The sequence below is a fragment of the Equus przewalskii genome, chromosome 27 (genome assembly GCF_037783145.1).
Source record: "Equus przewalskii isolate Varuska chromosome 27, EquPr2, whole genome shotgun sequence".
In the NCBI taxonomy this organism is placed as follows: Eukaryota; Metazoa; Chordata; class Mammalia; order Perissodactyla; family Equidae; genus Equus; species Equus przewalskii.
In genome coordinates this window covers 13,974,372-14,118,550 of record NC_091857.1, presented here as the reverse complement: position 1 = coordinate 14,118,550, position 144,179 = coordinate 13,974,372, and the positions used below count along the sequence as shown (strand labels likewise).

The following is a 144,179-nucleotide window of genomic DNA, read 5'->3' as shown; positions in this document are numbered from 1 at the left end:
CTATAAGTTTTAAAAAGGCATCACTACTGTATCTTTAGTACCATATATTCCTTAAAATGCTGTAGATGCTTTCTCAATATTTGTTGAAATAGGAGCGAGAATGACAAGCACATGAGCAAGCATTTCTGTAAGTCACAGCTGGGGAATTTCAGTCCAGATATGAAGATGAGATCATGGGGAAAGTCATCACATAAGTAGTTCATCACATTTTGTACAGATGTCTGGTAGCATAGATTCTAACTGTTAATGCAGATCATGCAAAATGGTCAGTTCATTTAGGACCAATCAGATTTTGTTATTTGACAGTTTCCATCTTCTCAAGGAGACTATATTGACCATTTTACCATTTTGTTTGGCATTAGTAAAATACAGTATCTATCCATAGTCTCTGTTCTCTGCAGTATATGCTCAAAAAAATATGTTAGAACAAGCTCTGATAATGAGGACATTTCTGGCTTTCAGTGGTTTTCAAAGCTGTTACTACCCCTTGGGCCTAGATAAATCGTCAAGAGATAAGTGGTCATTGACAGGCTGACACTTCCTTTTCCCAGCCCATTTTCTGTCTTCAGGAACCTACTTTCTCTCAATTCAAATTATCTCATTCCTTCATACTGTCTTTTAGCTGTTAAATATCTCCAGCGTGGCATGAACATGTATGCACACCCATGCAATTGTCCCTCCTTCCTTTCCCACCAGATCTCAATTCCTCCATGTTCTAATCAACTCATAGGAAGGAAGACTCTGACAAAATTGGCTCAAGTAGTGAAAAAGCATACATCTCTAAAACAGTGAAGATATTTTTGAACAGAGGTGGTGGTTCTCGCTGTCTCCCATTCTCCCATCAGATGCCAGAAGAACGGGGATGGGGATCGGAACACGGCAGCTCATTTCTGAAAGTTTTCCAACCCTTAAGCTATAAATCAAATGAAAAGTATGAGAGACATCTGGACATCCAAAATTTTGCAATGCTAATATGTGTGTTCTGGAAGCCAGTACACAAAAAGACATGTATGAGATCTCAGTCTCTTTCACAAAATTAGTTCAGAGCTACATCGTGAGGATAAAGCTGATGGCAGAAACCAAATGCCAAACAGCACTAGGGAAATTCTGTAGACAGTGAAGGATGGCAAGGAAAGATTTCTAAAATAAGTTCTCACAGAAGAAATCTTGATCTATTTCCTTGATGGCTTAGTTCAGAGCAGCTAGACGACAATGACCATCACATACTACTGCTTTCTCAGACATCACTATTTTAACATCATAATTGAGCATTTTGTAATGTTTATTTGATTTTTTGTGGAAATTACACAATCTTTTATTGTCAGTCACTTGAACCATCATTTCAAACAGTGGCAGCACTAGGTAAAGGCCAACATCAGAGTAACAACATTGTTAATTAATAGAGGAAAGAAAAGTCAAAACAAATTCGCTAATTAGAACTTTCCAGAAAACTTTTTCTCCCAGAATAGAAAAATGCCTTTTGTGTTTCACTTCTCACTTGGCATTTTTCTTTCAAACGAGACAAGGATTGCCATGTACTGACCCATAGTGGTAGCAAATTATGGAGAAAGGAATAGACCATGTTCCTCTCTTTTATTCTCTGGCTTCATTTACGTGCAAATCTCTTCACTCCAATTTGAAACCATGTAAATTAATTGCTTTTCAAGTATAAACCACCCATCTGTGCCTTTTGTTCTCCCTTATTTTGGAACTCACTATTGAAATTAATGTTAAAATCTTTAACCTATGTAATAACTATACAGGAAAAAAATGAGTGTAGAACACGTAAAGAAAACGAAAACATCAACATTTATTCTCCTGCATTCATGACGCTCATTAGCAGAAACCAGAAAATTGTCACAATAATAATAAAAATGCAGACTCCAACCGGCAAATGCATTGTGCTCCAAAAAATTTTATTTGCAAGTCGATCTTTCAGAGCATTAAAACTTATAATAGAAATAATTTTCTACATCATAGTTAGGACCTCCAGGCATCCTGTGAACGCCTATTTAGTCCAGAACCAGAACCTATTTAGGGAATCATAGCCACAAATGGGTCCCAGGATAAAGAAAGAGAGGAGGAACAGAGAATGGAAAAAGAAAAGTTTATTCCCCTCTATGGTACAAGCCTGAGCACACTTTTTTTTGTGAGGAAGATTGGCCCTGAGCTAACATCTGTGCTGATCTTCCTCTATTTTATGTGGGACACCACCACAGTGTGGCTTGATAAGCGATCAGGTCTGCATCCCGGATCCGAACCTGCAAACCCCAGGCTGCCTAAATACAGCATGCAAACTTAACCCCTACGCCACCATGCCGGATCCCTGAGCATGTTTTTGAAATGACAAAATTCAGTTTTGGTCTCCTCCCACCTCCCTTGTAGCATCCCTTCCCATTTTTGGTACCTTTAGTTTTAGGTACCAAACCTAAAAGCCCACATTACAGAAATCTAGACAGATTTGTCCTTTATGATATGGGCTCAACACAAGGTTGACATAAGGAAAGCCATATTATAGAAAAGAGACCATATTGTAACTTTGAATCACCTCTGATTAACCAACCCAGACATGCTCTGTAGATTTCACGGCCCCTCCCAACTGCTCTAAGTTGATAACTTTGTTCTTTTGAGCTCCTTAGCAATACAACGACTCCTGGGCAGAGAGTCTGTGTTGACAGCCATCATTGATGACAATTGAAAGATCAGGGTATAGTGTGTCCTCCAGTGTCTGATGCATACCCAGTAAAAGAAAAGACTATCAGGAACTAAGGCCAGATGTCTGCCCCCACTTGGAGACCAGATGCCTCCCCCACCCAGAGACCAGCCCCCTATATAACTGGCCTGTAGTCTTTGTTCTGTAAAACGGTTCTTTTGGACATTAGTCAGCCATCTTCCCCCTTGCTAGCAAGCTGTAATAAAAGACCCTTTCTCCCCTACCACCTTGAATACTGGAATGACTCCCCTTGGACAGTAACACCCATGAACCACATGCCTCATGATAAAAATTTACCTAACATCTGACAAAATGATCCATTCTTTCAGGTAATGTATGTTCATTATTATATACCCTACATCTAGACTAATGCCTGGCATACATGAGGTGATTGATAAATTTTTGTTGAGTGAATAAATGAGTGAAGTATAGGTGATATCAACACCAAGTGAAAGAAAAATTTCTTTTTTATTTATTTATTTTGTTGAGGTCACATTGGTTTATAAATTTCAGGTGTATGTCATTATATCTCAACTTCTGTGTAGACTGAATTGTGTTCACCACCAAAATCTAGTTTCCATCCATCACCATACATTTGTGCTCCTTTACTCCTTTTGCCCTCCCCGCATCCCCTTCTCCTCTGATTGATTTATTCTCCTTCTGTATCTATATGCTTGTTTTTTTATCCTCTACATATGAGTGAAGTCATAGGGTAATTGTCTCTCCATCCAACTTATTTTACTCAGTGTAATACCCTCAAAGAAGGAAGAATTTCTAAATTGAGGAGAACCTATATTTGCATTGTTTGGATTTCTTAGCTTTGTTGGAATTCATCCATTATTAATTTTGCTCTCACTGAGTTGCATAGAGCTGATATAAAAAGTTATTCTATTATCCATGGTTTAATATGGATAGAATATTATATTCTATTATCCATAGTAGCTTTTTCAAATTCTCTTATAATAATAACAATAATAATAGTTAATACATATAGTAATTACTATGTACTAGCAGCTTTGCTAAGTTCTTCTCATATCTTAATTTATTTAATCCTCTCACTAACTCTAGGGCCATGTGCTACTATTATTCCCACTCTAGAGATGAGCAAATTAAGGCACAGTTTTTACAACTTCCCAAAATCACACAGCTGCTTTGTCTACCAGTCAGGCTTAAGGCTGAGCTTCAAGATTCTCTGCCATCTTTACAGAGGTCTGGTCTCTTGCCCCACTTACCGTTATTCATCCCTGATATAGAAGTTCCTTAATGAGAAGGGATCATCTCAGACAATGGGTTGTGTTCCATTTGTCAGAGGCAGTGATGGTGTCACCACTGTACATTGACAATCCCAAATGACATTAAGAAAGAAAAAAGAAACTGATAAGTAGTATAAAATGGTGCTCCTGTCATGATTTTTAAGTTTCTTAACATTTTCCTAAACACTAGATAGAATTAACAATTTCTAGCCTCCAGGATTGATAATTGATAAGGGAAAAAATTTTTAAGTGATTTTTTTTTTATTCCCCTAAAGAACCAGTACATGGTTGTATATCCTGTTTATCAGTTCTTCTAATTCTTCTATGTGAGCCACCACCACAGCATGGCAACTAACAGATGGTTGGTGTGGTTCTGGGACCAGGAAATGAACCGGGCTGCCAAAACAGTGAGAGCATTGAACTTTAACCCCTAGACCAGCAGGGCTGACTCTAAGTGGTATTGTTAATGTTGCCAATTTTTGTGTCATCAAAGAAGGCAGCTTGACATGATGACTCTAGTTGAGTTTCCCCCTTACCAGTTATAGCCTCATTCTTGGACTAACATTGAGATAACTGGTCAGCTTTGAACTTGTAGACCGTCAAACAAAATCCAAACTTGCATCTTGCATTACTACATACTTTCAATACTTTTTTTCTTTTATTTCACTCTCTGGTCTCTTATGTGCTACATGATAAAACAGAATAATAATTTAGTGAGATCTCTCTTGAAATTAAAATGATTTGGTTTCAAAAACTAGAAACCGTGAAAACTATATTCTTTTTTTTGCAATAAGTTCCTTTAGGCTATCTAAATCAACACATATAATCAATGTCAATTTTTTAAATAAATTTTTTCCTAGTGTTCATAACTCTCTTGCTGCCATTTTTATTTATCTTGGTATTCTACTTTCTTTCTGAATTAAAGAAAAATAGCTATCTATTCAAGCCCACACAGTTTTCCACTCAACATAGTTTTTTTGCTGTTTAAAAAACACTCATCAGTCATTCTGGAACTTGGTCTATCTGTTGGCTTATTAACGAGCTTCCGTGCATTCTACCTAACATTTTTTCAAGTCACAACCCAGTTTCAAATCACACATTTTTCCCGCTGAGACTTTCATGCCAATTTACTGATTTTCTTTTTAGAGTATAATTTTTTTTATTTCATGAAATAAATCAGCTTGTGGATTTTTTAAACAATCCCAAAAGGCAGCAAGAAACAAAAAATATATTCACAAGAGCAAAGATAACCTTACATAATGCTGTGTAAACCCAAGTTCACAGAGCTAAAGAACATGAGAGATTGCCTAATTCCTCGCTGGATTCAGAGCCGTGGATCCACTAGTACTCACTCTTGAGTTATCCAGATCCTAAAGGGATCTTCCAGTTGGGTTGTACAGTGACATCTCTCTTTTTGCCAATGTAGTACGAAAATCAAAAATTGTCAAAAAATTGAATGCAGCCTTTCCCTTTGGCTTTAGAAAAAGTAATGTATAAACTGGAGGAAGTTTACCAGAACGTGTTTTAGGATAAAAACAGGAAAGGAAAAGCCATGATAAGAAAAGGAAAAGGAAAATTGTATCATGCTCTCTTTTCACCACCGTCTACCTTTTAAAGGCCAAGGAATGACATAGGGAATGCATGTTAACCCAAAGACCAAGCCTAAAACCACTCAAAGCGCAATATGGATGTTTGTCATTTAATTGATGAATTCAATCAGTACAGATACATAATCAAGAGTAGTCCAATGGCTTTTGGACAAGATGTTTATTATCTGGAAATCTACACATTCGCCACTTCACCTTGTCTAAAGGAAAGCAATCAAAGAAGTAGACCCTTTAATCAAATGAGATGCTAATATAATGAGTTATTCTACTTTATTTACTCTCTGGACTCATGGACCCTTGAGCCTTTCTTTGATGGTGCTCAGCTGGCAGCACTTTTGCATCAGTAATCTGAGTATCAATATTTATTGAACACCCACCACAGCAAATGAAGAGGGGGCAGAAGATTAATCTAACTATGGGCCACAGTATATGACATACAGCTTCTGGAAAGGGACTTAAAAAATAAATCCATGATTACAGTTTTTTTTTTATTTGTCAAGTATAGGATACAAATTCTTCTCAACTAAGGTTTCTGGTTAATCAACTTTGTGTTTTTTCACCCTAGAATGATATGTTGTATATCTTCCATTCCAGTCAATGAATCTTTGGTATTGTTTCAAAGTTGGATCTGTTTCACGATTAAGCAGTGAAATAGCTTTCACTAATAATGTCTTTTATGGTGAGCACTATTCTTTTTTAATTATTTAATCAAAACAGAAATCATCAACCACATGCTTGTAAAGAAGAATTACAAAATAAATAGAATTTTAAAATCCAATTGGAAATTTTTGTGCCACTAAAAGTTTAATTTGGAAAAAGATTTAACTCAAACGAATACATCAGACCTTTAAATAGGTTTCAGTACCGGGTGTTTTGACAAGTCACTGAGTTTTTATTGCTGCCCTGTGGGCAACAGTACCAATCTCTGGGACTGGACTTTGACCGAGGCCTCTGGGGACTCTTATTCTAAATGTCTGACTATTAAAGCAAAGTTTGAGACTAGAAGCAAAACACTGTATATGAAAGTCACAAACTGTGGGTGTTGAAGAAAAGAGATATGTTTTCTGAAGCAACAACTTTTTTAAGTTTTGGGTTTTTTTTTTTTTCCATTATTGCTTATATGTTAAAAGTGAAAACAAACATTATTTCCTTTCAAGACAATGAGTAATTTAGCCTTTTACTTTGGAAATCCTGACACTAATGTGCTGTATTAAAACAAATGCTTTAGTACTCAAAAGACTCAAAAGAGCACTAAATGAAACATGAATCATTTATGGGAATTCGTAATCTCTATACTAATTATGAAAAAACAGCCCAACTTTTGAATGACAGTGTTTATAATTGTTGACTTGTAGACACAGTAAATCCTTTATTCCTGTCTTTTGGGTTCTAATTCTTACCCTTGGTTATAAAATGTAAAGTAGGCTATTTAGAAACACCCAAAAGATTATTTGTTTGACTTTTTCCCCCTCTCTGTGTATCTATAGTTAAATCACACAATGAGAAAGATTAATGCAGAAAGTCTAATCAATGAATGATATGGTGCAAAAATCTCTCTAAATTGATATCCATAAAATTCATTTCATTAGCTACAGTGTAATTTGTAAAACATTTCCCTCAGTATCTTGGGCTCATCTCGTCAGTATTCAATCTAATGGAAGGTGCTGGACAGATATTTGATCCTGCACAGGCCAGCAACTTAGGCCCACAGCAAGAGATTGCATAATGCATGTAGAAGTTTTATGAATCAGTGCTGCTGTTTGCAAGATGGGGCTTGCAGAGTGCACACAGCTCAGGGTGGGCCTCGGCCTGAGGTTGTCCAGCTGTACGCGCATGGGGCAGCCTGCCAAGAGTATGGGTGGTGGTGAAAGCCAGTTCACATTTCACCACCCAAGGGTCAGCCCAGAAGACAGGGTTCCTTTCTCTAATTCATCCACACAGAGGAGCCTCCTTTCTCTGAATGGGCTGCCCAGAGGTCAGAAATGTTCCCTTTAATAATATACACCCAAAGATATTCTGCCAATTGTGACCTAGCTGAGTCTAACTAACCATTTCTACCAGAAATGGAATTCAAAATGCATGTCATGAAAATGACTGTGGCCCTTCTTTTGCGTTTAAAATATGGTAAGTTTTACTTATAATTGAAAATTAAAATATTTTGTTTCGGTTTACAGCATACTTGAGGGTCTATTATATTTTGTTCATATGAAATAGTGTAGTTAAAACTAATAACATTAAATGTTAACTAAGTATAATTTTGAAACTTTGATATTTTTAGTTAAGTTCCTAATTTGTTATTATAAAATGTTACTGTCAGGAGATTAGAGATACAGACAAACTAGGGATGCAGTTAAGAATGAAATCCCAAGAGTCAGGCCTGGATTCATACCTACCACCACTTGCTGGCTTGTACCCTTGAGCAAGGAACTTAGCTGCCTAAGCCTGTTTCCTTTTGGAGCTGACAATAGTACCCACCTCATAGAGATATCGTAAATATTAAATAAGATGATCCATATAAAGCACTTAGTACAGCTATATGTCAGGCACATAACAAACACTGAGTCAAGTGCTGGCTAGGAGGAGGAGGAAAAAGCAAGGTGGTAGGCAGAACTTCTAAAATGGTCCCCAAAGATGTCCTGCCTTAATCCTTGATCTCCAGAAACTATGAACACGATGAGGTATCACTCTTGTGTTATGTAACACTATACGGCACGGTTGACTTCAAGAAAGGGGAATTATCCAGGTGAGCCTATCAACTCACAGGAGCCCCTAAAGCAAAGAGCTTTTTCTGAATAGTGGCAGAAGAGGAGATCAGAGGGATTCGAAGCATGAGAAGGACTCAGTGGCCCATTGCTGGCTCTGAGATGGAGCGGGCCACCTGAGAAGGAATGTGGGATGATTGCTAAGAACTAAGAGTGGCTCTCTGCTGACAGCCAGCAAAGAAATAGCAACCTCAGTCCTACAACCACGGGCACTAGATTTTGCCAATAACTTGAACGAGATTGGAAGTAGATTCTTCCCCAGAGGTTCCACAATACAGTGCAGCCAGGATAAAGCCTTGATTTCAGCCTTGGGAGACACTGAGCAGAGAGCCCAGCTGTGTTCACATGGTCTGCTGACCTTCACAACTGTGGGATAATAAGTACCTGTTGTTTTAAGCTGTTAAGAGTTTGGTAATTTGTTATGCAGCAACAGAAAACTAATGTTGGCAGTCCAAGGAGTGGCTTGACATCTGGAAAGGATAACTATTCTAATTGTTAGAGTGAATTTCCAAAAACAAAGGACGTTTTTGTGTTTGCTTGTAGAAAAATCTTGTGGCAGAAACTTAATCAATAATTAGAAGTACTAAAGGGTAACATTTTGATTTTCCTAATGGCAAACAAAAAGAGTTTGCTATAAAGAATCAAGTGTCATCCTTTCTGAGGGTATACGGCAGTACTATCAGTGGCCAACAAGAAAAACAAATAAGGGTTACCTCTAGAAATAATTTTTCAAAGTAAGCGTATAGAGTAAAATCTTCACTCTGGATCCCCATGGAAAAAAAGTCAGTTCTTTTGAATATATATATTGCTAGTACTTGTCAAATACATTAAAAGATAGAGTAGGAAAAAATGTCACATTGGGGTAGTACCTAGGCTATTACTGATCAAGAGCATCTCAACACAGTGAACAGCTAATACCTTTTGGTTTGCCTAGCATTTTTTTCTTCTGGGGAACTGCCCATCTTCGTAATGGGTCAGTTCTCATGATACCGTCTCTTCCTCCAGAGTGTGGACACTCGCTTCATATTAGCCAATCAGAAGACCCAAACTACACATAGTAAGTTCTGTGCATAGTGATTGGTTCAGAGATGTTTATAGTACCAAGCACTGTCAATCGGGGACCAATCAGAGAGAGAGAGAGGAAGCACAAACAAGCATACACATCCCTAGCCTCTGTGGATAAAAGTTGATTGTATCATGCATCAAGTTCTTGATTATCTATCCACTGCATTATCAAAGTTGTATTCTCTTCTTATTTCCTCCTACAGTTTGCTTTTTAGGATTTCACTAAGCCTTTCTTATTTTATCTTCTTTTGAGGTTGGGAAAGGACAGCAAAAAGAGAAAATGTATATTTTTTGCATTGCCATTTTTTGAGAGGTGGGTGGTTTGGGGAGAGCTAACTTGGGAATTTTGTGTGTTACCTTGCACAAATGTGATTCCTGCATCTCATTTCCGGATAACTCAAACTGGCTGGGCTACCCCTTCACTCGCTAACTGAAGTCTCTTCCAATTACGTATATTGCAGAAAGCAAAAGCTTGGGGTTCAGCATCTCTCTGTTGGATGTGATTTGGTCACAAGTGAGGTGACTAGCTAATTTGGCGAATTGCTGTTTGAGCTTATTTTCAGTTGAACTTCTGCTGAGAGAAGAAAGAACAAGCAGGCAAGCAGAGAACATGCTATATGCATCACTGAAACTTATTGCTTATCTTTATTGCATTTGAGTAAATGCTCTTTTTTTGCTGTTGCCAAGTAAGTCATCATATTTTAGTTCTGCACTGAATCCCTCGGCAGGAGGCAAGATTTGAATAGATCCAGAGTGCAGGAAATAAAAAGAATGCACATTTTAGCTCAAATGCTCCTCTCCATAGCTTCTCTCCCACCACCTTCACTGGTCATTTGCACAATTTATACTAATCTGTGTGAATCATTTTATAGAAACAATAGTGAGGTTTTATGTTAAAGTTTTTATCTAATCCAAAGCATATCTTTATTTATTCTTCTGATAAAAATAATACATACTTATTGTAAAAAATATATGTAGAAATGTATAAGGAAAAGAATAAAATTTACCTGAAGTTCCACCTCTCAGAAGCCCATTAACATTTCAGTGACCATCACTTTGCACCTCTATTTATATAAACATACCCATATGATATTATTTAAATATGATCATAGTAATACAACGTTTTTTAATTCCATGAACTTTATTTTTCATACATTATTTACCTCTCATTTTTCTTTCTTTCTTCCATCCGCATCTTTCTCCTAATCAATCATATGCAAATATATTACATACGGGTTTGCTATTTTACCCCCAAATGGACTCATATTCCATATACTACTCTGCATCTTGCTTTTCCAATTAGCCACATGTTGTTGAAATCTTTCAAGGGCAACTGGGATAAAAATTAACATATTTCTTTTTAATGGTTGTGTAATAAACCCTGGTATGAGCGTACCACAATTTATTCAATCATCCCTCTAGTTTGAGTATTCAGATTGTTTCCAGTTTGGTTGCTAGCACAAATAATGATGCGATACACATCTTTGTATGTTGGTACTTTTATTTTTAGAGAATAGAGTCTCAAAGTAGGATTGTTGAACCAGAAGAGCATATGGGACTGTACACACAGTCATACATTTGATGTTAAGTGATATTGCCAACATGCTTCCCAAGATAGCTGAAACTATTTACACGTCTACAGCAATGTAGAAAGATGTCCTTTTCTCCACAACCCAATAGACAACTGGACATAAACCATTTGTTTTTACAATTTGAGGAGTGAGTAATGATATCTCATTGTGACTTTATTTTTCCTTTCCCTGGTAACTAGTTAGGTTGACGAAATATATATTTTTCCCTCTATTTTTTGGCCACTTAAATGTTCTAATCTGTAAAATGCCTACTCGTTTCCTTTGCCCATTTTTCTCTGGGCCGTCTTTATTTTACATAACCATTAAAAATCACAGTGATGGTTATTTGAAGAGCCTGAAGAATACTGTGATCTCCATGTTTGTCTTTCCTGATGGTACCCTCTGTTCTCATCTCTCCTTGCATATGGCACAGTTGGCCAACTGCTGTCTCTTTACCCATGTTGACTCTTTCTCTGAGAGTCCTGAAAACCTTCCTACTGGGACAGCTTGTTTGGGTGAAAATGCTTTATGCTCTCCTTGGCTTTGAAGAGTATTGCTATACACCAATTGTCATGAATAGATTATACGTCTTTGGAGGAAGGAAAGGATTAATTTGCTTTTTTAAAAAAAAAAACATTTTATTTCTCATTTATCTATAGCACAACATAAAAAATAATTTCTTTCCCTGGAGTCCTAGAATAATCTAGGAATATATCCTCGATACATTTCCTAGCCGGGTTCATGGTCTTTGGTGCTCTGATTTGCAAACGTGCTGCAAAGAGGACATTGCGTGACCCAGTTCCTTTTGTTTATTCCAGGTCATTGGTAACCAGATGAATTCTTGTTGTATAGAAGGTTTAGTATTTGTGTAGACATGGGTTATGCTTCAGGTCTGAGGTTTTGTTTGAAAGCATTAAGTTTCTCAGCAAAGTAGGTGAAGCCTTGAGGGTTAGTGGGCAACAGGAATACGTGTATATTTAACTGTTTGTCCTGGCAAACTTCAACTTGCAGATCTGGCTCTCTTGGCTCCTAGCAACGTGTGGCCAGACTTTTCTTATGCCTGTGATCATATTTGACATTTCATTTATCTCTTGGATGCCTCATTCTCATCACTTCATCCAAGATGGACCTCATATCCAGTTCCTTACTGACAGAACTGACAGAGTGGCTGATAAATCTTCAGTCTAAATGGCAGATTCCAAACAATATAGCCAGAACAAGTACGTCAGAGCTGGAAATATAATATGCTCTCTCGTTCTCAAGGCTCTCTTGTCAAAGGTGGTACACACATACACTGACAGCGGGGCAACTTTTAAGAAACTTGGAGCTCTGCACGAGGAATAACATGAGACTCTGGGTTTTCTCAGAGGCACTCAGGTATGCCTGAGTCACAGAACGGGCTGCACTCCCGGCTACGCGCAGCCTGTGGCACCCAAATTCTGAAGCTCTCCTAGCTTACTCCTCAATCTGCTTTTCCTGAAGCAATTCTTTCCCTTGAAGGGATCTTTTAATTACCATCCTCTGGACTAGCCAACCAAGCTGCAAAACCCTGAAAGCAGCTGAGAGAGTCCTCATTCCCCGACTGTCGTGCAGCCTCAGCAGGTTTCCCTGCCTATGGAAGCAATTTCTATCAGCCACTTCCTGCCAAAGCACCAAACTGAATGGAGGATGCTGTTTCAGATGCCACTTCACTACCCATAAGAGCAGGGACCTTTAAAGGGAGCATTTTCAGAATCTGAGAATTGTCACAAGGCTTTTATGTAAAACAAAAACAACAGACACCATAGGCCCTTTTGGGTTAATAATATCCTTTCCTTGTGAGTGGAAATTTCTTTCCTCTCTAGCGTAGTGTGTTACCGTAGGGAAAGCCATACTGTGATTTGTTACGCAGAAGCAACCATAAATTTTGCCTGTTCTAGCGTCGCTCTTGCTGGGCCCTTCCTAAGTCAAGGCATAATACCATTGGAAACGGCAGCGAAATAAAGTAACACTGACCAATATTAAACTTAATCTCCTTAGCACCCTGCTGTAACTATCTGAGCAGCAGCCACGTTGCTGTTAACCTCAGATGGACGCAGAAAACATTTGTAAATGAACTTGGATTGTGTGTTTTTCCATGCTTTTGTTGGTACACAATGTTGACACAGAGCCGTATTGTGTACCAGTGAGAACTGGTCAGCAGGGCCCAGTCCAAGTCACATCTCCGTTAAAGGATTGCACCAATTGCTCGTAGGTTTAAGCTTGGGAAAAGGTTGTGATTACGGTTAGTAATAAGATGAGTCACCGCACCAAACTTAGTCATGAAATAGCAGAGCTCAGAGAGGCTTGCAGTCAAGATCCAGCTTTTTTGTCTGTCTCCACGTTAAGTTAATGAAACCATCTAAGGCTACATTTTCCAAGGCATATTTCATGAAACACAAGCCAAGCCATACACTCTGCCAAAAAAAAGAGAGACAAAGAAAAATTCTGGAAAACGTGGAAATTCACAATAACTATGATAATAGTGAAAGCTTTATTATGACCTTCAGTATAGAAAATTATTTAACTTTGTTTAACCTTGTGTTTCTCAAATGGTTTTGACCACAGAACCCTTTTTATCATGTGACCCCTCTTAACATCCCGTGGAACCACCGTTACATAGAAACATACTCTAAATAACGTTGATCAAATGGTTATAATTGCAGGAAGGTCTCCAGAGAAAATTTTAAATTGTCCTTGAGAGAGTTATGTCATTCTCTGAGAAATATTCAGCATTATTCTTGATTTCAAGGAGAACCTTCCTTATAATAAGTTGGTCTGAGTATTAAGAAATTGAGGATCCCTGGCTCCTGGTGTTGAGGGGGAGGGGTAATGCTGTTACTCAGCTTCCCCCGATACCCACAGTAAAGATCACTTATGCTTCCCTTCCTTGGAAGAAGCATGAGAGGAGGGCACTTCCTATCTCTCTCTCTTTGTTTCCACTTTTCTTCTTGGTAAGACTGGAGCAAAATTACTGCTCTCATCTGGCCAGATCTCTTGGTTGTCTCTTTTCTTTGCTACACGTGAGGCTGAGCTGGTGCATAAGTGACCCAGCTGTCTCCTTGGTTGGGCTTTGTGTTGAGATTTGTGGAGTTGAGTAGTGGAAACTGAGTGGTGAATGGAGGAAAGAAACTAAGCAAAGTAATAGAACACCTTACCTGGGTCTCAGGCCCAAAGCTGCACCTTTGATGCAAGAAACCACGACTGTTCAGAGTAGTAAAACAGATTCTATCCTTGAATTCTCACTTGGTTGCTTGTGTCTGTTCTCAATTTGGTTCTGAAACTTTAGAAACTGGAAGTGAGGGGGAAAATAATTCATCGGCACCCTCCATCCTGACACCTATTATCCTTATAATACCCTTTCATCAATTGAAAATGATTATGAGGTCACCCTGCAGCAATTTCTTCTCCAGCTCAAATAATTCCAAGTTCTTTTCCCTTTTGTTCCCCATAGGTCCATTTGCCAACACTAATTATTTTTGTTGCTCTTCTCTGGTTCATTTCCAGCTTTCCCAATCACTTAAAAAATATAGAACCCCAAATGGGACAAAGCCTTCTGTGGGCCTGGCTTAGTCTGAGCTTCTAGATGGTTTGCTGGCTACTGCAGCATTTTATGCTTAGTGGTGTATGCAAGTGTATGCCTATGGTGTATGAACTTTCATAACAATAGACTGACACTGATGGCCCCACTCTGGCTTACTATAATTTTACTCCTGTATTGTAAGGGTGCTTTACAACCACAATCTTATGACAATAGCACCAACTAAGCATTTCTGACTACATATCTATATTGCTTATTTTTCCTAAGTCTCTAAGTACTTCACATTATGTGCTATTCCTAGCAGATCCTAGGGGTTTCTTTTTTTTTTTTTTTTGCTCATGAAGATTAGCCCTGAGCTAACATCTGTGCCAGTCTTCCTCTATTTTATATGTGAGCTGCCACCACAGCATGGCTGACGAGTGGCAAGTGGTGTAGGTCTGCACCTGGGATTCGAACTGCAAACCCAAGCCTCTGAAGCAGAGCACACTGAACTTAATCACTAGGCCACGGGGCCAGTCCTATCCTAGTGGGTTTCTTTTTAATTGTATCTCAAAAATATTAATTTTGTTTTGACATTTCCTTTTGGTTTAGTCTAGGAAAGCTTCTCATGCCTTTTAAAACCTCCAGAATATTTGTTAAAATTTACAAATAGTCATTATAATCTCGAGTTTATTATTCAATTCTACATATTGCATTGTTTTGCTAAGGTACACTTAATGCTAAGTACTTTCCATATATAATGTAAGAAATACTTACTTTATAAATACTTACTTTACAGCCTTGCAGTTAGCAAGTTGCTTTCACAATACATCCTCTCCTTTATTCCTTCACTAGACAAATGATTATTGACAGCGTGTCAGGAATTGTGCTGGGCACTGATGGGATAAAGGTGAATACAACGTTATAACTATCTCAAGAGGCCCGCAGTCTTTGGGGGCAACGGAACCCTGCAGGACCCTGTGGTAAGTGCATGGAAGAGGAGGCAGTGCATTTAGATGGGGAGGATGTGAGGAGGGTTTGCAGGGAAAAGAGCAGGTGAGTGAGGTACCCAGTGGTAGAGTCAATAGGCTGCAATAGGGAAGTGGTGGAGAGAAAGCTTAAAACAAAAAGTTTTTGAAGGCACAGATTTCCAAGGCGTTGATATGTTGAGTTCTGACTCACTAGCCTGTGTATTATCATCCAGTTTTACAGAAGACAAATCTATGGACCAGAGAGACACGAATCAAATATTAGAAGAAAGATAAGTCCTCATCTTTTGACACCTAGACTAATTCCCTTTTACATGAAATGTCTACTATATAAGTGAATGGAAGTAGCCTATACAGAAACTGATATATAATAATGTACACCTGAAATTTACCCAATGTTACAAGCTAATATGACTTCAATAAAATACTTTTGTTAAAAAAGTAAGTGGAAGACTGTAAAATGTTTATGATTTTAGAGTCCAATTTTTCTCTAAAGTTTATTTTTTGCTATAGAAATTAAAACATTTCTATTGTAGGACATTTGCAAAATAGAAAAGAATGATGAATAAATAAAAATCATAAGGTAATAACATTTTGGAATATTTTCTGTCATTTGTATGTATAAATATGCATACATATTTTGTAAAATTGGAACTAATATGTATATATTACATTATATCTTGTTCTTTTCTTTGAACAAATATATTACGAATATTTTCCTCTTGCAAAATACATGCTTCTGTACTATGATTTTTAATGATTTCAAAGTATTCTATTATTTTTAATGGTTGTAGAATGTTCCATTGTATGGTTCTATTGGCACTCATTTGTCCATCTCACTATTGTTGGACATTTAAGCAGTTTCTAATAGTTTGTATTATGAATAGCACTGCTGTGAACACCTTGTTCCCATTTCCTCTTCTTTCTTTAGGATAAGGAATCACTAGGTCAGAAAGTATAGTGCTTGTGACACTTATTGGCAAATTGTCCCAGTTTGCAATCCCACTAGAGGTGAGCAAAATGTCAGTTTCACCACCATTGCCAACACTGTTCCTAAGATAAACAACTTCTCTTTGCCAACAAATAGCTTTTGTATTTGGTTCTTTATTAACTTTGGAGGACGTGTATCTCAGAGGTAGCAGGTTTAAGGATAGTATGTTAGGGCCCCAAGGGAGTGGTGGAGTGGCAAACAGGAAAGTGAGGATGCAGGGGATGTATGTGCTTTCCAACTACATTTACATTCAGTGACAAGGGCCCTTTCCATTTGCAGCCATCCTGGGCCACTGTGGGAGATGTCCATTTGGCATAACCATACAGGTACCAAGCAAAGTCTATGTCGTTCACACCAGGCTTGTGACAAGTGAAGCGTCAGAGCGTTAAGTCTTCTCCAGCCTTGTCATATGGCCTGGGGCAGGCAGAGGAAGTCCTTGTTCAAGAGAACACTGTGCTGCCAGAGGCTAGACACTCAAACAAGGCCGTCCCAGCATCCTGTGGCTATCTGCCCACTCAGTCCTCCTGGGCAGATGCAATTTCCTGTGACCATTAATCAGGCTTACCTCCAGCCCCCCGCTATCCACCAGGTCATCTCAGGGCCCACCTCCCCACCTCCCCTCCGCTCCAGAGCGAACACATTAGTCTCCTCTCCATGACATTTAGCAACAGAACTTTAAAAAAATATATCTAAGGAGTTTTAAAATTATGAAACATTTCAAACACACATAAAAGTACTGAGATTGATATAACAAATATCCTTCTACCCACCACCCAGATATAACAAATATTAATATTTTGCAAATGTGATTTAGACATTGCTTTCTTTTCAAGAAATAGAATGTTAGAGATACTGTTGAAGCCCCTTGACACCACTCTTTGTTCTATCTCCTCCCCCCTCTCCTCAGAGAAAACCACAATCTTGAGGTGGTGTGAATCCTTCTATAAATCAGGCAACAGTCAAAGGAAACTGCTTATTCTTTTTCCCTTTTCTGGGTCAATCAGACTTCTCATTTACGTAGTTGAAGATACTGAGTTGGGCACTAAAGAGAAAAGAACTGCTTATTTGGAAGAGAAGCATTGTTTTCTTACTGATATATCGTGTCATCAAAATGAAACGGCCAGAGGAAGCACCTTCATTCTGGTCCTGACCAAATGACAATGGTCAAAGAGACAATAAAGTCATTAAACATAATAAAAATGAAGATCAGGACACAAATGGTTGGTTGGGGTGGCAGACTTATCAGAAATACAAATCTGGAACAGTCTTCAAAAATTAAATTCTGAATGAAACGTTTAATGTTCAATAATAAAGAAATATGTAAACAAAATATGGTCAATATTTTGATGACATATTACATGGCTTTAAAATCATGTTTTTGAGGACTACTTAATAAATATAAGAACGTGCCCAAGACGCAATGTTGAAATTTTTAGAAAGGAATAAAAAAGGAAAAATGGTGAACTGCATATATAGTATAATCAATATATATGTACATACATATCCTTATATGCAAATAGACAGACGTAAATAGATAGATGGATAGATAAGACAGATAGATAGGAGCTATTTTGTTTACATTTGTGTGTGTGTGTTTATGTTTATATCTCAGAAAAAAGACTAGGATTAAAAGCAAACTAAAATGTTAGTAGTTGAGTGATAGGATTACAGGTAAATTTTGCCTTTATAATGTGTGTATGTGTGTTCATGTGTAAGAAAGGAGTGAAATTAGAGAAAAGTTTAACTTAGTTCAATATGACAGGCAATTTCGCATTCCTTTGACAATCTTCAAGGAAACCAGTTTACCTGAGAGCTGTACTTCGTGATCTGCAGTCATGAAAGCAAGAGGAATTTTGATAAATTTAAATGAATGAATGCAAAGTCGACCTTTATCCTGGGTTTATATGAAGGAAGATCTATTTGAAAAAAAGCTGATTTCGTGATTTCAATTATCTTTTCACTGAATCAGGTTGAATAAGTTACCAATGTGATCCATTGAGCATAACTGAATCGTCAAGATACAAAAAAAGAGAGAGAGAGATTAAACTAAAAGTAATTGATCCAATAGTCACATGTAGACACAGAATCAATTTCAGGGATCGGGTACCTGCACACAAAATAGCCCATTTTACCCCAAAACAAGGTAAACACTTGTTTTGTAAAATTTATTCAAATGTGCTTGGGAACAATATGGATACTCTTGATTTTCCATACAGCAAGTACTCTAAAATTTTAAACTATTTGTTTATAATGCTTGGTGACAGATAAAAAATTTTTTAGACCTCTTCTTTTGACAGTTTTTGTGGTTTTAACTTCATTTCTTCATTTTTGAGTGGTTACACTGCCAATCGCTTCAGAACACACAGCATCCCTCCTTTCTTCCTTCCCTCATTACCCAAACCACCAGAAATCTCAGCTTGATCAGTAATGCCTTGTTCTCAAAGAATTTTCTGTGAACAGAGGAGAAATATTGTCCTACATTCTTTCACATTTATTGCTGTTGAAATAATTTTTGCTCACAAAATTTTAATCTCTGATAAATTTAAGTGAAAGACTAGACCAGCTAAAACTGAGTAGAAAGAGTCATTCATAAAATGAAACTTAAGTTGAAAGTCATAATAAAAGGGATCTCACTTTGGGTGAAAATGAAAATACCTCAACAGATGAACACACATAAACTCATTGCCATCCATTAACGTATTAACAGGCATTAGCATGAATTAATAAAATCATAGCATAGACATTACTTACTTCAATTCCCTCCTCATTTTTTTAGGTAAGAAAATAAATGCCCAAAGAAAACTGACCTCCTCAGATTGTAGCCAAATTTTCCTAAATCTCAATCTACTCTTTTAAAAAGAAAGAAAGCAATCTCTTCCAAATAGTTGCATGTTGTCATCTTTTTGTTCAAGTTACACATTGTCTTAATCCTGGGCAGCCAGCACCAAGCAGATGCCACATCATACAAACCAGCAGGGCTTAGTGGAACAGACACCTCTCTGAAAGCTCCTGTGACCTGGGGACCTTCTGCCCATCCAGACCATACTGCAACTGACCAAGACAATTTTGTCTGGACAGCAGGTGACTCTGATGATGTAAAAAAAAGAGACACTTAAAAGTCAATTGCTTTCAGAAGGGCTTCTCTAATATTGGAGTCCACTATAAAACTGGTGATTATTGTATGTCATTATAGGAGGCCAATTTTTATGTGAAAGATCTATTTTGTTGATTAAATGAAATTCTTTTTAGTGCCATTGGGTCACACATAACATATGTCCAGTCAATTATTTTAGGAGTAGTTGAAGATTTCTCTTTTCACAGTAATAGTTTTTTTGGCAATCAATAGAGCTTTGAAGAACCATTTTTCTTGATAATGACCTAGATCTTTTTTATAGGAGTTTTTTTCCCCCCGAGATGGATAGAGCTGGGTGATGGAAAAGGGCGCTTAAACATGCTTTATAATAATTTTTCCAGAAAGATCGATGGTTTTGCATTCCAAAATGATAACATTAAACAATAGTTTTTAGTAAGTTGGATGACTGAAAACAAATGTTGGTTTGACTTGACAGATGTCAAATAAAAATATTGATACTAAAGAAATAGTCATCCTTTTTCCAGGAAATCTCATCTCTTTTTATCTTACTTAGATCAATAAGACAAATTTAAGCTATATAGTGGTCAATAATCTAGCCAGGTAGAAAACTCAATATTAGATATTTGGAGATTTAGTTTCAGGTCTAATTCTGACACACTAATTTTCTGTGGAACAATCGTTTAACTATTAATTGCTTCACAAATAAGTTGCTAGTTTTTAGCTACCACTTGCGTTTATGAAAAAAAAGTTACACGTTTACTAAAAGAAACACTTTCATTTGTATATAGTTCTTCGTTTGCAGTTTGTGCTCAGAATAAAATAAACAATTCCAAGGATATGTTGACCTACTCTTTAGTTCATACTGCAATTGACACTGAATGGTATTTTCTCCTGAATGGGTTGAAATACTTGTACAGAATGGCTTAACTAGCAATCTCCTGTTGATATAAACAATACTTACATTGACAATTGGGGTTAACTTCTCTGCCAGTTCTGTCTGAGCATCATCACCCGTTCTGTTCATGACCAGAGAAATTTGCCGACCTATCCTATCCCCCTCCTTACCATTCTCCAAGCAAGATACTTGACTTTGTAGCCTGTCATCAAGGCTGGTACCTACGGACTGTGGCACTAGAGGACAAAACAGAGAGGTTAAAGAGCACCTTCACGCTGTACTCACTGCCTAGGTGAGAAGGGGAAAAATGTGCTATCTTGTGTGCAGGTACCCAATCCAAGAGTCACCAGCCCACTGAAGAAGGGAGCAGGCCAGGCCTTCTTTCATATCCTCATCACACCCTAGGTGGACAGGAGAGACAGATGTTCTGCATCCCATGGAATTACAGCTAGAAGGGACCCACATCCAATTCTGATCCTGAAAGACTCAGAGGCATCAGATAGCTGCTTTACCCACGCTCTGATCCAGTGGACTCAGCAATTATCCTAAAACCTATCTGTGTCCGTGCCACTGGGCAGGGCCACAGGAGCTGGAGTTGGGAAATCTGATCACACAAACTAGGGGTGGGAAACTATTCTGTGTAGCTGCCTCTGCCCATCACACAGGTTTTTGCTCAAGAAGTGTATTCACTTTGTACATATTTGAAGTCACGTAGATAGAGACACATATTTAAAGCTCATTAAACCCCATAGCATCCCTTTTGGTAAAGAAAAGAAATGTTTGGGGTTTCCCCCCAGGTCTGCCAGAGCCATAACGAGATTCCCTTTGAGGACCATTACCTCTACTTGAACCAACCCTCGGGAGGTCAGGGCCATCTGACTCCATCTGACTTGTGCATCTGCAAGCTGAGCCCTTGATCTGAGAGGATGGCAAGTGCAAGACAGTTTTGCAAACTTTGAAATGCACTGTAATTCCATTAAGTGTCTCAACCGTTGATTCTAAGGATTCTGGATCAAATCCAATTATAAATGTTGTCATTCCGATGTGTATCATTGAGCTCCTTTCCACCAGTTCTTGATTGGGACTGTTCTAAACATAATGTGACTATACCATCTCTGCACTAATACCGAACATATTGAGAAGTTTGGAAGTAGCACTTCTAGAACAATACAAATATCACTAACTGTGGAAGAGAAGGACAACCAAAGATGGTGAAGAATTCCTGGGATTTTCTAGATATAAACAGTGGTTCATGCCCTACCTTTTCATTCTGACCATGCCAATAAGGACGTCCTCAGGAACTGAAATGGGTAATCTGGCTCAGGGATAAGCCTTCGGTGTTCCAGTAGTTGAAAACTGACCCTTATCCAGGCACCACCTAACATTCCACCACAGCCACAGCTGATACTCCAAGAGCATCCTGGTAAGAGAAATCTCAGTGCCCACGTCTCTAGAAATTTGGTCCTGCCTGAAATCAACACTGCGTATGAAACAGGAAATTCTGGCAATCGATGCTAAGTTTGAGTCAGGTCTCTAGACAAGTGATGATAAGGCATGTAAACACTGCAGCCTACAAAAGCCAGCACCATCAGACTAGACAGGTGACATGAGCTATGTTCTTTAAATGCTTCAGCCTGCACACTGTCTAAATCTTGGGCAGTCAGCACCAAGCTGATACCATTTCACACAAACCAGCAGGACTCAGTAGAACAGACACCTCTCAGAAAGCTCCTCTGATCTGAGGACCTTCTGCCTATCCAGACCATACTGCAACTGAGCAAGGCAATCCAGACGGGGCAGGATACAAATGCCTGATCATGTCAGTGCCTAACCGAGGTATTAACTAGAGTCTTTCTCAGATTTTACAGGCTCCCTATTAACTTAGAAAAGCAGCAGCATATCCCAGCAGAACCATTAACAGCAGCTCCTTATTCTAGGCATGTCCTGGATCCCTGCCTAGACCCCGATCTATTGCTCTGCTCTTTGTCTATCTGGCTCCATTTTCTAGCTTTGGTATCTGTTGACCCTTATCATTTGGCAACTTTCCTTTTGGCATTTTGGGCCATAGTTTCCTTCGTATTGTAGAAAAATGAGGGAAGGAAATAAAATGCAGAATTTAGAATCCCATCTTTCCTTTCAGAGATAATCACTGTAAGCATGTTAGTACTATACTCTTCCAGATGTTTTCTAGGTCTATTAGTACACACACACACACACACACACGCAGGATAATTCTCCACGTATATGTACATATGAGATCATACATGAAAGGTATGTATTGCAGTTACTGGCACACAGGAAGCACTCAGTAAACATGAGCTATTTTGTTATTTTTCTAGCTATACTGTTATTTTTCTGATTTGTAACTTGCTTACATCACTCAGCAACATATAGTAAATATGCTCCATATTGATCAATATTTTTTCTATACGTGATTTTAATGGATGCAGAGGATGCATCAGAATTTAATCTTCCATGGTTGGACACACGCTGTTTACAGTATTTTGTTCTTATAAACACAGCTACAATAACTATTATTCTAGCTAAATTTTTATATTCCAGGATAAATTCCTGACAATAGAATTACTGGGTCAAAGAGTTTGCATCGTTAAGATCTTTGATATAAAGTGATAAACTTGCCTTATACCAGTTTATACTCTCATCAGCAGCACATCCAGAATGTCAATTCTTTTATTCAACAAATGAATTTTATGAACTATGATAAATGCTACAGCTACTTTGGGGACCAAACGTACAAGTACCTCGCTCTCCTGGGTGTGCAGTTTAAAAGGGGGAGAATAAACATTAAATAAATGCCACAATGATCAATACAGATATCACAGTGATCGATTACAAAGTTTAAAAAGTATCATAACTATAGAAAACAAAGTGCTGTTAGATGTGTATTGGTTACATATCAATGTGTAACAAATTACCCCAAACCATATTGGTTTAAAACAGCACAAATTTATTATCTTACAGTTTCTGTGAGTCAGGAATCTGGTTGCAACTTAGCTATATCCTCTGAAGAAATTTTAATATGTATATTTTAGAGAATGACAAAGCAGGCCTTAGTGAAAGATGAAATGTGAATAAAGCAGAGCAAGAAAGTAGAAGATATTCCCAGGTTCCTGGCTTCAGCAATTGACTATAGGCACTATAGGTTTATTATTACTATTTTATTATTGCTATGGTTATTCGCTTATTCAATAGGTAAAAATTATTTTCTCGTTGGATTTTTATTTTGCATTTCTTTTCATGTGTTTATTGGTCAACGAGATGTGTTGGTTTAGTTATTTTATGCCTATTATCATAGCAGTTATAATGCTAATTTCTAAATGGCAGAATTCATGTTAGCATCTTGCTCTTCAATGTCCTTCTTAGTAATTTACCATAAGAAACTTTTAACATATATGAATAAGTGAAAAAGTAAGGTACATAACAAAGTGTTTAAAAATGTGTATATAAAAATAAATTTATGTTTGTAGAGGTTCATGTGTTTGCAAAAGCTTAGATTGTCTGTAACAGAATACATATAAAACTGGTATTAGTAGGGATTTCTGGAGAGGAGAGCTGGAAGCTGAAGGACAGAGAGAAACTTCCTTTCCTTGTATATTTCGTCTGTCTTTTGAATTTAGCTCCTCATGCAGATATTATCAATTTTTAAAATTGCGTTCTGCTAATAAATCAATAGGTGTTTACGATGATTTTGTTGAAGCAAATATATGACAGACTTTAGTACCCATTCTATCGTTATCTAATGGCTATTTTACCAAATGAAAAAGATATATCCAAGGGCCTCCAGGAAAATTCATTCTAGAATACCCTGGGTCAAAAACATGGATTGTAGCATTGTCAGAACTGAATATAAAAAGCCATTCGTGGTGCGTGGTAGCTGGTAACCTGAGATCCTTAGTAACAATAGTATTTTGCTCTGTATATCAGTGTCCTCTGTGTATTGTCTACACCAGGTATCAATAATTTAGCCCTCACTATTGAGTTGGCGCATTATCTAGACTCTTTGATTCACGTCCTTAGCTCCTCTGCCACCTGCCTCTTAATCATTTTCCTGCTCATTAACAGCTCCAGTGGGCATGGTCGTAAAGGGGAGGGAAAACTCGAATAAATTTATTTGTTATTGTTAATTGTGTATATACAAAGGCTTTATGAGGAAAAGGTTGAGTTGAGGGATTAAAATGAGATTTTTAATAATTGTAATGTATTTTTTTCTTTTCATTCTTAATTCTTTCACATCTATGCACTCTACTTCCTACTAAGCACTGGTTTTTCTCTTCTGCTACCAAAAAATATTACCTGCATAAAAGACTACTTAGATGTTTACTGGCCACTCATTCAATATTCCACATTTATCCCAAATCTGTACAATATAAAATGAAGAAACAAATATATTAGCAGGTGTTAAAATGACAAGTTTTAGGATAGTAACCAAAGAAAACAACAACAACAAAATGTAATAGTACACAAAAAGGACAAATTAAAGTGGTGTGGGCATGACGCAAGAATGAATACAGGAAGGCCACATATAAGACCGCTGCTCAGATGCAAACAGTTTCAAAGAAAACAGAGACAGACTGTTTAACGTGCTTGCTAAAAGAACCGGAAAAGGAAAGAGAAATGGAAAATATCCAACGACTGGAAGGAGTAGAATGGCTAAGTGACATGGCGCCATAGTGGAGGCGTATCGTTCAGCAGGTGCCCAATATCCATTCATCCTATTCTGATAACTGCTTTCCAATTTCTCTTTGGGGATCCGTTCCCTCTCCAGTCCCAGTTCTTAAAGTCCCTGATGAGAATATGCTACCCTGACTCCAGAGGTGGCACGTGATCCAGCACTGGCCAATCAAAGCATCACATTTTCCTGGCAACAGTGATTGATTGCCAGTGATCCCATGGGCCAAATCAGGCCAATCAGAGCCAATAACATGGATTTGGGGGAATTTATATTGATCCTTCCAGGAATCAGATTTGTCTTTTTCTACTGGACTAGGAATTTGGGGAATTTAAAGCCAGGAGATGTTTCCACCAGGCTGTCTATGTGAGTGAAGGTGAGAATGAAGATGAGAATAAAGCAAACACAGCGTGGGTGGAGAACAACATCCTGCCAGGAGGCCTGAGAGAAACCTGTGGGACTCTACTTGAGATCTTGCCTAAACCAGCCAAACCTGACCCCATCCCTACTCCTGGACTTCCCAGGTACATAAGCTAATCAATTCAAGTTTTTACCCTGCTTACAAGAGTCAGGATTGAGTTTTCGTTGTATAGAAAAGAATCCTAAATAATAGGTTTTATTCATATAAGGTGCTGAGAGAAAGAAAGATGATCTTGTTTTTGTCTGACTAACCAGTAGACACAGGTAGGGGTCCCATCCCCTATGGAGAAACTTGCCATTCATTCCCTGAGAAGACCCAACCCAGCTCTGGTGGGGCCATGAGGAACAGCTCTTCTACTGAGCAATAAATGCTAGTGGTTTCACTTTCAAAAATTTGGAAAGTGGGGAACCCCGATGTCGGATCTCTAAGAAAATATTTGACACTGGCTTATCTAAAATTTTGTAGTAGGAACTATTGACCTGCAGAAGAAAATGATTGGAGACTGAATGAAAAAGTGGATAAAACTGGAGGGCAAAGAGATGGGACAGCGAAATTCAGAGCAGAAAAGTGGGAAATGCAAAATTATTTCTCTCTCTGGTATAACTGACATCTTTGAACGTAGCAGGGTAACTGATGCCTGGGAAACCTGGTAAATTTCAGTGTGTCATTGAAACTTGCTGATTTGAAATACTTTGCTTCCATCACACTTTGAAATCATCATCCTAGACTTCAACTTTTGGGAAAAGTTGAACAAGATCAAAAACTCTGAGTCACTTGTGTGATAGCTCCATGCCAGAAGCGATGACCTCTTCAGAAAAGTGGGGCAGTGACAGCAGTTTGCATTGGGTCACTAGGTATTGTCCAGGGTGGCCAATTTTTGTGCACTATCCTGTAAAATGCTTCTTGCGTGAAATATGAGACTAGAACTCTAATTCTAACAATGTTACAAACAAACCTATGCAATTAAAGCCTGGTGCATGACTGGAAGCAGAGATAAGCTAATAAGATTATGAACCAACTAAATAGATCCTGAAGCCATATGATGACATCATGAAATTTTAGAAGATACAGCTGGCTCCCCGTGGTATTTTTGCAGTTGAAAATATGTAGCATCTGGTCTTTCGTTTATCATTCTTTGCTGAAGTAGTTGTCATCTTAAGTTTCTTTTTATCATGTAGATGTGTTAAGTTTAAAAATAAGGTTGGAAAATTTCAATAGAACATTCCATCCAATTTCAAGTAAAAAAATAAGCAAAAATTAGTTAATTTTTGGTAAACAAATTCTTTGCAAGGATGGGCAGTGCCCTGAGCCTTTGCACCAGCATTAAGCAACTTTGTATTCTTGGAGCACCATTAACCTAGAGAATGATCTTATGCAAGTGTGGAATGCTCAATCATTCATTCTTGCATACTTTAAGTTCAGGGAGGTAGTGTAATATATGGGTGTAGGTTTTTTTGGTTCAAATCCCAGTTTCACTACTTACTAGCTGTGTAACTTTGAACAGGTTATTTACACTAAGTTCTAGTTTACTCGTCTATCAAATAGAAATAATAGTAACTCCTATTAAATAACACAGTGTTTGAAAAGTATTTTGCACCGTGTCTGACATGCATAAGTCCTGAATAAATATAATTTATTATTAGTCACTCACTTAACAAATATTTATTGAGCTCTAAATGTGGGCCAGGCACTGTGTTAATCCGCGGGAACACTGGCCAAGAAGAAAGAAATAGTCTCTGAACAATTAACTGGTGTGTAGGGATGATCTCTGACATTTTAATTGTCTGATACCAATCTGCTCTGGTCACTGACCTTCAGCTAAGAAGATCCTTGGGAAACCATGTTTCTGGCATCCAGTTAAGAGATGATGAAGGATTCATCCAGAGGAAAAACTTAAGTGACACCTCTATGATAAAGTGAATGTGTTCTAAAATTGCATGTTATTATCAAAAACTTAATTGTAGGTGGTAGCAATGGTGTGAGAGGAGGCATGGGAATATTTTCCAGTATCTGAGTCTGCTCCTGATGGACGGACCTGAGGCCAATCTCATCGACTCCTCTTCTGGCTCCACTTCTGTTGCATCTTCTCTGCTTCTTCAACCCCTGCCACTATTATGCCTGCTGGCAACTTTTCCTTTGCCACAGGCCCTGCTACCCTTGCCACGTGTCTTGTCATCTCCATTACACCACCTCAAATGCTGCCTCCAATGACACTGCCTCTAGCTGCTCCCAGATCTGGCAGGGTTCCTGCCTTGCAAGAGTTCGCAGTCTAACGGGTTATAGGGCATTTGGAAATTCAACCACATTCAAGCCTGGATAAAGTAAGTACTAACAAAGGAGTATAAGAAACATACTGTAGACAAAGGAAAGTTTTATGTAGAGAGTGGTATTTGAGCTGACTGTCTTTTGACAGACAAAAAATAAAAGGAAGACCAGCTCAGGCTATGGTAACGGCATAAGCTTCTAAAAAGGTCATCACCTTTGCTGTTCTTTTAATAGTACAAAAACCCAAAGCCAATGAAGGCTTTCAATATGATGATCTAGCCACTTAGATCTTGCGGCAGGGCACATTCAGGTCAGTTTTTCCAAGTATGCATGTGTGGATGACTCTTCTGGTTTTGCAGATTGCCAGAAGAAGCTGAAAGGATAGCTTTTTTGTTTTGTTTTCATCCACTAGTTACTTGCCTAATGTATTGCAAGTGATAGGTGTTCACACAAAGTTCATTATGATATGTGGAAGGCGGGGAGGGGTGGTGTGTATGTATGTGCACACACACAGACATACATATATAAAACTTGAAACAGTAATTTCAAAACAGGAACCACTTTTAATTCTAAAACAATTAGTCTAATTTCTACAAAATAATGGTATATAGTGATAATATGAGTTATTTCTATTTTCTGCTAGGATTAGCTACTAGATTTATTTTGTTTCACATGCCAGAAATAGTGTGCTTTCATTTTAACTACCATAGGCTAATTCAAAAAGCATAAACACAGTATTTGAGCATTAATTACCAACTCTTTTTGTGATAACTTGATTAATATCGCTAATCCTCATTACTCACCTGAGCCTTATAGTCATCGTGCCTTTGATCCATAAAATATAAAGAAACAGGACATGACTAAATGAGACAGTTCAGGCTCATGGTATTTAGATATGTCAAGGAAAAACCTTTCATGCCTTCACAATAACGTTTCTTATCTCTCTTCACCAGAGGAGAACACAACAGAGCATGAGAAATGCATATGCCCAGGTTTTAACAAAGAGCTCATTTCCATATTAGACTTAGTTGTGCTTAGTTAACTCTGAAGGATCAAAATACAGGCAAATGATCCAATGGGTGCACTTTATTGCCAAATGTTGTCCAAATTAAATAGATTATTTTAGCAAATGTTTCATTAGTGTTTGACTTAACAGACAAACCACTATTTTCCCTGTGAGCGTGTTTTAATCAAAATGGAGAAGGCAACAGATGCTGCTTGATAGTTTTCAAACCTATGGTAAAATTTCTCCCACCATCAAATACATTTCAAGTTCCTTTAAAGGTGATATTAAGAATGCCCGAATTATATAGCTCAGTTCACTTCAGAGCTTTCCTGCTATTTTATGTCAATTCTCTTTCACACATCATTCAAACAGGATTAAATTATACATGCTTTAAACATACAATGCGTTGAAGGAGTGAGAGTCAGTCTGGCTTCCTGCAAAGATTAATTAAGCGCATCAGCTTCTTCCTGGGTAGAAAAAACCTGTAAATTTGGTTCTTTGATGCTGGATTGAGCTACTCCCTCCAAAATGGGTGGGAAAAAAAGTATTGATCACGGGTAGGACTATCCTATAATTAGAATGTCTTGTTCACATTATGTAATTGAAGAAATTTGAGAAAGACTGACTGGCAAAAACTAACCCCTTCTTTGGGCGATGGAGTGTCTCAAATTCCCACTGTTCAATTCACTCCTTGTGAATTTTCTAAGACCTCTTCTGAGAAGTCCAACACAATAGCTAGCCAACTTACTACCAGACATTAGTGGATCTGAGCCACTGGTATATCTACGTCCTTGAAAGAGAGCAGGCTTCCAGGAGAATGAGTGAAATCAAAAGTTTTAGTATTTGTTCAAGAAATGAAAGTCTTGTGGCAAAGCTTTTTTCTTAACACCCTGAAATGTTGCTACCCTAAACAAAAAATGACTGTATGTCTTGTGTAAATTCACTATCATATGAATCAAGGTTCTAGTATGGTCAAATTGTAGCAGAAACTAGGTTTAAAGAAGAAATATGAGACAAATTTGGTTTAGAAAACTGGTAGCTGATTTTTCCCCCCTGCAAATTGGAAAAAGATAGCTACAATTTAATTTAATTTTGAAAAGCAGAAAATCTTGACACATCATATTTTTCTAGAGCATGGTTTGTGAACTGTTGGATTAAATTTTTCAATGGTTGAGGATAAGTGATGGGTAGGAGGTTGACAATCACAGTGTAGGGCTATGAATATCCAAGAAGCATGATGAGAGGTAGCATGAATAGGTGGAAAGAGACTTGGATTATGAATAAAATGCACCAGTTCTACCAAACATAGAACCAACTCTACTCCTTATTAACTTTGTCATTGGGGCAAGTTACTTAATTTGGGGGACATTCAGTACTTGACTTGTAAAGTGAGAATCAGTGCTTACCTGACCCATCTTACATTATTTTGATGATACTCAAGAGCACAATATACACAATAACACTGCGGAAGTTATCAAGTAATGCCATATGTTTTTGATTCTATGTCATATACTATTAATTCATCATTTAATGATTTAACATCCCTGAAACGGGCTGTGTCTCACAGTCATTATCTGCGGGGCTCATTTCGGATGCATCTACATTAGAACATGCCCAATGGAGGTCAGCAGACTGAAAAGAAAATCCCAGAGATAGTAGTGGATCACTTTTTAAAAAAATGCTGCATTGCCAGTCTTCCTATGGAACAAAAGATTAAGTTGTCTTTAAAAAAAAAGCCAAAAAAACATTGAGCCAGCCTGATGGTCTAGTGGTTAAAGTTCCTCACTCTCCACTTCAGCAGCCGGGGTTCATTTCCTGGTCGCAGAACCACATCACTCATCTGTCAGTTGCCATGCTGTGGAGGTGGTGCACATAGAAGAACTAGAAGGACTTACAATCAAGATACACAACCATGCACTGGGGCTTGGGAAGAAGAAGAAAACAAAGGGAAAAAAGCATTGGCATCAATGACTGAGTCAAAAAGTGATTCTCGGGAGACAGACTCAATGTGAAAATGTTAGGAAGGTCCTAAAGAATGTATTTCACTTATATTGTCCTTTTATTTATACGTAAGAGTGACAATAGATTTTTAAAATCTATACACAAGTAAATTTAAAAGAGTTCTTCCAATAAGTATAAAATTAAATTTTATGTGATAAAAAAAGCATTGTGTCATTATTTGATTTCAATTTTCTCTCTTTGTAGTACATAAAACAATTGATGGTTTGTTGGAAAGAAAATTAGTACATAAATATACGGTGTTATTATGAAGCTGCACTAAAAGCCACTTAGGAAAAGGGCATGTGTTGGTATCTAAGGTAAGGTTGTCACATTTCACAACTTGTTTAAGGTTGTCCTCGATACCAATGAAGAGATCATGGAAATAACAACCGCCACCACTGCAAAGAGACCTGAAAAGTTTTGATGTGCATGCAAGCCGTCTGGCTATTAGAAAAACAAACTTTACCCTATGGGAGGAATCTGAATCTGCTTCTAATTGACAAAATACCATTCTAGCCCTATATATTGACTCATTGACAATCAACGAAGCTTCCTGGAAGGATAATAACAACTGTAAAATATGATTTGATGACAGGATATTATAGTAAGTAGCTTTTATAAAAGCTAATTAGTGAAGACCATAAGAAGAAAAGCATGCTGGTAAATTCATCATTCATGACCTATTTCAATAATCTCTTCCTCAAAGGAAGAAACCTTTCCTTGAACCCCCAAATATGAACCAATGCCTCCTTCCCCTTTAACACCCATTTTAACCACATCTTTATTAAAGAACATATCAAACTAAATATTAGCTGTCTCTTCCTATGGGTGCCAAAAGCAAGTAACCATGGTTTGTTCATTTTGTATCAAGAGAACTTGTTATAGTGTCCCACATGGTGCCTAGTAGGCAATCAATAAATAATTGGTGAAAGAATGAATATGTTTAATGTATCTTGTATATAAGAATCACAAGCTTTAATTTGCAGGCAGTTTGTAAATAAGATTAATGATGTCATTACAATATTATGTCTTAATCTACATGGCATAAAAGATAATGTCTGTACTAGAAACATTAGTTAATTGATCTACCGTACCTATCTTACCCTTCTAGTTCTACCAACCCTATTTACAGGCTTGGGAATGTCAATCCTTGCGTCCTGAGTGAACTTTCCCTCACCTCCACTCCTAGCTATGGTTGATTAGACCAAGGGTGAATACTTGCCCACATAAGAAGTAGTCCATTGACTGGCCAATAGTCAATCAAATTTTCTCTTTGGAGTATTGGACCAATAGACAGTCTGCACAAATGGAGGATATCATAGATACATTATTGGTAGACCATCAGGATGAAGGGCTATGGTCTTCTGAGGGCTAGTGGCACAGCATTTTCTTAGATTCCCTGTGTTTTACGCCTTAGAAGCCCCTTTTTTCTCAAGTTAATTGGCATAGGTCTCTCTTCCTTAAAACCAAAGATGCCCTATGCAAGCGTAAGTACATGTTTGTATACCATCAAGACCAAGATAGAGTATACTGGTTAACATGGTTGATCAACTTTCCAAGGGCTATAATACACTGAAATATGACTAGTGCAAAATTTACTCAAATTTAATAATTCTTGGATGAATTATTGCTCATTTTACAATCTAAAATACTTCATGTGCTTCAGAAACTTTGGGTCTTGCTATCTACTGGAAATAACCGTTTGACCATTGTGACCAATATTTCAGAATGACACACTAAACACCACTCTAATTTCTTTGTAGCATGCTTTCCTGCGTACTAGACACCAGAAAGCTGAATGTTACACACATTTCTCAGACTCAGGGGAAGTAGAGTTTCACATATGACCTGGTTTCTGTCAACCAGATGTACCTATATAAGACATGAAAGGTGGATATGAATGTCATAAGGCAATGTTGAAAAAGTCATCTGCTTCTGTGACTGAACGTGAAGAAGTTTTAAGCTGGGTCCATGAAACTACAGTCTTAGGAGGAGGTAAGACTCTTGCTTTGTCATAAAGCAACAGTGAAATTGCTGGCAAGAGATGATGAATTGTATTGCTTCCTCATCTAAGCCTGTTATTTCAGATGCTCTCAAGGTAGCCACCATTAATTTAAGGGCTAGAGGGATGAGCAGAACACAGAGTTCAGTAAACAAAAGATGAGAATCTGTAGGCTTAAAAACTGTGTCTGGGCAAGACTTTTGGCTATGGTAGTTTGTACATGGAATAGAATAGAGACAAATCAAGTTTGTTAAATGTTTGAAGGAACTATCTTTCCAAAGGAATCCCAAACTTAATTTACAACAGTCTGTGACTGTTAAAACTTTACAACAATCCCTGTGCCCCAAAAATTCAAAATTCACAAGGTCTCCAAGAAGGGCATCCTCTCCTGGACTCTCCTCAGAGATATTTGTTGAGGAAAATTGACAAGGATGAAACTCCCAGGAGCAGATCCAGGAGCAACAGAGGACAAGGCATGAAGAAATACGTTCAAGAAAAAGACCCAGGAGCTGCCAGATTGGCCAACCAAGGAACTCCCCGAAATGCTATGGCAGGGAGTCCTGGCCATTCCTGCTTAGCAGGTTTTGATAATTATTATGGACTAGTGACTAATGTGTTTCTCATTCCCCCTTTTCCAAATGGACAAGTTGAGTGCAATGATCCATTCTTCCTCCACCACTGAAAACTCGAATGTGCTGAAGGCTGAAAACACGTCTTTTGTTTCTTGGTTGCCAGCCTATAAGGAGCCCCATCTGGGCTTCTTGGAGAGGGCTGCATATCACCCAGAAATCTTAGTCAGTAGATTTGGTGCAGTAGTGGAAGGAGACTTAGGTCCCTTGGAGAGATGGTGAGACTGTTCTATGTATAAAAACAAAGGCACGTATGTTGGTTTGGAAAAGCAAAAGGGCAGACCATGACAGAAAATGCTAACAGCCTATTGCAGTGGCTTTAAACTATGTCCACAAATTATCTGATACGCTTCCCTTCAAGATGACTTTCGCCTTAAAAGAGAAATTAGTTCAGTGACTTACTTCTAATTAATAGAATAAAATGGAAGTATCCTGTGTGAATTAGGAGACCAAGTCATAAAGGACACTGTGACTTCATCATTGCTGTCTCTTGGACAGCTCGCTGTCGGAGGAGTTAGCGGCCACATCATTAGGATACTCAAGCAGCTTGTGGAGAGGCTCATGTGAAAGGACCTGAGGCCTCCTGCCAACAGCCATGTGGGGAACCGAGGCCTCCTGCCAACAGCCATGTGAGGAACTGAGGGCTCCTGCCAACAGCCTTCTGAGGGAGCCTTCTTGAAATTGAATCCTCCAGCTCGAGACAAGTCTTCAGATGACTGCAGACCCTGCCAGCATCTTGACTGCAACCATATGAGGGACCTTGTGTCAAAACAATTCAGCTAAACTGTTCCTGAATTCTTTACTCCCAAGAAACTGAGATAATAGTGTTTCTTGTTTTACACTATGAAGTTTTGCTATCCAGCATGAAATGACCAATACCCACTCAATATCAAGTCCCATCTTCTTCCTTAGAAACAAAATCTTGATTTTATTTGAATATTATTCCCAGCTAAAATACTATATTCCCCACATTCCCTCTGGATACATCCAATGAGATGTTAGCAGGAGTTGTTGGATGGTCTTTTCAGGAAAACTCCTTAAAAAGGAGGTAGGCCTCCTTTCTTCCTGCCTGGAATGCAGACTTGACGACTGGAGCTCTGGTAGCCAACTAACATCACGAGGCAATCTTTAGGTTGAAAACTGAGAGTTACAGTGACAGAACAGAAATAATGTGGATGCCTAATAATGATGGCATTATCAACTCAGCCCCAGAAATGCATTTGTGGACTTTTTTTACATTGGAGAAAAGCAAACTTCTATCTCTATTAAATCACTGAGTTCTTGTCTCTGTTACTAGCAGCCAAATGCAGCTGATGGAAACTGGAATTAGAATTCTTAGACACCTGGCTTTTAGGAAATATAGTTCACTGAACTACACAACAGGAGTAATTATTTATCTTTGTAGGGATAATTACAACTATAAATTAATAAGTTACATATCTGGCATAAGCCAGCTTTGTGAGACATGAATGGTATATATTGTTTATCCAGGATTCTCTTCCTTGGTCATGCCTGGAGTTCCATATTGGTATTGCTGAAAGACCACACACACACACACACTCAGAATCATGCACACTATTACTGACACTTGGGTTGTCCTGATAACACCATCCTTTTCCCTTACTGTCCTATGTCACTCACGAATCACGAATCACAAAGTTAATTTCCAACATGTAGTTTTCTGGTTTTATAAGCATATACATTATTTTGTTGATTTTTGGCAAATCATATCAAGCAAAAATAATTTTGAATTGTGGCTTTTTTAAACATTTACAGACTTTATTTTCTGATACATGTCAAATTTGTTTTTTTTCAAAATGAGAAGATAGAAAGGCCCTTTAGTGTTTATTTTTTTTTACAATATATAATAGCTTTATTTAAATGTTCACGTACCACACGACTCACCCATGTAAAGTATACAAGTCAATGTTTTTCTAGTATCTACAGAGTTGTGACAACATCCTCACAAGCGATTTTAGAACACTTTTATCACTCCAAAAAGAAATTCAGCACCCATTAACAGTCGATCTCCACATCTTCCCAAACCCCTCCTCAGCTCTAGGTAGTTACTACTCTACTTTCTGTTTCTAGAGATTTGCCTATTGTGGACATTTCATATAAATGGAATCATACAACGTGTGGTCTTCTGTGACTCGGCACACTCTTTCCAAGTTCACTCATGTTGTAGCCTGTATCAGTAGTTCATTCCCTTTTCATTGCCGAGTAGTATTCCATTGTAAGGATATACCACCACCTTTTGTTTACCCATTCATCAGTTGATGGATATTTGGGTTGTTTCCCTTTTTTGATATTATGAAGAGTACTTGTATGAAAACTCATGTAAGTTTTTGTGTAGAGATAAAGCTTTCATTTCTCTAGGGTATATACTTAGGAGAGGAATTGCCAGGTCATGCGGTAACTCTATGTTTAACTTTTTGAGGAATTTCCAGACTTTTTTCCAAGGTGGCTGCAACATTTTAAATTTTCACCAGCAGTATATAAGAATTCCAATTGCTCTACATCCTCGCCAACACTTGTTCTTTGTACTTATTTATTTTTATTATAGCCATTCCTAGTGAGTGTGAAGTGGTATTACATGGTAGTTTTGATTTGCATTTCCCTGGCAGCTAATGATATGGAGCACCTTCTCATGTGTTTAATGTATATCTTCTTTGGAGAAGTGTCTATTCAGTCTAATATACCTAGTTTTCCTTTTTTCATTTGTGCTTTTGGTGTCATTTCTAAGAAGGCTTTGCCTAACCAAGGTCGTAAAGATTTATTGCTATATTTCCTTCTAGGAGTTTTATAGTTTAGTTCTTACACTTAGGTCTATGATCCATTTTGAGTTAATTTTTATGTATAGTGCAAATAAGGTGTCAAATTTCACTCTCTTCCATATGGGATAATCAGTTGCCTTAGCACCATTTACTGAAAAGACTATTCTTTCCCCATTGAATTGTGTGAAATCTTAGGAGTATATATGTATGCGTGTGTGTGTGTGTGTTTGTGTGTGTGTATTTGAGGGTGAAAGTAATTTTAGTTTGGTTTTGTGAAAAGATTATATAAGAATTTTATGATTCTTAAACCAAACAAATCTAAAACAGATATGTCAGAGTCTATGTCTATTTCTTTTGAGGTTCAAACAACTGCACAGATGGTAAACATACATCATGTTTTCTTTATAGCTTTCTCCCCTACAGAACCCTGAGTCATTTGGAAAAGCAGATATGTGCCTTGCTTTAGCTGTAGGTTATCTGAATAAAATCTCTAAAAATTAATAGGATCAAGTTTTATCCAATTGACTTACTATAGGGGTGTATGTTTGTGAAATCATAAAAAGAAATTTTGTATTCATTTATGAAACGACTGCCTAATGAGAGCTACATAACCCATTTCTACATAAAAAGATAGGATTCTGCGTAATATTTACTTTCAATCGTTTAGACATATTAAACTGACATATCATCAAAACTGACAGGTTTTCCTTAGATTCATTGGATTTCTTGGCTTTTTGGATCCCTTAACTATGCTAGACACTTCCTTGTTTGGGGAATGAGAAGACATCGTCCACATTTGCATTTCATTGAAGTATCTGCCTTTTTCTTCCACACTTTCAGCTGCTTGTATGCAATCATTTTCAGACTTTTCCTTTAAGATCCAGTTTTCAGGATTCATTTTAGTGTAGCAATTGAGTGCCCTGGTTTTGGCAGTCCTTGGCACTGAAGCCTCATCGAAAGTAAAAGGGCTCCAATCTTATTAGAAAAAACTGCGCAGTAACCTGCAGACAGGGTGTGGAAACATCTTCATTGAGCTCTCTAGACCTCCTCAGTACTCAGGTCTCTGCAGCACGTCCTTACCACTGCAGCTTCGGGGAGGTACTGCCTCGGACGAAGGCTGGGTGGATTTTATAGTCCACAAGTAACTGGGCATGGAAGAATGGAAAAGCAAAACCCTGGGCTTCCAGGGTCAAGAAGATCCTTGACAGTAACTAGCATGGAGGTAATTCTGTGATCTAGGGAAGCCCTTTTTAAAAGCTTATTCAACTCAAAATTTATAGTGTTTTATTTCTGCCATAAAACTGGTTTACGTTTACAGTCTACCACCAGAACTAATAGAGATAGGAGTAGCTGTAACTACAGTGTGGTTAATGAAGACACACTACATAAAATGTAAACCTTGCTGAGTCTCTAATTGGCATAAAAGCTGAGATGCAAGAAAGCTAAACGCCAGTAATCAACACAAATAAAATCTGAGGTTGAACAAGATTTAGATTTTCATCTTAAGAGAATTTCCTTTAATTGTGCTACTAAAGATTTCATCTATTCTCTGGAGGTGTCCTGTCCAATATGGCAGCCATCAGCCACATATGGCCACGGAGCGCCTGAATTTCTCTAGTCCAGGTGGAGATGTCCTATGAGTGTAAAAGTCACATTGGAGTTTGAAGACTTAGCGTGAATAAAAAAATGTAAAATATCTAATGAATAATTTTTATGTTGTGTACACATTGAAATGATAATATTGTGATACATTGGGTTAAAGAAAGTACATTATTAAAATTAATTTTACCTGTTTCTTTTTGTTTTTTAAAGGTGGCTACTAGAAAATTCAAAAATCCATATGTAGTTCACATTTGTGGCTCGCTTTATACGTTCTTATTGATCAGCGCTTCTCTTGAGATTAAGGGACGGTAACAGCATAACTACCCTGGCATTTCAGCTGAATACATTTTTGTCAGTTGTAATTTATTAGTCATGAGTTCATAGCGTACAATGTGGGTTCAGTACTTCTCAATATGTATTTTTGTTTTCTTCACACCTCTCTACTGTTAAACGGTCTTTTTCCTCTTCTTAGAACTCCCTTCCCACTTTGCCTATTTGGCAAATTCTTACCTTTTAACAGCCAGCTGAAGCATTATTTTCTCTATAAAATTTTCTCTGAACTCCTCCATCCCACACCCATACCCCAAATAGAAATAAACACCCTGTCCTCTGGGCTGTGACAGTATCTTGCCTGATATCCTCTGAATGTCTACTGTTTGTGGAGCTCAGGGATATGGACTCTGTGCCTGTAGCACTGGAAATTAGAGTGAGATACAGACAAGTAAACACCATCACAAAATGGTGTGAAAAATGCTATAACAGGAGAGATTCAGGGAGCACACCACAAGCATACCTCTCTTGGACTACTTCTTTGTGGTGGATAAACATCTTGAGCCTGAGCTATAAGTGTCTGACACCATAGGGACCCTTGGTTTATAAAAATACTTTTGTGTTTAAGTATATAAACGGAAGGACATCTTCGTTCACATCACAGTTGGTTAAATAGGAGTTGTGTACAAAATAAAAATTACTGAATAGGCCTTCTTATATTACATATATGCCCCAGCATCCTTGCAATGATTCTCTGAGCCAGGAAATTTAGGTATTGATTTTTTAAAAACAAAGAACAACAACAAAATAGCCCCAACACAATTAGCATGATTAAGTAAAAATGAGTTCCACAAAAGGTGTGCAATTTACTTAACACTAATGTACTATCAAAAAGAGTTCAGGGTTTCAACGAGTGGTTTTCTGTGAGGTTGAGAAAATAGATTAATAATAAGAGGTGAGCAGATTTGTTAAGCAATCTAACATATGGCAGTGGACTTTTTAGCACTAGTGTTGCAGGGCAGGACCAGCACTCGGCTTGCTGGGTTAATTGTGTACCTCTTACTTTTTAGGAGGTTCTTTATCTACCAATCTCAATGATACAAACCTAGTTAAGATGTAAAGAGAATGCTTTTCAAAGCAACATTTGAGTAGTCCAAGTACGGGTCCCAAAGTCTGTGTACTAAGGTTCGTGTGCCTTACTCCTTGGTGAGCACATCAGTTGCTCACGTGGGACCTATTTACTTTAGACTGAATTGTGACAAGTAAGGCTATCTGGATTCCCATTCCCAGTCTGCACCAGACTAGAAGCTGCCAGTCAGAAAAGGTGCAGGATTTTACAGGCAGGCACACTGGCAACAGAGAGGAAGGACCACAGATTGTCAGTTAGTGAAGGGGGAGAGAGAGAAACTACAAAAGGCAGAGATCATCACTAAGTCACAGTACCCTGGAATCCTTCAGAGCAGCAATTGATGGCTTATATACCTCCTGGGAGCACCCCTGACAACTAGGAAGAAGCCCAATAGAGAATAGGAAGCCGAGGGATCTGCCGAATCCACTACAACCTACAACAATAAATACTTTTTAAATAAAATTAACCCTGACTTTTCAAGAAAAAGCCAAATGAAGTCCAATAAACTACTTAAGAAAACAGAAACATTTTAGAAAATCTTTGTAGAACAGTTAAAAAGAGTTTTTTAAAAAAGGAGTTTGTTAAAGGGCCAAGCTCCAATTAGGCTGATCATCCATTAGTTGGAACAGTTCTCTCATTTATCCAATACAGGATAAATGATGGAATATGGAATAGCAGACTTTACTAAGTTGCCTTAAGGAGATTTCAAACTGTGGTATATGCAAATAATAAGTGATCCTATGAAGTTTAAACCACATAAGACGGCAACAGATTGCACAGTTGAATCACTAAGCTGATCTAAAATAATTGTTCGAAAATGCCTCATCACTATTAAGCAAAATATTCCTACCGTGTGCCGAGCACTGTGCTAGGTGCTGGATGTACTAAGCATTAATTTGAAGAATTGCTTTCACTTTTAAGATTGTGAAGGTATTCCAAAACTCTCATTCCTATTTTTAAAGGTTAAATGAAATTTTAAGTGAACAATACAGCCGTTACATAACAGGCATAGAATACTGTTTTATGACTTGGATAGGTTTTTTTTTTTTAAAGTGCGCTGGCAAATCTATTTTCAAATGCTATCAGATTCCTAAGGTTATGAAAACCCACACAGAAGAATGGAGTGCCTCATCCACGCACTTGTTTTGGGTAATAAGTGTTTTAACATAGGCATACCTTTCAGAGTTTAGGGTGAGGCTAAGCTGTACTTTAGCGTTCTCGTTATCAAGCAAAAACAATTTCAGCAACGGCACGCATTTCCCCTGGCAATTTTTTTCATGGCGAGTTACTAAATGCTAGAGGCTGGAGTCAAAAAGAAACCTGACATCTGGGGAGGTGTTGAAGGGGTGTTCATAGTGCTGGTTAGATGTTTGGGGAGCGCTGAGGAAAAGATTTGAAAACAGCAAATACAAGGAGAAGGGGGAAATTCTGGTTTCGTCTGACTCTCTCCTCCCTCCACTTTCTCTCTTCACCAATCCATATCCCCCCAAGTGAGAGGCGGGTTCAGCGAGATTCGGCTGCAGGAAACCGAGAGGCTCCACAGCGCTGCCTCCCCGCCTCGTGATGTAATTGTTATTTCTTATTTGGACACTGAACCGAGGAGAGCTGCCGAAGAAGTGGCAGCCCTGTTCCTTTCGCCTTGTCTTGTAGGGTCAAATTCTTCCCAGGGAGGATGTCGATTCGCTGACAGGCTCCGCGGGAGACTTCGCAGTGACAAAGCAGCTGACGGGAAACCCTGCTCCTGGGTCCTACGTCCGTCCGAGGAGCTGCCCGGGGCACTCCTCAGGTCTCCCGCCCAGCTGGCCTCTGGAGTCCCTCCACAGTCATTCCTGGGTGCCTACTACGTGCTGGGCGTCGAGTCACAGTGACCTGGAGTTAGTGCCCGTGCCCCCCCGATGAAAGCAGGACACACAGATCACAAGGTGGTGGAAGTTGGGGGTGGGTAAGACGGAGCCCAGGAGGTGACCTGGGAGGAGGGGGGCGCCTAAGGCGCCAGCACCCAGGCGGGGACCCGGGGTGTCCGGGCCCCCAGGCTGTGTCCCCAACGCGAGCCTTTGGCCTGCGTAACCCGCCCGATGCCCGGGCCCCCGGGAGGAGCTGTCCAGGCGCCGAGGGGCCGGCGCGGGCGCTGGGGCCCCAGCTCTCCGGGTGCACGCGGTCCTCCGCTGCCTGGGCCCGGCAGCCCCCGCCCGGCCCTCGGGAGGGCGGGCCGGGAGCACGACCGCGGGACCGAGGGGACCGCTGCGCTCCCGCGGGCTGCCGGGCCCCGAGCGGCTGCCTGTGGCCCCGGTGACAATGGGAGGGCGGGGGAAAAAAGGGTTAAGAAACTTGGCCGAAGAGCTGAATGGCGTGGAGCGCCGAGGGGAGGGACCGGCCGCGGCGGCTCGGCGGCGGAGGGAGGAGCGCGGCGGCGGCGGGCGGGCGGCGAGCGAGGCGCTCAAAGTCAGCCTCGCAGACATTGCAGCAGAGCCCCGAACTCGGGAGGCGGCGGCGGCGGCGGCGGCGAGCGCAGGGACAGCCGGCCCACGCCCGCCCGCCCGTGGCCTGGCGTCCGCCGTGCGCTCGCGGCGCTGCCGCGCGGAGGGACGAGCCGGCCGGGCGCCGGGGAGGACGGGCGGCGGGCGCCTTCGCAGAGGGAGCCGCGCGGAGCGCGCCTCGGAGCCGCGGCGGCCTCGGGTGAGTGGCGGCCGCGGCCGGGGGCTCCGGGGAGCGGCCGCCGGAAACGGCCGGGGAGCGCGGCCCGCGGCGGGGCTGGCGCTGGCGCTGGCGGGCAGGGCCGCGGGGCGTCGGGGCGGCGGGAGCGATCGCGGCCGGCGGGCTGCGCTGGCGGCCGGGAGGAGCCGTCTCCGGGGAGATCCCGCCTCCCCTGCCGCGGCCGGCTGTCCCCGGGAACTCGGGGGCCCGGGCGGCGGGCCGGCCAAGTTGTGGAGTTGGCCCCGGGCTCGCCGATCGTGGGCCGGCCGGCGCGTCCGCGGAGCCGGGCTGGGCGCGGGGGACCGGCCGGGGTCGCGCCCCGCTCGGCTGCCCCCCTCGGCCGCTCGCCGCGCTGCTCGCGGTCCTGCTGCCCGGGCGTCCTGGGCGGCGCCGGGCGCAGCTCCCCGCCTCTCGCCCGGGGGCCTCCCTGCGCGGTGCTCGCCGGATTCGGGGCCGGGAAAAGTGACTGGGAAAGGGGCGCGCTCCCGGGCCCCCAAGACCCCCAGGCCCGGCCATCGGGACTTTTCCTCCGCCTCCGGAGGGCGAGGCGCCCTGGACCCGAGGCCTCAACCATCACTTGCTCCCTGAGCCCGAAACCGGGCTCACATTTAGGGTGAGCCCCGTGGAGGTCCTGGGAGGCTTTGGGAGCCTTCTTTTCTCTCCTCTTCTGTCTGTCTTCTTACTACTCGTGAATATTCTTTAATGAAGGATTTCCCTGGAAAGATCCTACAAACCCTCCCATCCTTTCCAAAGTAGTTTCCAAATTTTAATCAAGAGTTGGTGTTCAGTCTGAAGGAACAAAGGAATCAGCTGTGTCTTCGAGGCGAACAGACTGGGCGGCTGTGACACATGTTGATCTCTGAAGCGTTACAGGAGTTTCTACCTTCTCTCTCGTTAGTGATTTAATTGGGTTCTGAAGATAATCAAAGAACAGAATGAGAAGTACTTTTGCGTTTTTAAAATATTTTGTTGATCGGACGTTTTATTTGGGGAAAAAATGAAGACCTTCCTAGCCACAAGGACTTTTCACTCAGTTGGTGGTGGAGCAGAGTTGGAGTTTGTCTGTGGTGATGTGAATGATTAAATGTGAGGTGGCGTGTGTGGGGGGATTGTCTTTAGAGGAAGAGAGACCGTCGGTAGTCGTCCAAAGTAAAAATGGTTGTCTGTCGGTTTGTATATGATAAGTGCTCTTTGCCTTGGAGGGGGGGCATTTGTGAAGCAAAGGGCTTTGGTAATTCATTCTTTAAAATTATGAATCGCATGGAACCTGCTTATTAGTGAATCACAGGTTTAGCAAGTAGGTGGCATCTTCCTGATGTGATTATTCAATGTTTAATCACCAGTTTGCCACCTTTGTTGAAGAGACACTGAAATAAGTGGACTTCTTAAATAAATGGTGCTTCAGCTGCCTGGCACCTAAGTGTGGGTTGCTGCCTGGTGTATGTTGAAATGTTTTTCAGCTTTGAAATTAGTTGCTCTGTTTTTGCCCAGCGGTTTGATCATGTCGAGTGGGTTTAACTGGTTGAGAGAGTAGTGGCTTCATGACCAGTAGTAACTTTTCTCTGCTTGGAATTAGTTCCTAGAGACAAAGAAGAGGCAGTCAGTGGAACAGCTACTACGCTGCAGGCTGTAGGGTTTGTAGTCTAGTCTGTTTCATACACTCTGGTGGAGAAAAACCTCTTTCCATACTTACCCCTGAAAGTGCTCTAGGAGTGTGAGTAGCATATATATTTGGAAAAAAAAAAAGACTGTTCATTGCTGGTTTTAGTCAAATCAGTTCTCTACAGTGCCTTTGAGGTCACTGAAAACCAGGTTTAGTGCCTATGGAAAGACTTGAGTTAGACTCACTTCTTGCATGTGCCTGCACACTGCAGAACTCGCATTTTACTAATGTAAACACCCTAAAATATTATAAGTTTGCAATAAAGAAGCATCTGTAAAAGAGGCTAAAGGCTCTTCTGACTCTTGCAGTTTTAAGAGCAAAACATCTTGATAAAAAATAACCTATACCACCACCTAGAGTCTGTTTGTTAGTTTATTGCTCCTGAAGTTTGCTTTAAATTGACATGTCTCTTGCGGTTCCAGTATAGCCAAAAAATGATTAAAAAGTGCTAGCTTTCAAAAGGCCATCCAAGAGAACCATTATTTGTGTAATAAACAGTAAGTGCCAATTGAAATTATCCTTGCCACCTTTAGAATTGAAAATTCTCACATATCAAGTTGCGTGGGCTTTTCTCCAAAAGCTATTAATTCAAAAGAATTTAAAACAGGGAATTTTCAGTTTGTGCTCCAGGGTAGCTCTGATTGCTTAAAGACTTTCTGCATTGTTCCCAGAGATTCAAGAAATCTTACAGATTAAGTGCCATTAGGACTTTTTGAGGTCCAGGTGAAATGAAAACGATGATGAAACAAAAATTTGAAGGAGTGTTAAAACTCCAGAAATTCTGAATGTTCAAAACGTAAGAGAGAATGTGGACTATAGTAGAGTTGTGGTTCAGAGATGTGCAAAGTGAAATCAACATGAAATAAGTGGTACTCTGTCTTGCTGTGTACAAACTGTACACAGTAGAGCAGTCTGTTCAATGGGAGACCTCAGGAAGGCAGCTTTGTTGCCATGTGGCTTATCACCCTGTCAGTGGAGGAAGTAACATTCCTTTAAATGGTGTAACCTGAGAGAAAGATGGCCTCCCAGATCTTTAATTAAATACCAGTTGAACAGAGAGAACTAGAACACTGTATTAATTCTGTCAAACATCACTATTTTAGAACATTGAGGACAACTAAAAATGAATTAACTTATATCTGAAAGCAGAGTTTTATGAAAGGTGACAGATGAGGCAAAATATGTCAATCTAATGGAACAAATAGGGAGGTAAGGAGATATGTCATCCTTGACTCTTTAGAAAGATGAGAGGGAAGAACGTTATTATTAATTGTACAGATTCCATTGAAAACCAACGCTAGAAGACAATGGCATAGAAGTAATTTTAAATCAGAGTGTCTTAGGATATGTGATGGTAAAGGGAGTAGGTTTCTAATTTTAAAACTTTAAGATTATAAGAAACTTGAAAGCTCATATTTTAAGTGTTGTTCTGGAAAAGCATTAGTGGTTTAGTGTATCGGGTTAAAAGATAATTCTGCCCAAAATAAGTTCAAAACATCTAATTTTTATCAAGAAAAATATTGTTCACTTTAAATTGTGAGGGGTTCAGTTTTGCTCTTCAAACTTTAGATTGCCTGATACAGTTAGTTTTTAAAGTGCAGGGTAACGGAGAAGAAGGATTCTAGCTTATCTGTCTACACTGTGCCTCTCTCTCCCTTTATTGCTCTCTCACTCTCTCATCCCCTTTTCTGAAATAAATAGCTTCTACATCTTTGGATGTTTTCTTCCATGAACATTGCCTTCATTTGTAGCTTCCCTTCTTGGCTGTGATGGGTGAAGGTTCCTTCCTCTTGTGCTTTTTCCATATGCCCCTTCATGTGGTTAGCACACAACCAGGGTGGGTTTCGTTTTCATAGTGATTTACTGTTACATGGATGAAGACTGGAGGAAAAAAGCATTTGCTATCTTACAAAGCCCTTTGTACCCATGTCTTCCAACTGGAGAAATATTGTTATGAAAAGCAACTTTTCATTACTATTGAAAAGTCAAAGAAACATTTTCTGTTGAATATGGGGGGAGGGACCTTTCAAGATAATAAGTTTGAATCTGTGAATTAAATTGTTCAGGGTGCATTTCCTTAAGTTGCGGTTCTTTGAGGGGACTGTCTGGGTGGAAAATGAGCAAGCCTATTCTTTAGTGTTTATGTAAGGTAATTGTTGGAGAAATATAACACCAGAATGGTCACTAGAGTTGAGAAGGTAAAAATCAGGAGTATTAACAGATGAAGCAGCCAATGGAATGGAGCTGAAGATTATGTCCAGAGGTTGGAATGAACAAAAAGTAAATGCAGGAGAGAGATCTTGTTTCTGCATCCTGTTTGCATCTGATGCTGAAGCAAGGACATGAATTGCTTGGTAATGGATTCCCTTTTGTGAGGGCAGCAATATTGTGTAAATAGGGGTTGTTTGAGGAGGAGAAACGACAAATTCCCCACTTGTGTATGTGCACTCTTTGTTTTTGAATGTCTCTTAAGTATATTTAATGTAGAGGATCAAAACTGGGTACCAGAATAGAACCAAAGGTTACAAGAGTCTGTTTGGAAGAAAATGAGTTAGTAACAGGTCACCTTTTCTTTGTTCTTTTAAGATTTGGTGTTTTCCAAGGGTCTTATTGAACATGGAAAACAGAGTGCTGATGTTTGGGTGGTGAACTGGGGAACTCTTTCATGGAATTTCTGATAAAGATAACTTGATGTAAATAACTACAGAAAGAATATATTTTTTAAGCACATTATCTTATGATTCAAGGGTAAGGGGAGAATTAGGACCAAAGAGACCTCTGAAGTCTTGTCAGTGTTTCTTTGCAAACTAAAATATAGAGTCTATCTGGTTTTTTTTGTTCCTTGAAATTTAATGTTCAATGTGATGGATATTGAATATTTAGGATTCTGAAAATTAGAGTGCATTTGGAACAGAACTTTCTTTTCATTTTGCTGCAGGTATAAAGGGTAGTTTTAATTTTTCATAATAAATATAAGTAGGATGTAATACTAATTGTTGTCACTACTATAGTGCGTACTCTGCATTATGAACCTTGAAATTCAAATTGATTCTTGTACTATCTTGCAAATATTACAGATAAAGCATTATAAGACTTGTGGTATTTTAGCGTATCAATACACCTGAAACATAAGATAATTTTTCTTAAATTCATAAAGCATTAGAAGAACAAGAATGAGGAAAAAAATAAATTTGATCCTTTTTACCATTGTATTAGGATTTTGTTAAAATTAATATCTTGAATGATGCTAGGGATAGCATTTAGCCTGGAACTCCAGAAGTATTATAATGAGAAACAGATTTGAAGAATTTAGACGACAAGCAACTCAAAAGTGTAGAAAAAAGTCACTCTTTGGAGTTATGGGAAAAGGGACTCCACTATGTATACTTCCAAATTTTAAGATATTTTATAAAGGCTATTCCTATTTTGATAAATTGTTCTTGAAGATAACGTTATGGATAATTATCTGTTAAAGAAATTATAATTCATCTGCTTTGGTTTTTGGTCAAAGTAAATTTAAGAAGAACTCCAGAATATGTTGAAACTTTGGCTAGGAATATGCTTGTGATGTCCCTCCATCCCTCCATCCCTCCATGCCTCCATCCCTCCATCCTTCCATCCTTCCATCCTTCCATCCCTCCGTCCCTCCATCCCTCCATCCTTCCCCATCCCTCCATCCCTCCATCCCTCCATCCTTCCATCCTTCCATCCTTCCATCCCTCCGTCCTTCCATCCCTCCATCCCTTCATGCCTCCATGCTTCCATCCCTCCGTCCTTCCCCATCCCTCCATCCTTCCATCCCTCCATCCCTCCATCCCTCCATCCCTCCATCCCTCCATCATTCCATCCCTCCATCCCTCCATCCCTCCATGCCTCCATCCTTCCATCCTTCCATCCTTCCATCCCTCCATCCCTCCATCCTTTCATCCCTCCATCGTTCCATCCCTCCATGCCTCCATCCCTCCATGCCTCCATGCCTCCATCCTTCCATCCCTCCATCCCTCCATGCCTCCATCCCTCCATGCCTCCATCCTTCCATCCCTCCATCCTTCCATTCTTCCATCCCTCCATCCTTCCATCCCCACCTTCCTCCCTCCTTCCTCTCTTCCTCCCTTCCTACTTTTTTTTCTTCTTTTCTTCCTCTTTCAATCAATAGGACTAGGGCAAAAAAAAGCATTTTGTTAAGATACTTGGAAGTTGAATTGCTTCTCTGACAGGGTTAATAGTTGTGTTTGAAATTCAAAGCTAGCATGGTTCACTCTCCCCAGAAAATTTTTTAACATGGTACACCTCAGGGAATAAACACTCTAAATTAAAACCCCTCTTGCCTCTTTAACTTTGTGTCATTTAGCAAAAATATCTTGAAGGATGGAAGGAAGAGACCCTTATTTGCCTTAAATTCGAGGTCACTGTGTGACTAAGCCCAGCGTTTCAAGAAATATTAAACTGGAAGCCTGCTGGGAATTTGAGTCATGAGCTTAAGATACCGCTGGGACCAGGACAACTCTGACCTGATGTTGGTGTTTATTCAGAGCTTTGGTGGGAAGGAATCTTTCACCCTTGTACTTCTAATTAAGAAAGTCGTTTTTCAGTCACCTGTGAAATGATAGGGCTACTCCTTGTTTTCAAATCTGTTATTTGCTAATGGGTTGAAGACAACTTAGGAACCGAGGAGTTAGGAACTTCTGCTGTTAGTAGGGTGCTTTGATTATTTTACTTTGACCTCCTTAACCAGCTGTGTGAGGGTACTAGGTAAAAGTCAGGCCGTTAGCTTTAGACGTTAGAGAAAAGCTTAAGTCACATAGTGGCTAAGCTTGCTTCTCCTTGTAGTTGTGTGCTTTTAATTGTTGAATTTGTCTGTATGGTACATAACATGTGAACATGGTAAATATGTTACTGAATTAAAAAAGTCAGATGATAATTTAGCATTGCAGTAGTGAGGAAAGTAGGTTTATATGCAATCTTAAAATGGGAGTAGTATTGTAATTGTGGTGGTGACTTACTGACATGGTGTGGGTAAGAGAGCCTGACGTGCAACGGGACACAAATCAGAGTTTGAGAATTACAAGTTCAAAATAAAAAAGGGACTTCTTTCTTGAGGAATCTATTTAGAAATCGAGAGAGATGAAATGTTTAAGGGATGGTAACTGGTTTTTGAAAAGCACGCTTTTTAAGATTTTTTTCCGATTCCTGAATTTATGGATTTATAGCAATCTACAGTAGCGTGTTAGATTTATACACTGGAAAAGAAACAAATTAAGAGAAGGAAGGAGGACAGAAGAAAGTGGAGAACATCAAGAAAAAGTATTTGGAAACATGAAACACTCCCAAATGGGATGTAAGAAAGAATCCTCAAAACGAATTAATCACAGTTGCAGTGTTTCCCCTAAAGGGAATATTTGCACAATGGGTCATGTCAGCTCAAGTGTGATTTTTGAAAAACCTATTTTAAAAAAGTATTTCTGTGTAGTTATTTCCACACACGCTTTTCTAGCTTAGGTCCTGCTGCTGAAACAATGTGTGATACGGGCAAGGGGAAAGTCCTTTTCCCTCGTGAGCAGCAGCTGTGGACTCCAGAACAAGGGAGTTGGTTTGATTTCTCAATACTGAAATCCTGACTCTGTACATCAGTATACGCTGTGGTTGACAGTCAACAGTCAGGAGTTCAAGCCTGTGGTTTTAGAAGGAGTAGAGATGATTGGGTAAAAACCTAAAATATAAAAAAAGTTGTTATTTAGTTACTTGCCTTTTCCTTTTTCACTGGATGTAGGGGCAGGGGAAGGAAGAGGTTTGGGGGCTACCTGCTTTGTGCCACACAGGGTGCTGGCTGCTTTGGTATCCCCTGTGACCTGTGACCTAGAGGTACATTTTCTCTGTTTTGCAGATAAAGAAACCTAGTCTGATAGCTGCCTGAGTAACTTGCCTGAGGTCACAAGGCTAATTTCATTGGTGGTAGTGTGCGTTTTCCTGAGAATAGCCATCTTTTGAGGAGAAAACCAGTCTCTATCCGATTTTTAGCAAGTCCTCAAAAAACCCTGCTTGCAGCCTGTTAACCACAGAAGGCGTGCAGTGCATGCAGTCCACTCAGCCTGGCTCTCCAGGGCCAGTCTCACTGGGAAGGCACAGTGTTTCCAACTGAGACGCATGCAGTTGATGTTCTCAGAGCTGATGTCCTGCTCCCTGCGCTTGCTCACCAGAGAACTGTGGTCCCCAAGGGCAGCTCTCAGGCCCTTTTCCCCTCCCCAGATGCCAGCCCTGATGCAGTGTACCACAGAATTACGGTAGTGTTCTGTGAGGCAGAGAAGGCAACTATGTTTCTTGATATAATTCATTAAAATAGCTTGTCATGGTTTTAATCCTGGGTATTCCCTAGGCTAATTATGTTTGTCCACTTGAAGGAGCAGTTGCAGCAAATACAGAGCCTTAACTCTTCCTGGTTGAAAAGTTAAAACTCTTGACTATTACAGTTCTCCACGTGATTTTTTTTATTGCCCTATTTTCACCCACAATACTTTTATTTTAAAGACTACGCTATGCTAATAAACTAGGCTCTGTGACACAAATTGGAAATTGACAACGCATTTGTGAATTTATCAGAAGGAAGCGGAAATAGAGAGATGAGACGTATTTGGCTTCATTTTGGGAGTAGACCATGGTCAGGAAAGAGATTTTTGTGTTAGGGACGTCTGTGGCATATAGTATATTTTTAAGTACACGTCAGGCATCTTCTTTTATTGTTGAGGCCTTGAGAAATGGAGTTATAAACCTCTCCACCTCTTTTTACTTACCTCATTTAAGCTTTATGGAATTTTGAACCCAAAAGAATCAAGCTGAATGGTTCCCTCTTCACTAAAAGGTACAAATTGAAACTATACTGGAGACACGAGGATGGGTAAGAAGGCTCATGTGCATAATATTTTCTAGCATGCTTTGGATTTTGCATTTCCAAGTAAATGTTGGATCAACAAAAGGATTTGTATAAAAACTGCAAAAGAAGTGTTTTACTGTGATCTTTAATTAAAAGAATATATTGTATCTGGCCAAATAAGAAACTGTGTAAGTGAACAATCTGGGAAAAAGTCTTTCTGGAGTTCAGATTTGTATTTATATGATTTCCTTAACCTGTCATGCCTTTTAAAAAAATTTAATTGAAATAGACTGAATCTGCATGAGGCCAAGGATTGAAGATGGAAGCGTTTTATTCACCATCTGGTTCTTCTCCAGTATCCGGATGTTTGGTGTTATTGAGGCAAAACTCAAAGCAGTGCATTGTTTGTTCTGTTAGTGAAATGCTGCTCTGACCCATCCTGGTAATGCTCGACTGACCTCAATCAACGTGACGTTTTCTTCTCTCTCTTTTTTTTTGTTTTGTTTGTTTTACTTTGAATTTCTTTTGCTTGGGCTTTCACAAATTGAGGTAATTTCATACGATCCTCAGATTTTCAGGTTGGAAGGGAATTTCATAAAAGCTATGGATACTCTGGGTTTAAATGTACTTATCCTAGAGGTATCTTGTCCTGCTTTCCCATTTTCAAACAGGTTTGTTTCTTCAGACATCTTGCTTAATGGAAAAACACAGAGGATAGGTGGTTGGTGTGGACTGTAAAGCAAATACTGATAAATGCCACCATTTGGCATTTATACACCTTTTTTTCTCTTAATCCTCCTCTTTTCTGTTTTTGTTTCCCCTTTTCCCCGTTTTCCTTATTTCTCACATGACCTTTTCTCTTGTTTTAAATTGCCAGGGGTATCCACCTGATACAATTTTGTTATTGTTGTTAATTTAAAATTTCCAAAATATTCATCGTCTACATTTTACAGAGGAAGAAATTGAGCTCCTAAGAATTTAAATAAATTTTAAAACTCATACAGCTAGCAGTTGGGTGAACCCAGGATGAGAAATTCAGTCTTGATTTATTTCACACTTTTTTGTTTGTTTGTTTTTGCTGGCAATCTCAGAAACAGGGCTTGTGTCCCAGGTGTTAAGGAGTACTTAGTCACCAATCACTTCGGGGATGAGTCCAGCAGTAAGGTCCAAACCAACCTCAAGGAAGGAACTGTGATAACCGGAAGGACTGGGTCTCAAAAGTGGAATGGGAAAGACCAACTACGGCACCCTTGTTTTTATAGCCTGTTTTCTTCTCCTGCTGTTAAAACATGGTCTTCAGAACAGTCTTAGGATCCATTTGACATTCTAGTACTTGCAGTGTACTTTCTAGGCTGGGAATTTAAAAAGAGGAGTTTTACAGTACAGGTGGGCATCTGTTCAGGCAGTGGCTTTGTTTCTACATATTATATACATTTTTTAATTCTATTTAAAAGTCAGTAGGGGAACTTCTGTTTGTAGATTAACAGAGCCACGTGCCTTTAGTTGACCAGTGTGATCAGAACATTCACAGGCCAGCTCTACTTATTGTTGACGAGCAATGTTCTAAAGCCATTAGTGGAGGTGTTTGGGTCCGTTGGTTCAGTTGGGAACGTCATAGTGCAAAGGTTGTGGACCCCATTCCCATATTCTCCTGTGAAAAGGTAACAAGGTGAGAGGGCACTGTTAGTGGTGATAATGTGCCCTGAACCGTGTGCACCTAGGTCCACCCCCTAGAAAGAGAGCGAGAGAAGAAACCTAATGGTAGCTGTTACGTGGACCACAGACTGGCCACATTCCTAACCTTATGAAGCAAACTGGAAAGGAATATTCTCACTCATGGGACAGTGGGCAAGAGAGTGTAGATGTCTCCACAGTCCCCAAGCCTGTAACAAGATCAGATTTGTCTCTGAGAGTTCTCTGTCCCCCTGATTGTGATAGTCACACTTGCTGAGTGTCTGTCTTCCTCAGTAGATGGTGAGTTCCGTGAATAGAAGCTTATTCATGAGAGTGTTGTCAGTGCTGTAGGCGCCTGGCACGTAGAAGGCTCCTGTAAACATTGCTTGAATTGAACTGTACCAATCCCAACTATTGGTAAAATCTGGCTTTTTGGGGTCAGAAATGGAGCCTTTATGTATTTATACATAATAGCTGCTAATTATTATGCATAACTTATGCATAGTATCTGCTGTCCTACATTTTTTCCTTCAGTCTTGTTAAATTAGAACTTGTAAAAGGAATAATATTTCTTCCTTAAAATTTATCAGCTTCTTTCCAGGCATATTAATTATGAAAGAAATAGTGAAACCGTTGGTGGCATTATAATGACTTGGCGCTTGAAATTGTTTTGTAATGCTAAGTTTCTTAAAAAACGCACAAACTACAATATATTAGAAAACATGTTCAACAAAGTCTTTGGGGGCAACATTTAATTTTTTTTAAGGAAGCGAAACGAAATATTTCTAGAGCCTTAAAGGCAGTTTCCTTAGCTTCATTCACAGTGGGCAGAGGATCCACCAGCTCGACACATGTAATTGCATTGGATTTGGTTGGTTGGCCATATGGAGGCATCTTGAAATCACACGTCTAGAATTAATTTTGGCATTCAGTAATCTTAAAAGTTAAAGGGTACCAAGAATGACTTTATGATTCAAAACCTGATAAATTATGGGACTTAAGTAGTACATGAAGCCCTTTTGTTATTTTTTTAAAAAATTAGGGTTTACTCTTCACTGGAGGTGAATTTCTCACTGTTAGAACACTGTTATGTTCAACTAGATGAATAATGCTAAGGCAGAAAAGAAAATTATTTTAAAATGGAACTTAGAAATTTCTAGACTAGCAATTCATTTTGAAATGCTAAGGAAAATGTATAGATTATCTGGAATATATATTTACAGGATTCAGATTTAACCAGTGCTCTCAAAGTAACTTTAACCCAGTTTCTTGCTTTGTGAACACAGTTTTTTCCAAACTTAACGTTATGCATGCTTGGAAGTGGATGTCTTTGGTAAACAGAAAAACATGTCTCATGGCTCACATATTTTTCTGTGTATTCACATGCTTATAAATCATAGCCAAAAAAGACGTGCAGGCTATTTGGCTATTGTTCAAAGTAAAAGGGTAGAAAATGAGCACCTTTACTCTTTATGTGGTATATTCTACTGGGTGCCTTCCTCGGCACGTATCCTGAGTCTCTGAACTGCCTTTTCCTTCCATTGTCCCTTATTGTCGGTCAGTATGGTATAGGGTGCATGAATTCTGTACATTAGTATGACTTTCCCACTCTTGGATTCCTCCGCAGAGACCCACACTTAATTTCTATTTTCGTGACCTGACTCTTGTAACTAAGGCATGATGTCTCATTTAAATTAACATTATTATCCTTTTCAGTGAAAAAGGCAAACGAGACTCAGGATTGGTTTGCTAGCAGTGGTCCCTGCCAGCCGTGTTTGTTTAAGCTTTGACTACTTGTCCATCCACCGTTTGACGTTTTATACATCCTTGTGAATATTCCTCCTGATGCTGCCAAGCGATATGCTTTCCTTTGAAGGTATCGTTCTAGTAACATGAACACATTCATTTTTAGTTTTAAACTCTTGTACCACATTGTCTTTTTAACTCTTCAAAAATGGTGAATTCTCTCATTGGAATTATTCGTCATTTTAACACAACTCTGAATGATCTTTCTTTTGAAAATTATTATATGTTCCATTTAATGGCATATTGCCTTAACCTGTAAGGTTCTGAGTTGCTAAAGGCAAAAATGACGATATTAGTTAATATTGAAAACAGGCAAAAATGGACTTCTGGGCAGTCAACAAAAAACATAAAATTAAAATCTGACTTTAAGTCTTTTGAAAATCTAAAATTAATATACATTTCCTCACGAGTCATAGATAGAAATCCAAACTTTGTTTTACATTATTGATCTTTAAATTGTTTTCATGTGTCACAGCGAGAGCAGTAAAAAGAATTTTCTAGCTATGTGAAGTAAATGGAAAGAGGAATAATAGCACACATTTCACTAAAACTGAAAAACCCCTGTGATGACTGTGTGTTAGGTTGGCTTCATTTGATTTTGTTTTACAGTGAAATTTAAAGTTTTTTGTTTTTATTTTTTGGAATTCTGGTAAATATAAATAGCAGTCCATATACATATAGGTATAAAAAAGATATATTTTTAAAGACATCCAGCTGTGAATTTGTCCACTGGGGATAAGTAGCAAGTTGTTTCTCTGTAGCTTAAGTCATTTGCTGTCTTGAATACTTGAACAAAGCATCAGGAAAGAAAAAAAAATTGTCTTTCTACATGTTGCCTTGTGTGTGTCACAGAATTTAGCACTTCTCAATGACCGTTGTCACTTTTAAAAAAATAAAGTAGTGGTGAGGGGATAGAAAGTTTTGGTGTGAGGAGGAAAGGAAAAATGACTTCTCAGCTCTGTTGATGTGCCCGTTTATTTTGCTTTAGGCCTATTTGTGTACTGTATTCTAGAGGGTGGCTGAAGGTAATAATTGGTGGTGAAAATATTAGTATCCTTAACACGCTGCTGGGCAGTTTAACTATTAATCAGAGATACCATGGAGAAGAAAGAATTAGAGCTAGAGATTAGATAGGTTTCGATGTGGCTGTGAAATGGGTGAGTCATTTGATGTTTTCTGGCCTCAGTCTGTAAAATAAGGGAGGTGGACTAGAATGGTTATTTGGTTCTTCTCGACTCTCTGAGAATCAGTATCACTCCAAACGGGAGGTTTACTGTCACATGCAGTGAGTAACAGAGTGCACAGAACTGAGGGCTGAGAGGGTGTCCCTTGTGATTTTTTGAGCTTGGCATTTAATATTTTACAGCAAAGTTTTTAGTTGAACATAATTGAACTTGTACTAGATAGGGTTAATAGGCTAGAACAAAAGGTCAAAGCATAAGGCATTAGGCTTAATTAAGGGAGCGCAGGAGTGGCAGGAGTGTGTGACAGTTAAATGGGTTTCCCACAGACTAATGTCGGTTCCAGTGCACCCATGCCTCAACTTAAGTGGGCGATTTTGTGCAAAGGGCAGCAGTGATTAGCAGTTTGACATGCCAGACACTTCTGGCCAATCCCATCTGTTTTAGAGGTTAAAAAAGCACACCTTTATGAGCTGATGGATTGATTTGTGTGCCGGTCTGGTAAAGATTAGAAGTCCAAGGCCAAGGCAGTAAATGTCAGTTAGAGAATATTGTACTTTCTTCGTTGGCTCATTGTTTTAACCGTCAACTTTTATAATGGGGTAACTGCTGTTTATGGAGCTGGACGCAGGATGGGTGGGGGAACAGGTGAGAGAGGAAGAACAATATTTCCTAGCTGGAATTGGGAATGAACATACTCTGTAGCAGGTGTTTCAAATGGAGATATGGCCTACTCCAGATATGCTTGATTTTGTGGAGTGTTTTTGGCCTGTTCCTTACAGTTTGAGTCACCTTGTTCTTTTCTGAGCGTTATCTGAGCAACGCCATCAGTCCAGGATTTAATTTTACAGAGAAAATTGGTAAGTTTCTTTCTTTAGGCACTTCTTTTTCAGACAGATGGACAATTTATCTCCATACCATTACATATATTTAAAAAGTGTAATATTTTGTTCTTTGACCCTCCTGGGCAAGAGGAAAGGGAAGAGAAAAGAGAAAATGGAAAGAGGCGCACGCACACACACACGGGTACTTGCTTTGTGGGTGGATTCACTGTGCTCACCTGAGATTGATGCCTGCTGTTAAAATGAAGTGTGTCTGAACCTAGACTCGGACGTGTTTCTTTCTTCCACTCTGAGAGCTGTAAGTGATGCCATTAATATAGTTCATTTTCCGTTCAAGGTTGTAGCCCATATAAAGATACACAAAGGCTAGAGTGCAATTATAAAAGTTGGCTTTAACATATTCTGATGTCCAAGGCAAGAAAAATCCTACGTTTATGCGAATGAAATGGAACTTTAGATGTTGTGATCATAATCGATGAGCTTTAGGAACATAAAGCCTTTGGTTTTTCAAGAGGACAGAGGGAAGTGTTTGAGAAATAACAAAAAGTTCTCATCTTTATCAGAAAATTATCATCAACCTGAGATTTAAGTTCAAATAAAAGTGTGACCAGAACACTGGAAACAGTATTAGAAGATTCTGATTGACCCCATGCTTTTACCCTTGTCAAAGGATGGGAACCATGAATTGCCTGTTACATAGTTATAAAGATTATATATATCATGTCAGACCCTCGATTGCTTCTTATAGCAAGAAAATTAAAATATCTAAAGAAGATATGGTCACTGAAAGTTATATGTGGGTCATAATAGTAACTAGTATTTAAAATATATGTATGCATTTATTTTACTACTAATCTATTCCAAAGTGAATAGAATTAACTTATAGAGAGAAATTGAGATATTTTATTTCTCATTTAAAAAGGACAGAGTGAGATCACGGTATTGGGATTTCTTTGGGAATATAGCACTTAAATAAATATGTATTCATCCTCGTGGCTTTGTGGAGTAGCATCAATTGAAATGATTTGGATCTAATACAGATTTACATGAAAAAAGTCTTGCCCTTCTATGAAGGGAGAGAAGGTGAAGGAGCATAAATTTTATAATATCATTGCTTCTCTTTCACTAAATCATTTTTAAATTGCAAAATATTGGCTTGAGTAGTGTAAAAGCACTTGGGTAGTAAATTAAATGTGGGAGATTTATCTAATTCCGTGGACAGAAACTTCTTAAATGAATCTCCTGGTGATGTTGTATTACACCTGAAACAAATATTTGATGCTCTACATTTGTACTAATATTATAAACATTTTTAGAGTACCCTAGATTCTATCCTTTTAGTTTCCTTCTCTTTTCTCCTTTAAATTCAAGTGCCAATAATATATAGTTTGTCTTAGAATTTTACTAAACTAAAGGGAAATACTTTGTAGGGTTAACTTGTTTATGTGTGTTTTGATATATTTCTGAGGTTTTTGAAGAATACACATTGTCTCTGGTAATTTATGGTAGTCAATTTCTGCCAGTCTATTCTATTTCACAGCTTTTACTAATGTGATATTACTGGCTTTGAAACACATAAAATCTGCTCCTCCAAAGCAAATTAGTTGAATGTATGCTTGTTTAGATTATAAAAAAATGGAAGTAGAAACTCTTAATATACCTAAGATCCTGTGTTTGCAATTCTTGTCCTAAAAATTGGTGTAGCTTTGTAACCTGAATTTTAGTCGTGAGAAATTTTTGTGAGACAATGGAAAAAATACTGGCCAAATTTCACATTTTGATGTTAAATGCTCTTAGGGCATAGAATTGTCCTTTGCCTCTGTTCAGGCAGATTGATTTTAATGGGAAAGCCATAATATATGATGGACTTATTCAAATATATCTTCATAATATATTTGATATATACTTATATTTATAAAATCAATGTGTATTTGTGTGCTGTATTTCAAATAGAGTTGTCTGCACCTGTTGATTGCAATTTTTTTATCCCCTAATGAGGGAGGGAGGTTTGCAACCACACTCTCGTCCTCTGTATTGCATACATTTTACTTTTTTCTATTTTGTGACCTTGCAGTCAGTGACTTCAGCCCAGAATAGTTTCAAAGTCATGTAAATGAATGCAATTAAGGTATTGCTTATCATCTTACATAGTTCAGATGGAACCTTATTGGATAGAGAGGTTTGTTTGCTTTATGAGGAAGGTCAAAATAAGGTTAAATTTTATTACATAAAATGATTTGGTAATGTTTTTATTTAGCTGCTGAAAAAGTAGTGTCCTAATAGGAAATGATAATGCTTTTTTGTTTAATCACTAGGAGATCTCTTCAGGGTTTCTTTTGTTTTTTCTCTCTCTAATAGTTATGTTTCTATTTTAAGGGGATGCCTTCTGTCTACTTCTAAAACTTGGGGAACATTCTCCCCTTAGTTATGATTCTAGATATCTTTGACTTACACATCTAGTGACATTCCCTGCTGCAATGGAGGGTAGCTTAGGAGCTGATGATGTATGTGCTTAGAGGATTTGTGTTAATGCCCAGTTATCATGCCAGTTGGTGCAGGACCTGAGACAGCGGGACCAGAGTCCCAGTTCACCTGAACAGAAAGTTAGCCTGCCACCCGGCTGAGCTGATTGTCTTTAGGGGTTGGGAGAACATTGACATGGATCCTTGAAGTGTCTTGCCAATGAAGAACTGAGCGTGTGTGTGTGTGTGTGTGTGTGTGAGTGAATTAATTAAAAGAAAAGCAAGTATTCTTCATTGTAGTTGGCCCATATATCTACCTTCTTTCCTTCTATGGTATTATTTTTATTTCACCATGGTATATTAATTGTTGAAGTCTCTGAGATTCACTGATTCATGGAGCAGACATTTACTGAGCATCAGCTCTATGCCTTGTTCCTTGCTGGGTATTCAAAGATGGAGGAAGGGTTCCCAGGGAGACTAACAATAAACAAGATACAGAGAAAGTGCTCTAGAATTGTAGTGGTTGAGGAGCCTGCTTTGCTGGGATGTTGAGGAAGCATTACTCAAAGAAATTTGGGGGGCCATCCCAGTGGTGCAGCGGTTAAGTTTGCACGTTCCACTTTGGCCACCTGGAGTTCGCCGGTTCACATCCTGGGCGCGGACCTTTGGGCTGCTTATGAAGCCATGCTATGGCAGGCGTCCCACATATAAAGTAGAGGAAGATGGGCATGGATGTTAGCTCAGGGCCAGTCCTCCTCAGCAAAAGGAGGAAGATTGGCAGCAGATGTTAGCTCAGAGCTAATCTTCCTCAAAAGTAAATAAATAAATAAAATTAAATAAAAGTTACTCTTTAAAAAAAGAAATTTGGTATCCGTGTATGGTTTTAAGGAAACTGAAGGGCACTGGTAAACTGAAGTGATAATGAAAATAGCTACTTTATATTGGGAGGTTAAAGTTGAGGTTTATGGATATATTTGGGGACTAAGCTATAATTCTTGAGAACTGATCATAGGCTATGGGATAGGAGTTGAGAATTCTAGAAACGAGATATACGTAAACCAGATACAAGTGCCGTGGCTGACACAAATGGCGTGGTGCTAGAGTGGAATCGGAGTTCGCATCATGTCTTCCTTATCACCTGCTGGCTTCACTGTCTCTCGGCCTGTTGATCAATATAAAGTTTCCTCAGCCACCGCAGTATTGGAGTGTAGGCTGCATCTCTTGCTGGCTAAAAACTTTTTCTCTCACTGTTTTGTTCTTGAAAGTACAGACTTTCCCACATGTTGATGTCATTCTGCATCTAGGGTGGCTCCAATTCTGAGTTTACCTTTTTTTTGTTCCTAGTGGTCCGAAAAAAAAAAAATGAGGTATTTCAAACTCTGTGTTGACTGCCAAATAATTCTAATACTTTTCCTCCCAGAATTCTTGATCAGAATTCCTCTTCGCCATCGATGTTAACTTCTCACATCCTTGAGAAGAGGCGATAGTGTTTACGCAATGTGAACACAAATAGGTAGTGTATTTTGGTAAATAATTTTGTAATGCAGATTTTTGTCAGATGTGGTCAACAGCTATGCCCAAGGGAAGCATATATAGTTAAGAATATTTTTTATCTTGTGATACATCTTTTTTGTTGCTTTTTGAGATAATTTTAGTCAGTAGTTAAGATTCCATGGTAAAACGTGCTATTGAAATTCTTTGAGATAAGATGCACTCGAAGTAACTCTTATTTCTCTTAATTTTCAGGGAGTGTTTGGATTCTGAGCTATTTCAGAGCTCTTTCCTCAGGACCCATTATTGTGACATTTGAGAGAAACATATCCGGAAGGTATTGTATTTTGTCTCATTGCTCCATTTTTTAAAGAATATAGTTAAGCCTTTCCAGTTATAGGAAAGAAAGAATATTATGCCATATTTCATTATTTATTTTTCTTTAAGTTTCGCATATTGGTAAAGTAGTTTGACGTTTGTAACAGAGGAGAGTGATATCTTTCAGTGTTGGTAAATTCTGAATTTTGTGTGGGTAAAAAGAAATCTGGTTTTGGGGCCGGCCTGGTGGCACATCAGTTGAGTGCGCACGTTCCGCTTCTTGGCAGCCCGGGGTTCGCCGGTTCGGATCCCGGGTGCGGACATGGCACTGCTTGGCAAAAGCCATGCTGTGGTGGGTGTGCCACGTATACAATAGAGGAAGATGGCACGGATGTTAGCTCAGGGCCAATCTTCCTCAGCAAAAAGAGGAAGATTGGCAGTAGTTAGCTCAGGGCTAATCTTCCTCAAAAGAAAAAATAAAGAGAGAAATCTGATTTAGACGGAACAGGTTTTGCCTATTTTAAACACCTGAAGTATTTGCAGTTTACCTTTTCAGTACAGAATTATTTTAAAGAATGTTTTGATTTGAAAGTGAGATGTAAAATGTTCCCGTTTATCTAAGACGGTGTGAAATATACATTAAACAATCAGGCAGTCTTAAAGTCCTTCCTGCCTATGACAACATTACCTGCTAGGGTAGGGATCAGCTGCCATCTGTATTTCCATCAGAATCCATGGACATTCAACCAGGTCACCTGACTGTGCCTCTGAACATCCATGTCCTGAGCTCCCTATCTGCCTTATCACGTAGATTGGTGTAGCGTAATAATTCATCTGCCTGCAGACCCTGAGGCTCAGGACATATGATGTATTACTAGGAAGGAAGGATATTAAGATCATCAGTGGAGACACTTACCTGTTTTTGTCTTTTGCAACCCAAGACCCCATGTGGATACGCCTGCTGATTGGACTAATGTCAGCAGTGAGCTGTCCCCTTCAGCCTTATCCAAGGTTTCCTGCTTAGTGTCCATCTTTATACCTCCCCTAAGTCTGGTGTTTTCCTTTTAAAAAACTTGCCAGCTGTTTTGCTTGGAATAGAAACAGATGAAGGAAGGACATATAAATACATTTAATAAAATAATGTATTTGTTAAAGTTGTAGAGAACAGGTCAGCTTCTTTGAATACATATTTACGTTATTGACCGGATATTCATGATTTATATTCACATTATATAACACAAAAACCAGCTTTACAGATTTTCTTAATCACTTGTCAAGCAGTTTGAATTTCTAGGATTGGATGAATGTAGTTTGTATGTTTCTATTGCACATGATATTGAACTTTTAAAGTAGAAACTCCCTGTGTTGAAGATTATTCACTGTTGGCAAAACAGCATTTTCCTTCCTCCTGTCAGTTATGAGGGGCCAGGTAAAAGCAAAAAAGAAATTTAAATACGTACAACAGGACTGTAAGAGAACTTGTAAATGAACCTCCAAACATTAACTTTAATTTTTACTGTATATACTTTATAAGTGAAATGATATCATCAGAAACTCTGGATTTTGTGGAATTTAAAGTTATCTTTTTAAATTGAAGAGAAGAATTAACTATTAAAGTTAAATATTTGAAGATATAAACATTCAAATAGTTTATATTTGTTAGTTATAAAGAGGATTGTTACACTTTTAAAGTCATTATGTGAATCATCCCTTTATGAAAGTTTATCATGTAATTTCAGAATTAAGAGTAGATTTGAATAAAGTTCAACTGGTTTCTTTTTTCTTGAGGAAGATTGTCCCTGAGCTAACATCCGTGCCAATCTTCCTCTATTTTGTATGTGGGATGCTGCCACAGCACGGCTTGATGAGCAATGCATAGGTCCACGCCCAGGATCTGAACCTGTACGCCACGGGCCATTGAAGCGGAGTGCACAAAACTCAGCCACTACAGCACCAGGCTGGCCCCTCTATTTTCTATTAGAAAGAAACTGCAGAGAAATTAAATTCAGCTGCAGGGTTAAGTAGACAAACTCTTGTGTAAATTCAGCATAGGAATTGGTTTAAGTAATTATTTTGAAAATAACTCATTGGGTGGTGAACATGATGTAATCTACACAGAATTCGAAATATATTACGATGTACATCTGAAAGCTATATAATGTTATAATCCAATGTTACTGCAATAAAATAGAAAAGAAAAGAACTCGTGATATGTCAGGCCCTTTTTTAAAATAAAATAAGTTACGTATTTTAAAAAACAAAAAACCTTTGACTGAAGTATAACTTCATGTAGTCAAATAGATTGCTTGCCAGTTCAGTGATTTTTCGCATAAGCACATCCTATGTAACTAACACCCTGCTGTCTTTCCTGGCCAGTACTGCTTCCACCCAATGGAAACTAATCTTTGGCATTTTTTACCATAGATTAGTTTTGCCTGTTTTTGAACTTTATACAATTAGAATCATGTAGTATGAACTCTGGTGTCTGGATTTTTTTGATCGTTATTATGTGTGTGAGAGTCCTATCATTTGCCCCCCCACCATCTATATTCCATTGCGTGATTATACCATCATTTATCCCCTCCACTGTAAATGGACACTGATCTCTTTCCAATCTGGGGCTACAAATAAGACTGCTGTGAACTTCTTTGTATCTTTTGGTAGAAATAAGCCTTCATTTCTGATAAGTATGTGCACAGGAATGGAACTGCTGAGCTATGGAGCATGTGTGTGTGTAACTTTAGTGTAATAGATACTGGGTGCTTTTAAGGACAGTTAGGAAATGTCGATCAGTGTATCTTTTATTAATGATCGATCTTATTGTGAGATCGAATTATTTTCTCCAACTTTGTGTAAACTCTACAGTTGTTTGTTAGGAGTTATGAAATTTTCCCATCTATTAAAAATGAATTGCCTGTTCTCTGATTCCATTATGATATGTATTTGCTTTATGAAATTTATATCTATCCTAACCCTAGTGAAGGAAAATAGGACACAGAACTCTCCTATAAGTACTTAGGACTGTGGAAATTCTGAGGGCGGATTTTGAAACAATTTAGACATTTTGTGTAATGAAGGCTTTTATTCCATTGTTGAATTTTTGGATTTCTCCTTGAATATCTAAAATAATAGATACTCTTGAGTTATAAAAAAAATTACTTCAGCATTTCTGATGAATGTTTCTTGCTACCTTACCTGTGTTTGTGTTATTCTGTTTGACTCTTGATTTCAAGTTGAATTATTCGTTCTAGACCATAAGTACGAAAGAAGTTTTACATTAATCTTTTTCTCAGTCATTGCTATAGAGCAGTGCTGTTCCATAGAAGTGTAACAGGAGCTACACATGTGATTTTAAATTTCCTATAGCCACGTTAAAAAAAGGGAAAAGAAACCGGTAAAATTAATAAAATATTTAACCCAATATCTGCAAAATATTATCACTTCATTGCATAATTAATATAAAATTACGAGATATTTTACCTTCATTATCTGATGCTCAGTGTTTGAAATTCACTGTCTGTGTTCCCTCACACCACATCTCCACTCAAACCAGTCACTTCTCAAGGGCTGAGGAGCCACATGTGTCTAGTGGCTTCTGTATTGGACAGCACAGCTTGAGTTTTTTAAAGAAATGCTTTAGTCAATTTCATATCTAGTTAAAATTATCCTTAAAAATCCAATAGAGGGGGCTGGCCCAGTGGGGTAGTGATTAGGTTTGCATGCTTTGCATGCTTTGCTTGGTGGCACATGGCTCGTAGGTTTGGATCCCAGGCATGGACCTACGCACCACTCATCAAGCCATGCTGTGGCAGCCTCCCACATACAAAATAGAAGAAGATGGGCACAGATGTTAGCTCAAGGCCAATCTTCCTCAGCAAAAAGAAGAAGATTGGCAACAGATAATAGCTCAGGACTAATGTTCCTCAGCAAAAAAAAAAAAAAGAAAAAAAATCCAATAGAAAGAAAGATACCATGTTGGATGCTGATACACCATCTTTTAGTAGGTCTTAAACAACTTGTTTTCCCTTCAGTGTTGGAATAAACAACATTTTCTTTGGTTGAACACCAGATAAAGCAATTAGCCAGCGTTTAGGGGACGTGTTGTATGAAAAATGTGTATCTTTAAACTGTAAAATCAAAATCTGTAACAACAGATTCACATCTTCCATCTTACTCTATGCTGGGCAGAATTTTAGTTTGTTTCTATTCTTTTTAAAAAAAAACATGGCTGATTTAGTTTGAATGTGATAAACCTTATGATGTAACTCTACTATCTTCTGAATAAAATAGAGCAGTTTAAAAAGAAAAGGGTGTATGTATACATCTAGATCTGCCTATGACTTTTCATTAATTAGGATATTTAAAGATTACCTAAATTTTGAGGATTAATGTTTGTTCATGTATATATTTGCGGAGTAAGAGAAATCGAGAACTATAATCTGTCTCACATGAAGTTGAGTCAGATTTTGCCACCAAATTGCTTTGCTTTAAGCTTTTTAGTGTTCAGGATGCAGAATCTGGACACAGGACTACTGGCCTGTGAAAGTGGTCACACAGGGAGTTGTTGTGGTGGGTAAAACCCCGTGAGTGCCTCTGCCATCAGTGCCTGTGTCAGCTGTTATTCTAAGTTCCAGATCGGAGATAGTTGTTTCAAAGCCTTACCCACCAACACGTTTTCTTTGTTTATAGTACGCCCTCTTCCCTTTTAAATGAAGTCAACTATACTTTTTGACATTCATTTCTAATAGTGCGTCTTACTGGCTATTAAAAAAAAAAGGAAAATTATTCCTCTGCTGAAAAGCCTTCATCTCGGTTGCAGTAAAACTAAGGTGCATGCAGTAGCTGATAAGGCCCTGGCATCTTCTCGGGGAGGCCCAGCCTGGCGACCCCTGCACTCAAAGTGGAGGCCCCCTCCCTTTCCTCTCTCCTTTGTTCTTTTTCCACAGCACTTATCACCTTTAAAAATACCATGAAATTTTTTTTTTCCCAAAAATTAGTTGTTTGTTGATTGTTTTCCCCTTCTAAAATGAAAGCTCCCTGAGGGCAGGAATCTTTTTCTGTCCTGTTCATTACTGATATGTATCTGAAAGAACCTAGAGTAATGCTGGGCATCAGCTGGTGCAGCCACTATGGAAAACAGTATGGAGGTTCCTCAAAAAATTAACAGTAGAACTGCCCTGTAATCCAGCGCTCCTCCTTCTGGGTATATATCCAAAGAAATTGAAATCGGGATCTTGAAGAGAGTACCTACACTCCCATGTTTATTGCTGCACCATTCACGATAGCTAAGATGGAGGCAACCCATGTGTCCGTCAGTATGAATGGATAAAGAAAATGAGGTATTTACATACAATGGAATAGTATTCAATCTTAAAAAAGAAGGAAATCCTGTCATTTGTGACAACGGGGATGAACCTAGAGGGTAGTATCCTAAGTGAAATAAGCCAGACACAGAACAAGTACTACATGACCCCACTTATATGAAGAATCTGAAACAGTCAAACTCAGAGAGGCAGAGAGCAGAATGGTCTCCAGGCACTGGGGGAGGGAGGAGGCAGGGAAGTGTTGGTCAAAAGATACGAACTTTCAGTTATGCAAGATGGATAAGTCCCAGAGATCTCCTGTACAGCATAGTACAGTACTGTAGTTTATACTTAAAAACTTGCTAAGAAGTAGATCTTATGTTAAGTATTCTTATCACATAAAAAACCAATAAAGAGGGCGGGAGTAAACTTTTGAAGGTGATGGAGACGTTCATGGCATTGATTGTGGTGATGGTTTCACAAGTACATACTTATCTCCAAACTCGTCAAGTTGTATACATTAAATATGTACAGCTTGTTGTGTATCAGTTATACCTTCATAAAGTGTTTTTTTAAGAAAAATGCTGGGCATGTAGAAGGAGCTCATAAATTTTTAATGACTAAATATTTACTGAATGCAGAGAGAAGATATACTTTTTTCATTCCTGCAAATTTACCTTAATCGATTTTCTGGGGGAAGACTATTTAAAGCAAGAGAAAATGAAATTTTTGGTTGTATATATAATAATATATTTTGATAATTTGCATTAGTTGAAGTAGTTTATTCATCAAATTGTTATGTATATCCCTATGAAAGGTAATATGTAGATATGAGATTTTTAAAAAATACGGTTTATTGTTATGGTCAGGTAATTTATCTTTTTGGTATACATATGTGCATTTTTCTATTTGGGTCATAAAATAATGTTGGTAATCAGTTTGAGAAGTGCATTTATATTTCTTTTGTTTCTGTAAACTATAGAGACATACATTATATTTTGGTATTTTGGTATGAATCAGGCAGACCTTGACAGTTTTTAAGAAGTAATTCCTATATAGTGTAGATTGTCTTCATTTTATACAGGTATTTTCTAATTGTAGTTTTTGAAAGTTTTCTTTTTAGGCCACCTACAATAAATGTTTTTAAAATAGTACAAAAGTATAATCAGAGACATATTCAGAAATGGTGTATGACACCTTAGAATACTTTCAAAGGAGATGTTATGAATCTTTATACCATTATAGAATAGGTAACTTTATGAGATGATTTAAGTAAAGTTTTTCCTGCAAGTCTATTTGCAAGTTTTTGGTTTTATATTATACCTTTATATATTGAACACATCATCGCAGACAACCATGTATTGTATATTACTCTTTCAATAATCATTTTCATTAGAACAGGAAGAATTATGAGTTTTGGTTTATTTCTTTCTTTCCACTGCCATCTTCCAAATTTAAGCTTTAGTGCTTTGCGATTGTTAGTTCCTGAAGTAGCTTTCTAACTGGTCTTTTGCCTTTTAGTTTTTATTATCCAGCACAGTCTGTGTGCTATAACACAATAAAACTTTCTGAAGAAAGTGTCATAACCCTGAAGAAAGACCTTTGCCCACAAGATAAGGCCAAGTCCTGTTTCTGTCTGGCTTGTGCTTGTCCCAGCATCGTATTTCATCTCTCTTCTCCTTAAACATGTTACTTGCATGTTTCTTATACTGCCGCACTATTTTTCCATCTTCATCTTAGATGTCTTGTGATCCCCACCAGTTTTCTTTTACCAAAACGCTACCCATCCTGTGATTTGTATGATCATCCTAAAGAAAGGAACATGTGTCATCTTCCACTCTCCTTAGTTGTTGATGAGTACCGTTCACACTGCGTTTATTTTATTCATCTCTTCTGCAAGATTGTAAACTTCCAAAGGGAAGGGACCATATCCTTTATAAATTTGTGATTTACAAAGCACTCAGCTTGATGCCTCACATAATGGGTGATCAATCAAAGTGTTGATGAAAGAACAACTTTAGAAACAATTAAAAAAGGGTAAAAATTCATCCTGTGTTATATTACACAAGTTGTTTAAACTTATTGTTCAACTGTTTATCTGTGTAGTTTGTGTGAAGAGGAAATGACAGCATGTGTGTTAGAAATTTGCTGGTTCCAAAGTGTGATGTGAGTATTTGTGGTAGTAGCCAAACTGTGTTTTGTTGAATATCTAAGTTTCTTTGGTATGACTTAACGTGAAATATGCAGAATTTTGTTTTAATGTTCCTCATCTGAATAATGGCAAAATTGATTTAATTTGTTAGCTGAATGTTGGCTATAGTAAGTCTCTTTACTATTCATCTGAAACAAGAAAGAAAATATAGATGCCTTAGGTGGAAGTAATAAATTACCTGTTTAGAATGCAACAGTTTTCAAAGATGAATGAATTTAAAAGTTTTGTTAACTTTCCAAAATTGATCCTTAATTCTTCATATTGAATTACATTGGGGTAAAATACATTTCTTGAAGGACATTGTTTCACAGATCTCCATAAATTTCTTAAAGGCGACCCCATCCCTTTCAATTCTATTTCTTAGGAGTGTTTAAAACGAAATAGCTTACCTGGCTAGTGGAGATTCTGCATAGGACTGAATTTGGGATGATGAAACTTTTTTAATTTGTTGGGGTATAGTTCTGGTGCCGAGAACAGTATCTAGGAATGGAATTAGTTTCTGACTTTCAGAGGTTTCCCCCCCTAAAAAACAGAACCTGGGTATCATGTATGTCTGGGTGGTAGCTGTAAATTAGTTCAAAGAAACAGATGGGTTGAGGTTCAGGGAGAAAATGAGCTTCATAGAAGCAGCACCTTAAACCATGAATACTGTCATCACACATAAAATGCTGGCCCTTCTGGTCTTGTGTGTTTCAGTGCTCAGATGTTGGTGACGCAAAGTGGTAACAGACTGAATTTGTAAGGAGAAGGCAACGATTGTGGTTTCTGTGTCTTCCTTAGCCAACAGAATATGATGTGCAATTTGGATAATATTCTTTTGGCAACTAAATAGGTTTGGGAAGTTAACCTTATAGGCTACCCAGATATATTTAGGCAGCCAGTACCCAGAGCCCTTATTTTATTACCTGGGTCATAAAGTTTAGAAAATATTTAGCTGCTTTTTAATGGCGGCTAAAAAAAATCAATCCTTTGGTTTTGTTTTATATTACAGACAAAAATTCTGAAAGAACGTCTAAGTGTTATCCTAATAGAAATGGATATCTCTTGACAGTGAATGTTTTTAAAGTTACTTTGGCAAGTGTGTTAAAAATAGGTGCGTGGAGTTTGTATTAATACTGACTTCATGCTAATTTGCCATTTTCCCAGTAATTTCAGGAAATAAGAAATGGGTAACATTTGCATTTTATTTAAGTACTCTCATGAGTTTCTGTTAAGGGTGAAAAATATCATTACAGTATTTGTTGGAAAGTCACATACAATTTAAACCTAGTCTGGTGACCACAGAATGCTGTTTTCTTAGTTTGTAAGTCTTTTATAATTGTGTACCCTTTCTTCATTTTGGTTACTTTAATATAAAATGGAGATTATCATGCTGCCTTTTTTTTTTAACACCAAAACTATATGAAATGAACATACGTGAACTGTTTCAAACATTCGCAGTCCAGCATGTACACTGGTTTTTGATCGGCTTATCACGTGATCAGTGGTCATTAGCTTGTAAGTTTGTATTTTAAAAGAAAACATTTGTTAGGGATGGGATTCCTGTTTTCTCCTGAGAGAAGGCAGAAGTAGTTGTTCCGTTTCTGTGTTTTATAAAATGAAATTTAACCCAAAGGATATATTTCTCTTTTACCTCTTGTGTAGACACTTAGAGTAGCTGCCGTCGTGGCCACAGTTTAATACAGTGGCGTGGAAAATGCTGGTCTTAGAACCGTAAGATTTAGATTTGAGCCGTAGCTTGCCACACAGACTGTTAGCACATCATTTAACCTGAGTCTCAGTTTCCTGATCTGTAAACTGAAGATACAACACACATCACGAAAATTATGCAAAGTAAATGAGGAAATAAAGTTTCTTGTCACCAGTGTCATGTTTTAGAAAAATAATATGTTACTGACAATATTGTTAATTCTGTGTTTTTCAAAAGAAATAAAATAGGTTTGTGGATGCCCGCTATTTTACTCAATAGCACACCCTTCTGACTTAGGGCCTTTTCTTCCACAACATTTTGCGTTTCTCTTTCGTCGCTTCCACAAACCCTGGTCCATGCTTTTGAACTCCTTTTGAGTTTGAACCAGTTAGCCTCTACCACCTGCTAACCCAGTTGTCCGCACCTCTCCAGCTCTTCTCCCCCCATTCGCACTTGCTTGTTTTTATCGGGTGATTGAACTGGACTTCATTTGATTTCTCCAAAGATCTAGATTAATACAGGCTTCAAACCGGCAGCTTCTGAACGCATTTGAACTATAACTATAAGGCAAGGTGCATAGGAGCCAGTAGTAATATTCTTTTTTTCGCCTAGGGAAAACAGTTTTGAGAGAAAACAATCAATAAAGCCCCACATCAGCTTGCTTTTTCTTGCATTGTGTGGCGGTTCTAGGTTTTTCACTGATTTCTGCCTACATATCCAGGTTAAAAAAGTTTTCAGTATGAAGTATAAGCTTGTGAAGTGACTCGCCGCATATGCAGGTGCTTCAAAATGTGTGCCCCTATTTGAATTTGTATAGGTTTGTAGTTTTGCTGACTGCAAGAAAAGAAAAGGCCTAGTGCCAGTTCTTACTGGGTCAAGATTTATTTTAAAGTATCAACATTCCCTCAGCTGTTTGATACTTACAAAGGTCCTAGAGATTTTCCTGCCAAAAGGTTTAACAGGCTTTATTCCAGTAAGGAAAATTCTGGGTGCTTATGCCATGGTAGTAACCAAAGCAATGGCTTTGGTGAATTCGTTAATAAAAGTTGCCAGAAGCTTCTACCCTGGAGATGTATGTCTGTTTAAAGAGGCTGGTGAGGGTGGCAAGGACTAATGGTTCTGTTTGTGTCCTCAGCAGAGCACTAGTGCAGAAGACTTGACCAGTGATTTAAAAACAGGCTCTTAGTCTTTCATGAAATGAGCAGGAGACAGTTGACCAAAGCAATTGGTGCGACACTGTGGAGGCCTTCTTGGGTAGTGGGTTTGTGGACTGCGTCATAGAAGCACATGACCTGAATCTGAGTCCCAGATCTGCCCCTTACCTGTTGTACGACTGGGCAAGTCACTCCCCTCTCTGAGCCGTAGTTTTTTCATCTGTAAGGTTGGATAATGTCTATTTTTATAGTAATGATTAAGTGAGATAACATGTGACTTAGTGCTGTTGTCAATAATTGGTATATACTTGCCATACAGTTAATAAAAATCATAACAGCTGGGACTTAACCCTCCAAATAGTTGTTTTAAAAACTTGAATTCTGGGGCTGGCCCCGTGGCGGAGTGGTTAAGTCTGCACGCTCTGCTTCGGCGGCCCAGGGTTCGGATCCTGGGTGCGGACATGGTACCACTCATTAGGCCATGTTGAGGCGGTGTCCCACATGCCCCAACTAGAAGGACCCAAACTAAGATATACAACTATGTACTGGGGGGATTTGGAGAGGAAAAAAAAGCAGGGAAAAAAGAAAGAAGATTGGCAATAGTTGTTAGCTCAGGTGCCAATCTTTAAAAAAAAGAAAAAAAACTTGAATTCCATGTTGTGTCATTAAAGTGTAGAAATATATTTGAGGTTTCTTAAAAATCTTTAGGAAACCACATTCGAGTCATAGCAGTGTTTACAGGTAAATGAATTGAATTTGACAAGTACTGAGACACTGTGTTGTGGTGGTTTTAAACAAGTGTTGAGTGCTAGCTGTGTCACTTACTGGGTGACTGTTGATTTTGGGTTGATTATCTTACTTCCTAAGGATCAGTGTTCTCATCTGTAAAATGGGAATAACTTTATAGACTTGTGGTGAAAATTAAAGGAATTAAACCATAGAAAACACTTAATGAGGTTCCTGGCACGTGGTATGCAGTAAGTTTTGGTTATTCTTGTTAATCCATAGATACCCTTTGGGCATGGCCTTGAGTACTTGTGGGAAATATAGTGCTGAATTTTTTGATGTAATGGTTAATGTTGAAATTTGGAGATTAAGTACTTTTTTCTTTTCATTTGTGTAATGCTTTATCTAGTTGACTTACGTGAAGATAAAATACTAAAATATTCTGAATTGCTGGTAGTCAAAACAGCACTTGATTTATATTTTGTAAAAACAGATTTTTACATTGCATCTGCTATGGTCTGAATGTTTGTTCATATTTGTTCAAAATTCCTGTGTTGAAATCTGAACCCCCAAGACAATGGTGTTGGAGGTGGGGCCTTTGGGAGGTGATGAGGTCATGACGGCAGAGCCCTTGTGAATGGCATTAGTGCCCTTATGAAAAAGTCCTGAGAGGTCCCCTTTCCCTCCTGCCATCTGAGGTACAGCAGAAAGATGACTCTCTGTGAGCCAGAGAGCTGGGTTCTCACCAAACACCATTCTCCCCACACCTTGATCTTGGACGCCCCAGCCTCCAAACCTGTGAGAAATGACTTTCTGTTGTTTATCAGCCACCCGGTCCACGGAATTCTGTTCTGGCAGCCTGAGCGGACTGAGACAGCATCCACTTTTTTGGTCATTCCATTTCTCTACACTTTTCGTGCAGTCTTTGTTCATGCATCTGCTCCCCTCCGGCTTCATTTCCCGTTTGTAGAGTGACCCAGAGCAGCAGGGGTGAGCAGGAGGAGGTGAGGGTCCTAGTGAGGTCAGCAGACGGGCAGCCTCACCAGGGTCGCGCGTACTCTGGACTGAAGTCCTCGCTGAGGTTGAGTCATGGTGACTTTGTGAAGTTTTGCCAACAGAATCATTTTTATTGCTTTTGTTTACAGTTGTAGAATATGGTGAGAAGATTTTAAAGGAAATCTCTACTTTTCTCAGCAGCTTTCAATAATTGTTTTTGAGTCATAATTCATCCAGTAATTTTTCAAAATGACAGCTAATAAAAGATTGGTAATTAAATAGTTACCATCTATTGTAGGTATTATATTAAGTATAGCGTTAAGTTTAACCTGTATAAAGTTTGTTTTTTATATCCTCTATCTTGGTTCCATTATGTCTAGAGTAACTTATTAACGGCGTAGGGATTTTACGATTCTAGGAATGTTCAGAGTTTATGAGACTTTTGTGGGGAGGCGGTGTAGGTGTAGGTGGTTGTACTGAGAACTTGAAGACTGAGAGTTTTGGACAGCTATAGTCCTGGCCTTGTTACTGACTGATGGTTTGGCTTTGAGTTAAAAATCAAAACCTGATGACTCTTGGCCCTTTGTCTCACACCATGGCTGATGCACAGCTTCCCTTCCCTTCCCGTCTAGGATCACTTCAGGGACGAAGGGGAGAGTCCCAGATGAATGAAGGTGTCGCCCAGCTGCCTTCCAGTGTGTGTGCACCCACAAAGGAAGCATGATTATTCCTGTTCCCTTCATCATGTCCTGATTGGCCCCGTGCCCCGCTCCTTACCCCCTGACTTCCTCTCCCTCCTTCCCTTTCTCCCCACTTTGCATGAGTGCTAATGCACTAATAGTTCTGCACAACCTGGTTAGCCGTAGAGTGGTTACGAGCACAATTTTACTATTTAAATTATCTTGAAGCTCTATATTTGGACTGCCTTTGCTTTGGTCAGATGTTTATTTTCAATTCTTAATGAAGAACAAACACACTATTTATGAAATTATTTCTATGAGAAAATATGGCACATTGAGAGATCTTCTTTCATTGTCACATGACGTCTTCTTTAGGCATGCAGCATAAAAAAGGGGGAGAACACCTGACACCCGTCTTCATTTTAGTTCGACTTAACACATTGCAGGAAACTGTGTGAATATTTGAAAATATTTTTGTATCAATTAAAATATAAGCACTGGAAGACCTTACTAAAATAGCTCAAACAATGAGGGATATATCATCTTATTCAGCAGGAAGTTTGCAGTGCGGGTTGTTAATTGTCATAATGATGGTATCAAGAACCTGCATGGTATTTTCCATTTTTCTACTCTGTATCTTGAGTATTTTGGCAGTGTCATTCTTCATGGTTGCAAGATGGCCATTTTTCCATGCACTTTTTTTTTTTTTTTTTTTTTGGTGAGGAAGATTGGCCCTGAGCTAACATCAGTTGCCAATCCTCCTCTTTTTGCTTGAGGAAGATTGTCACTGAGCTAACATCTGTGCCAGTCTTCCTCTATTTTGTATGTGGGATGCTGCCACATCATGGCTTGATGAGCCGTATGTAGGTCTGTGTCAGGGATCCGAACCTGTGAACCCCGGGCTACTGAAGCAGAGCATGTGAACTTAACCACTATGCCACTGGGCCAGCCCCTGCTTTTTTTTTTTTAAGTGAGGAAAACATTTCCTAGTAAACTTGACTGGCCATAATTGCATCATGTGCCTGTGCCTGAACCCCTGATTGTCAGAGTAAACACTACTTGTCATAGTGGCTTGACCTCTTCAAGATTCACCTCATGAGAGAAAGAGAGTGAGCGTTCTGCCAGCATGTAAGGAAGGGTGAGGATGTCTTTGAGAGGGCTACACAGTGTCTGTCACAGCTGAGGAAGATCACAGTTTGTTAATTTCTGCAGACTTTCCTATAAGATCACAAAGTACAGACAGTCATGCCTTGATTCATTCAGTATCTATTTACTCTTCTCGGCCCTGAGGATAGAGCCGTGAACAAGAGGGGGAAATGGCTGCCCCTTGGAGCTCACATTCTATTGGTGAGATAGAGAAACAAGGCAGAGCAGTTCAGTTTCGTGGTCTCTCATGAACAAGTGCTAAATAAAAACTGAAGCAGAGAAGGGAGCACGGAAGGTCTGGGCAGGTGCTGTGTGAGGTTTCAGATTATGTCCAGGGAGGGTCTCACCTCGATGACTCGAGTAAAGTCTAAGTGGGTGTGGGAGCTAGCGCTTCAGCTCTCTGGGGAGAAGAGTGTTCTAGTCAACAGCCTGTGGCTAGAGTGAGGCGAATGAGGGAGACGCACAGGAAGTGAGCTCAGAGCCGGGAGCTACTGGACAGTCCGGAGCAAAGGAGTGACCCAATATAACAGTTTCACAGAATCACTTCAGCAGTTGTGTTAAATAGACCCAAGGACGTTAAAAACAGAAGCAAAGAAACGAGTTAGGAGGCTGTTGTAATACTCCAGGAGAGATGATGGGGCCTTGAATGGGGGCAGCGAGAAGTGGTTGGCTTCTGGATGTTCCCAAGGCAGAGCCCTCAGAATTTGCTGACAGACTGGATGTGGGCTCTGAGAGGAGGAGAGGCATCCAGGATGGCAGCCAGGGTTTTGGCCTGAACAATGAGAAGAATGGAGTTGATATTATTTGAGATTAGGAAGAACAAGGACTCAGTTATCGATGTGTTAAATTTGAGATGTCAATAAACAATTTATGGATGTCAAATGGAAATGTCAAATAAACAACTGGATTTATATTTCTCAAGGAAGGATCAATATATATTTTTAAAAAGGATGACATTGGCCATTAATAATAAGAAATGGCTTTTAAAAGAATATAAATTCAAAAAACAACAAGAAGAGAACAGGAAATGGAGAAATAAAGTGTTATATGGGGAGGGATATTTTATGTTCCATTGAACAAATACAGGGAAACACTGGAAGTAATTTTAAAATGGAGTATGCAAAGAAGCATTTGTATACTCAGCATTTATTTAGTGCCTGCTATATTCTGGTTTCAAAAATTGCATATTAAATATATTTTTTCTTTGAATCAGTGTCTCATTTTTAAAGCCCAAAACCATGTTAAAAAGATTCGTAAAGAGCTGGGGGCCAGCCCAGTACTGCAGCGGTTAGGTTCACACATTCCACTTTGGTGGCCCACAGTTTGCTAGTTCGGATCCCGGGTGCAGACCTACACTCCACTGGGCAAGCCATGGTGTAGTAGGCATCCTACGTATAAAGTGGAGGAAGATGGGTACAGATGTTAGCTCAGGGCCAGTCTTCCTCAGCAAAAAGAGGAGGATTGGTGACAGATGTTAGCTCAGGGCTAATCTTCCTAAAAAAACAAACAAACAAAAAAATATACATAAAGGGGTCAGCCCCATGGTGTAGTGGTTAAGTTTGGCACGCTTGTGTTCGCAGTTTCGGATCCTGAGTGCAGACCTATACCACTCATCAGCCATGCTGTGGCAGTGACCCACATATAAAGTGGAGGAAGATTGGCAGAGATATTAGCTCAGGGCTAATCTTCCTCAGCAAAAAAAAAGAAAAACAAACAAACAAACAAAAAATATATTTACACACACACACACACATAAAAGGAGAAATATACCACAAGGACCAATGGTATGGATTTAGTTTATGTCTGTTTCCTCTGTAGTAGGATGCAGTGATCCTTCTCAAGGACGTGTGTTGTTAACAAACATGTTATTTTCCCTCACCCCAACTTCCTCAGTATTGTAGAGCCTACAGTTAATGCTCAGGCATATCATTCGATGGCAATCCAAGCCAAGAGAAAGGATCGGTACGATATATCTTATGTGATGTATAAATCAGGATGAGTGGCTTTTCTTTTGAAGAGGAATTAGTCCAAGATGCCTTTTAACCAGATTGTTGTACTTGTTTGCATTTAATAAGGATGCAGCACATAGCTAAGATTTTCAGTCTGTGTGCATCATGTAAAATCTAAGAAGCACCTTGCAAAGTACCTTTCATATGGTAACTTCTCAAGAAATATGTAGATAGAAAATCTGGCTTAGAACATCAGTAACATTTCTAACTTACTTTAAAATTTTTTAAATATTGTGCTACATGAAGTAGGTGTTGCTTGGTAAGATGTGCCCTACCTATAATGCAGGGTTGTTGAGAAATTGAATTATATCTGTCAGATAAAAGTACTGTATAATAAATTTAAGGCATTATTTATTAGGCAGAGAGATCTTTCTCTTTAAGATGAGTTAGGCTTTTCTCATCACATGTTTGGCCAATCAGGATAAATATATGACCACTGGTCTATATAACCAATGAGGGGAAGTGTTTATGTTTAGAGGGGAAACACTGTTTGTTCAGAACCTGAAGTATATGGAATTACTTCAGTTTGCCTGTTTCTCATGTTAAGTAATTTTCACAAAATGACCATCTCCCATGAGAGAGTTCTGCAAATTTGCAGTAATTAAGGAAGCATTTATGCTTAGTTTTATTTGAGACCAAATTGATGGTAGTTCTGAATTAGCCTCATTCCTTGATTGACCAAGCCATAAGTTTTTATCTGCAAGTCTATTTTCCAGTTCTTGTGTGTATCTCTTTGTAGACTCCTTTGTTTTTGTTTTTGCTTTTTTGGGGGGAGGTAGATTTGCCCTGAGCTAACATCCATTCCCAATCTTCCTCTTTTTTTTTTTTTTTTTACCTTGAGGAAGATTGGCCCTGAGCTAACATCTGTGCCCATCTTCCTCTATTTTTTGTATGTGGGATGCCTCCACAGCATGGCTGATGGGTGGAGTAGGTCCACACTGGGGATCCGAAGCTGCGATCCTGGGTGACCAAAGTGGAGCATGTGGAACTTGAACCACTCAGCCACGCGGGGCCGGCCCCTGTTTTTGTTTTTAAAAAAGGAGTTAGGAAAATCTCTTGCCTCGTGGTTAACATTGTTCATTAGTGCAAATTATTAAGATGCATACCTCAACAAGATTCTTGTCAATGTAAAACTCTGATTTGCCACAATATAGCAGCTTATTTTTATGTCTACAAGAATAAATTTAAATTATGAAGCACAGTATTAAAATGATCTCCCAAGAACCCAGCAACCAACATGGCGCCAGAACTTTACTCAGAAACCCGAGTCTCTCAGCATGTGCCTCGCCTCGCCTGTATCTCTGCCTCTACTGCCCTCCTGACCCCCAGCGCTCTTCAATTCTGTATTAATCATTTGCTTGCTTTTTAGTAATACTGGTTTTATCACATGGATCTTTAAAAAATCTGCTGTTTCGTTTTACTTTTTTGAGGTTTGTAAAAATGGTAGCTTTCTCTATGTAGCCTTCTGAGACTTGCTTTTTTCATTCATTGTGGTTTTTTGAAATTTATTTATATTGTTATATGTAGTGGTTTGTTTATTTCACTGCTGAGTAATAGTCCATTGTATAAACTTATTTACTGTCTTACTGGTAGACATCTGGATTGTTGCTGGATGTTTTTGTTTTCTTGTTTTATTTATTTTTGATAATATATCTGTACATTAATACAGCTATCTGTGTGTGTATATACTGTATATATAGCTATTACAAGCATTGCTAATGTCCACTTTCTTTTATATGTGTTCTGGTGCACATGTGCAAGACTCTAGGATACACTTCTAAGAGTAGAAGTGTAGGAATGTTCAATTCTATGAGATAATGCCAGATTGTTTTCCAAAGTCGTTGGACCAGTTTACTTTCCACTAGTAATATATCAGAAGCTGCCGTTGAGCCAAATCATTGCCAAAATTTGGAAATGTCAGGCTTCTTAACTTTTCCCAAATAGTGTCTGCAAATTGGCATCTTACTGTGGACTTAATTTGCTTTTCTGTGATTGCTAATGAGGTTGAACATCTTTTCATGTGATTATTCTTTCATGGTATTGCTTTCATTGTGATATTGGTATTTTTCTTCACAAAATGCTTGCTTATGTCTTTTGTCCATTACGTACTTAAAATTTTGTCCATTACGTACTTAAAATATGCATTAAGTGCATTTCTTTTTTGTATTTTTAAATTTTTGAATAACACACTTACAGAAAAGTTGCAAGTACAATGAAGAGGAAATGTTTTTCTTCTGAAGATTTGATTTGATGCCCCGTCACCCATGAATAAACGAGTGTATATTTTCTACAAACAAGGACGTTGTCCCATAAACCACAATAAAACCATCAAAATCAGGAAATTAACATTGATGCATTACTATCATCTGATCCTCAGATCTCGTTCAGTTTGTACAGGTCGTCCCAGTAACGTCCTTTATAGCAAAAGGATCCAGTTTAGAATCATGCCTTGCGTTTTACTTGTCATGTCTTTTTAGTCTCCTTAAAACTGGAACAGTTCTTCAGTCTTTGTTTGACATTCAAGACCTTGGCACTTTTGAAGACTATAGAAGCCAGTTATTTTGTAGACTGTGCATTCCTTTAGGTTTGTCTGCTGTTTCCTAATGATTAGATACAAGTTATGAAGTTTGGGAGGAATGGCAGAGACATTATGCTGTCTTATCTTTGTGTTTTGTCAGGTGGCACACAATTTTCATTTTGACCCGTTATTCTTGCTATTCATTTGGATTGCTTGATTAAGATGGTATTTGTCAGGTTTCTCTACTGTGAAAGTACTCATTTGCCCTCTGTAATTAATGATTATTTTGTGTGGAAGTGCTTTGAAGCTATGTACATATCTCCTTCCTGATCAAACTTTAATTAATTGATTTATTTGTATCAGTGTGAGTTCATGATTCCATATTTTATTCACTGACCTATAATCCATTACTGCTGTTACTTATTTTGATGCTCATCTTGCCCTGAATTAGCCAGCAGGATCCCTTTCAAGTTGGCTTCTGTCTTCTTTCGAGGTGTCCTTCGTCGGTCATACTGCTACCTCCAGTTTCCCTCCCACCCTGGAGTTAAATCACATTTTCTCCCTTTTTTGTACCTCCTTCTCTAACAGTGAGAAACTTGCTTACCATTAACCCAAATTTACTTATTTGATCAGTCTCACTATCTGTAGTCAATCCACCATATCCATTGCACCCCTCCCCCAAATTCTGTTTGGGCTTCAAAGACCTTTCACATAGAAGGCCTCCCCACTCTGCTTGGACTCCTGCATTGCACAGCTTGGTGCATCTTTCTGTGGGCACCCTCCTGCCCCTGTGTGGGCAATGACACCCAGTATTGGACCACTGCTGTGCAGGGTCCTGCTGCCCCCAAACCTCCCTTCCAGAGCTTGGGCTCTGACTCCCTCCGCTCCTCTGTGGACACCCCCTCATCCTGCTCGGGCTCTGACAGAATGCCCCTCTGCGTTTTGCCCATTTTTAATTCAAATGTTATGGGGTACACATACACACACACACACATTGTGGATATCAAAATCTCTTTTGGCAATGTGCTTTGTCGTGTTGTAGTTCATCTTTTCATTTGTCTTTGTTGTCTTTGTTGATGAATATAAGTTTTTGATTAGAATGTAGTTGAATTTACTAATCATATGCTTAATGGTTAGCCCTTTCTGTGTCTTAAGAAAGCCTTCCCTACTCTGACTTCATGAAGATATTCTCTTATAGTTTATTTTTAGAATATTAAAAGCTTGCCTTCTCTACTTAAAACTTTAATCCCTCTGGAATTTATTTTTTATATGTTATACAGTGAGGACCCAGTTTCTTTTTTATCCCCCAAATAAATAGCGAGTTGTGTCAGCACTATTGAATGATTCCTCCTTTCCCCAGCGATCTGCAGCGCCACTTTTGTCAGCATCGCTCTCCTTATATGTGAGGGTCTGTCTCTCTCCAGCAGACAGTTTCTCTTGTCCAAGAGTAGGCTGACTTCCTTGGTGCAGCTTTAGAATTGGTCTCAGCATAGGGAGGGCAAGGTCCCTACTGTATTCCTTTTTGGTTGAGTGACTTGTCTGTTATGGGCTTTTACTTCTCCTTTGTATACTTTAGAATCGACTTAGAAAACCTTTTGGATTTCTATTGGCATTGCATTAAATGTATGCTTTCAATTTAGGGAGAATTGTCATTTTATGATATTGAGTCTTTCTATCATGAACACGGTATGTCATCCCATTTATGTAGGTTGTATTTAGTGTCTTCCACTATATTTTCTCCGTATAGAACTTACAGTATTTGCAAGTTGCTTTTATACATTAGGTACTTTTTGTTGTTGGATATTTTTAAAATGCTATTTTCTGTTTGTTACTGGCATGTAAAAATACAGTTGATTTTTAAAAAGTGATTTATATTTAACCACAATGAATTGATACTAACAAACCTGTTCAGATAAATGTGAGACATGCTCAAAAGCAAATAGGTAAGATTAGAAGTCCAGGTTTCATGCTGAAATTACTTTCAGTGTTTTAGTAAATACTGGATGAATAGTCACTTTTTTTTACAGCTTTATTGAGATATATTTCACATACAATAAAATTCGCCTGTTTGAAGTGTTCTTTATGGTCACACAGGTGTACAACCAATACTATCATCTAATTTTTGAACATTTTTATGACCCTGAAAAGGAAACCCATACCCATTAGCAGTCACTCCCCATTCTCATCCTCCCCCACCCCCAGCCCTACACAACTACTAATCTATTTTGTGTCTCTGACTTCGCCCATTCTGGGCATTTCACATAAATGAAATCATACAATGCATGGTTTTGTGTGACTGGCTTCTTTCACTCAGCGTGATAATTTTCAAGGTTCTGTTGTAGCATGTACCGCTACATTCTGATGTACATTTTAGGGCTGAATAATATTCCATTGTACTAGATATATCACATTTTTTTTACCCCTTCATCAGTCGATGGACACTTAGGTTGTTTCCAGTCTTTGGCTGTTATGAATAATAACTGTTATGAGCATGCCTATATAGATTTTTGCGCAGATGTAAATTTTCATTTCCCTCCTGTTTATTCTTAGGAATAAGAATTTCTGGGTCATAAGTTAACTCTGTGGTTAACTTTTTAAGGAACTGCCAAACTGTTTTCCTTAGCAGTTGTACCATTTTACATTTCCACCAGCAGCATATGACAGGTGAATAGTCATCTTAAGTCTACTTTTGCATTCTCCAAAGAGTAATTGTTATACATTAGGCTTATCTTACCTTATGATTATTATTTTAAATAGAGAGAAATGACAACTTATTTTAGATCGGATTCATTTTAAAGCAACTTTTATGGTTCTGTAAAGAGTATATCTTTTTAAAATTTTTTTACAGCCTTATTGAGGTGTAATTTACATACCATACACTTCACCCATTGTAAGTGTTCAGTTTAATGATTTTGAGTCAGCTTATTCAAATGTGCAACCATCACCACAGTCTAGTTTTAGAACATTTTCGTCGCTCCAAAGAGTTCCTTCATGCTCATTGCAGTCAATTTCTGCTTCCTTCTCCTGTCCTAGGAAATGATCTGCTTTGTCTCCCTGTAATTTTGGCTTTTCTAGACATTTCGTATATAAATTGAATCCTCCAAATAGAGTCTTTTGTATCTAGCTTCTTTCACAAAGCATTATGTTTCTGAGGGTCATCGTTGTGAGTGAATTATTAGTTCATTTCTTTTTTTTAGTTGTCACTTTATGCTTATCTTTTCATTAGTTGATGGATATTTGGATTGTTTACAGCTTTTGGCTATTGTAATTGATGCTACTAGGATCATTTTCATACAAGTTTTGTGTGGACATGTATTTTCATTTCTCTTGGTCAGATATCCAGGAGAGAAATCGCTGTGTCATATGGTTAAGTGTATAAGTGAATGTTTAACTCTCTCCTTTTTTTTTGTTTTTTGTGTGTGTGTGAGGAAGATTGGCCCTGAGCTAACGTCTGTTGGCAGTCTTCCTCTTTTTGCTTGAGAAACATTGTCACTGAGCTAACATCTTTGCCGCTCTTCTTGTGTTTTATGTGGGATGCCTCCACAGCATGGCTTGATGAGTGGTGCTAGGTCCGTGCCCAGGATCTAAACCCGCGAACCCTGGCTCACTGAAGCAGAGCCCACAAACTTAACCACTACACCACTGGGCTGGCCCCATGTTTAACTTTTTAAGAAACTGCCAAACTCTTTTGCAAAGTGTATATACCATTTTACATTCTCATCAGGCAATGTACGAGGGTTTCAATTCCTGCCTATCCTCCTCAACCTTTGAAATTTTTAGTCTTTAAAAAAAATTCTAGTGGATGCGTAGTGGAATCTCATTGTGGTTTTATTTGCATTTCTCTAATAGGTAATAATGATAAGCATCTTTATTAAATATTCATGGGTCTTTGGTGAAATGTCTTCAAATCTTTAGTCCATTTTTAAAAAGTGGATTATCTTCTTTTTCTTGAGGTCTGAGGATTTAATATGCTTGATACCATTTATTTATCATGTATATGATTTGCAGTTATTTTCTCCTATTCTGGGGGCTTGTCTTTTATCTAAATTATGTCTTTTGAAGAATTTGATGAAGTCGAATTTTTCCTTTTTTTCTAATGGATTGTACTTTTGTTGTCATATTTAAGAAATCTTCTCCTAACCTAAGGCCACAACACTTTTTCCTATGCCTTCTTTCAGAAGTTTTGTAGTTTCAGTTCTTACAATTTGAATTATGATCCATTCCGAGTTATTGTTTTTGTATGTTTTGAGAGAAAGGTTTACATTTATTTATTTTTGCATGTGAATGTCCAACTGTTTCAACACCATTTATTGCTGTACCTTTGAATTGCTGTAACACATTTGTTGAAAATCGAATGATAGGGGGCCAGCCCCGTGGCCGAGCGGTTAAGTTCTTGTGCTCCGCCTCGGTGGCCCAGGGTTCCACTGGTTCGGATCCTGGGTGAGGACATGGCACGGCTCATCAGACCACATTGCAGCGGCATCCCACGTGCCACAACTAGAAGGACCTGCAACTAGAATATACAACTATATACTTGGGGGATTTGGGGACAAAAAACAGAAAGAAAAAAAAAAAGAAAATTGAATGACCATGAATGTGTTTATTCTGGGCTCTCTATCCTATTTCATTATCTGTGTGTTTATCTCTGTGCCAGTATCACACTGTGTTGGTTATTATGGCTTTATAGTAAGTTTTGAAAATAGATAGTTTAAGTCCTGCAATTTTAATCTCTTTTCCAAAATTGTTTTGAATAGTCTGGGTCCTTTGTACTTTCATATATATCTTAGGATCAATTTCTACGTAAAAAAGCATGATGGGATTTAGATAGATCAATTTGGGGATAATTGCCATCTTAACAATATTGAGTCTTCCAATCCATGAACATGGAACGTATCTTCCTTTATTTGGATCTTTTTAAATTTCTCAACAATGTTTTGTAGTTTTTAGTATACAGGTTTTGCACTTCTTTTGTTAAATTTCCTCTTAAGTCGCTTATTCTTTTTGCTACTATTGTGAGTGGAATTTTTTAAATTTCACTTTTGGATTATTTATTTCTAGTATATAGAAATGCAATTAATTTCTGTATATGGATCTTGGATCCTACAACCTTTCTTACCTTTCTTAGTCATTTTAGTAGCTTTTTTTAGACTCCTTAGAATTATCTGCATACAACATAATGTTGCCTGCAAAGAAGGACAGTTTTAACTTCTTTTCCAGTCTCTGTGTGTTTATATTTCTTCCCGATGGCAGTGAGTAGACTCGCTGGTACAGTGTGAATAGTGGTGGCTAGGACAGGCGTCCCTGCCTTTCTTCCAGGGTTGGAGGAGAGACCGTTCAGTCTTTCACCATTAAGTATGGTGCTCACTGTGGACGCTTGTCCCAGAAAGGAAGAATTGTTTTCACGTGGAAACAATCAACTAATGTAATAGACCTTATGAATATAATACAGGACCAGAAGCCCATGAGTATCTCAGTAGATGCAAATAAAAAAATCAAGGAAACAGAGAACAAATAACATAATTAAAGAGTTTAAATAAAGTAAGAGGTAGAGAGGAAGCTACTTTACATAAAGTGGTGAGGAAATGCTCCTCTGAGGAAGTGACGTTTAAGCTGGTATCTCCACAGCCTGATGGCCCTCAGCATGCGAGGAACATGAAAGCAGCTCAGCACTTCCAATGCCTCGTCTCGTTCACCTTTTGATGCCCACACAAGGGACAGTGCTTCGCCCCTAAAGTTGGTTCATCTAACAAATGGATAGCTTAGTATCTTGCTTTCTTAGCATCATGTTCTGATCATTTTGCCATGTCTGTCATTAAATATTCTTTGAAAACATATATTTTAATGCATAATATTCCACAATATAATTGTAACCAAGTGATTTAAATGTTTTCTTATTCGTAAACGTGCTTTCTGTCTTCACGATTCAGAACACATCTGGCACATGCTGGTCATTGACTTGGATTTAAGGCTAATTTGCCCATTTATTAATATAAGACAATTTTTAAATATTCATCTGTGAGAGTAGTTTTTTATATTATCTTTTGCTAATTTTTTAAATATTCTTTTAATTTATCTTTCATGTGCTCATATGTTTAGCTCAAAAGGGTTAAAACAATGCTTTAATAGAGACCAACCATTAAAACAAATAATTCTAGAACATGGCAAAATACCAGACAAAAATTGCGAGCTCTGGATATTTTTAACTCTTTATGTGGAAAATGTAGACCCGTGAACTTCATGTACCGTTACCACAGGTTTCACTCTACTTGAATTGAGACCATTGTAAGCGGGTAATACTACAGAAAAGTCAGGATTTATGTTCCAGAGAATTGCCAAGGCCTCGTCTTTGTTTCAAGTAAAACATGCCAGAGTTTGAGTTCCATTCTAAGCTCTTATTAATTTTGTGATTTGGGGTAGCTTAAACTCAGTTTCCTCATCTATAAAATGGGGGTGAGAATAGTCATCGCAGAGGGTTATTTTAAACTTCATGAATCAAAGGGCTAGCGCAGTGTCTGACACACAGTAACAGGCCCGTACCTGAGAGCTCTCTTTACCTTTTAAATCTCTCGCATCCTGGGAGTCTTGCTAAGAGCAGGGGATGTGAGGGTTCATGCTTCAGCCCTCACCAGCTGTTCCTGACACGTGCATTAGTAATGTTCCTCTGAAGAGGTTTGCTTTTCCTCTTGTCAGGAGTTGGTCATTTTCTTCATGAAAGTGTCGTGTCTGGAGAATCTTGTCTGCACGTCTACCAAAAAAAGATTAGGCCCAAAAGGTGGTATTTTAAAGTACCATTCGGTTAGATCTTTTGACATCAACTTGTGGGTCACTATTTGTAGCATTCGTAAATATAGTTATGGTTACTTTCTTTTTCCAACTTAAAATAAAAGGTTATACTTGTTTATTTTTCAAGAAGGAAAGAAATGTAATTGAAACTGAACAATTAAATTCTACTTGAATTTCAGTGGTTTAATAGGTAATTTTGAGAAGGAGCAAGATTGCCTTGGGTATAGATTCTGAGGAGGGGACTAGGGATTTAGGAAGTTCCCAAGTCCCTGGCACATTCTAATAGGAATACATATGATTGCAAATGCGGTTATTTTTAAGTTCCTGTGTAAATTACTGCCTTCTAGTTAAAAATAATCAGGAAAAGAGGTTGTTCCCTACTCCTGTTAGAATTCCTATCAGAATTTCTAGTCAAGGTCCAATCTGATTCCAAGATCTCTAATTTTGGGGCATGACCCTTAACCAGCCCTTCTCATTGTCTGTTTCTCTTCCGTAAAATGGGATAATGCCTTCCCTGCTCGTTTCACTGAGTTATGAAACTCAAATGAGGTCATGTCCATGAAAGCGCTTTGTCACTGGTAAAGCATGTAGCTTACTAATTATTCCTCCGGTTCATCCTGTCGGACCTGCCCTTTTCTCACTGCAGTTTGGTAGGTCACTGGTGGGGTGACGTGACAGCCCAGGACTCTGTAATGTGCAACACCCCCAGGAGTATTTCTCCTATACTTGTACTAGGGAGTGGACAGTTGTGGACTGTTGCTACTTTCATCTTTTAATTTATTTATTACAAAAGTAATACATGTTTATTGTAAAGAAACTAGAAAATATAAACCACCACAAAGAATAAAAATTACCTCTAAATGTAGAAGTAATTGCTACATTTATTTTGTATACCTTTGAAACAAAAATTCAGTTATACTGAACATATATATGTTCAATTATACTGACCAGTGTTCTATTTCCTGTTTTTATCACTTAATAATACGTAATAAGTTGTATGGAATGATATGCTATACTTTTTTAAATAATATTTTAATGGCTACATAGTATCCCATCATGTAATATATCAGAATTTATTTAACTAGTCCCAAACTTTTTATTTTGACATTTAATGGCTGTTTTTTAAATTTTTTACTATTAGAAATAAATAATGTATATAATGATTCTCTTTTTTTTCAATAGGATAAATCCTAGGCTTGGAATGCTACATTGAGGCATATAACGTTTTAAGAAATTTTATTTTTTTCGCAGCTTTATTGAGGTATAATTGACATATAATAAACTGTACATATTTAAGGTGTACAATTTGATAAGTTTTGACATACCTATACACCCATGAAACACAATTAAGATAATGCCTTTTTGTAATCCCTGCTTCCTGCACCCTCCTCCCCTTCCATCCCCCGGCAACCACTGGTCTGTTTCCTCTCCCTGTAGATTAATGTGCATTTTCTATAATTTTATGCAAATAGAATTACACACTGTGTGTTCTTTTTTGTCTGGCTTCTTGTACTCAGCATAATCCTTTTGAAATTCACCCATGTTGTTGTTTATATCAATAGTGTATCTTTCTTTGTTGCTGAGTAGTAAATATTCCATTGTATGGATATATCATAATTTATTCACCTATTCATAGGCATTTGAGTTGTTTCCAGATTTTGGCTATTAACAATAAAGCTGCTTTGGACTTTGGTGTACAAGGCTTTCTGTGAACATTACGCATTTTGTGCTGAAATGGTTACATAGGTGGTATTTTGAAACAGAAAAGGCTTAATATGAAAGAAACTGTACCTATTTTTTTCTTCTTTTTTTTCCTTTTTTGGAAGTATACTTATTGGAGAATTTAGAAGTTTTAGATATAACTTAGTTGAATTAATTTGACAGAAATTTGAAATTAACAAGGTTAATAAGTGCATCCTAGCAACTATATATCTTTCTCACAGTTTTTTTTTTTTAAGAACTGCTTTTATTAAGTAAATATATTGTCTAGAAAGCAAAAATCTCTTGCTTTCCTTTAATGAACAATTGATATTTCATAAACAATCCATGTCTCGCTGTCAAATGACTTCTGCTACATTGAATTTGAGCAAGAGAAGGTATTGGGAAAAGTTTATAGAACTTCACGAAAGATATTCTAGAATCTGATTTGGAATATATGCCAAACTATCTTTTTCCTCTTCTTAAGATGCTGAAGGAGGAGCGGGCAACCCGAAGACTCTAGATGACATCAGAGCGACTTTTCAACAGCCCTCTCAATTTCCTTTCTCAGAAATCAGAGACTCAAATTTTGGAGATAGAGGGTGAGATAATTTTTCCTGAGTTCTTAAGTTTTAATCATTGTGATTTTAATATATTTTAGACAATCCTTTCTTAGCTATAAATTAGCTTGTAATCACTAGATTTGTATTTTGAGTTTTATTTACGCACAGTATTTCATTTAGGCAATATGGTTTTTTAAAAAAGTGAATGAGATACAATTCTATAGCTAAGGAACTTACAAGGAAAGGATAAATATGGTAATATTTAATCAAACAGTAGAAAGCGGTTAAATGCCGTAAGAAAGACACAAAAAATATTCTTGAGAATTCAGAGGTATGGATTACTCCTGGAGAGAGGCATTGGGAAACTTGAAATAAGAAATAGTATTTGTGTTGATGATACTTAATTTGTTTTTACCAAAAACCAGAGAAAATGGACAGCTAATACAAAACCTGAAATAGCAATCTGATTTCAGATAAAAAGTTAATTATTGTTTTGAGGAAAAATAGAAGCATGTTTGGTTATTGTGGATTTATTGTAGTCAAAGTCAATGATTACTTTTCGAATTATATAAAATGGTTGCCTCTTACAAGGCAAGTAGTATCTTAGCATTTCTGAGAAATAATAGAATAATCTAATTAAATTAACGCAAGTAACTGGGCAGTGCAACAGAAAGCGATGAGTGAGTGGTTAATTCTACTTGGATTAACACTCCTGTTTTCTAGTATAGCTACAACCTAAACGAATTTGTCATGTCTTAAGCTCTTGGACTTACGCTGCTCCAAGTGCACTGGGAAGAGACACAGTGATTGATCATTGTGCTCCTAATTAGTTGTGAAGAGTTCAGTTTGAATTTGCAAGCTGAAAACTCTGGTCAGAAGAGAGAACAGATAGAATCTCCCAAAATGCACAGTGTTTTCATGGACTGTGATGTTTCAAAAGGGGCACGGCCACTTTGAGCCAGATCTGTTCTTTCCTGAATATGGTTGGCACGGTGATAATACTAACTCCTTTTTCTTCGCTGTTCTGATTAAATTCAGAAAACCTAATGATGAAGTTGTTATTTTAATCATTCTGTTTATCTTTTATTTTCATCACCCTGCTTATCCTTTTTGATAATTTCAGCAAGAAAATCTTTAAAACGTTATATTTATTTAGTAAAAAGACTATAAAATTGTTAGTAATTATTTGGTTGCTAATCATTCTTCACATGCTCGTATATTATTTTTTTCTCTAAATTGATATTTTTAAATCACTCAGACTTATTTATAAATACTGAGTTCTTTCATTCAGGTATAATTATGTGTTAATGACTATTTGATATCCTGAAATCTGCTTTTATATTTGTTGAAACATAGTTAATAGTGAACCCCACTTGTCGACTTTTATTTTTGTTAAAATGAAAGTTATAACCATGCATATTTTTGTGACCTGCAAGATATAATTAGTTTATTGTTGTTCTTAATTTGTCAACACCCTGTTCTACCACATAACCAACAACCGCTTATGACAGTTGGATAAATAAATCATGGATAGCCAGCTGGTAAATATACATAGCCAATAAGTTGTCCTTGAAAAATGATCAAATTTAGATCTTTCTCCCAGATAGAAAAGAACACAGATTATTTAGATAGAAAAGAAGACAGATTATTTAGAATGTACAGTGAACAACTTTGAAATCATATAAAAATGAATTATTAGTGATTATCTATATCATTTACATACAGTTTTAAATATTTCAGGATTTTAAAAGTGAATGTGTTATGTGTGTTTTTTGAAATATGTCAGTTAAACAATTTTTCTGTTTGAATGAGAAGCCCGGGGTCACATCATTTTGGGGAAGTTGAGTCACAATATATAGTATCTTTTCAGTAGGCCTTCCGTTAGCCAGGGGCCTGTCAGTCTCCAGGAGGATCTTGTATATATCTCAGGAGCTAGTATTCAACAGAATACAATTGAAGACTCTGAACTAGTATATTTCATGAGGTTTTCCTATAGTTTGTCTGTCATACAGCTACACTCCGAAAACAGTCATGTTATATATCTTTTTTGTTTGTTTTCTTGAGGAAGATTAGCTCTGAGCTAACATCTGCCCCCAATCCTCCTCTTTTTGCTGAGGAAGACTGGCCCTGAGCTAACATCAGTGCCCACCTTCCTCTACTTTATATGTGGGACGCCTGCCACAGCATGGCTTACCAAGCAGTGCCGTGTCCGCACCTGGGATCTGAACTGGTGAACCCCGGGCTGCCAAAGCGGAACATGTGCACTTAACCACTGCGCCACTGGGCCAGCCCCAGTCATGTTATATTTTTAAGTATAGGAAAGTCCTGAATGAGAGGCCTATGGGTGATTAGAAACAAAGGAAAAGATCTTGATGAAATATGTAAAGCAAACCACATAAAGTGTGAAGCTTATAAAGCTCTTTGGGGTCTGAGGCCAGATTTGCCTTGCTCGCTTGTTAGCTCCCTCTTTTGAAAGAAATAGTCATCCCATATAACTAACAAAATAAAATCACTCTTTATTGTATTTCATAGGACTCCAAAAACTTTCTGTGCTCTGTTTATCTCAGAGTGTAACATTTATTAGGTAATTTTGATAAATATTTATAAATAGTACAAAAAATGCAGAATCTCTTGGTTAGAATTAGATAATTGACCATAAATCAGTTTAGCTTAAACACTTGAATATACTCATTTTCTCACTAAATGGAATTTTTATTGTTATATCTCATGATTTCTCATTGGGAAGAGTTCTTTATTATGCATTTTTTTCTAGCTCAATTAAATTGTTGATGACTATTTCAACAGATGTCTTAAGTGCTAGAACTTTTGTATCAGATACAGAAGTATCTGTGTGAAGAGATAAAAGTGGCCGGTGATTCAGCTGGTCTAACAGACAGAGTTACCAGTTGGTAAAGTGAGGCTAATTGTCTACATGGAATGCCTTCTCCAAACTTTAAAAATCACTTCTTGAAGTAATGTTTTTAATTTAAGAAATAACACTTTGAAAACGTGTTTAACACAAAGTTTTCGGTGAGAACACGGTATTGGTGAAACCAAGATCAATCCAGAATCTGAGTGAGTCCTTTAGTTGGGATTAACTGCAGTAAACTGACTTGGCCTCTCTCCTTGCTGTTTTCCTGACTTCGTGAACCACCAGGCGAGAAGATCTGGATGCTCCACTCACGTGAAGCATTGTTAGTTTCCAGCACCGCTTCCACCCACTCTTTAATTCCCTTTCCCACAGCCAGCTTCTTGTTCAGAGTTCATTTCTCGTCTGGAGCGCTCCGTGCTGCTACGCCTCCTTACTTATGTCCTTGCTGTCATCTCTCACAGCTACCAGATCATCCTAAAACTCCAATTTGCTTGTGCTACTTTTCAGAGCAAAATAATTCAGTGATCCCCATAGCGCAAAGACCATAGAAAAGTAACAGGCCTCTCTTAATCAGTCCTAATTTACTATTACAATGGGAAACATTAATATAATTAACCTTTTTCTGAATTTGCTGCCTTTAAAGAATTGATTTGCCTCGTCTTTTACTTAATATCTTAGTTGATATAACTAACATCATTTTTGGAGGAAAATCCACCACTAAACCAACCCTCCATTTCAACTCAGGTTTTTCTCTCTCCCATGAAAGCTTTCAAGTGAAATAATTAAAATAATTTTAAAGTGTGTTGATCAGAGTGTCAATTCACTTTCTCTTCTTACACAAACGCTGGTCTGTTTCACTTAAATTGACTGTGACGAGCCTGATATGCTCCTTGATTCTCTACCATGTTTGCCCTTCAACCATGTGCACATGGGTTGCACCTCTGAAATTAGTGTGATTCTAACAGTAGAGCTTATTATACCTTTTATTTAGATAACTAGAATTTCCCCATTCTGGGTTAGGGATATACTGGTCATTTTCAGACCTCGCTTATTTTGTTTTTTGCATCTGCTTTAGAAAATAGCTGGTAGTATAACTTGTGTAGACTTCTAGAAAGCTTCAGCTTTTATCTCTTGCTCTAGCCGCTCTTCCTCCCGCCATCTTGCAGCTTGTTCTCGGAGCTTCTCAAAATATCTGGGGTGAAGGACCAGTTTTTGTTTGTTTTCACTTCATTTTTTAAAATAAATTACTTCCATTGTATTTTTAAAAAGCTTCCATCTACAACAGATTGGAAATTAAGAAAAAGATATACAAATTGTAAGTCCAAATCTTTCATCATTAGATTCAACAGACTTTCAAATTCCTTGGTCAAATTCTGTAAAAGTTTCGAATGCCTCGCAATTTCTGTACTTTGAGTAGGTTAAAGTTTCTGAAACATACTGTGCACCTCTGTGCCTCTCTGCTGGGACCGATACTCCTCCCACTGTCTAAAGGATGTGTTTTAGCTGCTTTTCCAATTGGCAAAGCCTTAATTATGGCTGGAGTCAATTCACAGGCCAGCTCTGTGCCGTGCCTTCGCTAAGAAAAGCGTCTCCTGCCTGTTCACCTGTCTTCTTCCCAAGAGTCTGCCCTTCCATGCCTTTTCCACATAGTTTAGTAGTTTTCTTAGTAGTTTCTCACTATGGTGCTGATCATATTTTTCCTGACAGGATTGTGACCCCATTAAGGGCTGGTTTATCACTTAGTTATCTTTCTATCTTCAGCTTTCAACATGTAGCAGCTTCTTCATAAATATGTGCGGATTTGTTACTTCTTATATGGTAAATTCAGAATAGCAGTGACTGTGCAAAGATGGGAGATAGTACATATCTCCTTTAGTCTACTAATCTTTTTAAAAAGGTCATTGTTTTCTTTCCTCATCTGGTCTTGGAGATATTTCTGCACAGAGAACAGTATTTACCTGGCATAGTTATAGTGTAAATTTTTGAAAAATTAGAAAGTAGAGATTTTCTTTGAACATCAAAACCAAGATTGCACTTCCTGACTCTACTTCAGTAGTCCAGCAGCAGTTCTCAAACTTCTTGGTCTCAGGACCCCTTTATGCTCTTAAATTATTGTTATACTCTTAAATTATTTTATTAAAAAATAAGAGAATTTTGTTTACAAGGGTCATATAACCAATATTTACCATATTAAAAATTTGAACTGAGAAAAACTTTAAAACACAAGAATATGCAAGGATGCATTTCATTAGCCATCAGTGCAGTGGCACATATCATGTAGCCCCTGGACAGCTCCAGTGTACACTCATGAGAGAGAGAGAAAAAAAGCAGATAGTTTAATATTATGAAAGTAGTCTCGACCTCATGTGCCTTCTGAATGGAGCATGAGGACCCTTGGGGTCCCTGGACCACACTTTGAGAACTGCTGCTTTACAGGAATTTACTTGTCCAATTGCCAACAGAATATTCCTTATTTTTATTTCAATAATGTTGTAACCTAACTTTGTAGATTAGTAAATTGTTTGTTTTTTTTAATATCTGCAAGGCTTATCATATTACCCACCATTCTATTAATGTCTAGACATAGAATGTACTGGAACCTATTACCAGAGTTGGCTTGGCAGCTATAAGACGGAGATGCTTACTCAAGGAGAAGTCATTTTATTTGTGGATACTTGGTAAGGTCGTTCCTAGTTGTGCCCTGTCAGTACCCTGGCTTTCAAGTGCTAGCCTTGTTTATGACTTGTGAACCTCCAAATGCTTCTCCTGTGGTGATTCTTCTTACTCCAGAGGGTTTGGAGGTCTGGTCATTTTCTTAGTAATTTCACAGAGTAAAGTCTGTTTCTTCTTAGGGAGAGTGAGAAGTCTTCCCTTCAGAATCTTTGTTTCTCCTCTCCTTTGTTTGACCTTCCCCTCCACTTCCCTCAACCTGATCCCTGATGCTGGCTCTCCTTTTCTGAAAGTAGTCTGTCCTCTGGCAGATAGTTTCTTGGCCCCAGTGACTCCTGTTCTTTTTGACTCCCTCCCCTCTTACCTTGGCTGATATTCTGTTAAATTCCTTCTGAGGTCTTAGCGGGACAGTCAGTCTCTAGAGTATTTAACAACTCTCTTCAAATTACATGGGGACTGGGTCTTCCCAGAGAGTTCTGGAATTGCATTATGTACCTGTCGGCTGCATGGGAATACCAAGATGGCTGCTGGTTAGACTTAAGTCACTGAGGGCTCAATGCTCTTTTTAGTCAGTCTTTTTGTTGTGTGATGGTCTTATGGTGTGAACTATAATTTAGGGTCTTATCGTTGTAAGTGATGCCCTAGAAGCATGAAGCTGGTAGAATGTTGGGAACTTTTTGTTTTTTAATTCTGTATCCAAAACATAGCAGACACGCAATAAATGTTTGCTGAGTTAAATTTATTCTCATTAGTTTTGATAAAACTCTTAACTCCAGCAACCACATTATGATTTAAGCTAGGCATCTCTCTCTTACAGCCAAAGGAAATATGCCCTCACGCTGTTCTGAAGAGGTACGCGTTGCTGCCTTAATAAGCCAAATCCACACCTGATACTTAACGAGCATTGTTATTTGAAATGTACAAAATTCAAATCTCCAACAGAATCTGATTCTGACTCTTTGTTAAATACCTCTCCAGGGGTTCTTAGTTTTCTTGAAACTTTGTACAAGTCATGTGAACATAGTGTTTTACAAACTTAAGCTTGAGATACAGTAATTATTTTCATCATTTTTTGATTTGATGAATTTGCTATTAAAAATATCCTATTTTATAGCACTATTTGTGTTATACAAATTAATTTCTAAATATTTAAACCCAGCCTTCCTTGCTTTTCAGAGTTGTCTTTTTCTTCACCTCCTACCGCTGCCTTCTTTCGACCGTGTTTTCTTCTCTGCACTAGTTCCTCTCAATTTCTTCTCCCCCACAAGCCATCCACAACTCTCCCGGTTCTGCTTTTGTTTTTGTTTTTGAACATGCATTTAATCATTCCATTGCCTGTAAACCTTCCATTGCCACCAGATAAAGGCCAGCTCCTCGGCATGGCCTTGATTCAAAGTCCTTGGTCCCAACTGCCTTTCCAGCCTGACCTCCAGTCTCCTTGGACCACCCCCTTCCTGCATCGCACTCAGCTCTTCCCTGCTTTTGAGTGCTATTTCTGGAACCTAGAGTGACTGCCATTCTCTTCTGCCTGGCCAGCCCTTCCTCATTTTTTTAACTGTCACTGACCACCCACCTAGGGCACATACACACATGAACTGAAAACCTAGTTACTGCCTACTCTATTCCTAGAGCGCTTTTTACAGACTTTAGCCATAGCATTTAGCATAGTATATACTCCTTTGCTCCGTGACTAAGGAAGAAATTCACATGTACTGTTCACTCTCCTGTGTGTATTATCTACTTACTAGGGGTTACTTTACCCTTTTCCTGCTCCGTTCAGGAAAGCACATCTGAATTCAAGTGAGTGAAAGTGTGGTTGTTACTCAGCATAATCTTGAATTTACTCAGCCTTTTGTTAAAAAAGGGCATGATTTGCAACCTATTGGACCTTAATAATGACAAACCAACCTCTCATAGGTGGAGATACACTGACTTTAGGATATTGCATTGTAAGTGTTATAGCTGTTCGTTCTCCTAGATGATGTCTTGAGAGGTATAGCTACTAAATTAAACTTCAAGAGCATTGCCAGGGAGACGCACACTCTCTGCTGGCATTTGTACCCTCTCTTTTGACCCATGCACTGGAAATACTACACCACAATAACAAATGTCCTGCTGATTTCTTATAACAAGACTGAGATGACTTTATCTTATTTTGCTTATGTTCACTATCACTATTCTGATTTTTTTGCCCTTTTAACAGTGTATCCATCATGTTAGGAATAAGGAATTTAGTAAACATATGATGTAATTTTCTTTACCTGTTGTAATTTTTATAAGCTATGTGTAATATCCATGAAGTTTGTGGCTTAACGATCTAAAAGGTTATTCTTTTAAAAAAAAAAGAAAATTCTAGAGATTAATGTTGATGGAAATACTTCCTTGGTCCCTATCACTGTGCTACAAATCTGAAAGAGAGATAAATAGAGCTCTGAATTTACATTCACTACTATGGTCAAGAGAAAACTGACTGAATTCTTTAATAAGTGCAATGGGAGGCTGTAGTTTTGAGGACTCATAGCGGCCCCATCCTCTGTGATTGCTTGCTTACATAATTTGTTATGAAAGAATGCTTCTAGGTAAACCACCTCTCCAGAACGCTTGTGATTTGTTCCATTCTGCTTGGGAAGGGTTAAGAGGAGACAACATCCTGTCAAAGACCTTGTTTTTAATTTTGCTTCTCACACTGGCACAGATCCTGCTAAGAGCAGCCCAGATTAGTTCAGAAAACCTTTGAAGAGATTTAAGATGTCCTTCAGCCAGTTTGAAGGTTTTTGTCTTGCAAATCCAGTACAAGGGCGCCTGCAGGCATCTCGACCCTTGCTGTGCTGCCGATGCAGCTCAAGGTCACACTAACCCGCCCTGTGACATTCAACAACAAAAAAAAATTATGCAGTGAAACTGCTTCAGCGTTCAGCCAACCAACAACTTCCTTCAGTGAGGAACTGAGGTAGAAGTCTTTCTTCCCCTCTTTTTCTCTTTTTGGGGGCTCTGTGAATTTTTGCTGTAGGAAATAATCCCGGATTTCTGGTGTGTGTGATGACAAGGTCATCTCTTAATTAGAACACATGTAAAGAACAAAGCTAAATGGCTTCAAAACAGCTTTGTAGTTGATGGAGAGGATTTAAATTATTTAAAGAGATAGTCACCCATGTATGATGGAAGCTGAATTCTAAAGGCGTTAACTCCTTCCTTCCTATCTGCTTGCCATTTCTTTCTTTGAATTCCTGATGTCTGACTTTAGAAGGTTGCATTCTGAACTTAAGAAAATTTATAAATGCCCATTTTTTTAAAAGAGTGAAACATAATTTATAAATCAAATTCTCAGATAAACTTTTAATAGAGAAGTTTTCTCCCCATGACGTTTACCTCCTGGAAGTTTTATCAAATGGCTTGACTCAGGAACTTGGAATTATCAACTTTTTCCTCTGGCAGTTGGAATGTGTTAGAGGGGGAGGAATAGACCACTTTTTACTGCCTCGCCGCTTCCTCAGTTTTACCCATTTGTGATTGAGAATTCTAGTGGAGCAATTTGTCACTGCTGCTTTAGAAATCACAGCCCTGATCGTGCAGCTTCTCAACTTTCAAAAGATTGGTTTAGGAAGACGTGCTTTTTTCTAAGAAAAAAAATAATTTTAGTTTAAAATGGACTTTAAGAAAGTTGTTGAACACAGGTGACTGTTTTAAGGCACAGTGAAGCCCTGTCTGTAATCACTTAATAGCTATACTGGCTTCCTTCTCCTTTGTGGGGCTTGCTGCCCCGTCTTGTCCCTCCTCTGTTGCCTGTGCGTGCTCACTGCCAAAGACGTTAGTTGCATAGAGTCCAAGTGAATTGGCTTTCTATGCTTGAGACTTATTGCATGCCACTTCTGCAGGATTAAAGCAGAATAATCTAAGAGAGTAATTTCATAGTTGCTATTTTCTTTATATATATTGTATATAGGAGCGTACATTGTGCTTACTTCTCAATGCACAAAATTACATCGTGTAGAGAAATTTAGCTTTAACATAATCGTATTAACATACCAGTTTTCTCAGAATTCATCCCAGTTACTTTCTTCAAGAGATGTTTCCCTGTAAGTGTGAGTAAAGTAAAAAAGGCAAGTCCTTTATGAAAATGGGTAATATTTTAAGTGTGATTATTTGAACTGATATTTTGGATTTTGTGGTTCACACTTAAATTTAAGTTTGAGGGGATAACATGATGGATTGTATAAGAAGAACAATTGAGAATTAACTGGACGTATTATTCTGAAGGATTTTCCTCCTGTCAAGAAGCAATGTACTTGAGTCCTCCATGAAGATTAAAAAGGTATATCCACTTTTCGGTTATGGCTATTCTCAAGAATTTTAGATTTGCAAGAAGAAAACACTGGAGGGGAAATCTATATGCAAGGAAACGGGTAGTGTGATTCTTGCATCCCTGCCCTTGCCTGGAGTCTGGGATGCCCTTATGTCATGTATGACCCAGGCTCACCTGCTAGTAATTTCTAATTTACTGTCCTAATTCATCGATTTGTTATCACTAATTGTTCTTCATTTACTTCTGTGTAGTTTCCAGTACCTAAAGGGTTGAAAGGTTGCTGTAATTGGCACCCGCAGCTGCTCTTTCTTTTGACAGGGGATAATTTTGCAGCCTATGCTTTGTGTGACAGCTGCCTAATTGGGCATTCTCCCCTTGTAGCAAGCCTGCCTCCTCCAGCCTCCCTGCTGACAAATGGTGGTGGATTATAGATGAGGACACACTGACCCATTCGACCTTGCTGAGACAGCGGGGAGGGGCCTCCTGCTACTTGAGGGAAGCTTTAGGTCATTTAGAGGACAAGGTCACCAGCCAGGTGGGGAAATGACATGATATCACATGACAGTAGCCTGATGACATGGTCAGTGTGTCAAGGACAAATGCATCAGTATCGATTAAACATTATTGCAATACTTCATTGAAGGCTGTAGGATTTCTTAATTGTGCCAGCTGAGTTTTTTTTTTTTTTTTTTTGAAAAAAAGGAAGAGTGCAGAATATGACACATGTATTTTAGCAGTGTTAAAACAGTTGTTTACGTGAAATAGAGCTGGTTTAGGAAGCCTCATAAGTTTTTTCATTTATCTAGAGTATTCTGTTCTTAATTATTGCTCTGTTTGCAGCCCTTTGACTGTCAGTACTTTTCAAGAGTTGTTTGCAAATGAAGGCAGGCAAATTAAAATGATGTAATGTGTGTTGTTAAAAAATATTGAACAACTTCTGTCATGACCCTACTCAGCGGTAGGCGTACCTTTTCCTATTTTGAAGAAAAGAGAAATAAGCCAAGCGAAAATGCTTAAGTGAAAGGAAGCTTAAAACTCTGGATTCATGAGATAAATATACTGCCATGCTACCATAATTCTAAAGTGTTAAAGATGTTTTTGAGACTTGAAAATATTTTTTAAATAACTTGGGTTTATGCTTCATGTAAAACTTCAAGATAAGTGCAACTCTTTTGGACATCTTTTCGTGATTGGTGACACACGTGCTTTTCTTGAAGAAGTGAACTTGAGCTGTTACAGGACCTTTTGAAGTGCAAAATCTTAAGACTCCTTGCTGAGTCTATTAACCCTGTGTTAATACTTGAAAGAATAAGTCCATGTAAACCATACTGAATAGTCCAATTTAGAAAAATTTAGAAAAACGCCTTGTTTTAAAAACAGTGAACCATTTAATGCAGAGAATACTGATCATGATTCTCATTTCTGGAAAAACATGATTGTTGTTGGGTCCTATTGGATCTAAACCCTCAGTTCAACAGGAGGTAATTTTATGCCCCTAAGATAAAAAATGATCAGTGTTGGTAAAGTGTGATGAATTAGTTCACCAAAGTAGACACATCTGTATTTTCCTGGCACGTGCGTGGTGTGTGTATGTGTTTGTGTGTGTGTTTAATTTTGGCCGTGCTGTGCGTGTGTTTAGCTGCTCTCAAACCCTGACTGAAGCTTGGTGGAAGCTTAATCCTGTGCCCTTGGACACGTAGACTTGATTAGTAGTTGTGGGTATCTCTGCAGACATACCGCCCTCCTCCTTGTATTGGTCGGGACCCGGGCATTGGGGAGTCAAGGCAAAGGAGAAAGAAAAGAGATTGTACATTAGTATTCCATGAAAGCCTTACTGTCTGCAGAACAAATTGATTGCTCCGGTGTACCTGTGCTTGGCACCACTGCTGTGAAAGAAAGGTAGGGTTGTAATCTGTTTTATTGTATTCCATATTGTGACACTTCAGGAATATTTAACATGCGCTCTTTCTGTGGCACGTGCTATAAGTCTAAGTAAAGAAAAAGGAAATAAATGAATGGGAAGCGTGCGAGAGCAGTGGGCTCCAGCTTTGTTTACTCCGGTCCCTGAGAGTTCATTCGAATAAGATAATTTTGCGGAAGGCGTCACTGGGAACGTAAGCTGATTGATATCGAAACCCTGTAAAGTGTTCTGAGGCTCTTGTCTGCTTCACTGCTTGAAACGTGTCAGGCGGAGATGCACTTGAAGCTCATATTGTAAGGTTTTAACCACAGGATGATCGGGAGAATTCATGGAGGTGGTTATGGACCTAATTAGTTTAGGAAATGATTTTTAATTATTTTTCAGTGTATTATACTGTTGAAGGTCCTACATAACACAGTGCAGAGAATAGGAAAGAGGTTTTCATTAAAAAAAAGAGGTAGCCACTCTACTACCTTAAACTATATTAAGGAAATTAAGAAATGTGTTATTTACTTTATTGTTCTAGTTTCATTTGTATAAACATTGTACTGTTTGATTGTCTTGTGGGAAAGGAAATTGCAACATTTCTTCTAGGTTTTTTTTCTGTGAATGTTTTTCTGATGGAGACTTGAAGTGTAAAATTTAGGATTACTTAGTATGAACTGAATCAATGTTTTAATATTTCACAAAATGATTGAAATATCTGTGATCAGGGTTTGACCCCTTGCCATTTTCAGGCATTCTTGAAATGTTGTTGTAGCTGCACTTTTTAGGTTACGTATAAATCCGTGTGCTGTGGGGAGAGGAGAAATTCCTCTTGTCCAAGCCTCTTGCCACATGTGAACTGCAAATGCCCTTTGCCTCCTCTGTCCCCATCCTGATCCTTGGATTATAGTCGGAGCACTTCATTTAGGAGAGAGGAGGCAAAATAGCTTACTGATGGAATTAAAGTTGATTTCCATTGTTTATTTTTGTATTCTTAAAATTAGTATATAGCGTTACATTTTTTAGATTCACTTCCATTTAAATGTGTGAATAATTGTTCTGTATATACTAATTATACATTGTGAAGACATCCCAATACAGAAGATCAGCGTAATCAGAGGCCATGGACATTGGTCTAGCCTTGCTCCTAGATACTTTTATAGAAAATGGGTGAATGGAGAAACGTTTTTAAGCAGCTCTTAAATAACAAATAAAATACCAAATCGTGACATAAAACATTGATTAAAATTAACTATTTGAAGTCACGTTATTTATAAAGGAAAGGAGACATTTTCAAAGAACTTTTGAACTCGATGGCAAAATTAAGATTATTAAATATGTTTTCAGTTGAATATAAGCCATCAAAATTAATAGTACTATATTCTTATACACTTAGTTTTGTGGGAGTTATTTTTTCCTTATTGGAAAATGTAAATTGAGGAAATGTAGAAGAAAAATAAACCACAAAAGTGAGAATCAGAATATTTTATTTTCCGGAATAAAACATGTTCTAAACTGTTTCTAGTTTTAATTTCCTAATTACTTACAAATTTAGAAAATTCTGGATCATTCACCCTTTAAAAGAAATGCATGGCATGCATGTATTTAATATTTAGGCAACTCAGAATGGGAGATAAAGGAGGGAACCGAGCAGAGGAAATTGGTATTGATGTTTTTCTTTTGTTGTTTTCTTCTTGCTTTTCTTTTTTGGTGGAGTAGGAGATTGTTTTTTACAGTCGAGAGCTGTATTTTTTGTTTACCAGAGTGTCTACAATGCTTAACACTGTACCTGGCGCATAGTAACTGCTCAGTAAATATTTGTTGGTCAGATGAATAGAGAATACTCAACCAGCCCCCTGAACACACACACTTTGTTTTTTCTCTGTCTGTTTACACTTTCAATTTGTGCTGTGCTCATGGTAGTGAGTTTTGAGCATCAACTTCTCTTCTGAAAGCGTTCTAGGTGTTGAAGGAACAGGAGTTCAGTGTTTTAGAACCAACCCAGGAACCGTGTTTACGGAATGGTTTTCCAGGCAGAGTAGTTCAAGTGACTGACTGTGCCTTAAATTATTCTTCCTCTGAACATAGACGAGCTGGTATTGACAAACGTGCTTAGAGTTCTTGCTCACCTCGCACTGCCTCCATCCTTTTTCCTCACGTGCTTGACCTACCCTGTTGTTGAATTTTTAAAGCTATGAAATCTACTTCTTATTGGATTTGTTTTGTGAATCTAGGTACATTACGCTTGTTAACCAATATCAACAAATTGTTTTGAACATCTAAGAAAATTGCGTGTTAACCTTAGTCGGAGAGATCTAGGTATCTTCAATCTATGGAGAAGACAAACATTTGGCATGTTGTTACGACTATTCATTTAAGCCATGAATGAAAGTCATTCATGAGGACAATGTTCAATACGTGGGTGACACTTTTCTAAGCTCAGTTAATGAGCGAATGTTTTTATTGTTTGGTGTCCAACATTAGCTAGGCTTGACCCAGTGTTTTGGAGTGGTAGGAACCTTAGAAATCATTGTAAAGAGTACATTTAACAGATGAGAAAACTCAGCTTTAGACAGGCTGCTACTTGGCCACCCTCATAAAACTTCTTTGTAGCTGAGCTGGGGCTAAAACGCAAATTTCCTAGCTTTATAAAAAGTTGAGGGGCCAGCCTAGTGGCACAGGGGTTAAGTTCGCACATTCTGCTTTGGTGGCCCAGGGTTTTCTGGTTCGGATTCAGGGTGCAGACCTGCACACCACTTGGCAAGCCAAGCTGTGGCAGGCATCCCACATATAAAGTAAAGGAAGATGGGCACGGATGTTAGCTCAGGGCCAGTCTTCCTTAGCAAAAAGAGGAGGATTGGCAGCAGATGTTAGCTCAGGGCTAATCTTCCTCAAAACAAAAAAAAAGAATAAGCAATGTGATAATTCTAAAAAAAAAAAGTTGAAGAGTGATCCTTTTCACATGATATCAACTCTCTACCCAATTTTATTTTTCCAAAATAATAATTGTTCTGTTGATAGTAGCCAAATCTTATACCTGTAGCCACAGTAAAATGTAATTTATACCCAAAGAGACTGCAAATTAAAGCAAAATTATAATGATATAATGTCAGTTTGCTTTAATTTACAATCTATTTGGTTATGAATTATATATTGTATAATTTTTACATATATATATACACACACACTATTATTGATGGCTCCCAATAAATGTGGACCTAGTGTACTTTTATTCCAGAAAGATTGGATATCCAAATTATTGGATATCACTTAAGAAAGATATTAAAAACTAGGGAAAAAACTTCATATACAATTATAGTGTTTATATTAGAATAAATTTGTGAATAGTACAATCACAAATAAATATACTATAGTCTATTAATATTTAATATTTTATGGCAGTGTTTTCTTTAATAGTGTAGTCATGGCTAAGCAGAGAAAGAGGTCAGAGACCTCCAAGGATAGATCCTAGCCCTACATGCCTCCTTCGAGAATGATTACATGTTGAATTGTCAAATTCAAGAAACACTCTAATTCAGGTTGTTCATGGAAAGATTAGACTCCAGGGGGTGAAGTTGGGTTTGCAAATAGGTCCCAGACGGGTGTCCAAGCTAGGTCAAGAAAGTCTATCCAAAAATCAGTGTCTGACAGGACTAACTTGCCTTCATCCAACTGAAACTCATAACTAGGTTTTATTTCCAGCGGAGAAATGAACCAGAAACTAGAGATACTGTCAGGGAAGCGAATTGACCAAACCTGGGGCAAGTGGGGAGACTAGCGGGCAGAGGAGGTGTGATTGGCGACTTGGCTGTCTCGTGCTCAGAATTAAGTCTGTATAGGGATGGCAGTGAACTGTTTCTAAGCCTTTCCCTCCCATGAGAGGGGGAAAAAAGTCTCCAGACCTCATTCTTTGGTTCAACAGTTGGGCGGAGCAAAGTTTGCAGGTAAATTATTTAACCTCTTTAAACTTCAGTTTGCCCATCTTCAAAATGGGGACTATTATGATATCTACCTCTTTAAGTTATGATGAAGATTAAATGAAGACACATAGAGTGCCTGGACCGTTGTATATCTCTGATCATTATTTGTTTGTGAGTTTGTGCGTCTCAGTGTAAGGCAGCCATGGCCTCTGCATGTGTGTGCTTGCTACTACTCCTGCTAACAGAGGACTTCGCTAGGTGACCACACTCTGATGTAGTGCAGCCGTGTGGGTGTTTCACAGGCTGATCTAGTCTCTCCATCTTTTATATGCAGCATGGTGACGCTAAACTCTTATTCCTATTTTTTACCCGTTTAGTCTCAAATTTCAGCCTAAAAAAAAATAGTTTATAGCTTTAATATGATTCCCTCTCATAAACGACATACTCTTTGTCTTCACCAGTTATGTGATTTTTGTTTGTATTGACTTTATTAGAATATGTATCAAAAACTGTGCATAATTGTGCCCAGCCTGGTAGCACAACAGTTAAGTTCGCATGCTCTGCTTTGGCGGCCCAGGGTTTGCCAGTTTGGATCCCGGGCTCTGACCTACGCACCACTTATCAAGCCATGCTGTGGCAGGTGTCCCACATAGAAAGTAGAGGAAGATGGATACAGATGTTAGCTCAGGGCCAGTCTTCCTCAGCAAAAAGAGGAGGATTGGCAGCAGATGTTAGCTCATGGCTAATCTTTCTCAAGGAAAAAAAAAGATAAAAAAAACTGTGCATAATTTTCAGTGACCACCTTTGCATCTAACAGTGTAAAATGTCTAAGTAAATCATGGATCTCACTTTAGAATTATAAATAATTAGCAAAGTGAGAAGCCAGAGCCGATAAAGTAGAGTTTAATTTGTTTAAATCTTAACTGAAAAGTTTAGCTTTCTTCAAGTGCTGATCATAGTTGCTAGACTTTTCTTTTCTTACTTTAATTGTAGAAATCACTTAGCAATTATAGACTGTGGACTTTTGTAGATCTTTAGGAGACTAGGGTGATCTGAGTCTACAAATGTGAATGCCAGATACGCAGCAGTTAGCATAGACTTTTCTCTGGAAGGCACAGAAAAGAGGAATATTAGAAACGCCTTATGATTTGATCTGAGTTTAATGTTTTACTTTTCCTTGGATAGTATTTGTAATTTTAAATGAAATGATTATTTCTTTTGATCTTTATAAAAACATATTACTTGAAAATCAGAAGGATTTCTTATACCTTGTAAGAATCTTTATTTGGCTTACATGATAGTTTAAATAATTGTATATATATGTTTTCTGTGCCACCAGTTGTTTTTCAGTATCAGGTATAGAAGTAAGTGGTTAAAGAGAAACTAAGAATGTGTATAGACATCTACTTATTCTGCAAAATCTCAGTGTCTTAGACGTGTGTGCGACAAACAGAGTACAACTCATCCTTGTTCTTGTGGAGGAATAATTACAGTGTAGTGGTGGAAGACAGGCGAGAAACAAGGGTTAAAACAGCAAGGAAAAGTCAGCAAAAAACAGTTACAAAATGAGAGAAATCCTCAGACAACTGTGACCTCCTCAGTCCTCTGCTAGGGAATGAATGGGGAGACCTGTTTCCCAAGGCCCCTGGGAACAGCTTGTCTTAGGACGTGACATTTAAATTGAGTCGAGGAAGGAGGCAAAGGAACAGCCACGAGAAGAGCCAGGAAGAGCCTTCCAGGAAGAGGGAACCGTACGTGCAGAGGCTAGTCAGGCGGAAGGAACTGTCCGTCCTGGGATGGAAGAAGACAGTGTACCTGGAGTTATGCTGCCCCATATAGTGACCACGAGCCACATGTGGCTTGTTCCGATGGAGCTGTGCTCTAAGTGTAAAATACATACAAGACTTCGTGTGACAAAAAGATTGTAAAATATCTTAAGAATTTTATATTGATCCCAAAATATTTTGGATATATTGGGTTAAATAAAATATATTCAAATTAATTTTACCTTTTTAAGAACTTTTTAAAAATAATGGCTACTAGAACATTTAAAATCACATTTGTGGTTCTCGTTACGTTTCTGTGGGATAGCAGCTGAGTTGCGTATAATGAGCAAGGGACTAAGTGACATGAGATAGGATTGGTTATTCGCTGCAGCCAGATGTGCAGGGCCTGGTAGACCATAGAGAGGAATTCAGACATTATTTGAAGTGAAAGAGGAAACCATTATGGGTTTTTAGCCAAGAGGATTTACCTTTACAAAGAGCATTGGCTACAGTGTGGAGAATGTTTTGGAGGGACGTCAAGTAGAAAGCTAGTACAGTAGTACACGCACACACACACAGAGCTAAACTAAACCAGTTATCACCACGGTTGTCAGACAATGTTATATAAAAGATAGTCCCCCTAATCATCAGTGAGTTTCTCAGTCTTATTTGCTGGAATTTCTTACGCTATGGGTGTAGGCATTGGTTTAAGTTTACATGTATAAGAATTCTCTTCCCCCCGTGTTCATGGAATATTAAAATTCTTACAAAATTCAATTTCTCCCAGCCTTCCACAACACTAATTTGTGGAAATAGTAATACTTCAAAATCATTTATAATTTTAAATAGTTTCAAGAGTTTTGACAAACCTGCAACATTTTTGAATATTTTGGGGTTCAGGTAATTGATGATTTGATGGATGCTGTTGACATAGCAGATCCTGCAGGGGGATACAGCCAGCTTTCAGGGGCCTTGGGTCCCCAATTTGAGAAACCTCATCATGCTGGACAGCCTCTAACCGTCCCAACTAGTCTCTGTGGCGGAGTAGCTTCTCCTTCTTTTGTAAACGGAGAAACTTGAGACTTCGAGTAATTAAGCAAGTTGCCAAGGGTACAGGATGGTAGATGGCATACCTGAGGTTAAAACTCGGTTCTTTCAGGTAGATGCGTGTTGTGATTCGCTCTTATCCAATAGCTCCTTTTATGTAGTACGTTTGTGTTTGTATTTGTGTGCACGAATGTGAATTAGATTTGCCGTTTGTTTTATTTGGCTCAGAAGCTATAATTGTAGTACCACTGTTTAATTTGTATAAAATTGCAACGCTTCTTAATCTTTGGCTTTTTATTGTTACCTCTACTACTCTGTGATGGTACAGGTTCTGGATTATTTTTCATAGTACCGAAAAAATGCAAGACATATCAATATATTTTAGGGTTTTTTGTTTTTTTTTTTTTGCTTTTTGGGAAAAACAAAATTTATTTGCTGTAGAATCTGCTTCTCCTTATGAGTACTTAGAGGATACCAGATACAATACTGTGTCCTTTGCATGTCCTATTTCATTAAATCTTTTTTACAGCCCTATCAAATAGATAACGTTATTCCTAGAATCTCAGAAAAGTTATCCTAGTGTCTGAGCTAAGATGCAAAGCCCAAACTCCTAGCTTCAGTGTGTTATCTGCTTTTTAGGTATCTTTGCAATTGTATCTTTACAGTATCCCTGTTAGGGAGCATTTACCGTGTCAACAATATTTTTCGCTATAAAAAGCAAAAGTCACTTGAAATTCAAATGAAAACTTTAAAGTTTTTAAAAAAATTCTTTAGCAAAATTAAATTTGATCCATGTCTTATCACTGACAAGGCTGATACATTTTGGTAAACTAATAGTTACCTAGTTAAATGAAAATAAGAAAAAAAGTCAGGTAGCACTCAAGGAAACTTACTATACAGCATGAAAATCCAGCAGTCTGCTTTTAATGTGTGATCTTATAAACAATGGGATAGTGGGATCAACAGGCCTAATGTGACTGAGCAGTGTCGTATAAAGTACCAAGTCATGGTAAAAGACAATACATGGTTCTACTGTAGATTTCAGATTCTGTTAGTAGAAATTAAAAATAAATGCCAGATAACTTGATATGCGCCATTATTATATGAAAGATAGTTTAAAATACTTGAGTATCCAAAACATTTACAATGAAGTACTACTTGCTTTAGTTTCCAATATACTCTTTGATTTTGGAAAGGATAGATTTTGCCTAATTAGTCTAAAATTATGTTAAAACAAGTATGTAAATTATCATCAGTATCTACCGGAAATATAAGTAGCACAAAGAGGAAGAAGGTAAATTAGCATTTCTTGAGGACTTGCTCTGTTGGATGTTTCATGGACGTTATTTAGTCTTCACAGCTGCCCCAGCAGATAAGTAGGTATCGTACACATTAAACTGAGGCTCAGGCAGCTCTGCTCAGAGTTCCAGAGCCAGTGCAAGAGCCCCAGGGTTCCTGTTTATAAAGCACCTGGTATCCTTTAAAAATGAAAACAGGAAGGAATTTTTGATGGTACAGATTGTTGGAAGGTGTGAAAGAAGCTCTTTCAGAAGTGAACTATGGAAAATCTGACTTAGGTTGTCTTCATTTTAAATTGTTGAAGTTGCTCGCTGATGGATAGAGTGGCATCTAGCCGGTGAGTAGAAGAGTTTACGAAGTCCAGTGTCTCGGTCCTGATTTTTTTGTTGTTGTTATCATTCTGGATTTTACTTGGTTACTTCCAATCGTCTTTTGTCCCCAGGCCATCACTGATAACACAAAGATATGCATCCTTAATACTGCGAAATACAAAGACTATCTTCTGCAATTGTAGATGTGTTTTCCTGCTCACATTTTTTTTTTAATTTAACTAAAAACCAATGATTGAACTGAGATTTTAAGAAGGTTTAATCATTTTTATCCCTTCTCAGTCATAATTTTACTAATAAGATTTGACTAGTATCAACTATTTGAGGACTATTTTTCTTGATTATTAGCAAGATACATTCTTACTTAGTTTGGTTCCAGTAGGCAGGTTTTAGTGTATGATTTTGTTCTGTTTTGCTGGTTATGCAGACTCCACGGAGCCCTTTTATTCTGAACATGACTTCTAACTAGTTCTTCCTCAGAATATTTATGATACTGAATCATTTATTTAGAACAAGAATATTGACAAATTTGGGGCCTTGTTTTAGTATACTGTAGATGTTTTTAGTATGCTGAAGGAGGTTTTTTCTCCCCTTTGTCCCTCTTCATGAAAGTTCCCGTTGTGAACATACTTTTGGGGGTGAGGAAAACACCTTACTTGATAAATCAACTTTCGGTAATTATTTTGTAGCAAACCATGTTTACAGTTAGGCTTTTTTTGGAAAATAGTAAGTTTTTGATTTTGACAGTTTGAATAGTATTCTCTTATGTAAATGAAATGCAGAAACTTATCAACCGTTTCCATCAATATGTCATAAACCACAAAACTCATTGAAGCTGAATTTGTAGGTTAAGTTGTTTCACTGATATCCGTGCCTCTGTAATTTATTTCAAAAATAGACTGAGTTCTTTTAGTTACTCTAAGATAGTCAGAATAGAGGAGAAAACATTTGTCAGAGAAAGGGGGAAAAAGAAAAATTTCTTAAAGGAAAAGCCGCTTTTTAATCCTGGGTGAGGTTTCTCACCATCTCAGATGTAAATGGACAATATTTTTAGTCATCTTCCTTTTTAATATCGAGTGTATTTTGGCAAATCTTTGTCCCGTGCCTGGACTCTAAGAACGTTGAGCGGAAAGGAAATGGAACAATGAGTACCATGTTTCCTCTGATTTCTTCCTTCTCAGAGGAGAGTACATTTCTTTATTCTAGTCACTTTTTAGAAATTTGATATCATTTATGCAGATGTTTTTATTTCCTTTTGATATCCATGATAATTATTTCTAAAACTCAACTGCAAAAAATTTAGAGTGACACTTAAAAGTTTTCCTTCTCTGAGTAAGAAGGAAGAAGAAGGCATTTTGTTCCATCTAGAGTGGGAAGACAGACTCACCCCCAGAAAGGAGCATCAGTCCTGAAAGATGGAGGAGAGAAAGAAAGGTGGAGTGATTCAGCTTAGCTGTACTAAGAGCAGCTCTCAAGAAGGACCTTAAAATAAGGAGCTAAGATAGCTAGAGCCTAGGCGATGGGACAGAATCTTAGAGGGGGGGGTCTTGTCCAGCCTTCTGCTTTTAAGTGAGTTGTGAGGCACAAAGAGATGATGACACATGGTCACTTTTTTCTTTCTTCAGTTTCTCTCATAGCCCCAGAGCTCTGGGAATTGATCCACATGGCCAGATTCAGTGTCTTCTCTCTGTTGAGCCCACCCAGGTCCTGATAATAGAAAGAAACATTTTTCGTGATATGCAAGAAGGAATTAAGTGAGAAATAGTGGGAGAAGTGTAGGAGTGGGACCTTCTGCCTCTTTTTCTTGTTTATTCCACCATGGAATAATTGCTATTTCTGACCTCCTTCCTTTGGGCAATTGTTGTCGAAACATTTTGGTCCAAGGCTGTTATCTAGGACCAGGAGCCACCAAAGTTTATTTAAGAAGAATTGGAGGCAGATGGAAACCCAGTAGTTTACAGCAGCAAACAAAACAAGAGAAGCACCTGGAACCCTTAGGTACAACCTGGCCTTACCTGACCCAGGGTAACCCTGCCTCCCACCCACTTTCCCCAGTGAACTCTGACTGCAGGCACCTTAGCAGTGGGATGCCGCTCACGGTTAGACGCCATGCCCATTTACTATTAGAAATAGGGGCATGTTTTGCTAGAGATGGTAGAGGTTAGCTGAATGAACATCTCCTTATCTAATATTTTGCTAGCTAGCCCTCTGAGCAAGAACCATCTGGTTTTTATTTGCTTGCCAACTTCAGCATAACCCATCTACTCGCCCTCTGTGCTAGGTTTACCTTTAGGAATTCGTTTCCCAGATCTGCTCACACATATAGCTTGAATACTAGCGACTTCCTTAAGATTTCATCACCTCGTGGCTGGTTCTTGCTGTAGCTCCCTGACATGGACCCATCCCCTCTTCTAATTAATAAACATAGTACCTAGATTGTGTATTGGGTAAAGGCATGCCCTGTAATCTTGCCTTTCTTTCATCCATTCATTCTTGAGGCCCTGAACCTTGCTCAAGGCTCATTATCTAGAGCTTGGACAATCCTAGTCTGACCCACAGTTGGGCATTAATACTTGCATTATTAATTATGAATAACCCACCCCATCCCACCCCTATACACAATTCCCATCATAGGGAATGTGGCTTTCATGTCAGTATCAGGAGCCTTTGTAGTTTTGAATGTCAGCAGTATTCATGAGTAAGTCAGGTAGAAGTAGTTCAAGACTGGAGAATTAAAAGATGGAAAAAAGAAGAAGGGAGAGTAAACCATTGAGGGGCGGGGAGGAGTGGAGGGAGGCAGGAAGAGAGAAGCTGATGGGAGCAGAAAAAATACATGCCTAAGGGCTGGAGCAGCTCTTGACTGTTGCCATAGGCTAGTGGCACTAGAGTCCTGGTGTGAACCCACTTGATGGCTGTGAATCTCGCTCTGAGGTCTTAGGAAGTGCTCTCCAATGGAATAGTCCAGATTTGTTGTCATTTTAGCAAAATTACACAGTGAAGAAGTTAAGAAAGTGGACAAGGAAATAGGCTGCCTGTGTTCTTTCGTGGTTCCTTTCTTCCTTGATTGAGAGGAAAACCAATATTTTGTTTTACTTTTCATGCGAAAAGAACAACGAATCTTTACTTCTTTTCTTGTGGCCATAGTCTAAATGAATTGCTCCCTTTTTGAATATGAGAAATGGTTTGTTTTTTAGTTTTTAATTTTTTTTTTCCTTTTTCTCCCCAAAGCCCCCCAGTACATAGTTGTGTATTCTTCGTTGTGGGTCCTTCAGCTTGTGGCAAGAGAAATGGTTTTTGACATCAGAAAATTTCAGCCTCCTCTGCCCACATGCGCATGTAGAATATATATGTTCATATAGATTCAGTAACGTCAGAGTCAGTTAAACTGCTTGGCTAATATGAAAATAAAGATTTACCTACTTTTAAATTCAATAGAGTAGAGGGAAAATGATAAGCCAAATTAAACTGTAAAGTTCTTCAACATCAGTAAGTTTCACACAGCTGCAGGGTAAGTTGACGAAAGGACGTGTTCAGCCAGATGGCCTGTGCTGGCCTCCTTCCCATTCCTGCAAAAGATATGTTATTCACTCCCAGGGTAGCTCAGGGAAAGGGCTGATTATGGAATTAAAACAACCAATGTCCAATTAACCCCTGTTTTGGTCAATGTTTCCTACACAGTTTGGATAATTGGCATACTTTAGTTCCGTCAAGGGGGGCAGCTGGTATATTGGTTAGTTCTGGCTCCTGGGAATAAGAAATCTGAAATTCTATTATCAGCTCTGCCCCTACAAACTCTAAGTATGACCTTGGATGTCTGTCTTACCTCTTTGTGTCACTAGCTTTCCCCATTTGAAAATCAGAGCGGTTGCTCCTCGACCGTGCATGAGGTGGAGGTACCGCAGGAAAGGTGAGGGAAGAGTGTTGATGTTTGCAGAGGTCTGTGGGACCGTGGGTTAAAAGGTGCGGTTTTGCACAGTGTCACAACAGTGGCTTAGGGATGCTGTGATTGCAAAGCTCGAGTCCAGGGGGACTTAGTCAAGGCATGCGCGAAGCGCTTCAGAAACCAGTGAAGGAATGCATCGCACCGCCTTGAAACTGGAAAAGCATGCAGCAACTCCCAGCCGCCTCTTCTCTCCGTCGCCTTTTGCCTCCCTCATCTCTGCTTCTCTCTACGTGCCTACTTCATTCTTTTCTCTCAGCCTATTGCCTCCTCCGTATACTAACCTGTGAAATGTGGCATCAGTAAAGCAACCCGAAAATGAAGGTTTTCAGTCTCTTTGAATTCCAGATCCCAAGAGAAGAAACGGATTGGTCCAGTTTAGTCAGGTGCCCAACGTCGGTCCATTCCCCTGAGGCTAGTGGTGAGGGAACAGGTTCCGTAAGAGAAAGGTCTAGAGGAGAAAGAAACGATAGACATCTTTTGTACGTGAAATTCCTCTTTGGTTTAAGCAAACATATCTTACAAAATTACAAACTTGAGGAATTCATTAGCTAGCTTATTAAATTATTTTACAGATCTAAAGTATTTTTTTAGTTTTGCAGGATATGTATAGGTTTATGTTAAAGCATTCAGCAGATAATTGTGAGCACCTCAAAACTATCTAGGATGGAGATACAAATGCAAAAGTCAATCCCAGCTCTCAAGGAGCTTTATGTGGGATGACTGGCAAGTGAAGAAAGTTTTGTTGAGAAAGTCCACCGTTCTGGTGCTCTTTCCCTGAGTGATAGGATAGTTAACATTAATTGAATGATTAGAAAATGCCAGGCATATTTAATTTAATGCAACAGCTTTATGAGGTGGTAATATTATGATTCCTATTTTACAGCTAAAGAAACTGAACCCCAGAATGGATAAGTGACGTGACCAAAGTCCCCCACTGGTGAATTGCAGAGTCAGGAATCCAAAAATTGTTCTCTCGTCCGCTGCGCTTTGTGGCCTTTCTAATAAAGACAGGAGATTACAAGAGAGACAAGATTTTAGACAGGAGAAGTAACCCGAACTCCTCAAGGTGCTGCGAAGGCATTTGCTTTGCCAAATGTTTTCAAATTCACTTTTGTTATAATCTGTGGAAATTTAAAATAATAGGAAAGGCTGGAATTCAGAAGATCCTAATTTGGTTTTGGGTGAGCCACTTACTGGTCAATTAACCCATTACTCAGTTGCTTTGAGTTTTAGTACCCTTGTTTGTTAAAATGTGAACGGGGATAATATGATATTAACCAGCGTGGGAAAAGAATCAAGGGAAATGTATTTCCTTTGAGGAGGAGGAGGAATGGCTCCGAGCTCTTGGGAGAAAGCAGGCTTGTTTAATGTACAGTAAGGTCTGGAGGAGTCAACAGTCTGTGGCCAAGAGCTCTCAGGAGCTTTTATTACACACTTCGCCCAGTCAGGAATGTGTAAAGAATCGCATCTTTGCAGCACCCACCACAGACTGGCGCCCAGGAGCATTTGTCTTCCTTGGTTTGCCCTTCGCCAAACTCCTGTCAGCATAGAATGTTAACTGTCTTATCTAGACCTTAGCAAGGTGATAGACTTAGTGGAATACGCCAGCAATTTTCTAATGTGTGAAGGATAATTGAAGGCTTGGCCTTGTTTTCTGTGGCCCCAAAAGGACTAATGATCAGACTAAAAGGAGAGAGATTTTAGCCCAGTGCAAGGAAGAATTTTGTCCTGTTGTCATTGTGCAAATAGAGAACGAATTCTCTGAATAACAGGTGACCCTTACTGACCGCCTGTGTTGTGCCCAGGCACCATGCTGAGCGTTGTACAAGTCTTGTCACATTCATTCCTCACGGTGGCTCTGGGAAATAGGTATTGGTTTTTGCACGTTTATAAATAAAACTTTACACAGTTGTTTGACTTATAGATCAAACAGTTGGTAAGTGGAAGAGCCAGAAATTGAACCCAGAACCATCTGATTCCAAAAGATACCACCTTGGAAGACAGTCCATGGTCACTAGAGGTTTTCAGAAATAAACTCGACAACCAGAGTTAGGAGATAGGTTATAAAGGAGTTTAAACATTAGTTGAGTGATTGGTTAGGCAGCTGACCTCCAGCTCTCTTCTAACCTTTAAATTCTGTGATCCTATTGTGTTTGTAGAATCAATTTGCAAGACGTACTGTTAGGAAAATGATAGCTGGTGATAGAATCTTTATAGGAAAATAGGTTTCTCTTCATAAAATTAGCAGCTCTGCCAATTCTATACAAGTTCTATAAATTTGTATTCTCGGTGTTATAGAAGCTGGGATGTTTGTCACTTTAGCTTTAAAAAGAAGCCATTAGTCCAAGTGAATAAAGCGTCTGGCAAAAAACCCCCACAACATTTTATAATGATAGACAAGATTTGATTTGATAGTGTAATATCTTTAAAACAAATGTCTAAATAGCTTTTGGAATACAAAAGACATATTTTGGGGTTTTTTGTTTTTTAAAGATTGGGACCTGAGCTAACATCTCTTGCGAATCTTCTTTTCCTTTTTTTTTTCAATTATTCTCCCCAAAGCCCCCAGTGCATAGTTGTATATTCTAGTTGTGGCATGTGGGATGCCGCCTCAGCATGGCCTGATGAGCCGTGCCATGTCCATGCCCAGGATCCGAACCAGTGAACCCTAGGCCACCGAAGCAGAGCGGGTGAACTTAACCACTCAGCCACGAGGCTGGCCCCTGTTTTGTTTTTAATATATATTAAAGAGTGTCTTACTGTACATTTTTAGAAAACTAGGTTTTCAAAATGCTATCCATGTACATCAACATTAGGTACTTTCTGGACCCACATGACTTCTCAGCCTCGTCAGACCTGAGAAATATTATTTAAGTGTAATTGCACATGCCACCAAGCAAGAGGGAACCTGAAGCTTACCCCTTCAGTGTGGGTCAAAGGAGTGAATTTCCCTCGTTTTATATTGCTAGTAACAGCAACATGCAATGTTGTAATGTGAGAAGTAGAAAGGACAGGCCAATGACTCGTTGACTCCTCTTGCATCAGTATTCAAGACCTGTTTGGACAGTGTCTGTTTTTGTTGAATTGCTTTTTAGTTTTTCAGGTTTAAAGTCTTTAAAAAGTAATTTGATTGCTTTTACATATTCTAACTGAATCACTTTATGGCAGGATATTGTTTTTATTTAGCCAAACACAGTGAAAGCTCATACCTGAAGCTCTTTAACAAATACAGGTTCAAATGAAAAAGATCATCCTAAGAATAACTTTGGCCAATTTAATTTCATCTTTATTACAAAATTTAAAGGGTTCAAATACTTCGGTATATGATTATTATCTACTTCAGTGATTGATTTTTCAAATGGGCATAAAGAAACAGTCTCTCAGTTATTGATAAACAGTATAAAGTTAATTCATAAAGCCTTTCTTTCCCCATTTTATTATAACTATTTTTTTGGATGAGTTTGATTTATCTGTTTTAGGGATTAAATCTTTTGATATGATGCTTCATTTCTTCATACATCCTCCATCATAAGAAAATTTAACAAAGAAATATTTTAACATTAAATAGATTTTATTCAGCTTCTTATAGGGTGAGTAGTTTGAGAAGGAAAAATGGTGAAAAGCTTTATGGTACCAGTATTTTGAAACATTTGCTCATTCTTGATGTAGTCTATGGGCATATTAGATCTTACAAACCTTGACTTGGGAGACACTGACTAAAGGAAACTAAATGAATATGGTCGGTTTTTTATAAACGTGTTAAAGATCCTCTTATAAAAACTTGAAAATCTTCTAAAAATGTATATATTCCTACAATGTTTAAATCTTGTGTTTTTTCTAAGAGAATATTAGTCACACGTGTTTTCCAAACCCACAGAACTGCCTGCATAGGATAAAATACTTGATTACTCTTTAATTTTGTAATTTTCGTTTGTTAATTTATGTTTGGCGGGGGAAGGTGTCTTGAATTTGAAACCAAGCATTATAAATAGCATTGTATCATTTTAAATCTGAAAGTAGCTTAGAGTTATGTCTGGTCACCCCTCATATTACAGACTAAGGCTCCAAGAGGTTGACTTGTCACATGTTCTACTGGGAATGCTGTCTCTGCCAGATGCTGGGATGTAAGGATGACAAAGATGTCATCCTTGCCCATAAGAAGTTTCCACTCTAATTGAGGGCCAGGCATAAACAAACCAAAATACAATTTGTAATGAGATGATTGAAAGATCTCCTGAGTGCTATGGAGTCCCCAAAATGGAAACTGTCCTCAGCCTGTGCAGTTGAGGGAAGGCTGCCCAAGGAGGGAGGCGATAAGTCCTCAGCTGAGACTTACAGAATTAGAAAGATGTCTTATTCCTTTAGCTTGATTGTAGGCAAATGGAACGTATTATATGATTCAGAAATGTATTATATGATTTAATTTTCAAATGATGATGATGGTAGGGATTGCGTGGGCAAATGAGAGAAAGGACATGAGCAGAAAGTTCTTTACTCTTTATTCTATACCACATTATTTCTCCCACTGTTATGTTTTCCTCATATCCTCATGTAATGACAAAAATTTTTTAAAAAACAAATTATTCATTTTATATAAATGTTATAATTGAAGGCACAATCCTTACTGTACTTAATCTAAAACAACGAAACAAAATGCACGTAGTAGGAAATGTTCATGTGAGAATTTAAGTAATTGATATTGGAGTTGAACAAACTGCTAAACAGGGACATGATCGATAGAGTATGTATGTAGCATTCCTCATATCATCATTCTATCTCAAAAAACCAGAACAATGATGTACATGATAGAGATTCTCACAAAGCTAAAGCATTTAATTTTTTGGTGTTAAAATCTTTTAATTTTATTAAACAGTACTAACAGTAGCTAGTAGTAGTTGTTTTTAACGCTCTTAATTGCTAAAGGAAAAGTTGTCCTGAAATATTTTTGGTCTAGTAAGTGAAGTCAGAAAGGCTCTGAGCACGTTACCTAGACTGCTGTTCCTCCTGCTGCTTCTCCAGCTCCTGGGAGCCTCTTCTAAGCCCTCCTTCCTGTCCCCACCTCAGTTTAATCTGTGTCTCAGTGTCAGATGCCATGGCAGGGGCCAGGCACGCTGTCCCTGCTGCCTGGAGTGAACATGCCTGAGACCTGATAGCTGCAAAGATGGGTCCCCAGATTGGCGGTCACTGGCCACGGTTACTCAGATTATTACTTCAGACATTTGCCTGTGTGTACCCGTGCGCAAAAGAGAGGTCAGGGAAAAGGAAGGGTGGCAGTTTCTCCAATCAAAATGAAACCATTTAAAGTAAATAGCCTGCTGATGGTATGCCAATAGCTTCATCTTCCTAGTTGAAGAACATATTTTAATGTTACCTGTTAATATTTAAAGACATGGAAATTCTCCAGGTACACTGTGCATATTCTTTTTTTGTTGTTCCTTAATCCCCTGGTTGGGACCCTCTCAGGGTTATTGACTTCTTCCCTTTATAGATATTGTTACTATGTCTGTCTGTCTGTCCGTGGGTTGTGTCTGTGGTGATATTTCTCTGCCACAGACTGACTAAAACCTTCAATCTAGAAAGCTTCGTGTTCTGGGCCAGTATGGGCAAGAGTGGTGTCATATTGTTTATCATTTCTGGAAAATCAAGTCAGAGTTCGTGGTCCGTTCTCAGCAAGGCAGCACTTTCACCCAGGCAGCACATAAAGAAAAACGTATTTATTAATTGACAAGTGATTCCTCCACATAGACTTTAATAGCGTATTTTATAAGGAGTTCTATTTGTGTTAAAAGAAAATATGTCAGTAGATTCTGTGTATCAAAGTTTGGTGTACAAATTAGTGCCCATTACTGGTAATTTTGAAATACCCACAGCCTGCTTCTGCCTCATCAAGGAAGTTCCTGTTTTCAATGGTGTTTAATTTGATGTATATTTTTTTGCCTTTTTCCTTTGTTATTGAGAAACTAGCTGTCTTTCCAGGATAGTGGAATTTTAGTATTTTCCTTCCAACCTAATTTATCAAAAATAATTTTGCAAAGTGAAAACTTGATAATTAAGAACATTTACATGTACATGTATCATAATTTGAAAAGTATATGAAGCTACAGCAGGTGATGCTTGATTTAACAAGGAGAGCTTTTATATTAGAAATATATATAGCATTTTGCATCCTTAAAAATGATGTCTTGATCAGAATGCTTCAGTAAGAACATTCATCACATAATTCTTGGTTTCATAAATGTAATTTAAGATAAATTCAATATCTTGTTTCAACAGCTGAAACAAAAGGCATGGTTTTTAGATAATTGCACTGTTCAATAATGTATTCCATTAAGAATCACTTTTGTTGTTGTTAACCAAAGTTTCTTCCTGTATGTATAATTTGGAAATTATCGTGGAAGACCATGGATACACTATAAAACTTTCCTGGTTGAACCAATTTTTAGCAGTTTAATCTGTGTATTTGGGAAGAAGTGGGCCAAGATATTGAAGAATAGGCAGTTCATTTCCATTTCAGCTGGGTAAAGGCTTGGAGGTGTGGAGGAGCATGCTCAGTTCAGGAACCTGCAAGTTAAATTAATTTCAGAATTGTCACATGGCAAAGATCACCTGTAACAAACAAACAAACAAATAAGTATGCAAGCATACACGCACACAAGTAAGAACTGTGATTCTGAAACAGACACATGCTAGTCTGCTTTCTTACTCTGTGATCCAGTGCAACATTTTGGCAGAACATGCGTTATAACCAAAAGTACGTGAAGATCTTGTCTTCCAAGATGGGGAACACTTTAAAAACAGAGTGTACCCTGTACGTAAATGCAGAGTGTACTAAACTGCAGAGTGTAAGTGTACTAAAAACCCCAGGAGCTTTGATCAAATGCCAGCTGTTACATCAGTTTTGTTGGTAATCTTTCTTACTGATCTGTGACCTTGACCTTGTGCTTGTGTCTGTATATCAAATCTATTTTAGAGATGGGGAGACCATAGTTGAGTTTAATAGAATTTATGCTCCAATCTCAAAGGATGTTCCTCTATGTATATATATATACTATAAACCCTCAAACAATTCCAGGAGAAGAAAGCACCATTTTCCATTATATTTCATATTTTGATAGAAATTGGAAAATATTATGCTTTTCAAAACTGATAGAAAGCACCATAGTTTGAAAAGCTATTGGAAGAGGTTAGGAGAAGATATGCCCTCTGTTAGTTTTATACCCCTGTTAGTTTTATATTTAAACCCTTTTTTTCACACTTGTGTGCTACCCAAATAATTTGTTATTATTTTGTGTTTCTTCAGAGATTCTGTTGTTTTTTTTGAGAACAGTAGAAGTCACTGAGCAGACATTAATGTTAATGCTAAATAAATATCACGTGTTCCTTGTCATATAATAATTCTCTTCCTGGATTTTTAAAAATTACATTAGAGTGAATTTTATTTAACAGTATTCTGGTTTCTGTGTTTTCAAGATAATGCAGCAGCATCCAGGAAGACATTGCGTTTTTGGAATAGAAATTGTGGACAGTTAAACTTTTTCTCTAGTTCCCTTGCTTCTGTCAACCTTTTTAACTTAAAATCTCCAACTTCTTCATCTTAATTTTGATTTAAAATTAAATTTTTTTAATAAACTATAGAGGTAGAGTAAAATGGATAGAGGGTTTATTGAATCTGATTCACATACGCAAGCCTTCTGAGGATAATTCAGAACAAAGAAGCTCGTCTTTATTTTGCTATATCAGTTATAAGGGATATTTGTTTCTGTCAGCAGGACAGTTATTTCACCTCTCTCATGCATTTATCTGTGTCATCAAGTGTCTTAAATCTTCACTATTGCTTTATATTCAGTATCTAACTACTGTGAGATAAGCAAAAGCTCGAGTTTGAATATAAGCTCATATTTAGCCTTTAAATAGACATCTGTTTAAAATTCTGTGACCCTAGTGAAGAAAATAATGAAGATAAATAACTTTGGGGGATTAGGTGGGTAAGGTGTATGACTATTTCAAAACCATCTTCGTCCTCTAGAATTCACGAAAAAGACTCTGAGACATATGGGTCAGGGCTGTTTTCACAACTTTATTACAGTATATCATCTTTCTGGTTAAAATGCTTGTCATTTTTATCAACTACGATTTGATAAATTACTTAGAATCATAGAAATAAAATTTTAGAGTTGAAGAAGGCCTCAGATACATATCTCCTAGTGTTGAACGCTTGAGTTGGTCAAGCACTGGTGTCTCCTTGTAAGCCTCTTTTAAGGGGCAGCGTGAGTGACACTATTTTACTCCTGTGGAAGCAGCTGACAGCAAGGTAAAGCTGAGGGGCCTGGAAGTTCGGAGCAAATATGGCTTTGGGCAAAAGTATGTACGGCCCTCAGGTTGCAATGGAGAGCAGTCTGGGCACCTGCTTTACTTGCTACCGTGTCAGTGGCTTCTGTCACCAGTCTCTGAAGAGTGTTTATATCTAAACTGAGAACCCCTGGGAGAGGGTAAGAAGCTCTTATGGTCTAATTTCAAATGTTGAGGGCTCTCACTTGAGAAAATGTTTTAAGATCGGTTTAGTTTCCTGGCACCCATCCAAATGTACAACCACTCATTCACCTTTTGATAGCTAATACTACAAAGAAAGTTATTGTCTTGGAATTCAACTTCTGGCAGAGGATATATACTAATTTTGATTTTTTTCCAAGAAATTAGAAATATATTCTGATAAATGAAATTTCAGGCCTACTCCTTTACTATGCCCTTATTATTCCCAGCTATGAAATGGCAACAACTGAATGTTTCTTTTATTCTTAATTTTTCCCAAAAGCTAACTTTTCATTTATAATAGAGGATTCGCTGTAGTCTTCACTTTTCAGTGAGGCCCCGGGACCCTTATTTGAAATGTTACTTTTCCTTTCTTGTTCTATGAAGTTAAGTGCTGGGTTTTATGTATTCTAACTTTTCATCGGCCCTTGGTTTGGAAAGCTAATCTCGTCCATTTGGATAAAATGTTTGGTGTTACATCCTCTCGGTGAATTGTTCTTGGGTTTTTGTTTCCTGTTCAACTTTTGCAACTTTCTTTCCAAGTCTCTCCTTAAAGAAGACGAAGAGTTCTCTGAATTATTTACCTGCATTGGTATTGCTTAAGTAAAAATTTCAATAATTAAGGCTTTGGAATCTTCAGAGTACTTAGATATTTTTCTTCTGATCCTTAATGAAGCATCGTAATGTTTTTCTTGTCCTTTTGTATAATAAGCGTCTCCAAAATAATCCACAGTGGAATTTAGATAATATTGTTCAATAGGAGTTGTTCTTGAATGCCACAATTAAGTATCCTTTCAGTTACTTCTGCATTTTGAGGAACCAGAGCCAAGAATCCAAGTGCTCATTGAAGTAGCCTTGCAGAAATACCTTTCAATTCAATACTCCAACAGGTGTTACTTGATAATGCAGAAGAAATTGGAGTAGATTTCATTGAAACAAATGGAACTCATGAGGTATTCATTAGACGTTATTTAAATAGCATACAAAGTGGCTTCCTAGATGTTTAATCATTAAAGTCTGTTTTTAATGGAGAATTTGATTGCAAGTAAGATACTGAATCTTCTCCTTATAAACAACTGGAAAAAGACCTTTCTCATTATCTATTCTCAACCAAAAGTACTCCCACGTATAAGAATCCTGTTAGATGCATCCTTTGTTTATCTAAGTAAAATCTTATTACTTGGACTTTACCATTTCAAAAATGTTTAAATATTCAGCAGACTTTCCCTTTGCTTAATAAACCATTTCCAAATAGAAAGTGAAAAACATATTGCAATGGAAATAGTTTACTTCAGAGAATCAATGTAAGACCTACTTAGGAACTGTTAATATGTGAATTATTTACAACTGTCTTTTATTGATTAAAGCTCTTTTAAAAAAAAGTTACACTGCAGCATAATTTCATGGTTTTTAGGTACTTTAAAAAAAAGAAAATGTATCTTTTCAAGAAATATACCCCGAATTCAAGCGTTTTACTAGATATTTCATTAAACTAGTCTATGTGTTGAAACTTAGATCTTTCCCAAAATCTATCTATGCATATGGTCAAGATTCTGTGGAATTTTTTCATGGTTTAGTTTTATTCTATTATTTTGTTTAATATTTCTCCCGTGCCATAACAATAATTTTTTTCACTGCTTGCTAGTGGACCAGTAAAAATCTCCATTTTATGAAATTTAAAAGATACTTTTATGCTTATAAACAATTTTCAATTAAAAGGAAGATTCGGTTTTATAATTTTAACACTATAAAGTAGTTGTACATGAATTTTATTAAATTGTCTTGAAATGCATTAACCTTTGGTGTGCTATCAGGGTTCTTTGGACCCAGTTTTAATTTTTGAGGTCTGTTTTTTGTGGGGTTTTTTTTTTCATGTTTCTAACTAGTAGGAAGGATTATATTACATGACTTTTATTTTTTTTAAAGTTTTAATGAATGTGTTTTTAATAGAAAAAACATTGTATCTTGTTATTACAGTATATGTCCATTGGAACCTTTTATATAAATCAAAGATACATTATGGAATCTTAGTGATCTTATTTTTCCTGTATCTTTACCCATTTTATCATCTTGAGAATTAATTTATCATTTATTCCCAACTGTGCCAAATAAAGACTAAACTACTAAGCCAAAAGGAAAATAATGGAAGTGCCTAGAATGATGATGCAGTAATGAAATGTTGTCATTATTACATCATCTTCAGTTTTCTTATTGCATAGCTCATTAATATTGTATTATCTTTCAAGCATGTAAAAAAAAGTCTGGAGACGCTATCTTTGTAGTCTTTCTATTTTGTCTTAACTTTTAGTAAATACAGTAGAGAATTCACTATTTTTCATTTCCCATCGATAATGTCAAAGAGAAGAAAGTTGGCTTAGGGAGATGCTCCAGTTAGATGAATCAGAGGACGAATGGTACTAGCACTCTAGACATGATTGAAGATGGTGACGTTGATTGTATAAGCAACACCTCTGACTATTGTTTTCAGATGACAGTATCCCAGATGAATTTTCTCCAACTCAAGAATCAATGAGTGAACAATATAGTTCTTTTTTTCTCCAGCTTTATTGAGATATAATTGACATATACAACATCGTATAAGTTTAAGGTATACAATATGATGATTTGATGTGCATATATATTGCAGAATGATTGCATAGTAAAGTTGGTTAACAATCCATCACCTCACATAGTTACTATAATAATGTAGTTCTAAAGACAAAAGGGAAATATAGTGTGTTCATCCAGTTAGTTGCTTAATAGGAAGGACGTCATCACTCAGTATTTTGTGACAAGAACCTCTATGCTCTGTTTTGCTCAAAAGCTGCAAAGCAGTATTCTTTCTTCTTTTATGATGTTGGCACACCCAAATTTATTTGAAATAGTTCATAAGTGGACAAATACTGAAGGCTGGTGTGTAGTAAGAGATTGGGAGAAAATAGATGACATAGAAATGAAATAATTCATTGGATTGATCATTGTTAGTAAATCTAAAAGTAAAAAACATTTTGCAGTTATGGAACAAGGAAGATTTCTGTCCTTCCTTCAACATAATTATCAGCTGTTAAAGTTGTCCAGAGTAAGATGTTTTGAATTATACAGGTACCAAAAGAAGACCCATAAGTGATGATTAAGCTAGAACATCTTAGACATATATTTGAAACCTGGAATCAGCAAGGTATTTCCAGGTTCATGTGTGACACTTAATGAGCTGTCCGTTTCAAAATGCCTTGCCCATTTTGTGTATGTTGTCCTTTAAAACCTGGAAAATATGGAATTAAGAATTGGATTTGCTACTTGTAAGTCCTTATTAAAAATTCTGATGAAGTTGTTTTACATTATCCCTTTATTCTTCCTCTGTAAATTATTGATAAGTTGATTTAAATATTAATAAAGTATTCATTAGACCCAGGTGGTAAATTTTTCTTGGTATACTGAGGGTTAAATGAACTCATTAAAATTATAAAGAGCTGATTTTGATTTAGGATGATAATTCTAAAATCAAAATTAAGTCTCTGTTTAGTATACTAAATGTTACACTAAGTTTTTCTTAAAATCAGTTTTTCTAAATACTTTATGGAACCACCCTATAAAAATAACAACTAAGTTGAAACAAAACTGCTCCATCAGCTTTTATTTTATCACTGGGTAAGTTTTAGTTTTTTCCCTTCATATATGTGTTTTGGGTGTTCATTAAAGAAATTTTCCTTTACTTTACCTGTCGTATCTATCAACCTAATGTTTAAAGACAGGATATTAATACAATCTATTTTAGTTCCTAAACTAAAGTTTTCCTTCTAAAGCCTCATGAGAGTTACAAAATTTGTGAGGCCATTGTTTGTTCATTTGTATTTTTTTCCTGTTTTTCCTTTTTTTTTCTGTCCCCTCAGTAGTTTTACTCTCTTTGATCCCACTTAACCTCCATAAACCATATGTTTTGAGTAATTCTGTTTCCTTTACACAGAAATCGTTTAACAAGTGTGCGCCATACAAATAGCATCTCTTCCTTGTATTTATGGAGAGAATGTTGAGAACCATTAAAGAGCCATGTCTGCAAGCTCTAATAAGATCGTTATTGAAATCAGTCATAAACCAGTGGATCCACTGACAAGCCAGTGAATCACACTATTTTATGAAATACTCCAGTTTTAAAATACATTGCTTACAAATCTCTAAAGAAGCCTCACACATTTAGATATTTTTAACTGAATGTACTTAAGTAGTGTTAAACACCTGGTAACACTTAAGTGCTATGTATGGTGGTAATATTTTACATTACACTCTAATATCTGTAGGGCCCAAGGAGCTGATCTGCATCGAAGTATCATGGCTCCTTTTCTTTTTTTTCTAAATTTCTCAATTAAATTCTGTAGTATAGAAATGAAGAAGCAAGACTTGGGAAAGGCAGGAAGGATCGTTAATTATTTCTACCACTTTAGATGTTTAAGGGATAGAAAAGGAAGTGATCTGAAGAAATTTGGCCCACTCAGTTCCCTGAAGAGTTGTTAAAAGTAGGGTCTGAGTGAACTCAGGCCTTCAGGAGTCTCAGAACTCCGACTTTCTTAGGCATTTCATTTTCTGCTAGAATGGTGGTAGTGCCACAGGAAGCAGCATCTCATATCCACAATCCTTCAAATTACAGACTCATCTTATTAAGAAACAGGTTTCTATGAGGAGCTCTTTTTCCTCTCATTGCTTCATGTAATTGGTGCTGTTTATAGAATTTCTTTGCAAAGAAATTAATGAAAAGTAACCACCTTGACTTAGAATTTTCTGGAAACAGTTATTCATCTTCCCTTCGAATCTGTTCTAAATTTGTCTCTTGCCCCTCTTCTACAGGATGATGTGATGGTTTAGTGTATACACATAGTTATGTTTATATGTATTATAGTAACCACGTTTTCTAAACTAAAAATTGGTACAAGGGCCTGAACACATTTTTGTAAATTATTTTCATTTTAAAATCTTTTGAAAAATTTTTTCAAATCACATATAGGGTCTTAATTTATACTTATAACAAAGTCACACAAAAAGAAATAGCATGGGTAGGGAGAAGAACATTTTATATTAGGAACACCCTAGAAACTTAGGGTTACAGGTTCACCTGTAACCTGTCTTCTGCATCTGCTAGGAGTGGTCCTCACATTAAAATGTCTACATAGAGCACAAAGCTATGTATGTTTTAAAGCCTTACTTTAAAAACAGATGCATTAAATCTTTGATGGACCTGAGTGAGCATCTAAAGCATCACTCTCTTCTGTTTTTTACTGTCGTGGTAAAAGTTATGGGTGAATAAGCTTGTGATCATATTTAAATGTGTATGAACATAACTAAGACTGTCACACTTTGCACGGGCCTACAAAATCATGTTATGTTTTTTAAGTGCTTCCATTTCTTTGAAAACAGAAATTCTACCAATTACTTACGTAACGTCTGATGTTTGGAGGCGGATGTCCAAAGTGAATCTGTTCTGTGGGCCCCAACCCCACATCAGACTCATCAGATGAGTCCATGTCATGTGCATCTCTTTTCCTCTTTCTCAACTTCTGCTTTTGTTCCTTCCTAAGCTCCCAGTAATGTAAGGAAGCTCGTTCTAGCTCCCATATAGAGCTCGAGTGCCAGATAGGAGAGTTAGCATTCACATTACGTTGCAGAAAAGTGCTTATGAAAATTCGAAACCTTAGTGAGCTTTGCAAGATAGTTATATAACATTAAACTGTTTTCTCTAATTGATTTGGTCATTTTAAGAATATAGATTAATCCATAGTATTTCCAGTAGAGATTTCTCGTTTAGTAGGGATGGCAATAGAATAAATTACTAAAGAAGTGACTATAATGCGTATATATGTGTATATACACCTAAAAACTAACAAGTATTATATTCTTTTGCTTATGGGTGTCATAGCATAATCCTAGTTCTGCATCTCATTAACTATGTTTTATTTTTATTTTTTTTTTAGAACTGATGTTTGCATTTAATGGGCAGCAAAAGATGAAGAAGGAGAAGCGGTATATTCACTAAGGATTCCGTCTGCTTGCTGCTGCAGAGCTCTGTGTTACAGAATTCTGCTGCTGCTTCTCGCTTAGGAGTTGGTCAGCTCTGTGGTCAGACTGCTCTAGAGTTTGCCTGCCTTTTTCTTGTCATTGCCAGCAGAATTCCTGGACAGAATGTGACAGTCCATCTCTAATTACTATGGAAGATGATAAACTGCCGCTCGCTTGTTAAAGTTACGTCTCCATCACCCACAGAAAACCATTCTTTAAAGTGACTAGAAACCAAGCCCTTGTGAACACTTCTATTGAACATGACTCATGGAGAAGAGCTTGGCTCTGATGTGCACCAGGATTCTGTTGTTTTAACTTACCTAGAAGGATTACTAATGCATCAGGCAGCAGAGGGATCAGGTACTGCCGTCGACAAAAAGTCTGCTGGGCGTAATGAGGAAGATCAGAACTTTAACGTTTCTAGTAAGGCATTTCCCACCTGTCAAAGTAATGGGCCAGTTCTCAATACACAGACGTATCAGGGATCTGGCATGCTGCATCTCAAAAAGGCCAGACTATTGCAGTCTTCCGAGGACTGGAATGCGGCGAAGCGGAAGAGGCTGTCTGATCCCATCGTAAATATAAATGTGAAGAAGGAAGCTTTGCTAGCAGGCATGGTTGACAATGTGCCTAAAGGCAAACAGGATAGCACATTACTGGCCTCTTTGCTTCAGTCATTCAGCTCTAGGCTGCAGACTGTGGCTCTGTCACAACAAATTAGGCAGAGCCTCAAGGAGCAAGGATATGCCCTCAGTCATGATTCTTTAAAAGTGGAGAAAGATTTAAGGTGCTATGGTGTTGCATCGAGTCACTTAAAAACTTTGTTGAAGAAAAGTAAAGCTAAAGATCAAAAGCCTGATACCGATCTTCCTGACGTCACCAAAAACCTCATCAGAGAGAGGTTTGTAGAGTCACCGCATCATGTTGGACAAAGCGGAACAAAGGTCATGAGTGAACCCTTGTCGTGTGCCGCAAGATTACAGGCTGTTGCAAGCATGGTGGAAAAAAGGGCTAGTCCTGCCACTTCACCCAAACCTAGTGTTGCTTGTAGCCAATTAGCATTGCTCCTTTCAAGTGAAGCCCATTTACAGCAGTATTCACGGGAACATGCTTTAAAAACACAAAATGCGAATCAAGCGGCGAGTGAAAGACTTGCTGCTATGGCCAGATTACAAGAAAATGGCCAGAAGGATGTTGGGAGTTTCCAGCTCTCAAAAGGAATGTCAAGCCATCTTAATGGTCAGGCAAGAACATCCTCAAGCAAACTAATGGCTAGCCGAAGTACATTTCAAAATGCAATGGGTATCGTTCCTTCTTCCCCCAAAAATGCAGGCTGTAAGAACTCACTGGAAAGAAACAATATAAAACAAGTTGCTAATAATAGTTTGCTCTTACATCTTCTTAAAAGCCAGACCATACCTAAGCCCATGAACGGACACAATCATAGTGAGAGAGGAAGCATTTTTGAGGATAGTAGTACACCGACAACTGTCGATGAATACTCAGATAACAATCCTAGTTTTACAGATGATAGCAGTGGGGATGAAAGCTCTTATTCCAACTGTGTTCCCATAGACTTGTCTTGCAAACACCGCACCGAAAAACCAGAACCCGACCAGCCTGTTTCTCTGGATAACTTAACTCAGTCCTTGCTGAACACTTGGGATCCAAAAGCCCGCGATGTAGATAGCAAAGAAGATCCAGATACCTCAAAGAATTCTAAGCTAAACTCACACCAGAAGGTAACACTTCTTCAGTTGCTCCTCGGCCATAAGAATGAAGAAAATACAGAGAGAAACAACAGCCCTCAGGAAGTGCACAGTGATGTGACAAAGTTCAGTACGCAGAATTACACAAGGACTTCTGTGATAGAGAGCCCCAGTACAAATAGGACTACTCCAGTCAGCACTCCGCCGTTACTGGCATCCACCAAAGCAGAGTCGCCCATCAATCTTTCCCAACACTCTCTGGTCATCAAATGGAATTCCCCGCCATATGCCTGCAGCTCTCAGCCTGAAAAGCCAGCGAATACCGCCTCCAACCACTTGATGGACCTTACAAAAAGCAAAGAGTCGCAAGGAGAGAAACCAGCCCAGAATGAAGGTGCCCAAAACCCTGCAACTTTCAGTGCCAGTAAACTGTTACAAAATTTAGCACAATGTGGAATGCAGTCTTCCGCGTCAGGGGAAGAGCAGAGACCCAGTAAACAGCTGCTCGGTGTGAACACAGATAAACCTGTAGGTATGATTGATAGGTTAAATAGCCCCCTGCTCTCCAATAAAACAAATGCAGTTGAAGAAAATAAAGCATTCAGTAGTCAAGCAACGTGCCCCGAACCAGGACTTTCCGGTTCTGAAATAGAAAATCTGCTTGAAAGGCGCACTGTCCTCCAGTTGCTCCTGGGAAACCCCAACAAAGGGAAGAGTGAAAAGAAAGAGAAAAACCTTTTAAGAGATGAAAGTACTCAGGAACATACAGATAGAGCTTTAAATGAACAAATACTGATGGTAAAAATAAAATCTGAGCCTTGCGATGACTTACATATACATAATACAAATGTGCACTTGAGCCACGATGCTAAGGGTGCCCCGTTCTTAGGGATGGCTCCTCCCGTGCAGAGAAGCGCGGCTGCCTTACCAGCGTCTGAGGACTTTAAATCGGAGCCCATTTCACCTCAGGATTTTTCTTTCTCGAAGAATGGTCTGCTAAGTCGATTGCTGAGACAAAATCAAGAGAGTTACCTGGCGGACGATCTGGACAACAGTCCCAGAAATAGTCAGCTGACACTTGTAGAATCAAAGAATCTTTGCATGGTCCCTAAGAAAAGGAAGCTTTATACTGAGCCGTTAGAAAATCCATTTAAAAAGATGAAAAATAACCTAGTCGATGCCACAAACAGTCACAGTGCTCCGGATGTACTGTATGGGTCCTTGCTTAACCAGCAGGAGCTGAAATTTAGCAGAAATGATCTTGAATTTAAATATCCTGCCAGTCATGGTTCGGCCAGCGAAAGTGAACACAGGAGTTGGGCCAGAGAGAGCAAAAGCTTCAATGTTCTGAAACAACTACTTCTCTCAGAAAACTGTGTGAGAGATTTGTCCCAGCATGGAAGTAACTCTGTCGTCGACAGTAAAAAGAAAGGACACAAAAATAACGTGCCCAGTAGCAAACCTGAATTCAGCATTTCTTCTTTAAACGGACTCATGTACGGTTCCACTCAGCCCAACGCTTGCGTGGATAACAGGACATTTCCATACCCTGGAGTAGTGAAAACTGCCCTGAGTCCTCCTTTCCCTGAGTACTTGGGCTGTGCGGGGTCTAGACCAGAATCTGGGCTCTTGAATGGGTGTTCCATGCCCAGTGAGAAGGGACCCATTAAGTGGGTTATCACAGATGGGGATAAGAATGAGTATGAAAAAGACTCTCCAAGACTGACCAAAACGAACCCAATACTGTATTACATGCTCCAGAAAGGAGGCAATTCTGTTACCAGTCGAGAAACACAGAGCAAGGACATGTGGAGGGAGCCTTCGTCTGCTGACAGTGTCTCACAGGTTACAATCAAGGAAGAGTTACTTCCTGCTGCAGAAACTAAAGCTTCTTTCTTTAATTTAAGGAGCCCGTATAATAGCCATATGGGGAATAATGCCTCTCGCCCACACAGCGCCAATGGAGAAGGTTATGGACTCCTGGGAAGCGTGCTAACAATAAAAAAAGAATCAGAATAAAACGTACCTGCTATCCAGCTTTGGATCTTTTTAAAACTAATTAGTATGAACTTGAGATCTGTATAAATAAGAGCATGATTTGAGAAAAGCATGGTATAATTGAAACTTTTTTCATTTTGCAAAGTATTGGTTACTGGTGACGTTTAAATATGCATACTACTTTTTGCTTTGCGTTAGATGTCATGAGGAAACTACTGAACTAGCAATTGGTGGTTTAACACTTCTGTATGCACCAGACAACTGTGAGCAACCTCCGAATGAAATTCTTTTATAATCGCAAATAATAGGCATCAATTAAAAGGTAAACCTCCATCCACGGTGGATTAATGCATTTTGCTGCCTTTATTAGGGTACTTTATTTTGCTTTTCAGAAGTCAGCCTACGTAACACATTTTTTTAAAAGTCCAAATTGTTAAATAACTCTTTAAAGGATAATTACTGAATAAAAACCCTAGCGTTGATGCACTTCTCATTATCGAATTCAAAAATAAATTAGAAAAATTCTGCTTACATTTTTCACTTTTGCTAAAACACATATTTATTTTTAACTCTTGGAAGGGGTTTTGTGGTTCCCAATGTGTCTGCCCCACCCAAGTCCTTTTCAATATCTATTTCTTTAAACCTTGTACTACTTAGTAAAAATTGCTTACAATTGATGGAAGTTTGATAGAGCCTTAAAAAAAGGCAGATTTCCATTTTTGTATTTTAACTACTTTACTAAATCAATATTCCTCCTTTTACAGAATTAGGAAAGTTAACATTTATCTTCAGGTGGTTTCCTGAATAGTTGAATATTTAAGAAGTTGTTTTTAACAAAAGCAAAATGGCTTTTCTTTGGACAATTTTCACCATCTCTTGTAAAAGTTACTTCTCACCATTTCTGTGGTACCTGTGAGTCTTATGACCAGGGTTTCTTAAAGCTGGACTCAGACCACCTGCATTAGAACCATCTGGAGCACTTGTTTTAGAATGCAGATTCCTAGGCAGCATCTCAGATCTACAGAACAAGAATCTCTGCTAAGTGGACCTGGGAATCTTTCATCTGCATCTTAACACTCCCTAGGTGTTTCTTCTGCACACTGAAGTTTGAGAACCATTGCTTTTGACTTTTCTCAGAACGCAGGACTATAAAAAAAACTATTTGATGCTTTATTTTCCCCAATCCAGTCAGACATCAACTCAAAATTTGCAGTATTGTAGTTCATATATTACCGTTATGTCTTTGGAAATCGGGTTCAGAATACTTTTTATGACAAAAAAATTGGGTGGAGGGGACAACTTTCATATCTGGCTCAACATCTCAGGAAAATCTGTGATTATTTATGTGTTCTAATGAGTAACATCTCCTTAATTAGCCTTAGGGATGGAATAACAGGGCCACTTACCAAACTCAGGTGATTCCGGGATGGTTTGGAAACTCCTCTTGAATATGTCCTCACCTTCTATTAAAATCATTGCCCTAAGAACAGTGCTGACAATGATGAAAACCTTTCTTTCAAACCCAAGAAAGTCACTAAACTCAGATTGACTAAAGAGGAAAGTACAAAGGGCACATATGCATGACAGAGTTGTACACAGTCACTCCATCGGATCTATTATTTTAAAAGAGTGGTTAAAAGTAAACACTGATATGGTCTTGGAAGAACTTAATGTACTATTGAGTCACGTGGGGTTTCAGTCTTGAAAGAAGTCCATGTTTTTAAGTTCAGTTTTTATAATCCACAATTCATTCACCAGATAATATTTTTGTTTTTAATTGCGAACCAGGTTAGCAACTGACCTGTCAAAAAATTGTTATGTAATCAACTGTTAATTAGAAGGAAATCTATTTGAAGTTCTACTTGAAGTTATTTCTAAGATTTTTATATTAAAAATGAGTGTTATTTCCTAATATGATCTGAAACCCTAAATGATTATTTTTTTCTCAAAATGATTTGTAAATAGTTACTGGATATATTATAAAATAACAGTCAGGAGTGAACATTACGCTACATCATGGAGAGATGAAGGCATATGCTTATTCTGAGATGAAAATTCCACTGGCCGGCGGATATATTCTTCTCCATCCCGTCTTTACTCAGTGACAATCTTATTGTCTACACAATACAAATAAGCTTTGAAATAAGTCATTTTTTTCCTGCCATTGTGAAAAGTCTGGAGACTTAGAGGTATGCTAGAAAAAATGTTGATGTTCCCCTTTGATTAGGGGAAAACAGGCTTGACAAGGAAGGGAAATTTAGGTCAGGGAAAAGAATATCAAAGGCCAGTGTTGCTATTTTTTTGTTTGATTCTTTGCTTGGTTGGTTGTTTTTGTTGTTGTTAGCAGTTAAAGGAATAAGGATATGTAGTGCATAAATAAACATGACCACAAAGAATGCTGTTCTGATTAACTAGAGAATGTCCCCAATTTGAGTTTAGTATGATTTGAAAGAAGAGCAGTGAGAAAGGGCATCCATCCATAAATTCACTTTGTTTATGCATATGTAGATACAAGGACACACATACACACATTTTCAAGGACTATTTTAGATATCTAGACAATTTCTTCCTAATGAAGTCATTTGTGAAAGGGTACTACAGCTCTCATTGACATCGGTAAGGTAGCATTACCTGTTTATTCTCTGCTGCATCTTACAGAAGAGTAAACTGGTGAGAGTATATATTTTATATATATATATATAATATGTATATATATATATATGGACTTGTTACATGAAGATGTTAAAATCAGTTTTTAAAGGTGATGTAAATAGTGATTTCCTTAATGAAAAATACATATTTTGTATTGTTCTAATGCAACAGAAAAGCCTTTTAATCTCTTTGGTTTCTGTATATTCCATGTATAAGTGTAAATATAATCAGACAGGTTTAAAAAATTGTGCATGTATGTATACAGTTGCAAGTCTGGACAAATGTATAGAATAAACCTTTTATTTAAGTTGTGATTACCTGCTGCATGAAAAGTGCATGGGGGACCCTGTGCATCTGTGCATTTGGCAAAATGTCTTAACAAGTCAGATCCGATGTGCATCCCAACATGGCAGTATTCCATTTCTGGACATGACCTGTGGTTTAAGCTTTGTGAAAGAATGTGCTTTGAATCCAAGGGTCTTAAAACTTTTTAAAATCAAGTCAACCTCTCTTCAGCATATAGAGTTCACACAACTACTTTCATGAATTTTTTAATCCCATTGGAAATGTAATCTTATACCAGGAGTATTCCAGTATCCTGGAATATAGGCACATTACCATTCATGGTATGAATTCTGGGGTTTACACAACCAATTTTGATGCTATCTGCTCAGTAATATAATTTGTCATTTTTATTAGAAATTTAATTTCTTCATGTGATGTCATGAAACTGTACATACTGCAGTGTGAATTTTTGTTTTGTTTTTTAATCTTTTAGTGTTTACTTCCTGCAGTGAATTTGAATAAATGAGAGAAAAATGCATTGTCTGTGGTTTGAAATGACTGTTATTTTGTGGGCTTTCTCTGGTTTTTAGGTTTTCCATAAACATAAGTCTCTGGTCATGAAAATAGCAATAAGTTTTCAAGGATGCTTTGCCCTTCTCAGAAAAATAAAGGAAAAGAAGAAGGTGACCAGCGAGTTAGTGCATTTAGAGACAGGGCAGTTGAAACACAGCTCAAAAAGACAGCCTGTGGCCTATCTTCCCTAGCTTGAGTCTCCTATTTGGTGTGTAACTCAATGATCACTGTAGATTTTTACCGTGGAAAAGAGATGGTACATTGTTAAAAAAAATAAAGTTGATTTGATATCTACTTGTTTTAAGATAAGATTTTATTAGCTTTTTATCCAAGTTGCAACGGGGCTTAAGTTTATTTTAAATAAAAAAGACCTTCAGTCATTTTCCAAAAGTGAATGTGTGTGTACACACAAACATATATGTAAATATGTACTGTATGTGTCTAGGTAATGAGTAGTTGAGAATGATAAGCAATATACATATGTAATAAGTAATAGAGACCAGTTTATTTAGAAAAAGAAAAAACAGACGTATCCTTGTGAACTGATGGCCTGGGAATTTTTTTATTTTTACAAAATTATATTATTAATGATAAAGGAGGAAGGCATTTTCCCAAAGATAAGTTTGTATTTTCTGACACTAAAATAAGCGTATTATAATCCAACAGTGAAAATTTTGCAGCTTCTCTCCTAACAGGTTTACAAACATTGTCTAGAAAATATCCAAGTAATAGAAATAAATCCAGCTGTTCTACGTTATCAAAGTGTTGAAAAGTTACACCTTGCTGTATGTGCAGACGCTGTCATCAGAGTCAGAGATGCAGAACCATGTTTTGTTTTGTTTATTGATTCATATGGTGGAAAAGCATAACAAGTGCATTGAGTTATAAATTGTCTAAGAGAGAGTTTTAAGAAGAGAGCCAGCAGTCAGTAATTCTTGACTACAAGATAGTGCCAATGACTTTAACATGGAGAATCTTTAATAATCAGATCAGATTATGATCATTCATGCTATGCAAAGTTCTATTTTAAGCATGTTAACGTGGAAATCTCCTTAACAAATAATTTTGATTTCCTTCCCCCTACCACTGGTATCACTCAACTGTGACCTGTTTGGTTACAGAAAATAGGTTGTAACTGTTCACTATTAAACTTGCCCTTTTTCGTTTATTCCATAAAACTTAGGGAAGTAGTATCCAGCACTAGCACCTTGTAAGCACTGGTGGAGAAATCTATCTTGGTATCATTTAGCATTAATTTACTGCTCCATTTCTCTAAATGATTGGTACAGTAATATTTACAATATTTTAAAGATGCCATCTTCATAGCTAAGTTAAAGACCCCAGCTCTGAAAAATCAGAATGAATGGACTCTTCAGTTGTTAGCATAATAATCAGAAATAAAATTCAAATCCCATAAATTCCAGTCCTGGAGAAGTGCTGCTGCACTTAAGATGCCCTCTTTTGAGTGTCTAAAAGTAAATATACAAACCTTTCCAGCAATAACCTGAATTTTAAGATAGTATACTTCACAGTCAGTCAGAAGAAGAGGATTTTCGAGCCAATCCAGTCTTTTTAGAGCCTTTCTTCTTGACACAAAGACCTAGACAAGCTTCTATTTTCCAGTCTTTGCTTTTACCAAGCTTCATGGGTAGATGCTCTAAACTTTGAGAAAAGTGTACGATCCTTTTGGACTACCCATTTCACCCATTTTTGCTGATAAGCCTTCATCTCAGAGGTCACATCTGGAAAAGGAAACAGCCTGCCATCGTGTGCGTGTCACAGCCTCTGGTTTTTGAAAGCTGCACCAACAGGCCTGTAGAGGAGAGCCACAGTGCAAGTCCGTTGTCTGCCATTATATATTCCCTTAGCAAATTTTATGAAATAATTTAAGGATAGAACAGTGAGATGATTTTCTCATAATTAGAAGACTTGAGTCTTCTCTGAAGACTGGAAGGGTTGCCTCTGGCAGCCATTGCAGCCGATGTTTCCATAAGCAAGCTGCAAATCCTCACAAGACTTTTAGCACCTCGTAGGGGGTGCCAGCTAGCCTTGCTACCTCTTGTAGTGTGCCCTTTGACTTCTGCCTTGTCTGCCTTTTCACATTTTCAACTCACTCATTGTCCCGCCATCTAACACCTTTCTGCCTGCCCGTCATCACCCGTCATGCCAGTGTTCAGACCCTCACAGTATGAATCCACGTTTCCTGAGCACATCTGCCTTCCTGGCATCAGAGCCTTCAGTCATGTAACATTCTTTGCCAAAAATCCCCATTCTCAGCCTTGTAAACTTTTGTTTATCTTTACAACGTACCAAATATTACCTCCTCAAAGAAGCCCCCGCCCAGTGATTCCTCCAGGCAGAGTGTGGGGTTCAGCCCTCCACCATGCCATAAGGCTTTGTGTAGCCCTCCCTTATTGCACTCAGAGTGGTTAAGGACATAACTTGTATTCCTTTTAAAGACGAGAAGTGTGTCTTAATCTCCTTATATTCAGTACAGAGTCCAAATCCTGATACATAGCAGTTACTCAAGAAATGCATGCCCAATTAAAGCAAGAATGAAAGGAGATCTCTTCACACAAAAAATGGAAGGCGGCCTCCCCCTCTGTGGACTGGGAGACAAAGTAATTCCTAAGGTAGACACATCCATTTACCTGAAGCAATGCCTAATCTCCCCCAGCTACCTCTAGCTCTAGGGCTCATGACCTGTGTGGGCCAACCCAGGCATTTTCCCTTCTGCCCTCTCTAATCTCCTGAAGAAATGCTATCAGCCCGGAAATTCCTGATAACAGGAGCTGGTTCTTGAAAGGAGAATGGGAACTTGGGGTTTTTGCCAATAAAGGTCTAGTTACCTGTTGCACCATATCTTTCCATGAATAGCAGGGAGACTTCAGCAGCGACACTATCAACCCTTCCACATGCCACTGTGCCGAGACGAGAATTCGTGGCCTCTCCTGAGCCAATCATAAATATGTCTATGTTCCAGAGGGCTACATTCTCCTGAACTATTCAGAACCAAACCCAGGCAGAACACGCTGTCTTGGTGAGTGTGGTACAACCAACTGCTTGAAGATAAGACCCTCACCAGGGTAGGAGCTGCACGTAGCATTAGGCTATTTCAGATCCTCAGGGAAATCTGGGTCCCTGTGGGTGTGGAAATACAAGGAATCAGCGCCACATAGGGTCTGGTTCACTAGCACTAGTGTTCATTCATTAGAGGGCTTTGACAGTGGCAACTTCTCTATAAGATCTAACTACTAGGTTTTAAGAGTATTAGAGAAGTAATACATGTGTTCGGTGATTCAGTAGATGCTTAATAAAAGTGTCAAACTGATGTGACAGCAGAAGCTCGTCTCTTTCATATGTGTGGAGTGGGCTGAGAGATGCAATTTCCTTTTACTCTGATACCATAAAATTAATGTCATGAACATGTTTTTTAACTGTTGCGTTTTTTCATCCAGAAAAATCACATTTCCTATCCCAAACACCCAAGAGAGGAAGTATCATCTTGGTTGAACTTGTTCTTATTTCACGTGCAGCAACAGTGGAAAATCCAAATAAAAGCATATTCAGGATGAGGGGATGGGTTAGCAGTGGGGATGGAATAGTCCCCTTTCCATAGACAGGTAGGACTGAGAAACATGACTCATGATTTCTGTCCAATATAAGGCCATGGGGAAGAAACAGACACAAGCTTCTGGCTTCAAGGCTGTCTTTCTCAAACAAAGGGGACATTTTCAAGTGGATGTTTATGTAATTAGAGGGACCATGGAGACAGCTAGGTGTATTTAGAGGGAGAACAGAGAAGTTTCAAACAGTGTCCCCAGTTTTGCTAAAGTAGAGGGGACCCTCCCTAAGCTGTTTTCTTCCTCTGAGCTCCTTTCTAGCTTAAGCAAATCAGGAAGGCTTCTGATCTTAACTATATTAATAGAAGATAATCATACTCTTATACTCTCATCAGAGATAAGGAGTTTGTTGTGAGCCTGGACATTTAAAATCAGATTTTTTTTCCAGCATCTCTTCATCCTCAGGTCACGCTGTAGACTTGCAGAGCTGGAATCTGAAACCGTGGCATACAGCGTGGTAAGAGGCCTCATCAACGTAATATTTCCCCTCAAACTAAACCAAACAGCAACCTAACAAACACATCATTAAAACATCATGCTTGTTGGGGCTGGCCTGGTGGCGCAGCGGTTAAGTTTGCACGTTCTGCTTCTCGGTGGCCTGGGGTTCACCAGTTCAGATCCTGGGTGCAGACATGGCACCTCTTGGCACACCATGCTGTCGTAGGCGTCCCAGGTATAAAGTAGAGGAAGATGGGCATGGATGTTAGCTCAGGGCCAATCTTCCTCAGCAAAAAGAGGAGGATTGGTAGTGGGTGTTAGCTCAGGGCTAAACTTCAAAAAGAAAAAAAGAAGAAAAGTAAGAAAGAAAAACATCATGCTTATTTACCTGACTGGCCTTAACAATTAGCAAAACAGTATTAAGGGTGAGGTGATGATGCTAAGTTGTACTCCAGAACTCTCTTTTGCTCCAAATCATAACTGATGGCAATGTGAGAAAGGTTCCCAGAAGCCAATGGTCTTTGAATAGCTAAAGGGCAACTTTCTCAAATAATGATGTTGATGCCACTAGGTGAGTGGGACTTCAAGGCTGCTTTTGATTATCACCAAGTAAACTCTTTTTTTAAAATTTTTTTCCTTGTGATGAGAACTTTTAAAATTTATTTCATTTATTTATTTTGATGAAGATTAGCCCTGAGCTAACATCTGCCACCAATCCTCCTCTTTTTGCTGAGGACGACTGGCCCTGAGCTAACATCCGTGCCCATCTTCCTCCACTTTATATGTGGGACACCTGCCACAGCATGGCCTGACAAGCAGTGCGTAGGTCCACACTAGGGATCTGAACCAGAGAACGCCCTGGCCACCAAAACAGAACGTGTGAACTCAACCACTGTGCCACCGGGCCGGCCCCACCACGTAAACTCTTTCTGAAGCAGGAACATTCAGGCCAGAGCACACTCACATCATCCTACTTATCAGATTGTTTCTTGCTTCCTTGCTTCCTCCCTTCCTTCCTTTTCTCCTTCCTCTCTGTCTCTCATTCTTTGTCTGTCTTTCTTTTTAATGTAATAGATTTATGGAGATATAATTCACATACTGTACAATTCACCCATTTAAAGCATACAATTCAGTGACTTTTAGTATATTCATGGAGTCACTAGATAAAGCTAATTCGATGTAACTGAGATACAGATAATTCAGTTTCTGTCTCTGTAGATTACATGTTCTGGACATTTCATGTAAATGGAATCATACAATATGTGATCTTTTGAGAATGGCTTCATTCGCTGAGCTTAATGTTTTCAAGGTTCATCTGTGTTGTGGCTTGTACCAGCACTTTCTTCTCTTTTATTGCTGAATAATTTCCCATCATATGTATATGCCGTATTTTATTTGTCCATTTAGGATAAATTTGGACATTTAGGTTGTTTTCACTTTTAGCTATTATGAATAATTGTGCTATGAATTTGTTGTCAGAACCACTCCTCAAAAACAGGAGGGACGACCAATCTAAATTTGGTTTGGATATTCCCATGCATGCAGCATGAGGGTATACAATCAATTGACTGTGAACGAGGATGTTTCTTTCTGGACTCTCAATCCTCTTCCATTGATTTATATGATTATCCTATGCCAGTATCACACCATGTTGATTACTGTAGCTTCATAGCCATTTTTGAAATCAGAAAATGTGAGTCTTCCAAACTTGTTCTTCTTTTTCAAGTTTGTTTTGGCTATCGTCGATTTCTTAAATTTGCATATGAATTTTAGGATAAGACTGATAATTTCTGCAAAAATGATAGCTGGTATTTTCATAGGGATTGTGTTGAATTTGTAGATCAATTTGGGGACAGGTTCCATCTTAACAAGATTAAATCTTCCAATCCATGAACATAGGGTGTCTTCTCGTATATTTAGATCTTCTTTAGTTTCTTTCAACAGTCACCCTGGGTGACGTTGATTTTAGCAGGGCCCTTTCTGACTGCCTCTTTCCCTGGTCTCTGGTAAGCTGTCTGCCTCTTTTGGTGTCACACCCAGCTGTTAGGCTCCACTAATTGCCTGCTGATTGCTCTATTGTTTTTGACAATGCCCTGGGGCATGAATAGCTCCATTTTCCGATCCAGTTACATTTGGGCCCCTTTGCAAGAGCAGTTTTTGAGGCCAGTCCGAGATTTGTTCTGTTGCCAGGAGGGCTCTTCTTAGCGGTCTTTTCCTAATTCTCTCTAGTAAACTAGCCAGCCTATCATTTAGCTTATTTTTCTCATGGATTTACCAGCCCACTCTCAATGGCTTACCACCAAGATCTTCATTGTTTTTGAGAACATTTTCTTCTTGGACTTCCTCACACTCTGTTCTAAATGGAGGGGAAAGTTCAGAACTCTCTGTTCTTACGGCCTGCCTCATGCCCTGGGTGAAATTTCTCAGCCACTGCTCCCTTGCTGAGGCAGAGATAGTGACCTGCTTCTCTCAGATTAACACCCCTGCTTTACGAAGGTGCTGGAGAGTGCTGGGTGGGGATGATAGCCTTGGGTCTTCTCAGTTTACCATTCCCAGTGGGGAACATCTACCCTATGAATGAGCTGGGCTTAGGGTAATCAGAGCCAACTATCCTTGACCTGCTGCACTTAGGGTAGATTGTCTGCCTTTAGAGTGGAGGCTGGGTGGAGAAAGGGGGCCCTTGACTTTCAGTGGCACTCACCTGGAATTTAGCCTCTGTAACACAGAGCTCTGCAGAGGACAAGAAATGCTGGTGACCTGGCCCTTCCAAGGAGATGCTGATGCCCTTTACTGGGGCCTGGGGTGAGGGATCCTCATCTTCTCAGCCACACCCTACTGGAGTGGACCTTCCATGCACTAAGCTGTGGGGGGAGAAGGAGCAGGTCGTCACTCAAATGCTGTAGACCGTCAGTGTCCTTACCAAGACTTAGATTTTCTCACAATGAATATTTCTTCATTTGCTGTATACCCTTAGGAAAATTTTCAGAGTATTTTTTAAAAATAATGCTCACCAGTTGTGTTGTTTTGCTTGGGAGTGGGTTTGCAGAGCTCCTCAGGTTGCCATTCCCAAAGTGGTTCTCTCCTTCTTATCTTATTTCTGATCACTAAATAAATGTACTCAAAGCCGCATGCCTCCAGGGTCACCTGCTTAAGCAACACTGTGCTGCAGCATTGTTTCTAACCCGAGGATGATATGTTTCTGGCCCTCAGGACGAGATCACATGCTATTTTGAGAGACTCTTTTCCTCCTTCCCATTAAGCATAATTTACCTAAATCGATTATCTTCTCTCCAAGAATTTCATTTAATTTTTTTCATGTCCTCTCCAACATGATGTGCAGATTCATAACTCTTCTTGCTCATCAAATGTTCCACAGTTAGGGGCCAGCCCTGTGGCATAGTGCTTAAGTTCACGTGCTCCGCCTTGGCAGACAGGCGACCTGTGCACCACTTGTCAAGCCATGCTGTGGCAGGCATCCCACATATAAAACAGACGAAGATGGGCACAGATGTAGCTCAGGGCGAATCTTCCTCAGAAAAAAGAGGAGGATTGGCAGCAGATGTTAGCTCAGGGCTAATCTTCCTCATACACAAAAAAGAAAAATGTTCCACAGTTGAACCCACCAGATCAACCTCAATGCAACCACCTGCCCCACTTACGTATTCAATTTGCAATCTTTTAAATGGTTCCTTGGTGTTTAGCTCAGTAAAATTATTCTTTGTTTCTTTCAAGATTTTTTTTTAATTTTTCACTTAATTTTTTTGAGCAGCTTCAGGTTTACAAAAAAATTCAGCAGAAAGTACAGAGATCCCCTCTATACCTCCAAACAGCATCCCCTCTCTCACTTTTCCTCACTATTAACATCTTGCATTAGTGTGGTACATTTGTTACAACTGGTGAACCAATATTGATATTATTATTAATTAAACTCCATAATTTAGACTGGGGTTCACTCTTTGTATTGTATACTCTAAGGGTCTTGACAAATGTATAATGATGCGTACCCATTATTATAGTACCACGCAGAACAGTTTCACTGCCCTAAAATTTCCTCATGCTCCGCCTATTCTTTCCTCCCATCCACCTCTGCCTTCCTCCCCACCTCTTCCCAACCCCCCGCAACCACTGACCACTTTACTGTCTCCATAGTTTTGCCTTTTCCAGAATGTCGTATAATTGGAATCATGTAGTATGTAGCCTTTCTGGATTGTCTTCTTTCACTTGGCAATATGCATTTAAGGTTCGTATGTTTTTGTAGCTTGATAGCCCATTTCTTTTTATTACTGAATAGTATTCCATTGTATGTATGTATCACAGTTTGTTTATCCATTCACCTGTTGAAGGACATCTTGTGCTGCCAAGCTTTGACAATTATGAATAAAGCTGCTATAAACTTTCGTGTGCAGGTTTTTGTGTGGACATTTTTTCTTTCATTATTTTTGATTAAAAATTTTTTGATACACTTTTTCTCTTTTGATTTTTTTATATGATTGATTTTATTTCATTTTTCTTTCTTTCTTTTTTTTTTTTTTGATATGTGTTTTAAGATGACTTAGCTTACCTTCCAGTAATTCAAATTTCCCACCACTCCTGTGCTTAGAAATGCTTCAGTGGGGCCAGTCCGGTGGCGCAGTGGTTAAGTTCGCACGTTCTGCTTCTCGATGGCCTGGGGTTCACCGGTTCAGATCCTGGGTGCAGACATGGCACCGCTTGGCACATCATGCTGTGGTAGGCGTCCCAGGTATAAAGTAGAGGAAGATGGGCATGGATGTTAGCTCAGGGCCAGTCTTCCTCAGCAAAAAGAGGAGGATTGGCAGTAGTTAGCTCAGGGCTAATCTTCCTCAAAAAAAAAAAAAAAAGAAAAAGAAATACTTCACCATCAATTCCAAGCCCATCATTTCACTGGATGTATCAATCAGGATAGGCTAAGTTACGCAGTATCAAACAACCCTAAACTCTCAGTGACTGGAAACCACAAAGGTTTATCTTATATTCTTGCTACCTGTCCAATTTGAGTTGGCAGGGGCTCTGTTCGTGGTCATGTCACTCTGGGACCTGGGGCAGTGGCACCTCCACTGCCTGGAAGTGTCACTGGTTGCCATGGCAGAGGAGAAAGAACATGATGAACTGAGCACTGACTTAGAAAAGACCTAACACCTCCTCACCTCATACCAACCAAATTATTGGTCTGCTGAACTTCAAAGGAGCAGGACATGTAATTATATAGTGTACATAGAAGGAGATCAGAAATATTGGTGAGCATTCAGTAATTTCTACTTTTAAAATTCAATTTGCCTGAGCATAGAACGATGATCTTTTGATCACTAAAGTTTTTTTTAAAGAAAGATTGGCACCTGAGCTAACAACTGTTGCCAATCTTTTTTTTTTTTTTTTTTTGCTTTTTCTTCCCAAATCCCCCCAGTACATAGTTGTATATTTTAGTTATGGGTCCTTCTAGTTGTGGCATGTGGGATGCTGCCTCAGCGCAGCCTGACGAGCCGTGCCATGTCCGCGCCAGGATCTGAACCAGCAAAACCCTGGGCTGCTGAAGTGGAACACGTGAACCTAACCACTCAGCCACAGTGTGTCCCTGATCACTAAATTTAATCTGATTATATTTTAATGTTTGCCTTCCCTCTTCAGACTATAGACAATAGGCTAAAAGCTAAAATTTACTAAATTTAAGGGCTCAAACAAAGTTTATTAATCCAAAGGAAAGGGTTAGGTTGTAACACCAGCTCTACAGGCTTACCATAAGGAAGATAACACGAGTGTGCGCATGACTCATTAACATGTGACTGGTAGAGTTGGCACTGCTGACACTGTAGGACTCAAAATAAATGAGGATGAGTTCTTTTCATCTAGGCTCAGTATAATAGAGAGATGTTCACTCGTGGTGGCACATAACTGTATATCCATATACATTTATTGATACTGTTATTTCAGTTTGTTTATGTGATTAAAGCTGTTCTTCTCTCTCTAAAATGGGATATTCCATTTGAACCTGAGCATATCTTGAAGCAAACTTCAACTAAAAAGGCAATTTGGGTTTAGGGCATTTCAAATTCATTTAATTGCTCTTGAATTCTTAAGCTAAATAGAGTCTGCCTTGGTTTCAAGATTGGCTGGCAATTTCTGACTTACCAGCACCCACATTATGAAAATCTTTCATTTATGTATGAAGAGTTCCTAGAAATAGGTACTTCCTCCTTTATTAGTCCATCCCCAGAAACTTCTCCTTTTCCTTACAGAAACCGCCGTCCTTGGGGAATTCATCCCTGCTTCTGTTTTTCTCAGCTTTCTTGTCTCAGCAACACCACGGTCAAGATCAAGACATGCCCCAGTCCAGAGCTGTGTTATTTGAGCCTATCCTCAACAGGAGCCCAAACCATCCCTGTACTCCTGCTTATGTTTCCCACCTCCAGAGAGTTCTCCTAAGTGCCCATCCCAAACTTCTGCATTCTGCACTCATTTTTCCCTAAACCTTTTCAGGAACTTCTCAAGCCTTTTTAATTTTCCTCTTCC

General features: G+C 38.3%; 2 protein-coding genes and 1 long non-coding RNA gene across 3 annotated transcripts; 2 read left to right on the top strand and 1 right to left on the bottom strand.

Annotated features, from left to right (window-relative positions):
• Positions 1 to 41,345: 41,345 nt before the first annotated feature.
• On the top strand, positions 41,346 to 87,723 carry LOC139079804 (spidroin-2-like). The gene is made up of 3 exons (XM_070597230.1): positions 41,346 to 42,577; positions 60,207 to 60,288; positions 87,672 to 87,723. Exons 1-2 carry the CDS (start codon positions 41,346 to 41,348, stop codon positions 60,268 to 60,270), a joined length of 1,296 nt encoding a protein of 431 aa, XP_070453331.1. The 3' UTR covers positions 60,271 to 60,288; positions 87,672 to 87,723.
• NRIP1 (nuclear receptor interacting protein 1) lies at positions 87,672 to 132,229 on the top strand. The gene is made up of 2 exons (XM_008517141.2): positions 87,672 to 87,786; positions 126,292 to 132,229. The coding sequence occupies exon 2, from the start codon at positions 126,637 to 126,639 to the stop codon at positions 130,102 to 130,104; it is 3,468 nt and encodes a 1,155-aa protein (XP_008515363.2). The 5' UTR covers positions 87,672 to 87,786; positions 126,292 to 126,636; the 3' UTR covers positions 130,105 to 132,229.
• A 2,323-nt stretch (positions 132,230 to 134,552) lies between these two features.
• On the bottom strand, positions 134,553 to 140,816 carry LOC139079891 (uncharacterized). The gene is made up of 3 exons (XR_011533882.1): positions 140,666 to 140,816; positions 140,356 to 140,515; positions 134,553 to 135,406 (listed from the first exon to the last, which is right to left on the bottom strand). It is a non-coding gene; the product is annotated as an uncharacterized lncRNA (long non-coding RNA).
• Between the last annotated feature and the right edge of the window lie 3,363 nt (positions 140,817 to 144,179).

Excerpts from the sequence above, each read along its gene's own strand:
- LOC139079804 (XM_070597230.1), top strand. The coding sequence starts at position 41,346 with ATGCCCGGGCCCCCGGGAGGAGCTGTCCAGGCGCCGAGGGGCCGGCGC. Across the intron at positions 42,578-60,206 it reads AAACCGGGCTCACATTTAGG|GGAGTGTTTGGATTCTGAGC; the intron begins GTGAGCCCCGTG and ends CTTAATTTTCAG.
- NRIP1 (XM_008517141.2), top strand. The coding sequence starts at position 126,637 with ATGACTCATGGAGAAGAGCTTGGCTCTGATGTGCACCAGGATTCTGTT.